At 36.9% G+C, this 144,179-nt stretch overlaps 6 protein-coding genes and 2 long non-coding RNA genes across 10 annotated transcripts in view; 5 read left to right on the forward strand and 3 right to left on the reverse strand.

The window, feature by feature from the left end:
* Positions 1 to 2,764: 2,764 nt before the first annotated feature.
* On the reverse strand, positions 2,765 to 43,231 carry LOC6043556 (SR-related and CTD-associated factor 4). Its single transcript, XM_038266393.1, is given in 12 exon segments — positions 2,765 to 4,687; positions 4,689 to 5,070; positions 10,687 to 10,857; positions 10,921 to 11,964; positions 16,574 to 16,849; positions 17,055 to 17,340; positions 17,342 to 17,395; positions 21,408 to 21,460; positions 21,560 to 21,620; positions 21,766 to 22,530; positions 42,472 to 42,762; positions 43,014 to 43,231. Coding segments are annotated over 12 exon segments (4,227 nt in total). The 5' UTR covers positions 43,044 to 43,231; the 3' UTR covers positions 2,765 to 3,873.
* LOC119770837 lies at positions 28,689 to 29,902 on the forward strand. Its single transcript, XR_005279018.1, has 3 exons — positions 28,689 to 29,173; positions 29,236 to 29,301; positions 29,379 to 29,902. It is a non-coding gene; the product is annotated as an uncharacterized LOC119770837 (long non-coding RNA).
* Positions 38,142 to 39,878, forward strand: LOC119770836. The gene is made up of 2 exons (XR_005279017.1): positions 38,142 to 39,040; positions 39,117 to 39,878. It is a non-coding gene; the product is annotated as an uncharacterized LOC119770836 (long non-coding RNA).
* A 5,922-nt stretch (positions 43,232 to 49,153) lies between the features above and the next one.
* On the forward strand, positions 49,154 to 64,735 carry LOC6043560 (serine/arginine repetitive matrix protein 1). Of its 2 annotated transcripts, XR_005278450.1 has the most exons (6): positions 49,161 to 49,689; positions 63,031 to 63,116; positions 63,175 to 63,337; positions 63,393 to 64,058; positions 64,122 to 64,616; positions 64,677 to 64,735. XR_005278450.1 is itself a non-coding variant. In XM_038262763.1 (5 exons), the coding sequence occupies exons 1-5, from the start codon at positions 49,171 to 49,173 to the stop codon at positions 64,254 to 64,256; spliced, it is 1,569 nt and encodes a 522-aa protein (XP_038118691.1). In that variant the 5' UTR covers positions 49,154 to 49,170; the 3' UTR covers positions 64,257 to 64,479. The 2 variants fall into 2 exon arrangements, 1 of the variants encoding a protein (XP_038118691.1); XM_038262763.1 differs by lacking the exon at positions 64,677 to 64,735 and having other exon boundaries at positions 49,154 to 49,689; positions 64,122 to 64,479.
* A 64-nt stretch (positions 64,736 to 64,799) lies between these two features.
* LOC6043561 (NADH dehydrogenase [ubiquinone] 1 alpha subcomplex subunit 2) lies at positions 64,800 to 65,394 on the reverse strand. The gene is made up of 3 exons (XM_001859894.2): positions 65,186 to 65,394; positions 65,022 to 65,128; positions 64,800 to 64,961 (listed from the first exon to the last, which is right to left on the reverse strand). The coding sequence occupies exons 1-3, from the start codon at positions 65,281 to 65,283 to the stop codon at positions 64,879 to 64,881; spliced, it is 288 nt and encodes a 95-aa protein (XP_001859930.1). The 5' UTR covers positions 65,284 to 65,394; the 3' UTR covers positions 64,800 to 64,878.
* Positions 65,395 to 69,314: 3,920 nt separating this feature from the next.
* LOC6043562 (dual specificity mitogen-activated protein kinase kinase 4) lies at positions 69,315 to 78,597 on the forward strand. The gene is made up of 5 exons (XM_001859899.2): positions 69,315 to 69,801; positions 69,865 to 70,580; positions 70,642 to 70,782; positions 76,353 to 76,438; positions 76,507 to 78,597. The coding sequence occupies exons 1-5, from the start codon at positions 69,771 to 69,773 to the stop codon at positions 76,697 to 76,699; spliced, it is 1,167 nt and encodes a 388-aa protein (XP_001859935.1). The 5' UTR covers positions 69,315 to 69,770; the 3' UTR covers positions 76,700 to 78,597.
* Positions 78,598 to 86,827: 8,230 nt separating this feature from the next.
* On the forward strand, positions 86,828 to 115,731 carry LOC6043563. The gene is made up of 6 exons (XM_001859904.2): positions 86,828 to 87,350; positions 90,912 to 91,084; positions 95,344 to 95,454; positions 96,509 to 96,649; positions 113,874 to 114,960; positions 115,022 to 115,731. The coding sequence occupies exons 1-6, from the start codon at positions 86,920 to 86,922 to the stop codon at positions 115,491 to 115,493; spliced, it is 2,415 nt and encodes an 804-aa protein (XP_001859940.2). The 5' UTR covers positions 86,828 to 86,919; the 3' UTR covers positions 115,494 to 115,731.
* Positions 115,732 to 119,370: 3,639 nt separating this feature from the next.
* The window catches only part of LOC6043566 (E3 ubiquitin-protein ligase RNF13), a 26,434-nt gene continuing 1,625 nt past the window's right edge, over positions 119,371 to 144,179 (reverse strand). The window contains exons 2-8 of one of the 2 annotated variants that reach the window (XM_038262001.1): positions 126,559 to 127,115; positions 126,305 to 126,468; positions 126,159 to 126,250; positions 125,904 to 126,103; positions 125,619 to 125,814; positions 120,918 to 121,434; positions 119,371 to 120,851 (exon numbers count right to left, since the gene is read on the reverse strand). In XM_038262001.1, coding sequence (XP_038117929.1) covers positions 120,434 to 120,851; positions 120,918 to 121,434; positions 125,619 to 125,814; positions 125,904 to 126,103; positions 126,159 to 126,250; positions 126,305 to 126,468; positions 126,559 to 126,675 — 1,704 coding nt within the window. In that variant the 5' untranslated portion in view covers positions 126,676 to 127,115 and the 3' untranslated portion in view covers positions 119,371 to 120,433. The remainder of the gene's footprint in view (positions 120,852 to 120,917; positions 121,435 to 125,618; positions 125,815 to 125,903; positions 126,104 to 126,158; positions 126,251 to 126,304; positions 126,469 to 126,558; positions 127,116 to 144,179) is intronic. The other variant, XM_038262003.1, reaches the window with a different exon arrangement.

Here is a 144,179-nt window from a genome sequence, read left to right on the forward strand (position 1 = left end):
TCCACCTTTAGGTGGTTGGTGCCTTCCTCATATTCATAAAGTCAATACATTCTGTAAAACCAGCAACATGTTTAACAAATCAACTTCATTACTCATTTCTTTTGATAACGTTCACATACCTTGAATATTTCTGGCTCATCGGCAAGGTCTGATAAAAACCTACCCAACGATAGTTCGCATGGATGATTCAGGCAATATTTCTATCACAATCTATTCGGCCTCCAAAAAGTGTATAAATAACACTTAAGTGCTAATAACTTTTGATAGGGTTGTCAGATCTCCAATGTTTTGGACTCATTGGAAAGGTCTTTTCAATACCTTTCTGAAAATGTATAACCTGATAGGTTTTCTTGCAAAAACCACCCTTTACAATCTTCCGGACATTCGCCAAAATCGTTTTTAGCATAATTTTTGAAGTACTTAACTAAACTTGCTGATTTTAAATAGAGACCTATGGGACCCCAAGACGGATCGAATGAGACGAATACGATCAAAATCCGTTGATCCAGTCTGGAGATAATCGAGTGACAATTTTTTTGTCCACCCACCTACACACATCCACACAGACATTTGCTCAGAACATGATTCTGAGTCGATATCTGGAGTTTTTTTTTTTTTTTTTTTTGAAAGGTCCAATAAACCAAATTTCCAGTTTTTGCTTTTTGGGTGTTTTTAAAACCGCCTTGAGTCAGGGGTATTAAAAAACACCCAAAGAGCAAAAACTGAAAATTTGGTTCATTGGACCTTTTCAAAAAAACTCGAGATATGTATACGTGAAGGTGGGTCTACGAGGTCAAACTAATAAGTTCATTTTTCGAGTGATTTTATAGCCTTTCCTCAGTAATGTGAGGAAGGCAAAACACCGAAAATCGCATTTTTTTGGAAATTCTCAAATTTTTTATAATTTTTAATATTGGTATCAAACGAAGCGAAATGTTGTAAGCTTTTTCATTTTTATTAGGATTTCTTTTGTAAAATACTAAAATTTTCGCAAAGTACCGATTTTTTCGAAAATACTCATCTTTGAATATTTGCAATATTGGTATCAAACGAAACGAAATTCTGTATGCTTTTTTACTTTTATTATGTTTTTTTTTTTGTAAAATACTGAAATTTTCACATAATTTCTATTTTTTTTTTTTCTAAAATACTCTAATTTTCAATATTTGCAATATTGGTATCAAACGAAGCAAACTTGATTATGCTTTCAACTTTTATAAGGGTTTTTTAATTAGTATTTTCAACCAAATGCCATATTTTTTCCAAAATTACTCTTTTTTCAAAGTTGGCCATATTGATATTTTGTATGCTTTTTCACTTTCACACACTCGAATTTTCTCGAAATACCGAACTTTTTGAAAATACTTGAAATTTCATAATTTGCAATACAGTCCAGACTTGATTATCCGAAGTTTCGATTATCGGAAGGTTTGTATGGGACTTCGGATAATCACGAACAAAAAAATTGTCTTTTTTAATTTCCACATTCGGGTTCTACGACCCCATTTTAGTCAAATTTGAATGGTTGATTGTCTGGAAAATAAATAAAATGCCCCTCCCTCCTTCGAAGTCTGGCCTAAAAATCAGGGGCAAAAAATATTTTTCAGAGGACTTAAAAATTTCAATGGAAATTAAACTGCAATCAGCTGAAATCAATTTAAAATGCATTCCCCTGCGATTAGAATAATTTTTAAGCATGTTTGGATTGATTTAAATATCTTTTGAATGTTTGAAAATTGTCGATGTTTATTATCGCAAAATGTTTTTTTTTTTTTTGTTAAAATTTTTGTTTTCGTTAAATCTAACATTTTTTGAAGACTAACGAAAAAACGAAACTATTGGCACTACGCCCCCCGGGGCATGGCCTTCCTCTAACGTGGGATTTCTGCTCCAGCGCCTCTGACGAGACAGGAGAAACCGGGACCGACGTTTTACTTCACCATCCGATAGAAGCTCAGTGGATAAGGCGGGAATCGAACCCGCGTCTCATAGCATCATCGGGATCGGCAGCCGAAGCCGCTACCCCTGCGCCACGAGACCCACTAATGAAGACTAATGATTACAAAACAACTGAACTGTATAAAATGCATTTTAAAACACTTTTTTCATGCAAATTTTGAAACTAATGCTTGATTTGTCATTTTTTTTGATGTTTTAATTTATTTCAAAATAGCAGTAAAAATGCATGCACAATTTCGGATCATTTGATACCAATATTGTAAATTATACATTTTTTAGTATATTCGAAAAATACGGTTTTGTAAAAATTGAGTATTTTACAAAAAAAAATCAAATAAAAGTGAAAAAGCATACAAAATTTTGCAACTTTTCTAAAAGACAATTACATCGACTTTTCAGAATAAATACTAATACGGGACAAAAACAGAACGAAAAGCTCCAGAAGGATAAGGCGGGAATCGAACCCGCGCCCCATAGCAATTTAGGGATCGGCAGCCGAAGCTGCTGATCATCGCGCTACGGAGCCCTAGTTTACAAAGTTTATATCGCAAAAAAAGTAGAAAAAACATGGGAACTTTTCAAAACAAAAACTGGAAATTCAGCAAGTGATTCAAATAAAATAATGAAGTGATTAGGAAATTGCAAACTTTACAGATTTTTTAAGCCTAGAACAACACAATGTAAGAGAGTTTGGTAGAGAATTGATTTATAAGTTTTTTTTTGCTGTTGTATCGGATTTTACAAAAAAAAATGTGATATTTTTTGGACAAGTCCAAATGACACAGGAAAACAATAAAACAATCAATTATTGTTTTTCAACCACTCTAGGATGTAACGTAAATGTTTATTATGCTTCATTCAATTATGTTTATACTTGATACCATCGATATATTAATTTCGCGCGCGCAACTTGCCGCGCGCAATGATCAGTTATTTTCAACTGTTAAAGTGTATGTATTTAGTTCAAACATGTAAGTATTTCATTTAATCAAAAGGTAGAGGGAAAAGAAGGGGAAATAGATTATGCAAAAACTACGTTCTAATAGACAACACAAAACTGTCACTGTGATATTTTCGCTGTTGCCCTAGCTTGTTGTGCTCGCTTCAACTTTTGTCCAAGCATTTTTTGTTTTCTTTTAAATTAAAATTAAACGAATTTATATGTAGGTATGATGATTTTTGCACTGTACCTTGCACAAGTCACTCAACTCGAGTGCAAGCGCGCGCGCGTATCTTCTCTTCTTCTCGGAGTCCCACGCCGCGGCTGCCGCTGCTGCTGATGACGACGCTGCGATTCTCCTTACCTTTCTTTTTTGCTAGAGTTTTCCTCGTGTTTTTTTCTCTTATTCGAACAGTACAAAACAAGCAGCGATTTGATTTTGCTAGTTTGACAAATCTCTTGAATGATTTATTTGCGCTTTTTTTGTTGCTAGCTAATCTCTTATTTCCTTTTACAGTGAAGGTCTGTTTGAAAAAAATGCTGGTTGCGTCACCTCACACTAGGGCAGCCAATATCACAGTTTCAATTTGTTTGCTAATAATTCAAGTTGATTTTTTTTCCTTTAATTTTTATATATTATTATTCGTAGGGTGTTTTTGTTTATGTCCGCAGCTGGTAAGTTTATGTTTCTATTGGTTTTGTTTTGCAAACTTGAAACGAGCTGTTGCAAAGAATTTCTGTACGATTTGTTCGCTTTTTGCAACCTAATCCATCTAAGCGATTTTTGTATTTCTGGTAAATGTTTATGAAATTGTTTTTTTTTTTCTACAGGTAAGCAACACCGGGAATTGAGTACATTCAAAAATAAAAGTTGGGATTGCTGTTATTTTGCTATTATCGTTCATTCTTTTTACAGAGTAAAACTTGTTCCTACCTTGCTGCAACGGCACGGGTTGAATACGGATTCTTCATATTCACGCTTTGTCTAGAGTAGAAGATAAACACACTTTCGGCTTAAGCTTCGTCCGTTTGCGACGGCGCGCCGGATTCCTCCGAAGGAGGTCCGGCAGCAGAACCAGCGTCGACGGCCTCTGCCTGAGGAGGAGGTGCCTCATCGGCAAAGTGCTGCGGGTCTGGAGCAGACTCCGCACCGGTTCCGGCTCGAAACGCTGCGGTTCCGGCTCCGGCTGGAACTGTTCTTGCTGCGGTGGCTGCTGCTCCTGCTGGAAACTACGCTCTTCAAAGCGCTCTTCCGGTGCAGCCTGCGGCGGCGGCGAAGGCGAGTACAACTGGGGTCGGTTCGGCACCGGAGATGGTGCTCTCTGAGGCTCCGGTTCCGGGTCACGCTCTACTCTGCTGGGCGGAGGGCTCGAATTGCGGAACATTTCCGGCTCGCGAGCCGCGGCCGGTGCCGGCGCGGACTCGTCAAACAACGGAGTTACGTTGCCACCATCCTGGCGGTCCTGCTTGGAATCGCCGCCACCGGTCGAGTCACCACCGAAAGACGGCGGCTCCTCCTGGCGAGCAGGTTCCGAAAAGATCGGAGCAATGCGCTTCGGTGCGTCGCACTCCCACTCATCGCCGCCACCGAGAATTCCCGTGTCCTGCGAATCGCGCTGGGGTTCCTCACGCGGCTTCTGCTGCTGGACCGGTTCGTCACGCTGGGGAGGACGATTGTCCTCACGCGGAGGAGGACGATTATCCCCGCGCGGCTTCGCCGCCGGCAAATCATCCCAAGTTTCATCGTTCTCATCCCACCTCATTCCTCCCCTTGACCTCCCTTCCTCCTTGATGATGCTGCTGCTGATCATCTCCTCCACCAAATCCACCAAAGTCATTCCGGCGTTGATTTCCGCGCTGCTGTTGATCTCCACGGCGACCAAACCGACCTCTTCCGCCACCACCATCGCTATTGTCCCCGCCGTCGTTATTATCGCGCCAATTGCCACCCCGACCTCGGTTTCCACGATCATTCCAGTTGTTTCCACCGCGGCGATTTCCAAAGTTGTTGTTGTTGTTGTTACCACCGTCGAAGAACTGCTGCTGCATCTGCTCCTGGATCATGTCCGGGTCCATGTTGCCACCGTCCATTCCGCCGCCCGGCATGTCTTCATTGTTGAATATCAGCGACATGATGTTTATCGGTCCGCCCTGCTGCATGTCGCCACCGTCTTTTGATAGGGAGAAAGAGTCGAAATAATTTATTAATAAAATGGAGATTTAGTTGGTCGAGACAAACACAAAAGTTAAAACATTATTGTTTGAGCAATTCTCTCCAAAATCGGTTAAAAGCCTTTATTCACTTGTAAATGCTAGTACGGAACTGGTAAGAAACAAAAAACTCAATATGAAAAAAACAGCCAAGAAAGGGGTGACAAAAAACATAGAAAGCTTAAGCTCTAAAAATATGTAATTATTATTCCAATATAAACTGTATTTTTGTGTTATTATTTAACCTTTTAAATTAAATTGTTAATTATTCTCATAATACAATTTTTTCAATGTACAATTTTTTAATAGCTATTAAATAATAGTATCGATTTTTGAGTTTTATTTTTAATGAACATTTTTTGTATGCAATCGTAAGTTGCTATTAATTTAATAATTTAATAATTCAATAATTTAGTAATACAATAATTTAGTAATTAAATAATTTAGTAATTAAATAATTTAGTAACTAAATAATTTAGTAATTTAATAATTTAGTAATTTAATTATTTAATAAATCAATAACTTAATAATTAAATACTTAAATAATTAAACAATTAAATAATTTAATACTTTAATAATTTAATAATTTAATAATTTAATAATTTAATAATTTAATAATTTAATAATTTAATAATTTAATAATTCAATAATTTAATAATTTAATAATTTAATAATTTAATAATTTAATAATTTAATAATTTAATAATTTAATAATTTAATAATTTAATAATTTAATAATTTAATAATTTAATAATTTAATAATTTAATAATTTAATAATTTAATAATTTAATAATTTAATAATTTAATAATTTAATAACTTAATAATTTAATAATTTAATAATTTAATAATTTAATAATTTAATAATTTAATAATTTAATAATTTAATAATTTAATAATTTAATAATTTAATAATTTAATAATTTAATAATTTAATAATTTAATAATTTAATAATTTAATAATTTAATAATTTAATAATTTAATAATTTAATAATTTAATAATTTAATAATTTAATAATTTAATAATTTAATAATTCAATAATTTAATAATTTAATAATTTAATAATTTAATAATTTAATAATTTAATAATTTCATAATTTAATAATTTAATAATTTAATAATTTAATAATTTAATAATTTAATAATTTAATAATTTAATAATTTAATAATTTAATAATTTAATAATTTAACAGTTCAATAATTTAATAATTTATTAATAAATATCTTAATAATTTAATAATTTAATAACTTAATAATTTAATAATTTAATAATTTAATAATTTAATAATTTAATAATTTAATAATTTAATAATTTAATAATATAATAATTTAATAATTTAATAATTTAATAATGTAATAATTTAATAATTTAATAATTTAATAATTTAATAATTTAATAATTTAATAATTTAATAATTTAATAATTTAATAATTTAATAATTTAATAATTTAATAATTTAATAATTTAATAATTTAATAATTTAATAATTTAATAATTTAATAATTTAATAATTTAATAATTTAATAATTTAATAATTTAATAATTTAATAATTTAATAATTTAATAATTTAATAATTTAATAATTTCATAATTTCATAATTTAATAATTTAATAATTTAATAATTTAATAATTTAATAATTTAATAATTTAATAATTTAATAATTTAATAATTTAATAATTTAATAATTTAATAATTTAATAATTTAATAATTTAATAATTTAATAATTAAAAAATTTTATAATTTAATAATTTAATAATTTAATAATTTAATAATTTAATAATTTAATAATTTAATAATTTCATAATTTCATAATTTCATAATTTCATAATTTCATAATTTAATAATTTAATAATTTAATAATTTAATAATTTAATAATTTAATAATTTAATAATTTAATAATTTAATAATTTAATAATTTAATAATTTAATAATTTAATAATTTAATAATTTAATAATTTAATAATTTAATAATTTAATAATTTAATAATTTAATAATTTAATAATTTAATAATTTAATAATTTAATAATTTAATAATTTAATAATTTAATAATTTCATAATTTAATAATTTAATAATTTAATAATTTAATAATTTAATAATTTAATAATTTAATAATTTAATAATTTAATAATTTAATAATTTAATAATTTAATAATTTAATAATTTAATAATTTAATAATTTAATAATTTAATAATTAAAAAATTTAATAATTTAATAATTTAATAATTTAATAATTTAATAATTTAATAATTTAATAATTTAATAATTTAATAATTTAATAATTTAATAATTTAATAATTTAATAATTTAATAATTTAATAATTTAATAATTTAATAATTAAAAAATTTATAATTTAATAATTTAATAATTTAATAATTTAATAATTTAATAATTTAATAATTTAATAATTTAATAATTTAATAATTTAATAATTTCATAATTTCATAATTTAATAATTTAATAATTTAATAATTTAATAATTTAATAATTTAATAATTTAATAATTTAATAATTTAATAATTTAATAATTTAATAATTTAATAATTTAATAATTTAATAATTTAATAATTTAATAATTTAATAATTAAAAAATTTTATAATTTAATAATTTAATAATTTAATAATTGAATAAATTATTAATTTAATAATTTAATAATTTAATAATTTAATAATTTAATAATTTAATAATTTACTAATTTACTAATTTAATAATTTAATAATTTAACAGTTCAATAATTTAATAATTTAATAATAAATATCTTAATAATTTAATAATTTAATAATAAATATCTTAATAATTTAATAATTTAATAACTTAATAATTTAATAATTTAATAATTTAATAATTTAATAATTTAATAATTTAATAATTTAATAATTTAATAATTTAATAATTTAATAATTTAATAATTTAATAATTTAATAATTTAATAATTTAATAATTTAATAATTTAATAATTTAATAATTTAATAATTAAAAATTTTATAATTTAATAATTTAATAATTTAATAATTTAATAATTTAATAATTTAATAATTTAATAATTTCATAATTTCATAATTTCATAATTTCATAATTTCATAATTTCATAATTTCATAATTTAATAATTTAATAATTTAATAATTTAATAATTTAATAATTTAATAATTTAATAATTTAATAATTTAATAATTTAATAATTTAATAATTTAATAATTTAATAATTTAATAATTTAATAATTTAATAATTTAATAATTTAATAATTTAATAATTTAATAATTTAATAATTTAATAATTTAATAATTTAATAATTTAATAATTTAATAATTTCATAATTTCATAATTTAATAATTTAATAATTTAATAATTTAATAATTTAATAATTTAATAATTTAATAATTTAATAATTTAATAATTTAATAATTTAATAATTTAATAATTTAATAATTTAATAATTTAATAATTAAAAATTTAATAATTTAATAATTTAATAATTTAATAATTTAATAATTTAATAATTTAATAATTTAATAATTTAATAATTTAATAATTTAATAATTTAATAATTTAATAATTTAATAATTTAATAATTTAATAATTTAATAATTAAAATTTTATAATTTAATAATTTAATAATTTAATAATTTAATAATTTAATAATTTAATAATTTAATAATTTCATAATTTCATAATTTCATAATTTCATAATTTAATAATTTAATAATGTAATAATTTAATAATTTAATAATTTAATAATTTAATAATTTAATAATTTAATAATTTAATAATTTAATAATTTAATAATTTAATAATTTAATAATTTAATAATTTAATAATTTAATAATTTAATAATTTAATAATTTAATAATTTAATAATTTAATAATTTCATAATTTCATAATTTAATAATTTAATAATTTAATAATTTAATAATTTAATAATTTAATAATTTAATAATTTAATAATTTAATAATTTAATAATTTAATAATTTAATAATTTAATAATTTAATAATTTAATAATTTAATAATTTAATAATTTAATAATTAAAAAATTTTATAATTTAATAATTTAATAATTTAATAATTGAATAAATTATTAATTTAATAATTTAATAATTTAATAATTTAATAATTTAATAATTTAATAATTTACTAATTTACTAATTTAATAATTTAATAATTTAACAGTTCAATAATTTAATAATTTAATAATAAATATCTTAATAATTTAATAATTTAATAATAAATATCTTAATAATTTAATAATTTAATAACTTAATAATTTAATAATTTAATAATTTAATAATTTAATAATTTAATAATTTAATAATTTAATAATTTAATAATTTAATAATTTAATAATTTAATAATTTAATAATTTAATAATTTAATAATTTAATAATTTAATAATTTAATAATTTAATAATTTAATAATTTAATAATTTAATAATTTCATAATTTCATAATTTCATAATTTCATAATTTCATAATTTCATAATTTCATAATTTCATAATTTCATAATTTCATAATTTCATAATTTCATAATTTCATAATTTCATAATTTCATAATTTCATAATTTCATAATTTCATAATTTCATAATTTCATAATTTCATAATTTCATAATTTCATAATTTCATAATTTCATAATTTCATAATTTCATAATTTCATAATTTCATAATTTCATAATTTCATAATTTCATAATTTCATAATTTCATAATTTCATAATTTCATAATTTCATAATTTCATAATTTCATAATTTCATAATTTCATAATTTCATAATTTCATAATTTCATAATTTCATAATTTCATAATTTCATAATTTCATAATTTCATAATTTCATAATTTAATAATTTAATTATAAAATTATTAAATTCAATTATTGAATAATTTAATAAATTGAGAATTTGTAACAATGTAATAATTTAATAATTTATTAATTTATTGATTTGAAAATTGAATAATTAATAATTGAGTTATTAAAAAAAATAGAATTGAATTATTAATTTCATGATTGAATATTAAAATAGTTTTTAGATAAATTTGTAAATTGTAGATTGATGCAGATAAATTTATATTTTTTTTTTTTTTGATTTAGAAGTTTTAACTCATTTTTTTTTTTGTTTAAAATTGTATGAGTTTGTATTTTTTTATAATTTTATTATTTCATAATTTTATAGTTTAAAATTGTATGAGCTTGTATTTTTTTTTATTGCAGATATTTTTATGATTATTTAAAGATGTTGATAACTTTATAATTTAATGTATAATAGTATGATCTCACATTTTTTTAACTGTAGATATTTTTTTAAATGGTGATTATTTTTATAATTGCAAATTTGTAATCAGGCCGTTGCATTTTTTTAAGTTGTTTATGCATTTTTTAAGATTGTTTTGAGTTGTTTTGACTTCTATTTTCATTATCTGGATTTAACAAAAAAAAAAAAAACAAATGCAAAAATAAAGCAGCAGAGAATTGCTCAACTTTTGATGAATCGACAAATATCACTGTTAGTACGAAACACACAAATGAAAAGCCACCAATAACCAGACAGACAGACAGGACACAGGTGACACTAACCTGGACCACCGCGCTGTTGCTGTTGACGATTGTGCATGAACCCACCTCCTCCGCCAGGACCACCCCGATTATTAAAACGACCTCCGCGCTGATTCTGGAAGCGTCCTCCCTGCTGGAAATTTCCACCCCGGCGTCCTCCGCCAAAGTCATCTCCTCCGCGATTGTTGAAATCTAGCAAACACAATCCAAATTAGCTTCTACAACATCTCCAGAACAATCGCTCTCGTTACTCACCATCGCCATCGTTGTTCATGTTGCGACCACCTCTAAAGTTCCGCCCGCCAAACTGTTGCTGCTGTCCCGGCCCATGCTGATCATTGCCATCGTTGCGCTGGCTAAAGTCTGCCCCGGCCAGCTCGCGCAGCCGCTCCGACAGTGGTCGATCGTCGCGTCCATTGTCGCTGCTACCACCGCCTCCTCCTCCGCGATTCCGGTCGTTGCTTCCCCACCGGCTCTGTCGCGGTTCGTTCCGATCCTGTCCCTCCTGGCTGCCATCGCGGAAGTTTCTCCGTCCGCGTCCTCCCGGCCCATCCCGGCTGTTGTTGTCCCGGTCAAAGTCTCGACGGCCCCGATCGCCACCGCGTCCGCCCCGGCGGTCAAAGTCGTTGCCGCGATTTCCACGGCCACCGCGCTCGTTGTTGTCCCCGCCAGCATCCATGCCCTGCTGGTTAAGTCCGGCCATCGGGTTGTTTCGGTTAAAGTCCGGCGGCATCAACGGGGGTGGAGGTTGGTTGAAGAACGCAGACGGGTCCGTCGGGGGTTGCAGCGGGTGGTTCGAGTTGGAGTTTTCGTCCTCCATCTCGATGTCCATTTCGTCTCCGCTGACCAGGTTGACCACGTTCGAGGACGGGGGCGGCGGCGGAAGGGCTCCAAATCCAGCGCCCATCGGAAGTGGTGGCGGATTGGCGGCAGCGGCCATCATCAGATTCGGTGGTGGAACGTTCATACCCAGTCCGGCCATCAACGGCAGGCCCATCATTGGGAGGCGCGCACCCAGCGGGAATCCGGCCAGGCCTGCCATTCCGGCAGCTGCCAGCATCGTGGGCGGTGGCGGCGGTTGGCTCGTGTCCAACGGGTACATCGGATTGATCAGGCTGGCTGCAGCCGCCGCGGCAGCAACTGCTGCAGTGGCAGTCGCCGGATCGCTTGGGGCGCCCTTGTTGGCGATTTTGTCCTTCAGCCACTGGGGCATCGTTTCGTCGTCGAACATGCCACCCTCCTCCAGCGCTTCCAGGTCGGTCGCGTGGCTAACCTTGCTCCACGGAATGTAACTGCAACCTGTGTGGGGCATAGTTTGAATAGGTTAAAGATAAGTAAAGGACTGAGACCATAATCAGTTATTAGAGCAAAGTCAAGTTACAGTTTGGATGAATCCTTAAAAGAAAATTGCCGGCCTGAATCAGAATCTGTATGAATAAAAATATTCTATCTGTAAAAATTGCGTTTTATTTTTTTATGTTTTTCATTTACCAGACCTAGCCATCTGTGACTTACATATGGTCCCAAAAGATCAAGGGTTTTTAAGGCCACCTGAAGTTCGCATAACAAATTAAAGTCTTGTGTTTTGACAACCACACAGCAAAAATCCAATTTTAAAATCGCATGTAAAAGCTTGCACATCACCTGTACTGTTTTTCAACACACATAAAAAAGTTGAAACCTTCGGGATTCAAACCAAGCACCAGCAGATAGGAATGGCTCATTAGCCAGCTCGGCCGTCAAAAATGACGAACGCCTTAATGAACCTGACATTCCGGTCAAGTAGGTTTCCCATACTGACGGGCTACATATTTTTGAAATACGTACAAAAAATTAAATAACTTTTTTTCAAACGCAATGTTTACCGATAGAATATTTCAATTTGTACATATTCCGATTTTGGCCTCGATTTATAAAATATTGCTCCAGCCATGGGCGCGTGCATAAACCACGTGGTCTTCAAATTTGAAATTTTCATATCGAGCTAGACCTAGAGATGTTCTAACGGTGCAAAATTAAACTTATTCAGAAAGAATGTATTTTTTTCCGAAAATGTGTTTCAAAAATTATTTTCGATGTTTAAGAAGTATTTTAAAACCAAAACCTTAACCATATTTTCTTCTTAATATTTTTTATTCAGGCTGTTGCAAATATTTTCCAACATTTCAAATTCTTTGTTTTTTTTTTCAATTTATAAAAATGCAGAACATTTTTAGTTTTTTTTCCTCTGTAATATTTTTTACAAATATTTTTTTAAATTTTTTTGGGTTTGAAATTATGGTTATTTTATTGATTTGTTTTAAAGTTTCATAAACTTACAATTAAAAGGCCTTAAATTTTAAAATTCTAGATTTTTTTTCAGAATTTTGGCAAGTATTTTTAATTCCATAGCAAAAGTGTCCAGGGCATTTGTGGAAATACAATGTCCCATCCCAGAGGGTCCCGGAGCACCAAAACTTCTTAGCATGGTGCTCCCAACGATTAATTGCTATAACTAACAGGAACGTGAGCGGGGATCCCCACGTTTCTTCCTCCTGTAGATTCAAAATTGCGTTGTTGTTTGGACATTCGTGCTCAAACTCAACCCACTTCAACGAATCATCTTCGCAGTAAACTTTACGCAGTTGGCCTGGCCGCTTTAACGTTTGTGATGTTTCAAAGCATTTTATTGTATTGGGGCACTGCAATTGTTAATAATGACAAGAGGATGCTAGGCGTTAATCAACCTAAGGCATTTTCCAGGATGCCCTCGAAAGACTGGCTGCGCTAGGGTTAGATTAGATTAGATTAGATTAGAATTTTGGCAAGTATTTTTTTAATTCTTTGAATTTTTATGTTTTGTGACGCTCGTTAAATTTATTTAATTTTTGAAAATATTTAATAATTACATTTTAAGTTTCGGAAATTATGATTTTTTTAATTTTCATTTGCAAATATTTTCCAAAATTTTAGAATTTTCACGATCAATTCCAACGACCGTGAAAAAATATCACAAAATCCCGTTTTCAACTCAATATACAACACTTTTTTTAAATAAAGTATTTAAAAATAAAAAAATATAACTATTCAAAAATTCAAAGGTTTAAAAAACAAAAAAAGACGAAAATTCTAAAATCAGAAATGTTTTATCAAATTAAAAATTTAAAATTCTTTGACTTTTTTCAATTTATAAAAATGCAGAACATTTTTTCATTTTTTTATCTTTGTGAAATTTTTACAAATATTTTTTTAATTCTTTGAGTTTGAAAATTACCAAAATTTTAAAACAAATCAGTATTTGTTTTAAAAATTTTGGTATTTTTTAAACCTTTGATTTTTTTATGTTTTTTAAAACTCGTTAAATTTATTAAATTTTTGAAAATAATTATTATGTGCTTTTTAAATTTTAGTGGTTTGATTTTTTTTCAACTCTCAAGTTTTTAGTTTAGGTTTTATTTGATTTAAGATTTCTTTATTACTTTTTTTTCCAAAATGGTAAAAAAAATTGAGTTTAAACCTTGCTATTTTTTTTTAATTTCAAAAATTCTTCGATAAATTTTAAATTTTGCTGTTTTTTTTTATTGTTGCATTTTATAAAAACATTTTGATACTTTTTAATTTTTTCCGATGTTTGATTTTTTTCAGCTTTTATAATATTTAAAATCTATCTTTTAATTTTTTTCATTAATTGTTTTTAAACAGGGTGACCACTAAAATTCCATTTTCAAATTCCCGATTTTTCCCGACTTTTTCCAGACTTTTCAAACGAAAAGCTTTCTATAAGAAAAGTCAATATTAACCACCAAAAAAATCTCTATGAATTTAAAAAAAATGCAAATGTAGGCATTTTTTATAAATACAGAAACTAAACAACAAATAAAGAAAGCTTCAAAAATGTAATTTCATTATTATGATTCAGAGTAGAAACACAAACAATTAGTCTATGAAAAAATAATCGAAAGTTCACAAATACTTATAACTTCCATGGTATTTTCTAAATTAACAAACGTATAGTTTTTGATATTTTTGTTTAAGACTGATTAAAACATAATTGCTGTTATTATTCATTCAAAGGGTTTCGGAATTCATAAAAGAAAATGTTTTTGCCAAGTTCCCTTTTTAATTTTGTAATTTTTGATATTGAATTTTTTAATCAATGTTAATTTATCTAGTGGTCAGTATTTAACTGTTCTTTTTTTCAATGATAATTCAGCTTTATATGATTTTATGTTTCCCCACTTATTTTAAGCAAAATGTTTGAAAATACAATTTTTTAAAAGGATTTTGCAATAACTCAAAATTTCTTGGATTTTTTTTTTTTGCAATTTCAATATTTTCTTTATGTTTTCAAAACGTAAAAAAGTTTTTCAATTTTGGATTTTATTCGATATTTAAGTTTTCCGCAAACTGAAAATCAAGCTTTATCTATGGTAGGTAATTTACCCATACTCACAAAAAAAAGTTCAAGGGCAACATTTGGAAAAAAATTACATATTTTAAAATACTTAATGAATTTAGTTAAACAATTACAAATATTTACCCAAAAAAAACCATTGCCAAACTCAATTCCGAATCCTGTTTCAAATATTCAATTGTGTGACAAAATGAAATAGAATCGTAATTTTATTTTTATATTAGTTTTTCATTAAATTTACCTCTGGTTTTATGAACAAAAAATAATAGCGATCATTTGATTCATAAAAAAATATTATGAAAATCAGTGTCAAAGACTCCAATATTCACAAAGATTTTGAAGGTCTTAAGCAGCTTTTCCATACTCAAATATATTGAAATAGTGAAAAGATCCTTAAATTTAAAGTAAGTTACTAAAACAGAAATGAGTGAATTCAATTTGAAAATTGTACAAAATACTACAAAATTATTCATGAGTTAAAAAATAATTTTCAAACAAGTATGCTCAGAATTCCCGACTTTTCCCGACTTTTTGACAAAAAATCATAAATTCCCGACTTTTTCCCGATTTTTGGCGGATTTTGGTAAATTCCCGACTTTTTCCCGACATTCCCGATTTCCCAACTTGAGTGGCCACCCTGATTAATAATGTTTTTTGAAATCTTTGAATTTTATGGATAACTTTTTAAATATTTACCGATGATTCATATATAGTTAAATTTAATTTGAATTACAGATTGATCGGTATTTTAAGACAGAAACGCACGCAATAACTCGGCTGTTTTGAAATTTGATTTCAATTCAATTTACCGACCAGATAACCGATCGTTCAGCAGTTGAAAAATTGGTAACATTTTACTGAACGTGATAATAAAAATCAAGTCAGCTCGAATAGAAGTTTTCATTGTTATGTCCAAAGTTTTCAAGATTTTTAGTTTTGATTTACAAAACATCAGGAGAAGAGGTGTTTAGGTATTTTTTTAGTTGCTCATACAACCAACAAAATTTTAGTTTAGAAATTATCATTGTAAATATTAAGCTTTACGACAGCTAGTCAATCTTGATTCACATACTTTTAGTTTATTTCTTTTTATTCAAAATTTTGGGAAAATATTAAATCTCACATTATTTTTACAGTTTTTACAGAAAATTAGGAAAGCTTAAGCATTTGCTTTAAATTTAATGCAGTTAATTTGTAAACGTGGAGAAAGGTCCAGAGGTATAGGTATTTATGAAGTTAATTTTTCGAGTGATTTAATAGCCTCAGTGAGAAAGTCAAAGCGAAAAGGCCTCTCACTAAATTGTTTAAATTGTAACGAGGTTACACATTGCTCAAATGAAATCGAGCAAGCAACATATTTTTGAGGGTTTTTTTTATATAAGGTAACGATGCCTAATTAAATTTCAATTACATATATTAAAAAAAAACATTTAGCGCTGAATTTTCTCTTCATCCAAGCTGACTGCCTTGCCCGTTTCCCTTGCGGTCCAAAAAACAACAATCGAATCAACCCACCCAGCTCAATGTCCCAGTAGTCCTTCCACTCCTTGCTCTTGACGCCCTTGCCGGTGGCCCACGAGATGGTGATGGTGCGGCCGTGCATCTTGTGGTTCTTCAGGCTCTGCATGCTCTTGTGCGCGTCCTGGCGCCGGTTCATCACGATAAAGGCGCACCCACGCGGCGGAATCAGGTCGATGCTAACAATGTCGCCGTACTTGCCAAACGTATCGGACAACTCCTCCTGCTGGACCAGCTTCGACAGGTGGCCCACCCACAGCGTCGTGCTGCACACTGCAAAAACGACGATAAATAGTGATCGTGTGTTACTTCCGGGTGTTCAATCCACAGAGAAGAAACACGTTGCAAATTTCACGCTCACGCCTTTTCTCTCTTTCTTTCAAACGAAGCTCGCCTCTCGCCAGGGGGTGATCCCTTCCGGATGTGCCACTCTCATCGGCCGGAAGCCTTCCGGAAGAGACCACCCCGTTCTCCTTACCACTGAGGTGCTCCTTCCGAATCTCGGGCAGTCCGCGCTTCTTGCGCTCCCGCTCGCGCTCCTTGTCCCGTTCCTTGTCCTTCTGGCTGGCCCGTTCCCGTTCACGGTCCCGCGATGACCCGCGTCCACCTCGGCCGCTGGTTCCTCCTCCGCGGCGCGGCGAATGCGACCGGCTGCGTGACCTCGACCGCGATCGACGGCTGCGACCTCCGCGGTCCCGATCACGTCCACGATCCCGCGACCGCGAGCGGCTCTTCCTACGACGCGACGAGGTCGACGACTTGTACGCGTTGTCCGGGGGGCAGACTCCGCGGCGACGAGCTGTGCGTATCGCTGATGACCTGCGTTTTTTTTTTTTGTTGGAAGGGAAGAAAGAAGGCGTGAAAAATTAACACAATCCGGACCGCCGGCGGGGGGCCAGTCCGGAAGAGAACTCTTGAGCTTTGTTCTTGCTGGCTGGCGGAGAGCTGACGACGTGGGCGTGGTACAATTTGCAACGTGTTTCTTGGGCTGATTTTTTTTTCTTAGATCTTGGTTCTGGGGGGGCGGCCAATGAATTGCGTGTTCAGCTAATGATGAAGATGATTGGGAAGAGGACTTACCGGTGTTGAAGAATGCCACTTACAACTCGCAAGGGATTCTTGAAGAGTGCGCGCGCGCTCACACGCAGGTCAAATCTCTCTCGATGTGCCTTTGCAAAGATTGTACTTACTTAGAGATGCACGCGTCACGATGAAGGCAATTTTTAAGGCAAATGTATTGTTTGGCTTTTGGCATGAGTTATCAAACGGTGGATAATAATTTGAATATTGCTGCAGGTTGAACCTGCTACTATTCATTAGATATGTGTAGCGATCGAACAATTTAAGTAGCATTTCAGTATTTTGAAATTTGTCTTCATCTGCGATTTATTTGTGTCAATTATTTTGAGCTTTAATCAATTTGTAAATATCCTTCAATATTGTTAGTTTTTAAATTCTTATGGAAATTACAATTTTTCTGCACACTTTTACCGAATTCGGTCAAATCTACCGAATTCACAACTGCTGAACAGTTCGGTAAACTGAAAATTACCGAATGCGGTACAAACTTACCGAAATCCGTACAACTGATTTCGATAAAAAAAATTTAATTTAGGAAACGCTTTTACCGATCAAAACTTTACAAATTTCTTAACCACTGATTTCGGTAAATAAAATGTGAGTGTGTAAAGTTCAGGTACTCGAATTAGCTATATTTCATCAGAAGTATCGTTTCATTCAACTACTAAACATAAAGGCATGAAAATTATTTATTTATGTATTTATGTTGTTCTTCCTGTAAGAAAAATGCTTCACCTGTACACAATTTGAATTTTTACCGCATTCGGTATCAGTAAACTGAAAATTGAATCGAAATTCGGTAATATAACTTAATAAGGTTCATCTTACAACCGAGTTTCGGTAAAAAAAAGTTCATTTTGACTAACTATGGTTTAACAATCTTAAATTTACCGATCTTTCAACTACCGAATTCGGTAAGAAAAAACTTGGTTTTCGTTGAAGAATGGTTTGCAAATCGACTCTTCTTTGTTTTTTTTTTTCAATATTTGGGCGAAACTTCGTCCATGCATTCTCAATGTCAATAGATGTCATTTTGAATCATTAGTTTTTTCATACAAGTCTCTATACATTTTTTGGGGCTGGTATAGGAAATGGGTTTGTAAATATTTTGGAAATTTTGCATTTTTAGATCGATTTGGTATGTTTCAGTGCACTAAACATCATCTTTTGAGCAATAATGCAAATTTTGGTTTAGAAGACATGAATTAAAAAAAAAAATCCAGTTGTTTGGAAAATAACGAATCATTAAAAAAAATATTTTTTCTAGACAAATATATTTTAAAATCTAAAAGTACTTTACCATTCCTTTTTGTAAGGTGTACCGATTTTAAGTTATAGCTATATTTAGATTTCAAATCGCACCCTTTAAAAATATGTTTGAAATGCTGAGCTGTCACCAAATAAGCATGTAACTGACGATACCTCGGATCTATTGGTCCGATTTTCAATGTTTAAAATAAAAATTTCTGATCTCTGCATTATTTTTTAGCTTATTTTTCGGCATAACTTTTGAAAAATTCTTTAAAAAAAGACAAATTTCACCAAATTATAAAGTTTTAAAATATTTTTAATGAAGAGATAAAAAACTTTCGCAAAAGTATCAGTTTTTTTTAAATAAAATACTAAAACTTTGTATGTTTTCAATTTTTAATAGTTTTTTTTTTACAATTTTTTACAATTACATTTTTTTGAAACTACCCTTATTTTGATAATTTGCAATACGGTTTATCAATCGAAGCGAAATTTTGTATAATTTTTCTCTTTTAATAGTTCTATTTTTAAATATTAAAATTTGCACAAAATAGCGTATTTTTCTAAAATACATAAATTTTCATAATTTGCAATATGGCTATCAAACAAAGCAAAATTTGGAATGCATTTTTATTGTTTTAGAGTTTTTTGAATGAAATACAAAAATTATTACAAAATACCGTTTCTTAAAAAAATCAATTATCCTAATTTGCATCAAACCAATTGTATGAAACAAGGCAAAATTTTGCATGCATTTGCACTTTTAATCGTTTTTTTTTAACTCAAATTTTCACAAAATACGGTTTTTTTTTTCAAAAATACTCAACTTTTCATAATTTGCAATATGGGTATCAAACGAAGCGAAATGTTGTATGCATTATTCAAATTTTAGTGTTTTTAAAAGAATATGGTATTTTGTGAAAATTTGGGTGTTAAATCCAAAAACTCTAAAACACTAAAAATGCATGCAAAATTTGGAACCGTTTGACACAGATATCCCAAATTATGGAAATTTTAGTATACAAATTTTAGTATTTTCAAAAAATATGTGATTTTGTGAAAATTTAGTGTTTTATTCAAAAAACTCTAAAACAGTGAAAATGCATGTTTCGAATCTTATATGCAAATTTATAAAAAATTTAGAATTTTACAAAAAAAAAACTCCAAATCAAATTTCGATACCCATTTTGCGCATTGTGATAATTTGAGCGTTTCGAAAAAAAACGGTATTGTAAAAGTTTGAGTATTTTACAAAAAAAAAAAACTCAATTTAAAGTGAAAATGCAAACAAAATTTTTATAAATATTTCAATCAAAAAACATTGATGCTTTTGTGAAATTTTCGGATCTCTACATTAAAATATTTTAAAGAATTTATAATTTGGTCTAAAATCTGAAATTTATCTATTTGAAAAAAAAATTACAGGTACAGCTTGATTTTAAAATTTTAAAAATTATTGTTATTGCAAAGATTAGAAAATTGAAATAAAAAAAAACCTTATTTTGTAGAAATTTTACAATTTCAATTGAAAAAAAAAAACACCAAAACAGTGCAAATGCAAAACTCTAAAGTAGTGAAAAAGCACACACAATTTTTGCTTTGTTTTATACTCATATTGCAAATTATGAAAATTTGAGTATTTTCGAAAAACGGTATTTTGTGATTTTTTAGTATTTATGCTTTTAAACTTACTTTAATACCAACAAATAAATTTTTAGATAAAGTATTGCAAATTTAACATGATATTGATAGATAGTCAACATTAGAAAGATTTTAAAAATGAGTTATCGTCGATAGACTTATCGAAATAACGATAACATTAGATTTATCGTTATCGTTATCGAAACTACGTAATTTTAGCGTTAACAACGTTGGTTAAAAGTTAATTAAAAATCGTTTATTTTCCCATTTAACTATGTTTTCCTTGCCGAAGACACAAATCGATCAGAAACTCCCTTCTGATGCATGGACAAAGTTTCATTCAAATCAAAAAATGAAAATAAAAAAATCGAAAATCGATGTTTCATTACATTACTGCCTTAAAATTAAATTAAATTTAAATAAACAATCCCGCTTTAGACGGGCTTCGATCTAATCTTTATTAGGCAAGAAATAATTTTAAACCAATTTTAAATCTTCAAAAAAGAATTGGAAAAGATTACTTTTTTATATAAAATCTTGAATTTATGATTTAACGTGTTTCATGTGATTTTGTCAATGATATGACAAATTAATAAAAAAAAAATCTGTGGTCAACTCTGGCTGTGTTTTCACGAACATACCCTACTAAACGACAATAAAAATAGATAATAACACTCCGATCATAACCAGATTGTTCCCTTACACAAATCATCCCACCCCAAACACGCAATACGTCGCAATGCTAGATTTCGTTTCGACTTTTCCTCCCACAGAGTCACAAGTCTTTCCAAATCCATCAGTCAAGAACAAAGAACCAAGACCACGTCTGTCGCTTCGTGTACAGGCCGAATATAGTTACCTCCGTGACCATGCCAAAGTCATCGCCGTCGCCATCCTTGGACGAGGACAAACCTGTAATGAATGAAACAAGAACAGAATTCCATTATGGCATCAGTAAATTAAATCTTTCAAGTGTTTTTTTGGGATTTGCAACGAGGACTTTAAACTCACCCGCGTTCAGATCGATCGCCGGCTGCCGGCTCAGGTCACACTCGTTGGCGAAGGGCAGTTTCTGTCGGTAGAGGTAGAGTAGAGGTTGTTGTGAGCGGGTGTGTCGCATTGACGTTGGCGATTGGGTTCAGGTTTGGGGAGTAGGAATAAAAAAAAAACGAAAACAACATGTTAGTACACACGGCAGTCACACACACGGTGCTTACATTCTTCATCAGCTGCTGGTGGGCAGTGGTGAGATTGCTAATAGAAGAAGAGCTAGTAATGGCAGCGAAAGTGCTGTTGTTCGTCGGTACCTTGAGGACGCTGGCCAGATGCTTTTCGAACTTTTCCTCCTGGAGGCGCATCTCCGTCAGTTTGCTCTGCTTCTCCTCCATCTCGTGCTGCTTCAGTTTTTGCAGGTTCTGCAGCTGCTGCAACTGCTTCAGCACGTTCGGATCGGACAGGATGGCCGCGATGTTGCCTCCGTCGGGCAGCAACGTCGTCGACGGCACCGACGGCGAGTTCTTGTCCTCGTCGTCCTCACTCCCGTAGTCAAAGTCCGCCGCCAGCAGCTTCTTGTCGAACTTGACCTGGTTCTTGGCCGCTTCCGACGCGCTCCCACTCGTCTGGCGCATCAGAATCTGCTGGAACTGCTGCAGCTGGCGAATCGTGTTCTGGTCCAACACTTTGCTCGGATCCGACGACTGGGAACCGCCCACGCCGCCACCACCTCCCCCTCCGCTACTGTGGTGGTCGTCGTGCGACATCGGACCGGGCGAATCGTGCGACATGGCCGACGTGTTGAGGCCACCGGCACCGTTCGAGCCCGTACCGGACTGGTCCGCTCCGCCACCACCGGCGGCCAGCGACGCGTTGTACTGCAGATGAATCGGATGCTCCGGATTGGCCAGGTCGAACAGCGGCTGGATCGTCTCCGGCGCGAACACCATGTTCTTCTGCCACAGGTTCAGCACGCGGATGATTTTACTCTGGAGAAGGGACAGGTTGTTAGTGACACAGGGTAAACCCAAATTATTCGAGATTTTTCAGCGTTCCCTTTTCAACTGTAGCATTTGACCCTAATTCCGATTTTTTTTTCGAAAGCAAAAATGTTTGTTTTGCGAGCTATAAAAGCGTCACGTTCAAAAACTGATTTTTGATGGTTTGTTTTTAGGCTATTGAGCAATTCTCTATGAAATCGGTCTTTTTTCTTCAAATTTATTTTTTGGTATTTTGACAAAGAACTTTGTCCTAAGGTTTCTATACGTGGTATCAATCCAAAATTTTCGCGAAGCGAAAACGTTACGTGACGAATTCCCCTCTCGGAAAATTTCCCCTCTAAAGTACACGCTGGTTGGTCGAACAAACGTTTCCCAATCAGTCAATCGAGAGACGTGAGATTGATGTATCTAAAATTACCCCCACTCCACCTCATAATTTTCGGATCGTCGACGGGGCAACAAAACTAAACCTAAACCAACAAAACTCGGCTCGGTTGGACCCGAAAATTCATTCTGTTGCTGGACGTCGACGAGTCAACATCAGGAGCAGATGGACTGGTGGCCCGGGAGCAGATGGCATGGATCAGCCAAGACATGCCAGCCGGCATTAGAAGGAGTCGATAATTGGAATTGGCCACCACCTGGAGTGTTCGGAGGCCCCGTGGATGTTCCGATGGGGGACATTTGCCGAACCATAAGAGTAGGGGCAATATGGGTATCAAACTTTATGGTTATTAAGAATCTAGTGAATCTTGGGAAAGTTTGGACCAGACAATGTAATCGAAAATTTCAACAACCATCTTGCAAAGTTCTTTGTCATACTGGTCATGTGTAACATAACCACCTGCACCTTTTTAATCCGGCTGAAACTGTTTTGGTGCCTTCGGTATGCCCAAAGAAGCCATTTTGAATCATTAGTTTGTCCATAAAACTTTCCATACCAATTTAGCAGCTGTTCATACAAAAATGATAAGTGAAAATTAAAAAATCTGTATCTTCTGAAGGAATTTTTTCATCGATTTGGTGTCTTCGGCAAAGATGTAGGCATGGATATGGACTACACTGAAAAAAAATTATACAAGGAAAAAAAATTTTTGGGGCTTTTTAATTTCACTTTTTGTCACTAAAACTTGATTTGCAAAAAACACTATTTTTATTTTTTTTTAATTTTTGATATGTTTTAGAGGACATCAAATGCCAACTTTTCAGAAATTTCCAGAATGGGCAAAAAATCTTTGACCGAGTTATGATTTTTTGAATCAATAAAACTTTTTTCAAAAACTAACTTAATCCACCTATGTGGTTGATGCCTTCCTCACTTTTTACCAAAAATGGGTATATGAGTGGTTTCATCATTTTTTTAGATCCAGAAAAAAAGAACACAATGTATAACTTATGTGGTGATAACTCGATACAGGGTTGTCAGTTCTTCAATGCTTTGGACTCATTGGAAAGTCCTTTCAATTACCTAACCAACGATGGGTTGGATGCTGGATCGGACATAGTTTACATACATTTAAGTGAGATCCGGCTTCAAAAATGTACATGAATACCACTTAAGTGGTCATAACACGAGACAGGGTTGCCAGATCTTCAGTGTCTTGGACTCATTGGAAAGGTCTTTCAATTACCTAATCAACGATGGGTCGGATGATGGATCCGGACATCGTTTACATGCATATAATTGAGATCCGGGTATTTGTGAAAACACATTTTTATACATAACTTTTGAACTACTTATCGAAACTTCAAATAATTCAATAGCGATGTATGGGACCCTAAACCAAGTCGAATGCAACTGGTTCGATCAAAATCGGTTCAGCCAGTGCTGAGAAAACTCAGTGAGAATTTTGGTCAAATACATACATACACACACACATACACACACACAGACATTTGTTCAGTTTTCGATTCTGAGTCGATATGTATTCATGAAGGTGGTCTATGAGCTTTTAATAGAAAGTTCATTTTAGAGCAGGATTATAGCCTTACCTCAGTGAGGAAGGCAAAAATCGAAATATTGGTCGCAAAATTTTCCATTTCATTTTTGATGTAGAATTGAAATTGCAATCAAAAGTACTTTAGTGAAATTTAAATAAAGTGCATCGTTTTCAAGTTAAATCCATTTTTAGGTAACTTTTTGAAAACAATCACAGTTTTCATTTTTTAAATTAGTGCACATGTTTTCCCACCTTTAAAAAATTTTTTTTTGAAAAGCCGATATTATGAAAATTCTCTATATTTTGATTTTTTGAACTTTGTTGATACGACCCTTAGTTGCTGAGATATTGCCATGCAAACGTTCAAAACCAAGAAAATTGATGTTTTCTAAGTCTCACCCACCAAACACCAATTTCTTATGTCGATATCTCAGCAACTTATTGTCCGATTTTCAATGTTAAAACATGAAACATTCGTAAAATTTTCCGATCTTTTCGAAAAAAAATTTTCAAAATTTTTAAACCAAGACTAGCATTTCAAAGGGGCCAAACATTCAATATTACACCCTTTTAAAATGTTGAAAATAATTTTTTTCGAAAAGATCAAAAAATTTCACGGATGTTTCATATTTTAACATTGTAAATCGGATCATTAGTGGCTGAGACATCGACATTAGAAAATGGTGGGTTGTTAGGTTGAGACTTAGAAAACATCAATTTTCCTGTTTTTTAACACTTGCATGGCAATATCTCAGCAACTAAGAATCGTATCAACAAAGTTCAAAAAAGCAAAATATAGAGAATTTTTTCAGCTTTACAAAAATATTTTTTCAGAGGTGGGCAAACATGTGCACTAATTTAAAAAAAATGAAAAAGTGCGACTATTTTCAAAAAAGTTACCTAAAAATGGATTTAACTTGAAAACGGTGCACTTTATCAAAATTTTACTAGAGTACTTTTTGATTGCAAATTTGATTTTACATCGAAAAATGAAGTTGAAAAATTTTGCGACCAAAATTTGGATTTTTCAAAAATAAGTATTGATTAAAAATTCATAACTCGGTCAATAATTTTTGCACAACCTGGAAATTTCTGAAAAGTTGGCATTTTATGTCTTCTATAAGGCTGGTACAAATATTTTTAAAAGTTTTGTCACCCCCTTCAAAATTGGCCCGAAAAATCAGGGGGCAAAAAATATTTTACAATAAACTTCAAAATATCAATAAAAATTCAAGTGCAACCAGCTGAAATCAAATTAAAACACATTCTTCTGCGTTTAAAATCATTTTTAGCATGTTTGGGTTTATTAAAAATTCTTAAATTTTTTGAAAATTTTCGATGCAAAATCTTTTTTCGATACAATTTTATTTTTGTCAGATTTTAGATTTTTGAAAACTAGAGATTGCAAAACAACTGAACTAGTGTAAAATGTATTTTAAAACACTTTTTCATTTAAATGTGAAGACTTTGGCTTGTTATTTAAATTTTTATATTTTTTTATTTTTTGCCCCCTTGACCTCGGCCAGGGCCGAGGGACAAAAACTTTTTTAAATATTTGCATCGGCCTAACATATAAAAAAAAAAATAGTGTTTTTTGCAAATCAAGTTTTAGTGACAAAAGTTAAATTAAAAATCACCAAATTTTTTTTACCGTGTATCATTTTTTCCAGTGCAGTCCGTACCCATACCAACAAATTTGCAAAATGGCTTCTTTGGGCATACCGAAGGCACCAAAAAAGTTTCAGTCGGATTAAAAAATACAAAAAAAAATCGAATGACCGAAATCTGAGAGAACTGCTCTATTGATAAAATAAATCAGACTAGAGGTGGGCAAAAATAGCGATCCGTTTAAAGAACCGGTTCATTTGGAAGAGTGAAGGAAAAATGGCTCAGAAAAAAGAGCCGCGGTTCTTTTGAAACTTCAGTCATTTGAAAGAACCGTTCCAAGATAGAAATATTTTTGAACTTTTGTCTATTATAATTTTATAAATATAATTTATTTAATTTGCAACAGATTGTAGTCTCAAGTTTGTTTTTAAAAATTAAAAACATTTTTTTTTCAAATACAGTCCAGACTCGATTATCCGAAGGTTTGTATGGGACTTCGGATAATCGAACCACGAACAAAAAAAATCGTAATTTTTCATTTTCTTGTTTTGCCTTCCTCACTTTATTGAGGAAAAGCTTTTATATCACTCGAAAAATGAACTTCTCAATTAGACCTGCTAGACCCACCTTCATGTATACCTTTCGACTCAGAATCAAATTCTGAGCAAATGTCTGTGCGTGTGGTGGGATGTTGATTAAAAAATGTCACTCGATTATCTCGACACGGGTCCCATAAGTCGCCATTAAAAATTATGCAGTTTAGTTAAGTACTTCGAAAGTTATGCTAAAAAAACAATTATGACCAAAGTTCGGAAGATTGTAAAAAGGGTGGTTTTGGTAAGAAAACCCGTCATGTTATACATTTTTAGAAAGGTATTTGAAAGACCTTTCCAACTCGACCAAATCATTGAAGATCTGATAACCCTATCAAAAGTTATAAGCATTTAAGTGTTATTTATGCACTTTTTGGAGGCCGGATCTTGGATATTTTGATGAAAACGTTGTCCGGATCTAACATGTGACCTGTCGTTGGATAAGTAATTAAAAAAACCTTTCCAACGAGCATGAATTGGATCGGAGATCTGACTACCCTATCATAAGTTGTAAGCACATAAGTGCCCTGAATTATGAAGATCTGACTACCCAATATGATGGTATGAATAATTAGTCAAATTGATAAAAAAAAAACTGAAAGGTCCGCCCTTTTGTGTCTATTTTTGATAGCATTACCCTTTAAATGCGAGGAAGGCACCAACCACCTAAGGGTGGATTAAGTAATTGCAAATGTGACATCCTGGATCAGAACAGTTAAATTCTAATAAAAACACAATTGAATTGAATTAACAGTTAAAAATACTAAATCATTTTAGCGTAGTTTAGGGATCATACCTAAGCTCGACAATCAAAAATTAGACAACGAAAAAAAATGAACTTTTTGCAAGGCCGATCGAGTCTGGACTGTGCCGTAATGCTCAAAATTTATGTTAAATTTCTCAGAATTGTAACACTTTTTCAAGTACAAATTTAAAACAAGTTTCCCGACATTTTCAGAGCTGAATCGACATATTTCGTTGGAAGTCTATAGGAACTTTCTCATAAATCTCTCTAAATAACTTTTATGCCAAATGTTTTGAACATGAATTAGAAATTTTTAAACCATATTTTTTGCCGAGCTCTCGTGGTGTAGTGGTACGGGTTTCGCTTTGTAAGCGGAAGGTCGATGGCTTGAACCCCATCTGGCGAGGCAAAAGGGGCAGGTGGCGGTCGAGGGGGAATTTCGGCAGCTGCGGGAATTGACTTTGCCAAGTCCCCAAGCCTCCCCAAACCCCATCCCATCCAATCTCTCGGACGATCGGTTGGCGACTGAGTCTGTGCGTTGGCGACATACACTTTGAAAAATAATGTCGACGCAGATAATTTCATTGGAGCAATTCCAGCTCAAATCAGGATTTTTTCTGGTACTTTCGTACCCGACCCTCTCCGATTTCAATGAAACTTTGTAGACATGTTATCCTAGGCCTATATAAGCCGTTTTTGTGTATATGGAGCCTATAGTACTCGAAAATAACATTTGAGAAGGACATAAGGTATTTAAATATTTTTGTATTTTGTAATTTAAAAATTACTGTATCTTAAAGCCGTTGCGTCGTATCAAAAATGGTGAAAGACAAACATATAGGAAATTGGACGGGCTTTCTGAAAAAATACACTGAAACAAAATACACACCACATCTATGAGATTTTTGATTTTAAGTCTAAAACTTAAATTTAAAGGTGATGTCACGATTTTTTCGTTCAAAATTTTTGAGGAAATAGCCAAGAATGTTACCAAAAGACTGACGAAAAATGCAGGATGGTATGTCGCTCCTAAAAAATACAAAAATCATTTAATAAAACTGTTTTTTTTTTAAAGTGGTCTAAACGTCAAAATTTTTGAAAACCGGTGGTGGGAATCGATTCTCCAGACAATTTTACATAAAAGTCTCTATATTGACCATTGTCCTATGTCCAATCTTTGGGAAGATACAGCGGTTTTAAAAATGAAAATGTTGAAAAAACGGTTTTTTTGGTGATTTTTAACTATTTCTATATTGTAGCAGTACCATCAGTACAACCCTCTGCCGCAAGATCGGCAGACAGAAAAGATGAATTCGCCAATATTTTAGCGTGCCATAATTATGGTTGGCTTATCTTCTCGCGCTACGCCTCGACCTAATTATGTCATGGGTTGAGCGCCACCCCTTATGGGAGACTTTCAAAATACTTTGCCTTGACCTGTTATGAGATCCGCACAAGAAGGAAGAATCTTCAGATGCTAAAGTTTGCGACAAGAGCACTTTTTTGACTCGAACGGGAGGTCGATGCACTCTAGTTCGGCAGTCAGAGATTGCAAATTCTTAAGAGATGCTTCGGCTAAACTCGCACAATTATTGCAATTGTAATGTTGCTCGAGTTCTAGAGAACCGAAGTTGTTCTAATTGCACCTCTACTGAGGGTTCTAGAACTTCGACTCGGTCACTTTTACCCTGATCGTGGAGGAAGCAGGAGTGGTCGAAGGACCGTTTGGAATCGTTTTTTTGGAAGTTAGTTTAAAGTCGTGGAAGTGTTTCAGTGGCAGAGGTTAATTCTGCGATTTTATTTCTAGAGCTCGCGGCTAGGTAGAGTTAGGAGTAGGGTAGTGGCGGAACCGTTTGAAACCCTGATACTCCAGGTAACGTTGTTAAATTGTGGTTACCTAGTGCGTTGGCTCATTTTTGGGGAATTGGTTGGGCGATCTTCTCGGCACAGGTGGCAACCGGCATCATCCGTAGCAGAGCGACCACTCCAACCGACAACCCAGCGCTTCTGGACTCCACCAAGGGGTCGAAGTTCCGGGTGAACCCCAAGCAGCTCGTCCGTCAACACACGAGCTGGGCGGCGTCCGTCAACACACGCCGCGGTCGAACCCTCGATCCAACCGACCGAACCGGAACGGCCTCGTGGAGGCCTAGGTACACCGCCAAGTTCCCGCGCGCATCCGCGCCGTCGTCGCAACCGACGCTATCATCGCAGCATCCTAGCTGCACACCTGTGCGCCCCCGCACACCGGAAGTGATGCTGAGCACCCGCCGATAGTGCCAACCCGTCTGCTGTTAGCCGCCGGCGGAACCATCTCGCCGTAGCCGAAGCTGTAAGCGCGCCACCACCTGATCGCCGGATCGCCAACCAACACACGTAAATCCATGGTCGTGTAAGTACAAACCCTTTTTCGACATGCGCATGATCGATCGTTGGCCAGTTCTTTTTCCGCCAACCCCGTGGGCAACATAAGCCACCCCATGTTATGTTGCGTGATCGCAAGCCCCAGTGAATGAATTATAGCGACCCCGAATGAATTTCGCCCCCAAGCCAACGCACACCTAGCCAAGCAGTGCACTGCAAATGAACAGGTAGAGAGACAGGAAAACTCGAGTGGTACCGAGGTACCGTGTAGGACTAACATGCTGAAGATCTGCGGATCGAATCTCGTAGGGCCAAGTATTTTTTGTAATTAAATAAAATTGTAGCTACGAAAATGCGAACCTGAATATACGATTTTTGAGTTCCTAGAGTAATGTTGTGGTTTTTCTAATGTTTTCTGAGGCATCTTTTCACGACTTTCGCGGTAGTTTTCTGTTTGGTTCCGCCATTCTGGCTTCTGAAGCGTTCTGGGGAAATTTGATTGGGGAGATTTTCTACCTGTGATGATAAGAACGGGGCAAGTACAATCTTTTGTTTTCTAGATCTGAGGTATTTTTTTGAGTTTGCGATCTTTTTCTTCCGTTTGTAGCGCCTCGGCTAACCGCCGAGTTCTCGGATGAGTCGGATCGTTCTCAATCGCAAATTTTGGCATCAAGGATACACCCGCCCTGTGGCAGGGTCTCATAGCTGGGCAAAGCAGCACATGATGAATGGTCTCCTTTTGGGAGTGGCGCTTAAGCCATTCGTTTAATTACGCCAATGCGATCCGACCGACCGCCTCCGGTTACATTTGGCGCCCAACGAGATTTGGCACGTAAATTTTCTAAAGCGAATTGATTTTTTTCTGGCTATTTTTTCTTTTGTTTTATTTTTTTTTGGTTCTCGCAGTTTGATGAACTTTTGCGTAAACTTTTTCTTGTAAATAATTTGTAGCTTTTAATTTTTTTGGAGTTTTGAGGCAATTTATTTGGTTTCATCGATTCTTCCCGTTTTTCTTATTCATAATTTGTAGTTTTAATAATTTTGTAGTTTTAGAAATTTGTAGATCTTAAGAATATTTTTTTTTTGCTGCACCATTCCATTTAAATAATAATATTTTCAAAATGGCTCGGCTTCCTTGTGCAGAATATTTGAATGCAGAGCAAGTTGATTATGAGCTAGTGATCCGCAACCAACTGACACCGGAGACTGACGGTCTTGATTTGGTAGGCAAACAAACACTTTTGAGAACACTGTTCAAAAAGACGTTAAAAACTGGCAAAATTATCATTCCCACTACATGATTGGTCAAGAAATTGACGGAATTAAGAAACATGTCGCGTTGATGTACAGTGCGTTGCTCAAAACTGGTCGAACCCCAAAAATTGAGGCTCGGTTGTTGCATTATTGGTTCCGAACGAAACGGTGTATAGCTATGTCTGAAGAGGAGAAGGCTCAAAGGAGAGAGATGGTAAGGGAACTAGAGGGGATTATGAGAAAATTTGAAATTGAACCACCTTCACCGGCTCAGGGACAGCTCAAGCATTGGTTGAATCCTGGGACAATTCCAGATCCAGGAAATGAGGTTGGCGCAGACGGTAACCCCGCCGGCGGTTCAGGAACGTCCGGAAACGGTACTCCAGCACCAGGAAGCGGATACGGTACACCACGTACGCCGGGAAACCACAACACCGGTGGAAATGGAGGTAACGGTGGAGGAACTGGAAATGAGAATGGGGTCATGGATAGACGCCTTGCTCATCTGGAACGGATGTTGTCCGGATTGACCGTTACGGTCACGGGTATGGCCGAGCAGCAAAAATCTCAGCTAAACCAATCTCAAGGCGGCAACGGAATGCCCTCGGGAATCCAACCGGATCGATTCAGAAGGAGAAACCGAGATTGCGAGTCCGCCGCAGTGGTTTGTTTTCCCCGGTCGCAATCACAGACTCGAGTGATGACGACGGGGACTTTGAATCGAGGAAACGTCACAAGGACACGGCAAAAGATTCTTATCAACGTGGGCAAGCAGGCAAGAACCGAAGTGACGATGACGATCTGTCCTCGCTTCTCAGTTACGGTTCGCGTGGGCGAAGACGACACGCTGAGCGGTTGGATGACCGGGATCTGCTGTACCGGATTGAGAAGTGGAGGTTGCGGTTCTCAGGGGACAATAGGTCCATGAGCATCGAAGATTTTTTGTATAAATTGGACACAATTTCCAGGCGCGAGGGAGTTTCTCAAGAACAAATCTTCCGACACGCTCACATGTTTCTTGATGGGACAGCCTCTGATTGGTTCTTTACGTTTGTCGACGAGATGGACAATTGGGAAACATTCGAGAAGCTGGTCAGGATTCGATTTGGGAATCCAAACCAGGAACAAGGTATTCGGAGCAGAATCCAAGGGCGGAAACAGCACCGGAACGAGAAGTTCATCGAGTTTGCTTCGGACATCGAAAGGCTTAACAAGCAGTTGTCAAAGCCGCTTTCAACTCACAGCAAGTTCCAGACGCTCTGGCAAAACATGCACTCGCACTACCGGACAAAAATCGCACCTGGAACGCAAATCAAGTCCCTGAAAGACTTGACAGAAGCCTGTCAACGGATCGACGCTGTGGACATGAGCTTGAATCCGTCCGGGGAAATATCTCACCAGAGGATGGTGAACAACGTGGACGTTGAAGAGAGCGAGAACGATTCCGAGGCGTCGGCGGATGTAAACGTGGTACGAACCCGTCAGGCGAGGGGCAACCGGTACACGGCTAGACGGCGAGAACAACCCGAGCAAGAAGGAGAGCGAGAAAAGGTATTCCGGCAGCAACCTCCGCAGCATCAGAGGACGGAACGGAATCAGGTGAACCCAAACCACCAAGGACAGCTACGACACAACCTAAGTCACGGCGGAAACGGTGAACCAGCCGGCGTTGTGAAGTGCTGGAACTGTCTGGAGGAGGGCCACATCTGGAGAGAGTGTTCGCGTCCCAAGGTGATCTTCTGCTACGGTTGCGGAAACCTAGGCCGAACTATCACGTGTTGCGAAAGATGCGCGACAAGAAACTTCCAGTTCAGCAGCCGGAACAATCAGGAAACTAAGTTCGGGGTGCAAGAAAGGGAATCCTAGCAACCCCCAACCTGAATTGATTCCCAACGCAAGAACAAATCCTACTGAATTTGACCCACTTTTAAGAGTACACCACATCCGCGTGAGTGTGACCAAATGTCCACACATCCGCGTGAAGATATTCGACCTCGAGATGGAAGCGCTGCTGGATTCGGGCGCTGGAATCAGCGTGATCAACTCGCCGAGCTTAGCTGAGCAATACGGCCTGAAGATCCAGCCCGCAGCGGTAAAAGTCAGCACGGCAGATGGCACGGAGTACAAATGTTTAGGCTTTTTGAACATTCCGTTTACCTACAAGAACATCACGAGAATTATCCCTACGATTATTGTCCCTCAGATTTCCAGGTCGCTGATTCTAGGTGCCGACTTTTGGGAAAGCTTTAAGATCCAGCCGATGATCGACGTTGGCAACGGACCAGAGTCCATCGAAACGCTGGACATCGCGACCGAAACGCAACTCTGTTTTAACATCGAACCGTCTGGTGAGCTTCCGAAGGTCGACGAGAAAGAGCCAGACGATACCCTGGACATTCCAGCGTTCGACACGCCTGGCGAACCAGCTCCCGAGAGCATCGAGACGGAACACGAGCTGACGCCGGAAGAGCGGGCGGAACTGATCGAAGTCGTCAAGGATTTCGAGTTCACCGCGCCCGGGAAGCTAGGACGCACACATTTAATCCAGCACGAGATCATCCTGAAGGAGGAAGCAAAGCCGAGGAACCAGCCCGTCTACAAGTGCTCGCCGTTCATCCAGAAGGAGATCGACGCGGAGATCGAGCGGTTCAAGGAGCTCGACGCCATCGAGGAGTGTTACTCCGAGTGGACGAACCCGTTGGTGCCGGTCCGGAAATCGAACGGCAAGATCAGGGTTTGTCTCGATTCACGGCGGATCAACGCGATGACGGTCAAGGACGCGTATCCGATGCAAAATATGCAGGATATTTTTCACCGGCTGGGCCGCGCGAAGTACTTTTCAATTATCGATTTGAAGGACGCTTACTTCCAGATTCCGTTGAAGGAGGAGAGTAGGAATTTCACGGCTTTTCGGACATCCAGGGGTTGTTCCGGTTTAAGGTCTGCCCGTTTGGTCTGACCAACGCACCGTTCACTATGTGCCGGCTTATGAACAAGGTCATAGGTTTCGACCTTCAGCCGCAGGTCTTCGTCTATCTCGACGACATAGTGATCGCGACCGAGGATCTGGAACAGCATCTGCGGTTGCTGCGAATCGTGGCCGAACGGTTACGCAACGGCGGTCTCACGATCTCTCTTGAGAAGTCCCGTTTCTGCAGGAAGCAGGTTATGTACCTGGGCTATCTGCTGACGGAACGAGGCGTGTGCATTGACCAGTCGCGGATCCAACCGATCCTGGATTACGCTCGGCCGAAGAGCGTGAAGGACATCCGGCGACTCATGGGCCTCGCGGGCTTCTACCAGAGGTTTATCGAGGGGTACAGCCGCATTACGGCGCCGATCACGGATCTTTGAAGAAGGAAAGAAGAAGTTTACGTGGTCTGAAGAAGCGGAAAAAGTTTCAACGAACTGAAGTCGGTTCTGACGTCCGCGCCGATTCTGGCCAATCCGGACTTCACCAAACCGTTCACGATCGAATCTGACGCTTCGGACAACGCCGTAGGAGCCGCGTTGGTCCAGGAACAAGAGGGAGAAACCCGAATTATCGCGTACTTCAGCAAAAAGCTCAGCAGTACGCAAAAACGATATTCGGCTGTTGAGAAGGAATGTTTGGGGGTACTCTTAGCGATCGACAACTTCCGGCATTACGTCGAGGGGACACGCTTCAAGGTGGTCACCGACGCGCGCAGCTTGTTGTGGTTGTTCAAGATTGGGGCGGAGTCCGGCAACTCGAAACTTCTTCGTTGGGCTCTCCGCATTCAGTCGTACGACATCCAACTCGAATACCGGAAGGGCAAGAGCAACATCACCGCGGACTGCCTGTCGCGTTCCATCGAGTCTCTGGCCGTTTTCAGATCGATCCGGACTACGAGGAACTCGCTGCTAAGATCGCGTCCAGCCCGACGGAGTACGCAGATTACCGGGTGATCGACGGAAGGATCATGAAGTACGTCAAGAGCTCGTCGCGGCAACAGGACCCACGGTTCGCTTGGAAGCAGTTTCCGATGCCCGAGGAGAGGAGAGATCATCCAGCAGGAGCACGACAAGGCGCACTTCGGATTTGAGAAGACGGTGGCGGCCATCAAGCAGCGATTTTTCTGGCCGAAGATGAACGAGCAGATCCGCAAGTTCTGTCGCGAGTGCCTACCGTGCCAGACCAGCAAGGCCGGAAACGTGAATGTCACGCCGCCCATGGGATCGCAGAAACCTGTCGAGTACCCGTGGCAATTCGTGACGCTCGATTACATCGGGCCGTTGCCCGCGTCCGGAAAGAACCGCTGCAGCTATCTTCTCGTTGCGACCGACGTGTTTAGTAAATTCGTCCTCGTTCAACCGTTCCGAGAGGCCAAAGCCGGTCCTCTAGCGGATTTTGTCGAAAACATGATCTTCCGACTGTTCGGCGTACCTGAGATCATTCTCACGGACAACGGGTCCCAATTCGTCTCTAAGATTTTCAGGGGTTTGTTGGAATCGTACCACGTGACGCACTGGTTGACACCTGCCTACCACCCGCAAGTCAACAACACGGAGCGCGTGAACAGGGTCATCACGACGGCAATACGAGCCACGCTGAAGAAGGAGCACAAGCATTGGGCGGATGACATCCAAGCGATTGCGGCCGCGATCCGGACCGCTGTCCACAACTCGACCAAGTACAGTCCGTATTTCATCGTGTTCGGAAGAGACCAAGTTTCAGACGGGAGGGAGTACTCGCGGATCAGAGACACGCACGCCCCGGAGGCGACCAAGGAGACGGAAGTCTCAGCGCAGAGGAAGAAGCTGTTCGAAGACGTGAAGAGGAACCTGGCGGCCGCGTATCAGCGCCACGCAAAGCAGTACAACCTGCGATCTAGCTCGAATTGCCCGAAGTACGCCGTGGGGGGAAAAGGTCCTCAAGAAGACGTTCGACTTGTCCGACAAAGGAGCAGGGTTTTGTAAGAAGCTGGCCCCTAAGTACGAGCCGTGCGTGGTGAAGAAGGTTCTGGGAAGCAACACCTACGAATTGGAAACTGACGAGGGAAAAAAGAATTGGAGTTTACTTCGCAGACCAGCTGAAAAAGCTGAAATCTGCTGACTGATTTTGACGAAATTTGTAAATATTATGACCCAACAAGCTATGTAACTTTTATCACCATTCAAAAGTGACCACAAGTTCGAAAATGAACGAATTTTCAAAAATACCGTTAATGGGAAATTTATAACCACGAAAATCCACCGATTTTGACTCCTGTCGAGGCAGATGATTTGATAATGGGAGGTTAATTCGATCAATGAAACCCTTGAACGCGGGAAAGCTTTTCATTCCACAAATAAGATTGAGTTAAGTCGATGACCGGCCCAGAGTAGTGAACTCGATTCATGACTGTTTAACGGGAGACTAAACGATGATATCGAATGAGTCGTGGCCTGAATCAGGCGAAAGAAGTAAAGCGAGTACCAAACGATCGTATTGACCGAACAGCATCGAAAATTCACGCCAAAACGACGGAATTTGTACAAATTTGTAAATATTTAGACATAATTTAGTTAGTAAAAGTTTAGTTAGTAGTGTACCTACGTTAATTCTAGTTTTAGTACTTATTCTATTGAATTTTGTTAGGAAACTTGAAAACTATTCACGGTTTTGCACAGGGACAGTGTGCAGCTGTTTGCTGAAGTTTTCGAAGCTTTTCCAGTTGATTATTAGTTTTTTTGTAAACATTCTCCATAATTTTCCATTGTGTACATATTTTCCATCTTGATGATATTTTGTTGCATTTCCAGTTGATAATTTTCCATTTTGCATATTTTTTCGATGAATTTCCTCCAGTAGTGGTCAAGGTTGATGTTCACCTAAAACTGACACATTCTGGCATTAGTTTTTGTAAATATTTAGTGAATTGTGCTAATTAGCACTCAAATTACCTTTTTCATTGAATTTTCCCTCGCAGTAAGTTTTTCCATCGGAGGTAAATAGTTGCTTCCATAATATCAGCATAATTTCTAATTGGTGTTGATTATGGTCGATGAAGTAGTTTTGTTTACGTTGAGAGGTTTGCTTTACCGATCTTCTTCTCCTTTGCAGTTCTTCTTGATCGATCCTCCTTTGTATTTAGTCGTAGGTAAACATTGCATTTTTTCCATTCGCGCCGCATGATCACGTTGCAGAGTGAGCGAAAGCTCTACTTTGCCGACAAGAATCTGCGCTATTTTTAGTTTCTTCAGTTCTTTTGATCCAGTTCATCCAGGTTCTATGGCCGCCTTCTGCAGCCTGCACCTGAAAATAAAATAGAAAAACACCTTTTACAACCAAACACAATTAGCGACACATTCAATTTCACTTTCCTTTTCCGTTTTCCATCACTAGAGCAGTTTTCCTAGCACCATAACATTTTTCCGCGACAAAAACACAGATTTCCCGACACACATTTTTTCGTTCCACGCACTTTGTTTACATCCCGTTGACTGGTAGACTGGTAACAGGGTGAACGTGAAAATGAACACTTGTTCATTCAGGATGGACGAGGGGTACGTCAATGCAGTTTTTTTATGTTTTGTTGTTTCATGAACAGTTTCGTAATTAATGCAAATTAATGTTAGAGATTGTTGTGAATTTGAGTTTTAAACTTCATGGAAACGTTTTTTGGGGATATCGAGGTAGTTTCCTGTTGTTTAGAACAGACCAATTTTTAAGACAAATTTGATGATGTTCTGTTTTCTTGGGAAATTTTCTTCTGAGGTTTGAACACTAGTTAAATTTGTCGGTTATTTTTTCACTTAAGGTGATAGATTGAATAGAGCGACTCTTTGGTTTTTGGTGTTTATCACTGAGGTAGAAGGTCGTTGCTGATTTTTTGGGAATGTTTTTAGGATGAGATTTTTTTATGATTGTTAGAATGTTTGCGATGCCAGCTACCAGGAAACTTTTCAAAGTCAGTTCTCAATATTTTTGCAGTAATTCAGTTCAAAATCAGCAGATGATTTATGCTGTTGTTTGATATTTTTTGAAGTTGCGGTTTTTTGTATATCCTTTCCTCATGTAATATATTTAGTTAGCTCTTCTTTATTCTTGTACATATTTATTTGCCGAACTTTTGTAGATATTATTATAGTTTTAGTTCGATGAATTTTATATGAAGTTTTGGATTTTCTTAGTAGCTTCTGCTGGAGACCGGAGTCTAAACACGTTGATGGTCTAGTAGCAGCCGTAGTTTTGAAATTACGTGCTGGAAACAGAGAGTGAGCCACTGGCGATGACCCTATATGACCCCGGAAGCGAAATGTTATTCAGAAATTCAGATAAATTTCAGCTTCGAAAATTTGATTGGTTTTGGGTAAGAAATTTTCAATTTCAGTTCCAAACCAATCAAATTTTCGAAAATTTAGTAGGGAATGATGTAGCAGTACCATCAGTACAACCCTCTGCCGCAAGATCGGCAGACAGAAAAGATGAATTCGCCAATATTTTAGCGTGCCATAATTATGGTTGGCTTATCTTCTCGCGCTACGCCTCGACCTAATTATGTCATGGGTTGAGCGCCACCCCTTATGGGAGACTTTCAAAATACTTTGCCTTGACCTGTTATGAGATCCGCACAAGAAGGAAGAATCTTCAGATGCTAAAGTTTGCGACAAGAGCACTTTTTTGACTCGAACGGGAGGTCGATGCACTCTAGTTCGGCAGTCAGAGATTGCAAATTCTTAAGAGATGCTTCGGCTAAACTCGCACAATTATTGCAATTGTAATGTTGCTCGAGTTCTAGAGAACCGAAGTTGTTCTAATTGCACCTCTACTGAGGGTTCTAGAACTTCGACTCGGTCACTTTTACCCTGATCGTGGAGGAAGCAGGAGTGGTCGAAGGACCGTTTGGAATCGTTTTTTTGGAAGTTAGTTTAAAGTCGTGGAAGTGTTTCAGTGGCAGAGGTTAATTCTGCGATTTTATTTCTAGAGCTCGCGGCTAGGTAGAGTTAGGAGTAGGGTAGTGGCGGAACCGTTTGAAACCCTGATACTCCAGGTAACGTTGTTAAATTGTGGTTACCTAGTGCGTTGGCTCATTTTTGGGAATTGGTTGGGCGATCTTCTCGGCACAGGTGGCAACCGGCATCATCCGTAGCAGAGCGACCACTCCAACCGACAACCCAGCGCTTCTGGACTCCACCAAGGGGTCGAAGTTCCGGGGTGAACCCCCAAGCAGCTCGTCCGTCAACACACGAGCTGGGCGGCGTCCGTCAACACACGCCGCGGTCGAACCCTCGATCCAACCGACCGAACCGGAACGGCCTCGTGGAGGCCTAGGTACACCGCCAAGTTCCCGCGCGCATCCGCGCCGTCGTCGCAACCGACGCTATCATCGCAGCATCCTAGCTGCACACCTGTGCGCCCCCGCACACCGGAAGTGATGCTGAGCACCCGCCGATAGTGCCAACCCGTCTGCTGTTAGCCGCCGGCGGAACCATCTCGCCGTAGCCGAAGCTGTAAGCGCGCCACCACCTGATCGCCGGATCGCCAACCAACACACGTAAATCCATGGTCGTGTAAGTACAAACCCTTTTTCGACATGCGCATGATCGATCGTTGGCCAGTTCTTTTTCCGCCAACCCCGTGGGCAACATAAGCCACCCCCATGTTATGTTGCGTGATCGCAAGCCCCCAGTGAATGAATTATAGCGACCCCGAATGAATTTCGCCCCCCAAGCCAACGCACACCCTAGCCAAGCAGTGCACTGCAAATGAACAGGTAGAGAGACAGGAAAACTCGAGTGGTACCGAGGTACCGTGTAGGACTAACATGCTGAAGATCTGCGGATCGAATCTCGTAGGGCCCGAAGTATTTTTTTGTAATTAAATAAAATTGTAGCTACGAAAATGCGAACCTGAATATACGATTTTTGAGTTCCTAGAGTAATGTTGTGGTTTTTTCTAATGTTTTCTGAGGCATCTTTTCACGACTTTCGCGGTAGTTTTCTGTTTGGTTCCGCCATTCTGGCTTCTGAAGCGTTCTGGGGAAATTTGATTGGGGAGATTTTCTACCTGTGATGATAAGAACGGGGCAAGTACAATCTTTTGTTTTCTAGATCTGAGGTATTTTTTTTGAGTTTGCGATCTTTTTCTTCCGTTTGTAGCGCCTCGGCTAACCGCCGAGTTCTCGGATGAGTCGGATCGTTCTCAATCGCAAATTTTGGCATCAAGGATACACCCGCCCTGTGGCAGGGTCTCATAGCTGGGCAAAGCAGCACATGATGAATGGTCTCCTTTTGGGAGTGGCGCTTAAGCCATTCGTTTAATTACGCCAATGCGATCCGACCGACCGCCTCCGGTTACAATATGACAGAAAAAAAAAAATCGTGACCTCACCTTTAAATTTAAGTTTTAGAGTTAAAAATCAAAAAATCTCATAGATGTGGCGTGTATTTTTGATTCAGTGTATCTTTTTTTTTTTTTTTTTTTTTTCAGAAAGCCCGTCCAATTTCCTATAAGTTTGTCTTTGACCATTTTTTTGATACGACGCAACGGCTTCGAGATACAGTAATTTTTAAATTACAAAATACAAAAATATGTCTACAAAGTTTCATTGAAATCGGAGAGGGTTGGGTACAAAAGTAACAGAAAAAATCTTGATTTCCATTTTTAAATTTTCATTACTTAAAGTTAAATTCACAAAAAATGTATTTTTTTTAATTTCAGAACGTTTTTGATATGTTTTAGGGGACTAATACAGGACTGGTTCAGAAGATAGGATTTTTTGAAAAAATAGTAATTTCTTGAAAATGTCAAAATAACGGACAAAAATAAATTTCAAAAAAAAACATTCTTAATAACAGATAGAATTTGCAATCGAAAAAACTTTTGATTATGCTAAACATATCTATTTTTTACAAGCTGAAGCAACTTTTGGTTACATATTTTTGAGGTTTTAGAAATTGGACTATTAGTTTCTGAGATACAGTTCCACAAAGAATTCGAATGAATGAAAATAAGTTTTTCTATGAAATTTTCAAGTGACGTTATCTCGAAAACTTTCCATTTTTAATGTTGAAAAAATGTTTTTTTTTGTGAAATGTTCTGGTCTTTTCTGAATTGCTGAAAATTTCCAAAACGGTGCACTTTATCAAAAATTCCTTAAAATCTGGAACCAGATTTTGCACCATCATGCACTATGGCTCAAAAGATAAAACATATATCGGAAAATTTTGGAAATTTTAAACCACGTGTTTTGTGAATCTCACTTTTAGTAAAACAAATGTTAAATAAAGAAATGGGTATTTTTTTAAGTGTGATTTTTTCTGAATAGTCCTAAAGATTCTTAATTATAATCATCAGAATCAGATCAGAAAAGCTCGTCTCAAGATACAGGTTTGCATATACAGTCCAGACTCGACTATCTGAAGGCCTTGGTAAAGTTTCACTTCGGATAATCGATACACGATTTTTTATTATTATTATTATTATTATTGAGCTTTAGCATGACCCCTAAACTACTCTAAAGTGATTAAGAATTTTTAAATTCAATATGGCGGCCAAAATGGCGGTGATGCAATATTGAAAGCAATCAACCATTCAAATTTGACTAAAATGGGGTCGCAGAACTCGAATTTGATGTTTAAAACAAGAAAAAGAAAAAAAGCGAAAAAATATGTTTTCCTCGCGATTTGATTATTCGAAGTTCCATAGAAACCTTCGGTTAATCTAAACTTCGAATAATCGAGTCTGGACTGTATTTACGTACCCATTTTGTATGACCAGCCCGCAAAATTGTATGGAGACTTATTTAAAAACTAATTATGCAAATTTGCTTTTTTGACGTTAGGAATGCATGGACAAAGTTTTAGCCAAATGAAAAATACAAATTTTAAAATATCGAAATATTTTGCGAAAATCTAAAGACTCTACTTTTTTTTTGTGGAGTTTTAATTTCAATTTAAAGCAATACAGTGTAAAAATGGACCAATGTGGACGTTTAAACAAACTGTCTACCCTGCTTATGTTAAATTTAAACATCCACTGAATAAGTAAGATACTAGTTTGCAAATCCACACTGGTAATGTTATTTTTCTTTTTTAATCGAATTTTGATGCCTTTTTAAAACATTTAGTTGTTTAAACTTTCACATGATTCACACTTAGCTAGGTAGTTTTGATGTTGAGTTCGAGTTTAAATTGGCCAAAATAAATTAACTTTAATTCTGAAACACTTTTATCAAGACATTTACTTGCACTTTTACTTCAGAACGTTTAACTTTCTCATCTTTATCACACGTTTTCTGAAAGATAACACTATTTCTGGAAACCACTACCACCTTCGATACCTTTAAAATCTAATTCGACCACCTCACCAATTCTCTTTTATTTTAACCAAACTAATCTCACTTCTAACCGGCATCTAACGGTAAAACCACGTCCCTCCCTCTCTCACCATCCCTCCCTCTTGCACTCCTACAGCACTCACCTTATCCTCCGGCGGGCAGCGGAACAGGTGCGCAAACGTTGCCTCCATGTTGCGGGCAAACCGCGGCGCAAACACGTCCTTTTCCGTGCCGAACTGGTGCCGCGACTGGCGCACGATCGAATCGATCACGTACAGCCCCGGAATCTTGTACTCCGACTTGCACTTGGAGATGAACTTTTCGACGCTCTGCACGACGTGCTTGTAGAACTTGATGGCCTTCATCGCACTCCGGGTAATCGAGGCCATCTTGGCCTTGGAGATCGGCGGCTTCGCTTCGTACAGCCCCGAGAGCTGAAAGTAGGAGGAGGAGGAGGAACACATCGTTTAGCACACAAACCACTTGATTCTTCTTCGGCGGGCACTTCCGGAACCACTTTCCGGGGGATCTCCCCCCCCTATGTTTACGTAACATCCCCACACTGATAACCGGATTCCCTTTCCCCCATCAGGGCAAAAGAAGTTCTGCGGAGCACCCACTGCTTCTTCTTCGGTGTTCTTCTTCTGCCGAGAATTGGATTTTTGCAAAATCCACTTTTTCTCACCTCCTGGTTGAAAATTCGCACCGTATCCATCGTAAAGCGTTGCGATTATCGTTTGCGCGTAAAATTCACCAACTTTTGGCCATTCACTGGCATATTTTGCACGGTAAAATCCGCGAAAAACGTTCCGATTTCACACCGTACGGCTTTGTTCACACACGCACTTTGGGTTTTGCTCAAAATGGCCGCGAACCGTTTTTTTCTGCTGCTGCTGCGGGCGACGATGACGTACCGCTAGGATGACAGTTACTCGCTCGCTCGGGAGAAGGTGGTGGGTTCGGTCGCCGGAGGTCGAAAGGCGTTAGGTCAACTTTTTAGGTTGAAATTTTTAACACAGTCCAAAATCGATTTTTTTTTTTAAATCAAGTTTGAGCTTGGTTTGAGCTCTGCGACCCCAAATTAGTCAAGTTTAATCCTAAAATGAAGCTTAAAATTGTGATATTATTATTCACAACAAACAGCTTTGAAACTGAGAACAACCTCAAAAGATAAAAATGGATTTGTAAATCAAATTGAAAAAAAAAACTTCGTGGCCCATTTTGACAGCTTGTTGCAAGATCCATCGAAAAATGTTGACTTCCTTTTTAAACTTGTTTTTACCTTTTACAAAACAATTAAAGACTGGTATGCAGATCGGAAGGAACGCAAAACTCCATGGATATAACGCCCAAGAAACGGTCAAGGAAAGGGTCACGAAAAGATTTTTCTTAAGCGGTACGTAGCTGAAAAGTAACAGAATCGGAAAGATTCCGTTTGACGTTTCTTCGCGCGGTTCTTGTTTGTTATATGTTTTGATGAAAAATCAAAGAATTGTAATTTTCCTTTTGAATGCGACTGATAATTACAAATGTTTTAATAATTTTGTATTGGATATAATAATATTTAAAATTCCTGCCGAATCTCAAAATGCAGAATAGTGAAATTAAAAGGACAGATTTAGTTTTTTGGTCGAAATGGAGAAAAAAGAAAGAAGTTGTCTTTGTAGATGTCAGCCATCGTGTCACCAACTATTTATTGCTAGTACCAACCAGCTACCTCTGGATTACGAGTCCCCTGCGCTGTCCGATTGATCCACACTCGCGGGACCAAAATGAAGTAAATCAGAGTGAAATTAAATTTGACAATGATCATAAAAAAATATATATGTTCTAACTAAAATACAATAATAATCTGATTTTTTTAAATCCAACAAAACAACAAATAGAAAAATATGAAAAAAAAACAAACATTTCAGAAATTTCAAATTACTTTTTTTTAATAATAAAGAAAATATGCACTATGCAGAATTGAATAATAATTTTAATATAATTTTTTTTATAAATTCAATAGCTCAAAATATTCAAATTCTAAACGAATGCACAAGTCGAAATTTCAAAAGCTTGAAAAATCGGAAATAGAGAAATTCGTAAATACAAATTTAAGAAAACCTCGAAATTATAAGAATCAAAAACTATATTTTTTCCAAAATTATAAATAAATCTAGAACGAAAAATTTAGAATTTAGAAATTTAAGAATTTAAGAATTTAAGAATTTAAGAATTTAAGAATTTAAGAATTTAAGAATTTAAGAATTTAAGAATTTAAGAATTTAAGAATTTAAGAATTTAAGAATTTAAGAATTTAAGAATTTAAGAATTTAAGAATTTAAGAATTTAAGAATTTAAGAATTTAAGAATTTAAGAATTTAAGAATTTAAGAATTTAAGAATTTAAGAATTTAAGAATTTAAGAATTTAAGAATTTAAGAATTTAAGAATTTAAGAATTTAAGAATTTAAGAATTTAAGAATTTAAGAATTTAAGAATTTAAGAATTTAAGAATTTAAGAATTTAAGAATTTAAGAATTTAAGAATTTAAGAATTTAAGAATTTAAGAATTTAAGAATTTAAGAATTTAAGAATTTAAGAATTTAAGAATTTAAGAATTTAAGAATTTAAGAATTTAAGAATTTAAGAATTTAAGAATTTAAGAATTTAAGAATTTAAGAATTTAAGAATTTAAGAATTTAAGAATTTAAGAATTTAAGAATTTAAGAATTTAAGAATTTAAGAATATAAGAATTTAAGAATTTAAGAATTTAAGAATTTAAGAATTTAAGAATTTAAGAATTTAAGAATTTAAGAATTTAAGAATTTAAGAATTTAAGAATTTAAGAATTTAAGAATTTAAGAATTTAAGAATTTAAGAATTTAATTCAATTCAATTCGGTTTTATTCGTGAATAATCAATTTACAATGAGTTCATTTAGGTACAAAACAGAGTTTTGGTGTTCCTTTCAGCTGTGATTTACATCGTAATTCAATCGAAAAATTATTACTTATAACTATGGAATAGACAAGAGTAAGAAAAAGTTTTCAAAAAACTTACAGAAAGTGCAATGGGAAAAGGATAGATAGAGAGAATGCTTAAAACTAGATCACAGACAAAAATAATATCAATTATAGATGTGCTTGATCATCAGCTCCCCGAGGGCCAGAAATTGCTCCGCCTTGTTACGGCAGCTCCGAAACCGCGTCATCATCTCTCCCGCGAGAGCAAAGAACTCCGGCAGGGTAAAGAGATCTTCCCCGGTGACTCCTTGCTGGGCCGCATCGCCGCTACCGGCAGCGACCACGCTGGCAAACGAACGCCCCCATCCAGGAGGGATCGCTGGGTTTTCCGCTGGAACCGTACGCTGCCCAGCTGCAGGAACGGCTGCGCTCGTACTTCGCTGAGGAGAGTGGGACGCTGCTGCTTTCTTCTTCCTCTTTTCCTGCTCCTCGAGGTAAGCCTTGCGCGCGACGCATCCGCGGTAGTTACCAGTATGGTTGCCGTCACAGTTCGCGCACTTTACGCGCGGCTTAGTTTGTTCTGCATTTTCCCCCAAGTCCGCCTTTCGTGGCAGTGCGCACGCCTCCGAGAGGTGTGATTCACCGCACTTCACGCAGCGGGGCCGGAGGTTGCAGTTCCGCGAACCGTGGCCGAATTTCTGGCAACGGTGGCATTGCGCTACGTCTGTCGGGTTCTTGGTGTAAAACCGCCAGTTTACCCAAAAACCGTCCAGTGTCTTAGTCCGCCGCAGATCTTGGATCTTGACGGTGCCGCGGTCGAAGTACAACAGGTACAGGGTGTGTGTACCTGTGACTGTTGTCTTTCGCGAGAGCACTTTTATCTCCCGTGGCTTTATTCCGGCGTTCGAGAGGTGTCGCTTCAGGTCGGCGATCGGACGGTCTTGGTAACCCTGCAAGACTACCTTAACAGGGGGCTTCTCTGGGTCGTATGTGTAGAAGTTGAAGTTGCTACGCTTCAGTTCTTCAAGCACCAGGTCAAAATCTTTTCTGTTCAGTGTGATCACTTGCACTGCCGACTTACCGATTTTCAGACAATATCCGAGGCCTTCCAGCAACTCGTCAACATCGTCCGCCAACGTGTCCAAAACAAAAATTGGAGGTGGTCTTCGTTCCGTTGGAGAATTGTTCTTTTTTGACGTCGGCACTTTTTCCGTGCACGACCATCATCGTCGTCGTCGTCGTCGGTAGTGCTGCTACCGTCGGTGTTGTTGTTTTCTTCGTCGTCGCTCAGCATCTGGAACTCGTTCCTGATGGGGATGTTGGCGGATGTTGATGTGCCACTGGTCGTGGCACCGGAAGTACCGGAACGGGTTCGCACTGGTGATCTCGGAACATACCCGGGATGTAGTAACTTTTTATCGATTCCATCTGCGCTCACGCTCCCCTGCGCGATGGCGGCCGACACGGCGTTGGTTTGTTTACCTTTTGCACACGGCCGGTAGACGAACTTCGCGGGTTTTTCGAGGCCGCACTCGAACTGCCACGGCCACGGCCGGCCTTTGGCATGCTGCAGGAGCAAACTCGCGGCTAATCACGGTAAACTACGGCGAAAAAATCGAAAAACGATGGAGCACTGAGCACTTGACTGCTGCTTGCTCTCGTGCGTACACGGAGGTGATTTTTTTAAGAATTTAAGAATTTAAGAATTTAAGAATTTAAGAATTTAAGAATTTAAGAATTTAGGAATTTAAGAATTTAAGAATTTAAGAATTTAAGAATTTAAGAATTTAAGAATTTAAGAATTTAAGAATTTAAGAATTTAAGAATTTAAGAATTTAAGAATTTAAGAATTTAAGAATTTAAGAATTTAAGAATTTAAGAATTTAAGAATTTAGGAACTTTGGGAGCGTTCTTTTATTACGTAACGCAGATGGTGTGAATTTGTTGAGGTGACAGTTGTCAATGTCAAAAGTTGCAGTGCTGCCAAATTTGGTGCTTTTTTAGGAAACCTCAGTTTGACGTTTTGAGTTCCAAAGTACACGGAGGGGTACGTCGATTTGGGCCCACTTTTTGGACCCGAGTGGCTTGTCGTGTCGTCGGTTTAACTCTATGTTGCACACACTCTCATTTTAATTTCTCGATGAATTTAAAATCAAAATCCAATCAAATTATTCGCTCTACAGCATTGCCTTGGCGTTCTCGATTGCGAGATTCCTACTCGAAACTAGGTGTCCGAAGGCTTGATTGTTGAGGCAATTGCAAACCTCTTTTTACACCTTAGCTTCCATCCACCCCGAGATTCAAACTGACGACCTTTGGATTGTGAGTCCAACTGTCTACCAGTGACTCCTACGAGGCAGGACCCAGGAGACGACTCCTACACTTGGACTGAGCTAACGACCTAATATCTAGGTTAGTCCGGGGCCAACATTTACTTCCCTGTCCGACGGAAGGCGTGATCAGACAAATCTCATCTCAAAATTGGCCACCGGGACCTTCTGGGATCGAACCCAGGCCGACTGGGTGAGAGGCAATCACGCTTACCCCTACACCACGGTCCCAGTAATTTTAATTTTAAAAATAGAACAAAAATAAATTCACTGGAATACACAGAATGTTTACAACTAACGTTGACCTAACAGAATTCGACCAGTTAGTCCGATTCCCTGCGTGTGTCAATCAACTCCGACAATCTCCCTCAAACTACCACCAAACTTGTCGGAGTTAGTCCCTCAAAGATGGCGACGGTCTGAAAGCAGAGAAGAACGTCGTCAAAAGTTCCGTTCGTTTTCAACCAGAAAATTCGCCGCTGCGTCGCTGGTTTCGATTCCAAACCCGGGTTGTTTGCCGTGTTCGAAGTGTTCCGCTCAGTTTGCGCTGTTCAAAGGTACGATTATCGTCGCGTCGTGGACGTTTGGACCGTACGCGCGGCCGGTCGCCTCCCGATCGAAAGGATTACTTACGTGAGACGCAAAATTCGGTTTCGGCAATGGCTGCTGGCAGTTTCAAGATGGCAAGGTGGAACAGGAGACCGAGGGGTTGTGTGGCCACCAGGCAGCGAATCGATCCAGATAGCGCGGTGGAGGAGAAAGGAATAACGATTTTGACGATGTGGCAGAAAAAAAAGTTGATTCCTTTCACTGTGTGAATGTTGGTGCACGGGTTCCACGATCGGAACTTCCGGCGTCGGTTTGACAGTCGCGCGATCGATCGATAATGCGGAGAGCTTCCCGCGCGTGTCACGATGTGCGGTTCCGTTCGTTTTCGATTATTCTTTTCCGGGAGCCTTGAAATGCGAGGACCAGCGTTTCAAGCTTCCGGAATCGCGTTCCGGTAGATTCCCGAGTGGAGTACGGTTTCGTCGTGTTGTTCGTATCAGTTGCCACCGGATTGGTGCTGCATCGCGAGCGTCGTTTAGCGGTTTAATCGCGCGTCGTGACGTCTTTTCGGGTTTCGGTTCCGAAGGAAGCTTCCGCTTCGCGTTCCGTCGCGTCTCGACGTTGGACATGATTATGGACTTACACGTTCCCCAACACAAACCACAAATCTCAACACTGATTCTGATGCAATTGTCTTCCGCTTTTTTCACCCAAACGCCTTTTCCAGAACGAGATTAAGAACTTCCGGAAGCGCTAAATCCGTAAATTCTAGATTTTCAGTGCGTTTCGCGTTCGTTGTGCCGCGCGAATGGACCGTAACATGTCCATGGCGGGTCGCCTAACGCGGCGAAGTCCGTCACCGTCGCGTGGTGGCGGCGGAGGCGGCGGTAGCAAGCTGCGCATGGACCGGAAGCCAAGTCACGTCCGGATTACCGGTAAGATTGCTTGTCCAAAGCTAGGTCCATTATTGCTAACATTTGTTTCCTCTCGTCTAGATCCGATCGATAACGTGATGCGCAAGGCACGGGCCTTCCCGAACGAAACCTGGGACAAGAAGTTGCTCGAAGCGGAAGAAAAAGACCCGAACCGTTGGCGCCACACGGGCTTCAAGAAGATGTACATCGAAGAGGACGCCAGCAGTTCCGATTCCGATGCCGGCCCCCAACGGCCACCTCCCGGCCGGTATGGCAATGGCGGCGGTGGAGGTCCCCCAGGACGTCGCAGCCGCAGCCGATCCCGTTCCCCAATGATGCGCCATCGGCGCAGCCCCTCACCGCTGCGTAAGCGACGCGTCCCGGTTTCGCCCTCTCCGCCACCGATGCGCCGTCGACCATCGCCATCGCCACCTCCGGAGCGGAGACCGCCTCCCCCGAGGCCAATGCGTCGGCCGTCGCCGCCGGAATTTCGTCGCAAGTCCCCCGGGGGACACCCGATGGGATCGCCACCACCACCTGGGCGCGGTCGCGGTCGAATGTCTCCGTTGCCACCACCGAGGGGACGCCCGAAGCGGCCACCATCGCCGCCGCCGAAGGTAAGTGCTAATTGATTGACTGTTTTGAATGGTAAAGGAATTCTCGGATTAAGGTGAAACTGGACGACGGCCATTACAAAACTTCTTTGCGACTTAAATCAATTTTTAAACTTGTTTTCTAAGATACGGTTACCCTCAACTCAATTAGATTTCTGAACTCGACAGTTGGCTTGCTATTGTCCTTTTTCTCGTCTGCAACAAACAGAATACGTTTCTCTTCTTTCCATTTTTATCTACCATGTACCATTCTTAATTGTAAAAAAAATACTTGGTGGGACAATTATGCGTAGAAGTGTAAAGCTAAGAACATGATTGCCGTTCTCTCCTTAAACTCCATACTTGGAGATCATGTAACTGACGAGGGTTACTTGGTCCAAGCGGGTCTTGCAGGTCTTGAACCTGGCGATGTACTCGGAGAAAATGCCCACAGCTCAGCCGAACTGTAGAGCACATCCCCAGCTTCCTTCTCCGTAGCTCCACCGTCTCGGGAGCCACTGCTTCCTTTGCTGCTTCCTGCGGGTCGAGGGCGATCCTTCGATTTTCCGTTCGGAACTGCTCCCGGCAGCGGAGGGAACTCCGCCGGCGTGAACGCCGGAACTGCTGGACTCTAGTTTCGGCATCGACGCCTGCTGTCGACGCCTCCGGATGAAGTCGGCACGCTTGGGGCAGCTGCGGTCCGTGGCTTCGTGGGCTCCAGAGCAGTTAGCACACCGCTTCGGCTCTGCTTCTTGGACTTTGCACTTGTCCGTCTTGTGGGGACCCCCACAGTTGTTGCACCTCCCCTTGAGGTGACAGTTCCTGGTCCCATGACCCAGCTGCAAGCAGCTTGATTTCAGTCAGCTCTCCTTTTCTCTTGATGGCATGCACCTCCACAGCATCCAAGTTGTGCGATTCCTTGAGTTTCTTCTTGACGAATTCAGGTGAAGCCGGTGGAAGTCCTCTGACGACAACACGGAGTTGCCGCTTGCTTCGTTTCTCGTGGGTATAGAAGTGGGCCCGCGCGGTTTCGAAACGCTCCTCGGAGATACACAGCAATTTGACCCCAACCGGAGTCAGCTTGTAACTTGGCTTGGTTGTGCACGACAACATCACACTCCTCAGCTTGCCGAAGCTCATATTCTTTACCACCAGAGGAGGTGGTTTCTTGGCCACTGGAACCGGTGGGACGCTTCCTTTCCCGGCAGGGTTACCATTGTTATTGTGGCTGTTGTTGTTCTCCACCAGCGGGCTGAACTTGTTGTTGTTGAGGAGCTGTTCCTCGTTGCCATTTCCGACGTCGGCTCCGTCGTCACTTGTCTTCTTCCGCTTTCGCGTTCCGACAACGGGAAGAAAACTGTAAAAGGTGGAGCGGCAGTAGAAATAAAAACCGCGTGTAAATTTGTCAAAGTTTAATTCGAGAATGTTTACAGCAGAGTGAAAATATCTGACAGGAGTTGAGCTACACGCTAAAGGGCGTTTACTCATTTCTTCTTGTTTACTTATCTACCACAGACAAGTGGACAGCTTAAATCTCCAACAAAAATCGTCATCGGAGGAATCTTCCACAAGCACTTTGCGCGCAGCAACAACAGAGGAAAAATGCGTCCTCCACGTCGAACTGTCAAACGGGTTGTGAATCTACAGGGGTTGCTAGGTTAGATCTGGCATGCCTGTTGACGACTTAGACTTGGTTTTGTTTTCATTAGTTTCCGAACAAAGACTTGGTTATTAAAGAGTGTGAAAGAAACACGTCTGTTGGGTTTGGAGTTTATTCGGGTAAGGGCATCTCCAGCGCTGGGGTGCAAATCAAATTTGCACCCGGCTCATGAATACCGAGATCAAATTTGCCACATTGAAAAAACTTCGTCATCCCCACCGCTAGGGTAGCAAATTTGCCACCGAAATAAGCCCACCGCGGGGGCAAATATGGTTTTTTTAATTTTTGCTCTCGTTTACCTTCAAAATCAATAATCATGTGTTGATTAATGCCTAGAAATGCTAAAAGTTTATTAAACTATTTAATCCTATTGAAAATTTCAAAGAATTTCATTTTTCGAAAATGTCGAAAGTTAAACCATTTGCTACCCGATTTGACTCCCACCAAATTTGCTCTCGAGTTTGCCCCCGAGTCTCCCACCACGCGTAGCAAAGCAGGTATCAAATTTGATCTCAAGTTCATCTGTAGAAGAAAAATATGTGTCGGTACCTGTCGGGTATTCAGTTTCTGATGTATTCTGATTGCCCCCGGCTTAGTTTTGAATGCGTGTTTTGGATATTTTTGTATGTCTGCTCTTGTGTACCTATGATTCAAAAAATTCAAAGTTAAAAAATTTAAAAATTCAATAAATTTAAAATTCAAAAATTATCAAATTCAACAATTGAAAAATTAAAAAAATCCAAAATTTTAAAATTCAATAATTCAAAAAGTTGAAAATTTCAAAATTCAAAAATGCGTTTAAATTGCTTTATGTTTGGTGTTTTTTTTTAATTTATTGTGCTATTTTTGTTTTTTTATTTTTCAATCTTTTTAATTTTAATTTTTAAATTTTTTTATTTTTAAGAGGCAGTATTTGTAAATTCTGCTCGGTTTGTTCTAGAGGTCGTATCGAGGTGCTCGGATTTGGATGAAACTTTCAGCGTTTGTTTATCTATACATGAGATGAACTCATGCCAAATATGAGCCCTCTACGACAAAGGGAAGTGGGGTAAAACGGGCTTCGAAGTTTGAGGTCCAAAAAACCTAAAAAATCTTAAAATTGCTCGCATTTCCGTAAAACTTCATCAAACCCAACTCTCGTAGATGCATTTGAAAGATCTTTTGAAGCACTTCAAAATGGGCCATAGACATCCAGGACCGGCTTGACTTTTTCTCATAGCTTTTGCAAAAAACTGTTAAAAATTGATTTTTTTTTAAACCCTAATATCTTTTTCCAGCAGCCTCCAACACCCATACTCCCATAGGTCAAAAGATAGGTAATTTCATGGACTATAATCCTTTGGAAATAACTTTTTGGCCAATCGCAGTTTTTCTCATAGTTTTTCGATTTTTCTATAACAAACATTTTACAACGTTAGTTTTTGCCCTGTAGGCCTCCGGCACTTTTTAGTCTCAATTTTGTCATATTCGAAATCCTCGGAAAATTTCACGTTTGTTAGAAGTATTGAACTTGTAAATTTGATTTAAAAAATAAATAAATAAAACATTTTAGAAAAAAGAAATGGATCTTATTTACCTTGTGATCAAAACGTCAAATGCCGTATTAAGTAGGCGAATATCTGTTCTACCCCTAATCCGAAAAAAGTTAAAAATATTTTAATTCATTTTAAATGGCATTTTTCCAATCAAATTTACAACTCCAATACTTCTAACTTACGTGAAATTGTCCGAGGATTCCGAATATGACAAAATTGAGATCAATATGTGCCGCTATGACGGCCTACAGGGCAAAAACTAACGTTGTAAAATGTTTGTTATAGAAAAATCGAAAAACTATGAGAAAAACTGCGATTGGCCAAAAGTTATTTCCGAAGGCTTATAGTCCACGAAATTACCTATCTTTGACCTATGGGAGTATGGGTGTTTGAGGCTGTTGGAAAAATATAGGGTTTTAAAAAATCAATTTTTAACAGTAATTTGCAAAAGCTATGAGAAAAATCAAACCAATCCTGGATGTCTATGGCACATTTTGAAGTGCTTCAAAAGACCTTTCGAATGCATCTACGAGAGTTGGGTTTGATGTAGTTTTACGGAAATGCGAGCAATTTTAAGATTTTTAATGTTTTTCGACCTCAAACTTCAAAGCCCGTTTTACTTCACTTCCTTTGTCGTAGAGGGCTCATATTTGGCATGAGTTCATCTCATGTATAGACAAACAAACGCTGAAAGTTTCATCCAAATCGGAGCACCTCGATACGACCTGTTACACATTGGTGAAAAACTGGCTCTTAAAATTTATTCATTTTTTTCAAATTTTTTAACTTTATTTTTAATTTTTTATGTTTTTGAATTTTTTATATATTTTAATTTTTTTTATATTTTTTTAATTTTTTAATTTTTTTAATTCTTTTAAATTTTTTAAATTTTTTAACTTTTTTAATTGTTTTCCATTTTTTATTTTTTTCCATTTTTTATTTTTTTAATTTTTTTATTTTTTAATTTTTTTAAATTAAACAAATTAAATCTTTTTAATTTTTTTAAATCAATAAGTTTTTTGGATTTTTGTGAGTTTTTCTTAATTTTTTGATTTTTTGTTATTTAGTTTTTAATTTTCTTTAAATTTTTATTTTTTTTTTAAATTTTTTTATTTTGTCATTTTTTATTTATTTATTTATTTTTAATTATTTTTCTTTATTTTTTAATTTTTTAATATTTTTGTTTTTTTTTAATTTAAAAAATTGAAAAATCTTAAAAAATTAAAATTTAAAAAATTTAAAAAAATTTAAAAAATATTACAAAATAAAAAACGTTACTTAATCCACCCTTAGGTAGTTGGCGCCTTCCTCACATTTAAAGGGTGCTACCCAAAATGCAGAAAGTGCATAACTTACTCTGAAGTGCTTATAACATTTGATAGGGTTGTCAGATCTTCAATGTTTTAGACGCGTTGGAAAGGTCTTTTGAATACTCATCCTACGATAGGTCGCATGAGAGATCCGGACAGCATTTTCATCAAAATATCTGAGATCCGGCCTCGAAAAAGTGCGTAAATAACACTTAAGTGCTTATTGTGATTTCGGAGATAAATCGAATTACGAGCGGCACTCTCGGGGTACTTGCGAAAAAATCTAACCAATCCTCTTTTTGAGTGTACTGACTTGGTGCGTCAAACGTCACTGCAAAATATAAACAAACAAAAAGTCACAAATAAACTTGCAGCAATGTCGCTTTCGGAAATTGAGTAAGTTTGTTTTATTTTCTAATTTATACACTTATATTTAATTTACGTACCGTTAAATAAGATAATATAATAGAATTTTTCAATTTTTCAGTGGAAACTACAATCCGATTCAGCCGGATTCGGAAGGAAGCTACGAAGAAGTTGAGCATTTGCTCGAAGAGGAGAAGGAGGAGGAAGACGATACGGGGGCAATTGACTACAATCCCTTCTCGGATGACGATGAGCAAGAGGATCTGGCCGAAGAAGATCCGCAGCCTGTGGCAGAGTGCTCGAAGTCGAAGAGGCCCAGATGCGAAAAACTCTTCTCCTTCAATGCTGTGTTCTGTCAAAAGTTGTTCCGGAACCAGCTCAGACCCAAAGAAAATTCGTCGACCAGAGTCGTTGGAGATTCGATTGAGGACGTTATTGCGTGTCTTTGGGATACAGGAAAGGATCTGATCAAACGGCAAGTTGTCTTCCAAGACAACGTCCCCAAATGGGCCGTCGATGAGAAACCTAAATTCGATGACGTGGGAAAGTTCTTCCTTTTGCAAGACATGAATGCTCGGAAGACTTACGGCATTGAAAATCTCACTGCAAGATTGCTGCAAAGGTGGCGCGACCAATTGATAAAGATTTTTGTTTTCGCGTACTCGCTGGACGTAGAAAACAAGAACCAATTCAACGAAGTGTTGAAGCATTTAATCACTCCAAGCAAACCTGACCGTGCAGGGGCAAACTCAATGCGAGACGAATCTTCTCTGGCGAACGAGCTGCACGCAGGACACCCTCACCTAGAGGGCCACTTTAGTTCGTGGTTGCTGTGGGCCAGTGTCATTCATGCTGCCCCCGCCCACGAGCAAGAAGGCATGAAGAAGGCACCGAACCCTCCAGCAACAATCTCCAAGTATTTTCGATGGGTGGGGGTCTCAGAGGCAGCACGCTTAGATGGTGTGCATCGAGGGATGGTTGTGGCCAACACGATCAACTCCCGGAACTTGCGACAGATACGAGAGCTCAAAATGGAATTCTCAACAGCTATGGTTGTTCTCCAGGGGGCTTTCAAGAGGCTCGAAGTAATGGAAGCGGAGGCGGAAGCAAGCGGTGGAATCGTTTCCGCAATGGAGACTGTGATGCAACCGGAGGAGAGTGAATTAAGCCAGCAATTGGGCGCCAAAGTCACCAACTGCTTCGATGATCAACATGCTTAAGGATTGCTTCGTGATAATATTACATTCGTGGAATAAATAAACTGGAGGGATTTGGTATTTTTTCTTTATTTTTATATAACTTATTCTTCATGGTAGAATATTGAGTCCAAATTGCTTCGGATCTTGTCCAATCCCTTTTTCCGGCAAAAAAGTTCCTCCGGCATAATAGCCACAGTGCTCGAAAAGTCGCAAACACGGGTAAATTTTGAAACGGTTCACCGCATCGAGTACTTCGTGCATCACGGGAACATTCTGCCGGTGCTGCCGCTGCAAATCCTTCTTAATCAAACCGAAAACTACTTCCAGGGGATTAAAAAAATGGACAATAAGCCGGAAGAAATATAGGCAAAATGCCAATTGTCCTCAGATATTTGACGATGTGACGATCGCAGTGGATCTTGGCCCCGTCCAAGATCCATACGGAGTGGAATCCCGGATAGCGCTGGACTTTTTTGTTCTTGAGGGCAAATGTACGGCAGCACTCAAAGAATTTAATCCTTGTAAAAGTGCCTTCAGTCCAGAAACTATCCAGCATTCCACCGGAACCCAGAAAACAAAGCATAGATGCACGAGGCTTGCGGCAGAACTCTCCACGATAAATCACCTTCTGACCAACGATTCCGTACCCCTTGGTCCGCAGCATGTCACGGTTGTCAAAGCTCACCTCATCCAGAAAGACAAGATTGAACAGGTCCCACGGGAACGAGAGCAGCTCTTTGACGTAACGGACAATTTCGTCCTGACGAATTTGAATCGCACGCCGTTCTATTCGCTTCCACGACATTCCAGCCTCGTGTAATATGGCCCACACGGATGATACGCTTATCGAAACTTTGAACTTCCGCTGGAACATTGCTTGTGCTTCGTCGAGGAACAGAATCGGGTGCTGATTGTACAGTTCGACTAGCCATGTCCGCATTTCGGCACCGAACTTTTGTAGACTTGTACCCGTTTCTTTCTGTTTACTGCACCGGTCTGTTCGTACTTCGCGAACCACTCGGTAATCGTTGATGGAGCTTTTCCGTAGATTTCCGCCAGTTTCTTTTTCGATATTCCCAGGAAAAAATAGCCGTACAAGGCATGATAAATCGTATTTGTGCTGGCATGTTGACGCCGGACATAGGGGGATGGCGTCGCTATTTTTAGACCACGTTTTCCACTTTTTCTCATCGAAACCGACTACTTTATCGACTTCATTTTGCTGGGCGAGATAGGATGCCGTCTATTTTTAGACGATGACTTAGCATTTTTCCACTCTAGCGCTTAAAAAAACCAGATGGCAGCACGATGTAACGCCACGTCCCTATTCTGGATGATGAGGTTGGCCATTTCTGTTGGTAAAGTGAACGTTTATTTTATAAAAATAACACAAAAATAAAAATTATAATAGAAAATACCTGTTACAATTGAAAATCACCTCGACCAAAATCAAGAAGGAAAACCAAAACAAACCGGCCTACACACTGATTGGGAATCGTGCATTTCAGTTTGACAGAAAAAAGGAAAGTGTGATTCGTCGCGAGAGTTGGTCTCGTTCAATTCGGTTTAGTGCCGCGGCGATAATATAACTTTTGATAGGGTTGTCAGACCTTCAATGTTTTGGACGCATTGGAAAGCTCTTTTGCATAGGGGAGAGTGGGGAGACTTGATCCCCGGGGACACTTGATCCCAAGCCTGTATCTCGTCAGCATGTGGGTAAAACAATTAGCTTTGTTCTAGAAAGTTGTGCGAAATTAACTAAAACTCATTGTAGAAAACAAAGAAAAAAATTAAAAAATGTTTTGATTCAGTTACACACATTTTTCTAAAACGAACTGCAAAAAACTTCCAAGAGATCTTTTTTTCTTTGTATTAATATGTATAGAAAACACTCAAAAATTATTCAAAAAATTATTTTTTATACATGAATTGTTTGATAAACTTATCAACTCCAAAACCCTTACGCATTTGATGTTAAATTTATCGTCATACTATTTTTACAATCAATTGTTTAAAAAAGTGCGTTTAGGGAGACTTGATCCCTGCCTTTTTACAGTCACTGGAATCAGCCTCAACATTAATTAATTGAGCTGGGTTTTCATACATAGTTTCCTTTAGTATAGTTGTACATAACTTACTGCAGTTTGAACCATTTTTCAAAACTTTTGTAAAAAAAATGACCAGCTTTTGTAAACATGCTCAATTTTGGTCTAAAAAAGAAAATTTTAAGTTTTTAAATATTTAACATAATAAACTTGTTATATTTTGAACACAAACGTACAGGTTTTATGTGAAATTGCTGTAACTTATAGAAAATTAAAAGTTTGGATGAATAAGAAACATTTTGCTTAAGATTTCTTCAAAATGTTGAAAGGGGGATCAAGTTACCCTAACATTTTTAAAATGCCGGTTAAAAATATTTTTTTAAAACGCTTGGCATGATTCGAAGAGTTCATCTGATGAAATATCCTTATTAGCCAAACATAGATGAATGTTTAAGCTTTCAATTCGTGCAAAAAGTTTATAGTTTTGTGAGAAATTGACAGAGTTATGTGCGATACAAAAAAAGGGGATCAAGTCTCCCCACTCTCCCCTACCTATCCAACGATAGGTCGCATGAGTGATCCGGACAACGTTTTTGTCAACATATCTGAGATCCGGCCTCCAAAAAGCGTATAAATAACACTTAAGTGCTTATAACTTTTGATAGATTTGTCAGATCTTCAAGTCGCATTGGAAAGGTTTTTTAAATACCTTTCTGAAAATGTATAGCATGACGGGGTTTCTTACAAAAACCACCCTTTTTACAATCTTCCGGACTTTTGTTAAAATCGTTTTTTAGCATAACTTTTGAAGTACTTAACTAAACTGCATAATTTTTAATAGCGACTTATGGGACCCCAAGACGGATCGAATGACGCCAAAACGGACAAAATCGGTTCAGCCAATGTCGAGATAATCGAGTGACATTTTTTTATCAACATCCCACCACACACACAGACATTTGCTCAGAATTTGATTCTGAGTCGATAGGTATACATGAAGGTGGGTCTAGAGGTCTAATTGAAAAGTTCATTTTTTGGGTGATTCAGTAACGTGAGGAAGGCAAAAAAATAAATAAAATAGAAAAAAATATTTTTTTATTTTTAATTTAAAAAAAAAAATAAATTCTTTACATTTTTTTAAATGTTTTTTTTTATTTTTTTATTTTTTTTAGTTTTTTTTTATTTTCTTGATTTTTTTTTTAATTTTTTTTTAATTTTCTAAAATATTTTTAATTTTTTAATTTTTTTTTAAATGTTTTAAAAGAATTTTTATTTATTTTAAATCTTCTGATTTTTTTAATCCCTGGGCTTTGTCATAATGAGTATCATAGGTTTGATGCTTGTTTGGCAAAGAGTATGATTTGATCCAATGTGGAATTAAAATCGAAGTTTTCAGTATATTGCTGAAGCTTCCATTTTTACACATGGACACCACTTCATGCTACGAGAACCCACTTTGACGTAGTCTCAGGGCTTAATCAATGGCCGGTAAGCTGTCATCGAGACCAGGAGGTTCTCCTATAGTGGAAATATCACATTTGTACAATGAAACGCTACATATGTGATTTTTTCCCTATCTTAAAGTGGGTGTCAGGTTAGGATGCGGGTTTTTAAAAAAATAGTTTTTGTAGAATTTAGGATTTTAACTATAAATATCAACTTTTTATATTTTGCCTTTAGTTATTTAGTGACAAAATTAGTAATAGTGAATTTAGTAATTCTATCAGAATCGGTGATTTTCATTCAAGTAGCATAAAAACCATTCTGATTTGTCAAAATTTCCATAGAGTCTCGATCAATCAATAGTGAAATGATATCGGACCAAATTCGTTGATCTGTTGAACAAACGGTTGTCGGATTATGATTGTATCGATCATTGTTGCGAATCGAGGATCTACTGGAATTCTGACGATCAAATGGTCGTCTCTTTTTCAATTCACGACTTGTAAAATATGAACTGTTAATCTATTTTTTTTTGTTTTTGTTTTTTTAAATGAAGCCAGACAGGTTTTAAAAGAAACGTTCTAGATTTTTTGGCTATTAATTAAAATGTCGGGGATTTGAGATAAGAGTAGCTTTCGGATAGGTTACTTTAAATCTTGTATTCAATTCAAGTTAGGTAGTTATCCGCAAATGAATATTTGGACTTACATGAATAATTGAACTTTTTGGACTTATGAATAACACACAACTGTGCATTTATTCTAGAGTCAGATCCATACAGCGTCAGTGTTTATTTGGTCGTAGTGTACTAATTCATTGGCAGATCTGGTTCTAGTTGTAATGTACGACAAGACTACTGACGGACGTGACAGGACGAGGGCCCAGTTTAGAGGTTTCAACATCAACGATGTGCGGCTGGATCACCCTCCCAAAAAAAAAAAATCTTCTGATTTTTTTTAATGTTTGTTTTTTTTTTCTTTTTTTTTGTTAATTTTTAATTTTTTTTAAATTTTTATTATTTTTTTTAATGTGAAATCCTTTTTTATTTTTTTTAATTTTGTATTTTCTTTTAAACATAAAAAACAACTTAATTTTTTTCCGTGCATCATTCCATTTGCCGCAGTAGCAAACCAGCAAAATAACGGGTAGCAAAGTGAAATCCCGAAGAACTGAGAGCAAATATGCTACCGCGACAGGTACCGCGGTGGGGAGACGTCGGGTGCAAATTTGTTTTGCTTCGATGTTTGCTACCCGCGCTGGAGATGCACTAATGACATAAATTATTGTTGGACCGGCACCGGCCACTCAGTTATATACAACAAAAGTATTATATTTTAAGTGTTTTTCTAAAAGTATACATCAAAATAAACTCAAAAGTTTAAAAAAGTCGAAATCGTAAAAAAATGACGTGGGACAATTATGCGTAGAACGGCAGTGAAAGCATTGAAAATTAAGCAGCCATGTTTGTTTCAGAAAAACATTCAAATTTTGAGTTTCTTTGTGTTGTTTGTAGAAGCATTTTTCATATCGTGATTATTTTTGCCTTCTTCACCTTACTGAGGAAAGGCTATAAAATCACTCGAAAAATGAACTTATTAATTTGACCTCGTAGACCCACCTTCACGTATACATACACTCAGAAAAAAGTACTGGCGAAATCCATAAGAACGTCTTATGATCATTCGACATCAGGATTTTATTCGAATGTCATAAGATTTTCTTATGTCTGGGAGGGGAAATTTGACAAAGCCGTTACTTAAGATTTTCATCGAGCTATCTTATGATATTGGTACGAAGATTTTTATGATATCAACAATTGTTTTATTATGGAAATCAGTGTTTTTCATAGAGCAATCTTATGATATTTGTAAGAAGGTTTTCATGACTTTAATAATTATGTTATTATGGATATCAGTGTTTATTATTATTGTTTTATACTGGCATACATATCAAATTGAGATCTAGATTCGATTGGAAAACTGTGAAGGCCAAAGTTCTCCAGAACGATGCTCTCTAATCTGTTTTCATCACCGGTCCCCGAAGAGTCGCGCCAAAGCAGGTTCACTAGGATGTCCTCTTTACTTTCCCGGATTTCTCCGATTCCGCACCAGATCTGTCCGGCGGCCACGAAATCTGTGCCCTTGGCGGTCAAAGAACGGCGATCCGGGACGTGCAAGAGCCTCGCGTCTCGATCGGCAGAATTGATTTCCGGGAAGAGCTCGTCGCGTCACTCTCGCTGAAGCTCGGGATTTATTCCACCGGATCGGTCTGTGGAGTGAAATTTAGGTTAATTACTGGTTCAAATTCAAACATGTGTACTTACGTTAGATTTTGCGAGTCCGTTTTGGCCGGGGGCACAAGATGCCGTCCTTGCCGGAGCCTCCAACTGGCGTCTCGATCGGTGAATTGGCGCTCAGGGATGGGCTCGTCGCTTCGTTTTCACTATTTATCTGGACCGAGCCTACGGAATCGACTTCGATTGTGGTCCTGTAAATGTAATGAAGTAATAGTTTATATGCCATAAAAAATTAAAAAGCAATAACTTACTTTACGGGTCCTCCACTCGGAAACAACTTCCCACAAGTTTGCTCTTCCGACGCCATGTTAAAGTTTGGGTGATATAACATTGTTTTAAGTTATTTTCACACTGCTGACATTTGTAAATAGCGAATGTCCAAGCTGTAAAATCCATAGGAAAATCTTATGAACTTTGTTGCCAGTTCTTATAAAAAAACAACAACATGGCATTGTTCGAACAGCATTGGAAAATCTTATGTAAAGCATGCGCTGATTCGATCTGATCTCATAAGCTTTGCTAATGCTTTCATAAGCTTAATTATGAATTTCGTGAGGGCTTCAATGGACACAGCTGGGACCTCGTTCATAAGACTTAACTTATGGTATTAATAGGAGCTTTTCTCTCAGTGTATCGACTCAGAATCATGTTCTGAGCAATTCGTACATTGTATATGTGAAGGTGGGTCTTGGCGGTCAAATTAAGAGGTTAATTTTTCGAGTGAATTTAAAGCTTTTCCTCAGCAAGGTGAGGAAGGTAAAAAGGCAGGTTTCCGCCTGGGTTGATAGGTTTTAAAAGCTTAAATCATCAATCGGTCAAAATTTTAGTATAGCAAACTGATATGCACCGACTTACAACAAATAAAATAGTTGAAAATTATTTGTATGCATTTACTGTAGCTGATACTGCGCCCTCAAGAAAATCAAAGTAAGACCATCCAATTTCCAAAAAATTCAATCCCTTTTCAACGTTCTCTCTCTTCTTGCAGAGTGATGGCACCGACCTTAGAAACGTAATAAAAACAGAGCCCGCAAAAGAAATGGACGGATTTCAAACCCTCGGCGACTACATCGCGGCCGAGCTGCGCAAAGTGCCCGACCCGAGTACGGCCGCCGAGATCGAACACAAGCTGCTGCACACGTTGCAGGTCGCGTTGGACGAAATCGATTGGCCGGTTTCGGCGTCGACGGAGAAGCAGGTCGAACTCGATTTGCTGAATTTGAATACGGTTTTATTTCCTTCTCTTTTTTTTTTTGCAGGCCAGCAGCAGCGACGACGATTGTATCATCTGCCACGTTGACATCGAAGCGGCGGTCAACGTCGATGTGGACAGCGATTGATTAAGTGTAAATTTGATCAATTATTGTGTAATTTTACTACATTTTAATAGAGGTGTAATTCTAATGATTTAAGTACAGTCTTTTCTTCCTAATCCGAAATGCACTTAATCCGAGAATAATCTTTGAGCAATGTTTGACGAATAACTAACGGTCCAAATTCCCTCCCGCCAGATGAACCGCTCCCCGTCCGTGAGTAGCTGCTCCGAGGAGTCCTGTTCCGGTTGCTCGCTGGACGAACGCCACCGTCGTCATTCCCGGTAAGTAGAGCCGCAACCTTGGAATCCGCAACATTCTAACTGACCTCATATCCTAAAGTTCCCGTTCGTTGTCCGGTCCGCCGCCGCCGTCGCGAGCACGCGTCCGTGGGGCATCGCCGCCGCCCCCTGCCCACCTCGGGAAAATCCGCCGCCCGATGAGTCCGCCGCCGACGGATCCGCGCCGCAAGGAACCGCTGCCGAAGGTTCACCGCGTCGATAAGGTTTGTGGAATTGTGTCGATTGAGACGCTTTGTTTAACTTTGTTTTGTTTTGCAGGATCCCCGCGATCGGCCATCGCGTCCAATTCCGCCGCCACCACAGCCGGAGCGCATCCGGCGGCCGCAGACTCCCGAAATGGACAAGGCCCCGCCGGTGAAGGTTCGCGTCCCGAAGCACAAAGTCGTACCGGAAGATCCCCGGCCGGCGAAGGTTCGCGCGCCCAAGCCGGCCCCACCGGAAGCGGCAGCATCCGCGCCGGTGGCCGCCACCAGCAAGAAGCACAAGGAAAAGGTCGTCGAGAAGCAGCTGCGAGCGCGCGTCAAGATCGAGGGAGAGCCCAAGCCCGTGCGCCGGCCCCGATCGCCGTCGTCCGGTTCGGAAGACTCGTCCAGCAGCGAAAGCTCCCTGCCCCGGTTCACCGCGACCACTCGGCTGACCCTGTCGGAACGGTTCGGCAAGATGGCCCAGTGGAGCGTCGATCGGAGCAACATGGAGAACATGCGCATCACCAAGAACAGCTCCGGCGGTGACTTGAAGGTGATGATCGAGGAAGAAATGGAGGCGCCGCCGCCGGTTCGGTTCACCTACTCTCCGGCGCCCGCCGGGCACTTCCCCGAGGAACTGATGACCACCGGACCGACCGGGCTGTCCTCGTGGGATGACGTCCGCGTGCGGTACGAGTATTACAAGGGCCGAGGCTACCTGCGGGATCTGGATCTGGAGGTGAGGAAGATCTCCACTTGCTTTTGAACACTTTTCTCAACAATTTTTTTTCTGTTTTTCCAGGACTACGTCAAGTGGGAGGAGTGGTGGTACAAGTACCAGGAGTGGCTCAAGCAGGAACGCTACTACGAGATGTGGGAACGGTCCCGGATGAACCGTCACCGCAAGAAAGTGCCCATCGCACAGCGGTTGAACTAAATCTTGAATGTTTCTCACCCATCTCTTCCCGTTTAGAAGCAGACAGAAAAAAAACATTGCCTATTCCTATAGCGTTAACACAAACTAAGCCCCTGAAATGTGTAAGTTGCGTCGCAAACCCCTCAAACGAACGGAACAGTTCGTTCTCGGTTCTCCAGCCGAGTCGGGAAAAGGGCGCAATTTTAGAAATGTTTTAAGTCGAGATTAAACAAAAAAAAGTAAAGAAAAAAACACTAATATAGTAACTTATATTCTGTAAATGTTTTCCATGTGCATTATACAAACCTTGTCGGGCGGAATGCGGCGGAGATCGGTTCTCGTGGGAGACCAATTCTTCAGCGCGTCATCCAACAGTCGACGGTAAGTTATTTCCGGAAGGATATGTATTGCATGATTTACCAACTTTTAATTTAATTTCAGAAATACATACTTATGAAACCTTGATTAGTAAAATAAAGTAAATGTTTCATCAATTGAAATCAAAATTATTTGTTCAAAATTAATATCACCTCCTTAAACGAAAAATACAACAACAAAACCAAGTAAGATTTTCACAATTTTATTCCACCTTCAACTTTACAATTCAAACAAATCTAATCGCAACCCTGTCCTGGCCAATCCTTCACTGTCCCAGCTGGGCAATGTGCTTGGCCACATCGGCGGCGGCCGCGTTGGTCAGCGAGACGGACTTTTCCTTGCCCATTTCTGCAACGAAACGAAACGTAAACAAATCTCCAAGGCATCACCTCAGGATCTTTCCCGTACCGTATCGGGCCCACAGCCGGGGCTGGACGCCGCTGCACTCCCGGATCAGGATCGGCAGCTTCGGGTTGTCGCGCTTCAGGGCCGCGTACTGGCTGCTGACGAACTCCCTGCCAAAATTAAGGAAAATGTGATTGTGTAATCAAAACAAACGCAACCTTGCTTACCGAACGCCCTTGGACTCCTCGCCGGTCTGGCACAGGTGCACGCGCAGCTCCTTGAGGGCAGGGCTAAGGCGGGCCGCGCGCAGCAGGGACAGTCTCATCTTTTTTTTGTGGGGTTGACTGGGAGATTTTACGGAAAATCTGAAATCCGGGGCACCAGAACTCGGTCGCTGCGGTGAGAAAAATTGGGGAACTGTCAACGTGTTGACGTTTGGCACCTGAATTGGTACAGTAGAGGTTGCGTGTCGGAGTTGGGAGATTTCAAGCGAATGGAGTTGGGCGAAGCGGTCGAATTGCTTTAGGTCAATGGCAATTGGGTACTTTAGCCCTATGTAAATTTTTATGTACAACGGTAAAAAACACGATTAAAAACCATTTCTCATCACTTTTTTTTCATTTAAATGCAAAAATAATTTTTTGGCAATTTTTCAAAATTGATTTAAAAATCCATTTCAAACTCTTTGTGGTCGTACGAAGGGTAATTGTTCTCAGAACAATAAGCTTTATCGCTGTAAACAATAATATCAGCAATCTAAGCTTCATTTAAAATAAATTTCAGAATTGGGTCCTAAAATTCTAAAATTTATTTTAAAATATTCGTGGTTTAATATTTTTTTATTTTAAATTTATAATTTTCATGCCTTATAACTTTGTTTTAATTTTTATATTACTTTTGTTTAACTTTCGTGGCTTTAATTTTTTTTTGAATTTCTGAATTTTTAGTTTTGGATTTCGATATTGTGAAGGCAGACAAAAATCAAAATACGAGCGCAACCTGTCAAAGCCTGTTGCGCCACGGGCTGATGTACACGCTTACGACAAACCACTCAATTTTTGTATGACGCAACAGTTTTTTTGCGCAACAGAAGAGATGCGCACTTCGGTTTGGTGGTGCGCGGATAATATTTTTGAGCCATCACGCAGAAAAATATTTTGTAGAATCAGCCTGTACGAGGTTTGATTCAACAATTTTTTTGTTGAATATAATCAACGCCGATTTTGCGTTGAAACAAACCTTGATTTTGTCAATTCCACAAACATCTTTTGTTGTTTTGGAAAAGTTGCTTTGACGTTGATTCAACAAAAATCTTGATTTTCAAATCAACAAAACGTTTTGTTGATTGAAATATGCCTTATTTTTCTGCGTGATGAAATTGTTATATTTTAGCGTCTAAAATTTTAGAATATATCAACCCACAATTTTTTTTTGCGTGAAAAATAGTTATTTTTAAATTTTAGGCTAGAATTTCAAGATTTCAATCAAAAAATTTGTGGAAAATGCATTACACATCTGTATCGAGAAATTTGAAAGAGAGATGTAAGCCGGTAACAAGGAGTGAAACTTTCCCAGCTGTCATGGAATACTCACAGCAGCTTGACAGAAAGTTTAACTCCATGTTGCACTTTCAATTTCTCGATAGTAGACATAGGTTCTGACTCGTCATTATATGGAAGTCTAATACTTCGGGAAAGTTTTAAATAATTTTCTAAATTTTAAAGCTTTTTTGTTCGTTTGAAAATATAGAGGAAAATAAAAATGATAATAATCAAAATTTAAAAACAGAATGTTTTTCCATACTAATTTCCATACAAAATTGAAACGCAATGCGCAAAGTGTGGACGCAACCAATCGCTGGGGAGTTCTTTAGGAGCTTGAAAGCAACCGAAAAACTCATGTTCTGAAAAATCGACCATCTCGAACCATGCTGTAAAGTTGATTTGCAATCATTAGTTTTTCAAAAAGTTGAAAATTTGATGAAAAAAAGTGAGCAGAAAAATGAATAACTAAAATAAAAAAGATTTTTGAATGAACCAAACCATTGCAAAATTTTGGAGTTTTTTTTTGAAAAGGTTCAATACACCAAATTTTCTTTTTTTTTGCTTTTTGGGTGTTTTGAAATTTTAATAAAGATTTGCAGTGTAAAAAAACATTTATTTTTTGCATTTCGAGATTTTTTTTTGAAAAGGTCCAAATTTTTAATTTTTGCTATTTGAGTGTTTTTAGAACCGCCTTGAGTCTGGGGTATTCAAAAACACCCAAAAAGCAAAAATCGAAAGTTTGGTTTATTGGACCTTTTTTAAAAAAAACTCTGGATTTAATTTTTTTTAATTTCTTATTTTAGATATTTTTGATTTTAAAATTTATGAATAGTTTTTTAATTTCTCAGTTTAAAATTTTTGCAATTTTTGATTTTTTTTACCGGATATAATTTATTTACCGGATATAATTTTTTTTACCGGATATAATTTTTGTCAGCAGAAAAATAAATCAATAAAATTTAAAAGATTTTTCAATGAACCAAACCATGCCAAAAATGATTGTGAACGCAGAGGAATGCATTTAAAATTGATTTCAGCTGATAGAACCGAATCGTTTGATAAAGCTTTGCAGTGTAAAAAAAACATTTAATTGCTGCAATTATTTTTTTTCAACTTCTTAATTTTACATATTTATGATTTTTAAATTTATGAATATTTTAGTTTTTGAATTTCTCAGTTTATTTTTTCGCAATTTTTAGATTTTTTTTTTGCCGGAAAACTATATGATTTTTGTTCTTAGTTTTTCCTTCTTTCTACTGTTCAAATATTTTGTGTGCAAATATTAAGTCCGTTCCTGAATTTATGCAGCCAGCAGAAGAAACTTTCTCGAAGCGCGTTCTTTACAAAGAGAAAAGCTGCTGCATGCAGTAAAGTAACAAAAACAAATATCTTGATTAACAAAACAACAACACGTTTTGATGTCCCAAACATGCCTTACTTTTCTGTGTGTAGTCTCTTCTATTTCTGCTGATACTTTAGCAAGTACTCGTTTTTTTGCTCTCTTGCAGAAGTTTATCAAAAAAAGAAAGTTGCAGTAAAGTACGGGAACGCGTTGCGAAAAAATCACTTTTGCTGGCTGCAGAATTCTGCAGCAGCTGCAAAAAATCTGTATTTTTTTGTTACCGGAATAAACCTAGTTACAGTCGACTCTCTGGTTGTCAATATCCAAGGGACCGTCGAGGAAGAGAAGCATCAGTTTACAGAACGATGCAAAATGAAGACTCGATTGAAATTTGTTTTTTCTTGCTGACCAGCTATCGAGAAATTAAAAGTGAGAGTGTGTGCGTGCAACATGGAGTTAAACTTTTCGAAGTGCCATGGGAACCTTCACAGAAACTGCACAGAAAGTTTAACTCCATGTTGCACACACTCTCACTTTTAATTTCTCGATAGGAGAGAATCATGGCAACGTCCAGAAAACAAAAACAAATAAATGTCAAACACTCTTCAAAGATTCGTTTCTCAAAGAAAAATGTCTATGCAAGCCATGAGAAAGTAAAATTATTGACAACCGGACACGCAACCGGAAGAGATTTTTAAAGCAAACAGAATCCAAGGGACCGTCGAGGAAGAGATCCTTCAAACAAGAGAAAATATCGAGGAATAAAGACAATCGAAGTATGCTGTTTGAAGGGACTGAAGAATTAATCGGTACATGGAGCATTATTGATATCGAGAAGATCGACAGCCAGAGAGTCGACTGTATTTATACGTTTTTTTTCTAAAAAAAATATTTTCCCTCAGCTAGCAAAATCTTAACTTAGAAATATGTACCCTCCCTGCAAAGGCTTTATTAGAACAAGGCTAGGGACAAGGATAACAACTCGACTTCCAACGGCACGCTTCGAGAACAAACTTAAATGGCGACCAAATAGACTGGAAGAGAAAATGTCAGAAACATAAATAGACTGGCAGAAATGTTACTGATTTTCAGTAAACTTGATACGGTTTACTGATTTTCAGTAATTTCAATAGACGAATGCTGAATTTCAGTAAAAATAGGATTACTGAAAATTTTCAGTAAACTTATTTACTGAAAACGAACATCAGAATTTGGTGTGTATGAATTGATCTCAGTTGAAATGTTTCCTAAATTTCTGAATAGCAAATGCAACATTCTGGAGCAGAACTGTTTATTTTTAATAAAACACTAATTAAATTGAATATGTATTGAAAAAATACATATTATCACTGCAAACACAAAAAGATTCAAGCACACCGCGTAGCATCAGCGTCTTCACCATTCGACATCGCCTTCACAGCAAGCTTCACATCAACCCCTCTCTCTGCTGTCAATCGCGCACAATCTGTCAACAGCCGATCTGTCATACGTCGCGAGAGGTGAAAAGTGCAAACGCGAATAAAAAGTGAGGAAGGAAAAAAAAAGTGTTTCGTGACGATCGTGAAAAAAGCGAGAATTTATTGTGTGTTCTACTGAGCTGCAGTCCGATCGCGATCAAACCGTCCAGGAGGTGTCCGCGTCTCGGTTGTTGGCTCGCTGGTTTCGATCGGTTCCGGGATTGGTGTATAAACAAATCGGATTTTTAGTTGATCGAATTTGCGTCAGCTGAGAGTGAGAGCAGAAAAGGGGAAAAAGAGTTGAAGGGATCTTTGACCGCTGAGCTGCCGTCCTAGCAGGTTCCCAGGGTTGAGTGCGTGGGTGGATTGTTCCGTGTCGGGTGTAATCGATTGGGAAAAGAGCTTTGCGGGACGTTGATTTTCGTGGTTGAGTTTGGCAGTGAAAATAGCAAATTTGTCACACGCAAACATGGCGGAAACGAACCAGAACACTAATCAGGGTGAGTTGGAGGAGGATTTTTTTGGGTTGTTTGTTTTATTTTATTCGCTGAAATGGTTTTCAGAGCACGGAATGTTCCTGCCGTTGGATGCCAACTACAACAACCGGAAGCGACCGCAGAAGAAGCTGAGCTTCCAGCCGAGTCCCGTTCCGACCATCACGAGTCGAACGCCCCCGCTGTCGGACAAAACTCGGGACCGGATCAAGATGCAGGCCACCGGAAAGCTGCAGATTGCACCGAACCAGATCTACGACTTTACCGCGGACGACCTGATAGATGAGGGCGAAATCGGGCGTGGAGCGTTCGGCGCAGTCAACCGGATGAAGTTCATCCGGACGGACACGGTGATGGCGGTGAAGCGGATCCGGTCCACGGTCGACGAGAAGGAGCAGAAGCAGCTGCTGATGGATCTGGAGGTGGTGATGAAGTCCAACGATTGCAACACCATCGTCACGTTCTACGGTGCACTGTTCAAAGAGGGCGACTGCTGGATCTGCATGGAGCTGATGGACACGTCGCTGGACAAGTTTTACAAGTTCATCTGCGAGTGCCAGCACGACCGCATCCCGGAGTCGATTCTGTGCCAGATTACGCTGGCCACGGTGCGAGCGCTAAACTATCTGAAGGAAGAGCTTAAAATCATCCATCGGGACGTGAAACCGAGCAACATTCTGCTGAAGCGAAACGGCGACATCAAGCTGTGCGACTTTGGCATCTCCGGCCAGCTGGTGGACTCGATCGCGCGGACCAAGGACGCCGGGTGTCGGCCGTACATGGCGGTAATTTGGAAAATTCTAGAAAATGAAATCAAATTTTAACTTGACTTGTTTGATTTTAAAGCCGGAACGGATCGACCCGCAGCGGGCAAAGGGTTACGACGTGCGCAGTGACGTCTGGTCGCTCGGCATCACGCTGATGGAGGTGGCCACTGGCAAATTTCCCTATCCCAAGTGGGGCTCTGTGTTCGAGCAGTTGTCACAGGTGAGTTGCTTGTTTTCATGATCTAACTTAGAACTTGGAACAAGCATAAGCATCATGCCAAAATGATGATTTAAAAAAAAATTAGGCCGTTGCAATTTTTTCCATATATTTCCTTCAAAATACAATCTTCAAAATCGGCTTAATAAATCAAAGGGCAAAACTTTTTTTTTTCTATAAACTATTTATTTTTTTTTGGAGAATTTGAGTTGTTTTTTGGGTAGCCACTGAAGTCGGGAAATCGGAAAATCAGTTTAGTTTGAAAAGAATTGGCGTTTTCTTTTTGATTGTTGATTAATATTTATGGCTATTATTTGAGTTTCTGCAAAAGTCGGAAATTTTAAAATGGGATTTGAGTGGTCACCCTGAATTTGTTGGCGCCACAATTCACACAATATGCCTTTCGACAATGTAGATTTTAGACCTAAATAAAACTTTCAAAACCAAAAAGTTCAAAAAAAAAAAAAAAAGAAACACTAACACTACATGAAAAGATGTTTAAAAAAGTGTGGGTTTATTAAAAATTTGTATTATTTTAAGTCTTTTACGGTGCTCTGAAGGAATGCAAAACTTCATATTAAAAAAAACGGTCAAGAAAAGGGTCAAAATTAAAAGGACGTTTTATTGTTTTTTTTTTGTTTTTTGCTTAAAATAAAGTAAAACAGTAAATTAAATTAAAATTAAAAACTCAAAAATTGAGAAACATAAGAATTGAAAAATTGAAACGACAATTTTTCAAAAAAATAATGATTCAACATTCGAAAGACAAGAAATCAAAATGACCTACCAAACCAAAAATACAAATACTTTTTAAAAAGGCAAAATAAAAAAAAAAACAGAAAAAAACAGCAATTATAAAAAAGAACACCAAAATTTCAAAAGATTGAGTTCGAAAACTTTTAAGTAAAAAATTCAAAAGTTCATATAAATTTTAATTCAAAAATTTAAAAGTTCCAAAATTCCCTGGAGATGGAGCCACACGTTGCCGTCGTTTCAGGGCTATTTGCAAAGATGGTTTCCGATGTTGATATATATCACACATTTATTTTATATTTATATACTTGTGTTGATAGAAATCACAACTATTGTACTATGTAAAATTGCAAGATATTGATTTTTTTATTTGCATCTCAATATTCTTGTTTGTAAAATCTGCTTTGAACAGGTTTTAATCTTTTTGATACGTCGTTAGCTTAGGTAGAAATTCATAAAGCACAGCAACGCTTACACAAAACAGTAAGAGAGGCCTCTTCTAGGCATTGTGATTTTTTTCGTTTTTTTCAAAGTGGGTGTTAGGTTAGGATTTGGTATTTTGATAAATTAGTTTTGTTGCAAGGCACTCAGAATAGTTAGTATTTTTTGTAATTTTTGGTTGGTTAATAGTTCCAGACTCCATCTGTGTGTAAGTGAGTTAAATAATGCTTTCAGAATCTCTGATTTCAATGTATGTGGTATGCTAACCATTCGGAATAGTCAAAAAAATCCATAGAGTCTCGATCAATCAGTAATGAAATGATATCGGACAAAATTCGTTAATCTGTTGAACTAACGGTTTTCGGATTATGGTTGTATCGACCATTGTTGCGAATCGAGGATCTACTGGAGTTTTGACGATCAAATGGAGCCTAACATTTCAAAGGGACACATGGTTTTTGTGAACAGGGATGCATCTCTCTCACTCAAATGACAGTTTACATAATGTATGATAGGGATACACTCTTGTTTGCAGAGCTTCTGTGCCCTAATGAAATGGAAGGCACGAAATCCGTAATAACAGTTCAATGGAGCGCGTCTGCATTTGTGGACAGACAGTCTATCCCTTTCGCTCAAGTGACAGTTCACGTCAAGTAAGAGGGGGATAGACTGCTTGTTTACAAATGCAGATTCGCCCTATTGAACTGTTACTACGGAAATAGTCGTCTTAACAACGAGTGTTCAACTTGTAAAGTATGAACTGTTCAGTTATGTTTATTGGGTTAAAAACAAGGTAAAGGAATGTTTGGCATTTGGGAGTTTGAGATTCAAGTTTCTTTCAGAAAGTTTAGTTTAGGTTGTTGATAAATGTTTGTTTCCCGTAAATAATAGATTGGACTTTAATCAATGGTTAAACTGGTCGAAGTGTACTATTTCATTTGCACATCTGCTTCTAGTTGTAATGTACGATAAGACTACTGACAGACGCGACAGGACGGGGCCCAGAAAAAATGCATCAAGATTTATATTCCATAGACAAGTTAGTTTTCATCTTTCGGTTTCCAGTTTTTTTAAATTTCCTTTAAATTTGAAATACATCATAGGTGTCCTTTGTATAAATCTCCGATTATTTACATTTTCTTATTTAATTAACTAATAATTCAATTTCTTCCGGGCCTTTTTACTTTGAATCATAATTTCAGATTTCCTTTATTCAGTGTTAAACTTAGATTAACGTAACTGCTTAAGTCATCCAAGTTCTTACTACTCACACCTACACTAATTTTCTTTCACCTTCCCCTCCTGATCCTCTATATCTTCCGGTGGTGTTCATTTGGTATGCAATACTAGTTCGGCCACTACCCTATTTTCCACAAGAAACCGGACTTGGACTGACTTGAGGCCGCGTCCCCCACCTTGCTCCGTAAAACGAAAACGAAAACGAAAAATTTAAAAGTTCCAAAATTAAAAAATATGTTGTTATCAAAATCCTGCCCAGAATTTAGGAATTTTAGATTTTCAGATTATTAGAATTTCAGTATTTAAGAATTTAAGAATTCCAGAATTTCAGAATTTTAAAATTTCAGAATGTCAGAATTTCAAAATTGAAAAATTTCAAAATTTAAGAATTTTGGAATTTCAGAATTAAAGAAAGAATTTTAAAACTTTAGAACATCAGAATTTCAGAATTAAAAAAAAACAAAATTTAAAAAATTTCAAAATTTCAAAAATTTTGGAATTTCAAATTTTCTGAATTTCTGAATTTCGGAATTTCGGAATTTCAGGATTTAAGGATTTCAGAATTTCAAAATTTTAAAATTTCAGAATTTCAGATTTTCAGAAATTTAGAATTTTGGTATTTCAGAATATCGGAATTTCAGAATATCAAAGTATCAGAATTTCAGTATTTCAGAATTTCAGAATTTCAGAATTTTCGAATTTCAGAATTTCAGAATTTCAAAATTTCAGAATTTCAGAATATCATAATTTCGGAATTTCAGATTTTCAGAAATTTGGAATTTCAGATTTTCAGAAATTTGGAATTTCAGAATTTTAGATTTTCTGAATTTCAGAATTTCAAATTTCAGAATTTCAAATTTCAGAATTTCAGAATTTCAATTTCAGAATTTCAATTTCAGAATTTCAGAATGTCATAATTTTGGAATTTCAGATTTTCAGAAATTCGGAATTTCAGAATTTCATAATATTGTTATTTAAAAAAAAATGATTTTCTGAATTTCAAAAGTCCAGAATTTCAAATTTTCAGAATTTTAGAATTTCGGAATTCAGAATTTCAGAATTTCAAAATTTCAGAATTTCTGAATTTCAGAATTTTAGAATTTCAGATTTTCAGAAATTCAGAATTTCAGAATTTCGGTATTTCAGAATTTCGGAATTTCAGATTTTCAAAAATTCGGAATTTTAGGATTTCATAATTTTGTTATTTCAAAATTTTAGATTTTCTGAATTTCAAAATTCCAGAATGTTAAATTTTCAGAATTTTTGGAATTTCAGAATTTCGGAATTTCAGAATTTCAGAGTTTCAGAGTTTCAGATAATCAGATTTTCAGAATTTCAGAAATTCAGAAATTCAGAAATTCAGAATTTCAGAATTTCAGAATTTCAGATTTTTAGAATTTCGATATTTCAGAATTTTGGAATTTCAGAATGTCAGAATTTTGGAATTTCAGAATTTTAGAATTTTAGAACACCAAAATTTCAAAAAATTCAAAATTTCAAAAAATTTAAGATTTTTTTGAATTTTGGAATTTCAGAATTTCAGAATTTCAGAATTACAGAATTTCAGAATGTCATAATTTCAGAATTTCAAAATTTCAGAATTTCAGAATGTCATAATTTTGAAATTTCAGATTTTCAGAATTTTAGAATTTCAGATTTTCAGATTTTCAGATTTTCAGAAATTCAGAATTTCAGAATTTCAGAATTTCAGATTTTCAGAATTTCGGTATTTCAGAATTTCGGAATTTCAAATTTTCAAAAATTCGGAATTTCAGGATTTCATAATTTTGTTATTTTAAAATTTTAGATTTTCTGAATTTCAAAAGTCCAGAATTTCAAATTTTCAGAATTTTAGAATTTCAGAATGTCAGAATTTCGGAATTCAGAATTTCAAAATTTAAGAATTTCAGAATTTCAGAATTTTAGAATTTCAGATTTTCAGATTTTCAGATTTTCAGATTTTCAGATTTTCAGAATTTCAGAATTTCAGATTTTCAGAATTTCGGTATTTCAGAATTTCGGTATTTCAGAATTTCAAAAATTCGGAATTTCAGGATTTCATAAATTTGTTATTTCAAAATTTTAGATTTTCTGAATTTCAAAATTCCAGAATGTTAAATTTTCAGAATTTCAGAATTTCGGAATTTCAGGATTTCAGAATTTTAGATTTTTAGAATTTCATAATTTTGTTATTTCAAAATTTTAGGTTTTTAGAATTTTTTTCTCAAAATTTCGGAATTTTAGTTTTTTAAAATTTCAATTTCAGAATTTCGAAATTTCAGAATTTTGGAATTTCAGGTTTTCAAAATTTCGGAATTTCGGAATTTCAGATTTTCAGAATTTCACATTTTCGAAATTTCAGAATTTCGGAATTTCGGAATGTCAGATTTTCACAATTTCGGAATTTTAGAATCTCGGAATTTCAGAATTTTATAATTTCAGATTTTCAGAATTTCAGAATTGTAAAATTTAAAAATTTTAGATTTTCATAATTTCCGAATTTTAGAATTTTAGAATTTAGAATTTTAGAATTTTAGAATTTTAGAATTTTAGAATTTTAGAATTTTAGAATTTTAGAATTTTAGAATTTTAGAATTTTAGAATTTTAGAATTTTAGAATTTTAAATTTTAGAATTTTAAATTTTAAATTTTAGAATTTTAGAATTTTAGAATTTTAGAATTTTAAATTTTAGAATTTTAAATTTTAGAATTTTAGAATTTTAGAATTTTAAATTTTAGAATTTTAGAATTTTAGAATTTTAGAATTTTAGAATTTTAGAATTTTAGAATTTTAGAATTTTAGAATTTTAGAATTTTAGAATTTTAGAATTTTAAATTTTAGAATTTTAGAATTTTAGAATTTTAGAATTTTAGAAGTTTCGAATTTAAGAAATTTTAGAATTTTAGGATTTCGGAATTTCAGGTTTTCAGAAATTAGGAATTTCAGAATTTCAGATTTTCAGAATTTCATAATTTTGTAATTTTATAATTTCAGAATGTAATAATTTCAGAATTTCAAAATTACATTTTTTTTGTAATTACGAAAAGAATGCGTAACCTTCTTGACCGCGTGTTCCTTATGAGCTCCGTACTTAGCTCTTAATGGTATTTTTTTTCATTTTTCTTCTTCTCATTTTCAGGTCGTCGAAGGTGACCCCCCGCGGCTGTCGCCGTCCTACAACGGTATGGAGTTCTCCACCGATTTCGTCAACTTTGTCAACACTTGGTAATTTTTCATCCTTTCGATCGCCCAATAAACTTGCATTAACACTGCCCGCCTCCCTTTTTTTTCAGCCTGATCAAGGACGAAAAGGACCGGCCCAAGTACGGCAAGCTGCTGCAGCACCCGTTCGTGCAGCGGGCCGAAAAGAGCCACACGGACGTGTCGGCGTACGTCGGCGAGGTGCTGGAATCGATGGCCAACAACGGCATCACGCCGTTCACCACGAACCTGCCGGCCGAGCGCTGGAACGAGAGCTTCAACTAATTTCCGGGTGGTTTTTTTTTGTGGCTGGTTTGTGGGAGCGGGGGTTTTCGGATTGGGTTTTTTTTGGTGGTCCGTTGCGGCAACGGAATTGCGTGAGTGGGTGCGAGATTGCGAGAATGAATGTCCCCCTTTTTCGCCTCCCCCCGCGTTTTGTTTGTGATGTTACTGCAAGATAATTGTTGAAAAATGGTCGTCGAAAGAGAAAGAGAGAGAGAGAGAGATTGTGGAAGCATGTTTGTAAGATCGTGACGCAGACAATAAATTGTCTCCCAAGATTAGAACTTTTCGTTGCAAATGTGTATGCGTGTGTGTTTGTGTACATTTTCCATAAAACGTTCCAAACAGGTGTGAACGAGTGCTTGTGCGTGTGCGTGTGTGAGATTGTGCGCAAATGATTGTGATTGACCTGTAGAGATTCGATAACTTTTAAATAAAATATTATATAAACTAATTACTATTGATAAACAAGGAAAGGGATGTGAGAAGTAGAACACAGAAACTCACACACACACAGAAAGAGAAAACAGAGTTAGAAGATAAAAATAGTCGAGCTAGAGTGGCACAGAAAGAAAGATAGAAAGTGGAGAGAAAACTAATTGTTGTTAGTTGTTGAATAAATCAATTGATTTTGAACGCTAAGAAATAGACGCTTTTTAGAGATGAACCGTTCAGATTAATACGCTATAAAAAAAATGCGGTAACAGTTACATTAAAGTACAGCAAAAAACGTTCGAGAAGAGCTCGCCCCTTCTCGCAGTAATCAAACCAATAATTCTAGATTTTTAACTACGCCTTCGGGCACACAATTCCTAATCTCTCAGTCCATTTTCGCATCTCCAGTAAAAGAAAGAAAAAACAGCAAAAAGTAATAGAATACGCAGTGCAAAATTTAAATCTTTTCAGTTGCTTCAGTTTGGTAAAACGAACTTCTTCCCCGAGTGGCTTTCAAACGTACGCTAATCCAAGCCGCTTAAAACACACACTTTCCTCTTGCCTTAACTCGCCGTATCGCTGAATATAACTTTTTATACTTACGCAAATAGGGGGGAAAAGGAAGTGAGTAGAACACACAATTCACACCTAAACACATCATTTTCACAATTACACCAACACAAATCGATAGAGAGAGAGAGAAAGGAAATATTTTGCAAACAAAACAAACAATTAAAACGCGCGCTTTTTTCAGTTCAAATTAGTGTTAATGTATCTGCTTTGAAAAGGATTAAAAACGAAAAATCTACCCTCAATGAGCTTATCTTCTAGTACCAACTCTCAGACAAAAATAAAACACCTTCACTAAGTTGCACACACAAATACACCACTTAAAAACACAAACACACTAACTACTTCTAGAGATCCGGAACCGATTGAGCGGAACTTAAAAAAAAGTAATCATTATACAAAAGTTTTAAACTAAACTAAAGAAAGAGAGAGAAAGAGAAAAAGCAGCCGAGAAGAAAGCCGCAGAACGCCATAAATAATAGAAGAAAGCATTTTTTAAACCTTGTTTTTCCCTAGGAAACAAAAAACTTTCATGGAAACACACGGACAGCAATTCTACTGTTACACTATAGGAAAACAAATAAATACACACACACACACACACACACACACACACACACACACACACACACACACTGAATAGTTTGCACGACACACAGAGAAATGACACACACTTAAAATAATGTGAGGAAAAGTAATCAACAAAAACACTTGAAACCATCCTGTTAGTTTAGGACATGAAAAATAAACACAAGTACACAAACACACAGGAGAAGTAAAACGCGGAGAAACTGTGTGGAGTCCGCGAGTGGTAGGTGGAAGCGTGCGTGCGCGCGCGCGCGCTTGCAAGATGAGTAAGATTAAACCATAATGCAATATTAGAGAATTTGAGAGAAGTTGTTTTTTTTGTGCATGTAAAAATCTGAAATATCACAGCCTTATTGAAATATTTTTTGAAATAAATAAAAATCATAAAATTATTTAGCCATAGTCTAATACCTCCTTTAGTAAATGAATTGTTCTAGATTTGATTCCGGTCATTTCCACTCGTCTGAGTGTGGTTCCTCAGATAAAAAAAAAAAATATATTCGCTCTCGATTGCGAGATTCCTACTCGAAACTAGGTGTCCGAAGGCTTGAGATTGTTGAGGCAATTGCAAACCTTTTTTTACACCTTAGCTTCCATCCACCCCGGGATTCAAACTGACGACATTTGGATTGTGAGTCCAACTGCCTACCCCAAGGGAGACGACTCCTACGACTGGACTGAGCTAGCGACCTAACCTCTAGGTTAGACCGGGGCCAACAATTACTTCCCCGTCCGACGGAAGGCGTGATCAGGCAAATCTCGTCTCGTAAAATGTCACCGGTACCTTCTGGAATCGAACCCAGGCCGACTGAGTGAGAAACAATCACGCTTACCCCTACACCGCGGGTCCCGGCTCAGAAAAAAAGTCATAATTGTCCAAAAATGGCGCGGGACAATCATGAGTAGAACGGTAGTTGGGCTTCGATAACACCGACCAACAAAATTTCTGCGCAGGCTCAACTCGACGGGATGCATTACTAAAGTACACCTAATTTGGGCGATTTTGGGCGAGACCTACGCTACCTGGGAGAAAAGAACTGTGAAGATGTTTTTCTGCACACATTTTAGCGTTTTTTTTCTCAACGCTCTATAGCAACCCTCTACACTGAAACCCCGATGGTTTAACACCAACTGTTGTCAAACGAACGGAATCACTTTTTAGTTTGACACCCTCTTTACTCAGAGCTCACACTTACTACCACACGTTTTGTTTGATAGTATGTATGAGTCCCGTATAAAAAGTGACAGTTCAGTTAGGTGGTAGAATAGGCCAAATACTACCAAAATCAAACATAAACTTAACAAGATAAATGCAAATTAATACACTAAAAATAAAACAAATAAAGCATCAAACGAGAGAAGTAAAGTTTTTCGTTGAACAAAAGTTGCTCAAAATTATCACGGGAAAAATAAAAAATTTCGAAACAAAATTTTGGGCAGTAGAGTGTGATCCGATATGGCTCAAAATTAGTGTAGATCAGCGGTCCTCAACCATTTCTTAGCCAGGTATCCTTTTCGTGTTACTCAAGCTGCAGGTACCCCTTAGTATTCATACATTATGTTTTCGTCTAGTAAGTTTTTTTAACATTCTTAATTTCAGGGTTCGATCCCGGTGGCATTTTTCGAGACGAAATTTTTCTGATCACGCCTTCCGTCGGACGGGAAATAAATGTTGGCCCCGGACTAACATAAAAAAGGTTAGGTCGTTAGCTCAGTCCAGGTGTAGGAGTCGTCTCCCTGGGTCCTGCCTCGGTGGAGTCGCTGGTAGGCGGTGGGCCTTACAATCCAAAGGTCGTCAGTTCGAATCCCGGGGTGGATGGAAGCTAAGGTATAAAAAGAGGTTTGCAATAGGGACGTGGCGTTACATCGTGCTGCCACCTGGTTTTTTTAAGCGCAAGAGTGTAAAAGTGCTGAGTCATCGTCTAAAAATAGACTGCGTCCTATCTCGCCCAGCAAAATGAAGTCGATAAAGTAGTCGGTTTCGATGAGAAAAAGTGGAAAACGTGGTCTAAAAATAGCGACGCCATCCCCCTATTGCCTCAACAATCAAGCCTTCGAACACCTAGTTTCGAGTAGGAATCTCGCAATCGAGAACGCCAAGGCAATGCTGTAGAGCGAATAATTTGATTTTTTTTTTAATTTCAGAATCGCTTTTTGACGTTTCAAGAAAAACGCGTTTTGATGTTTGACCTTGAATAAACAAAAACGAGACCTCGAAATGTAAACAATAACAAACACGTTTTGTTTGGTTGACCATTCTGTGCATTGTCCCGAAGTTTGGTTACTGGGGTCCCAAGTTATGACTGAAAATGTTTACGGTAGTCGAGCTCGTTCCTGTGTCAAACGCGCTCTGACCTGAAATCCCTTTGGCCAGTTGTCGCACTTACTTACATCAATTTTCAGGCTGTGTCAAGATAGCACGACAATAATGAAACTTCTTTCATATGAAAAGTGACAAAAATGCGCGGAGTTTTTCGGATTTCGTTGAATATCTCAGGATTCAAATCTATTTTTTGGGATCTAAGAAGGTCATTGTGAGCTGCACAAAATGGCGTTCTTAACTCAATTTGGCCCAAAATGCACGTACGACAGCGACGAAATGTGTTACTTTGAACCGGGGTGACGCTGATAAAATTTAAACTTTTTTTTTCAAATATTGTTGAACCGGTAAGGCATCACACTAAGAAAAAAAGTGTAATTTTCGGTTTAATTTGATGCACATAACTGGAGCGTCAAAACAAATCTAATATTGCGTCAAATTAGACGTAAAATTACACGAACCAAACACCAGCGGAGATCGTGTAATATTACATCAATCGACATTTTGAGAATAAATCTTATTAGAATTTGTTAATTCCTATTGGAAGAAATACACGTGTTTGTATTTTATGAAATCAGCGCTATGTTTATTTCACCAATGATATAACAATTTTCACTCATAGATATCACTTTTCCGAAACAATTTTCAACTTTGATATTTTGGACCCCTAAAAATACTTGTTGCTATCCGGTTTTTATGTCACTTGATTTTTTATCGACCACTTTTCTCGAGGATGCATAAAGCTGAGCGAACTGGAGGGAACCCGCCTCTTGCACTCTTTAGTCCTTTCCGTGAACATTCACTTTTTTAGCATAGCATAGCCAGGTCAATCAAACAACAGCTTTCCGGATCAACCTTACCTCGGTCATCGTATCTTGGCTGGACTGGATGGCTAAACAAAAACAAAACAGAAAAACGAAAATGAATGAACTGTGACCTGTTTTGGCACCTCAGAAATGCTCAAACTTACCTCTATCAGATATTTTGTCATCTTCTTTATACAACGGCATCAGATTTTGTCAAGAAAAATAATTATTCGAGGAGTTCTGAGGAAAAGTTGTTGCTGCAACAATTTTACTCGCGACGTTGAAGATGGCTGACGTTTTGACAATTCATCGCTCGGGCAAACGTGTTCCCGATCAAAAAGCGTTATATTGGGTTTGATTTGATGTAACATTACATCTAATTTGATGCTCCAGTTATGTGCATCAAATAAAACGTAAAGTTATGTTTTTTAAGATGTAATTTTAGGATTCGCATGATTATTTGCTGTATCAATGTGATTTTTATCAACTTACGTCAAAAGAAGCCTAATTTTACATCGAAAATATGATTACGTGATTAAATAATACGTTAAATAAGTGTTTACGTCAAATGTAATATTAACAATTTTTTAGTGTGGCATGTTTCTAGACTTGTTCAAAAACATACACTGGATGTCACTGTGTTTCGTACATAATTTTAGACTAAAACAGTGCAAAATTAATTTGATAGCGTCAAGTGGAACATTAGTAAAAATGTGTTTAATATTTCATTTGAAAATCTGCAATCCTTGTTTTTACCATGTTTACACGACGAAAGTTTTATAAAAATTCATAACATAAAGATTTTTCATAAAAATATCAGTTTGAATTGTTATTGGAATCCACTTTGAAGAAAGATTTTAATTCGCAATTTTCAGTGTAAGAACGGGCCTTGACCGATCTTATGCACTAGGTTACCGACGAACACGCACTGCCCTTACACCTACATCTCACCCTTGCTCTGAGTCAGTACGAGCAACACGCTAGAACACGCTTTGAGTGTTCGTGCCAGGCATGAACACCTTCTTTTCCGGTTACGCATTTTAACTCGGCCGGGGGTGGTACATTAAGTAGGGTTTGATGTAAGTATAAGCGCCTTACCATTTAAAGTGTGCCTATCAACTTTCATTAATGCAAAAACTGTTTATTTATAGTTTGAATTCAAAAACTAATTGTTATTTACTGTGTATTGTTTTCTCCTAAAGTATTTCCTAGTGTTGAGTCGTGTTTATATGTTGCTATTTCTTTTGTCGCGGTGTTTTGTTACAATATTTTGGTCCTAAGCATTTTTTTTTTCAAAAGTACAATAGTAATATTTGTGTTAATCCTTTAATCATTCCATAAATTGAGTAAGGGCTCAAACCTCATTTGTTTGAAGGGTGAAGATTGAATACAATGGACAGTGAAACAAATATACTATTTGAAGAATCAATAGTAAAAGAAAGATAGTAATTTATGAAGTAGATAAAGAAATTATTAATAATTAATAAATAGAGGTAACAAACAAGCTTAGATTGTATTGAGGGCTATTTACAGGGAAGATGAGAAATTATTCAAATAGATAAATAAAGAAGAGGCATATGATAAACAAAATTGTCATCGCTGCCAAATTAAGGAAAAGCAGAAAGTTTGTTACAGCAGCATCAATTGGTAAAATAGAGTGGAAAAGCGTTGAGAAATAAGAGAATCAAATGAGTAAAATCGAAATCAAATTGAGGATAGTAAACAGAAGCCCCGTTAGAAAATCAGTGAAACAAAATAAACAGAAGATAGGTGCCCGGGCAGACGGTAATAACAAAATTAATAATATTTCAATAACAAATCCTGTTAAAATAACAAAAAATGTTATTATTTTATCCTGAAGTTCAGCTTCAAGAAGAAAAAATAATAACAGTTTCTGATAAAATAACAAAATTTGGTATTGAGGTGATATTATATTGAAAATGTTTAATAACACGCTGATAAGAGGAAATGTTATACATTTCAAAAACCCTCCTAATAACAAAATTAGTTATTTGTTCTGTATACGAAAAAACGAAACTATTGGCACTACGCCCCCCGGGGCATGGCCTTCCTCTAACGTGGGATTTCTGCTCCAGCGCCTCTGACGAGACAGGAGAAACCGGGACCGACGTTTTACTTCACCATCCGATAGAAGCTCAGTGGATAAGGCGCGTCTCATAGCATCATCGGGATCGGCAGCCGAAGCCGCTACCCCTGCGCCACGAGACCCTTCTGTATACGAGTTCTGTATACTGACTTAGAAATAAAATTACCATAAATCGCACCAATGGAAAAGTTTCTAAGTGTCCATAACACAATCTGTTATTATTTTTTCTTTTGTTAAATATGTTTAGATCTTTGGGATAATTTTGTCTAATTTCGTCGGGGTCATTATTTTGGCCATGAAATGGGGTCCTTAAGCTAAAATTATTCTAAAAAGTTGAAATTTTGGAAGTTGATTTTTTTAATTATTTGATATACCCCCTAAGGGACTTTGCTAAAATTGGCTAGAACTATGGGATAATTTTGACAAATTTCGTCAGGGTCATTATTTTGCCCATGAAATGGGGTCCTTAAGCTGAAATTATTCTATAAATTTGAAATTTTGAAAGTTGATTTTTTAAATAATTTGATATACTTCCTAAGGGACTTTGCTAAAATTGGCTAGAACTATGGGATAATTTTGACCAATTTCGTCGGGGTCATTATTTTGGCCATGAAATGGGGTCCTTAAGCTAAAATTATTCTAAAAAGTTGAAATTTTGAAAATTGATTTTTTTAATTATTTGATATACCCCCTAAGGGATTTCATCGGGGTCATTTATTTCACCATGAAATGGGGTTTCAAGCTAAAATTAATCCAATAAAATTAACTTTTGAGAGTTCATTTTTTTTATTTTGTTATATTCTCTAACGGAATTGATTTATTAATTCAGAATTTTTGAAGTGTGAATAACAAAAACTGTTATTATTTTCACAGAGCCAGGAATTTTGAGCTGACGTTGAAGTTCGAGCTGGAGTGAGACCTCGGAGACTGCATCGGATTCAGCAAATTTTCAACAACTTTTACTTGGAGTCGGAATCTGTGAAGTCGGGTATTTTTGGAGAGCTGAAGTCGTCGTTGACGTCATATCCTGCATCCAGAGTCGGAGTTGTCTTCAAAGTATGGATTCAAAGTCGCTTGGAGGTACCCGACTCTGCAGCCCTGACTAGTACAGAGGAGCTTTGGCAACTGCAGGTTTATTTGAAAATGGCAAATAAACCAAAACAATAACTTTTTTTGTTATGGAGACATACCAGTTCAATAACATTTTTTGTTATTATGCTGCTCCACCTCTCCGCACAAAATAACAAATCTTGTTATTCCTTCATGATTTCTTCTGTGTTATTGGTTTGTTATTGCAATAACAACATAATAACAGTTTAAGTTATTCTTCGAACAAATCTTTGTTATTGATTTTTGTTATTTTAACAACTAATCCGATCATCCCAATAACATATTTCGATCTTCTCACAATATCAAAAACTGACCTTCCCAAGTTATTTCCGTCTGCTCGGGTGGTAGCTGAAATGGAAAGTAGAGAAACCCCGTTGTGCGATGTTTCAGGTACATCCACAGCAGTTGACTCAACATACTGTGAATCAAAACAATACCGTCTACAATCACAAATTACTTCCCTTTCCCACATTGTCGCGCCCCTTTCTTTTAGCTGTCTCGACTTTGACCAAAGGTTTACGCTCCGTTTCCACAGGCCACCAGCGAGGTCATCACGAAAACCAAGCCAACGTGGAGGTAAGAAAATAGGACACTTGCAAGGAACCAGAGCTATACTGTCTTGATCAAGCATGATCTAACAGGACTACGGACGTAGTCAGTGACGCTCCTTCCAGGATGTTCCTCGCCTGAGCGTCAACTGAAGAGGTATCATCAGCATCATTCGCACTTGGCCTGCCACTTTGAAGGAAGATTTTAAATAAAAATACCTAATTTAATAAGAAATTTGATCTGCTGGAATCACCAATCACCTTTGAGCAGTTCTCTCAGATTTCGGTCAATCGATTTTTTTGTTTGTATTTTTTAATCCGAATGAAACTTTTTTGGCGCCTTCGGTATGCCCAAAGAAGCCATTTTGCATCATAAGTTTGTCCATATAATTTTCCATACAAATTTGGCAGCTGTCCATACAAAAATGATGGATGAACATTCAAAAATCTGTATCTTTTGAAGGAATTTTTTGATTGATTTGGTGTCTTGGGCAAAGTTGTAGGTATGGGTATGGACTACAATGGAAAAAAATTTTTTTGGTGATTTTTTATTTAGCTTTTTGTCACTAAAATTTTATTTGCAAAAAAAACACTATTTTTTTTTTTATATGTTTTAGAGGACAACAAATGCCAACTTTTCAGAAATGTCCAGGTTGTGCAAAAAATCTTTGAGCGAGTTATAAATTTTTGAATCAATACTGATTTTTTCAAAAAATCGAAAAAATTGGTCGCAAAAATTTTTCAACTTCATTTTCCGATGTAAAATCAAATTTGCAATCAAAAAGTACTTCAGTGCAATTTTGATAAAGTGCACCGTTTTCAAGTTAAATCCATTTTTAGGTGACTTTTTGAAAATAGTCGAAGTTTTTATTTTTTTAAATTAGTGCACATGTTTGTCCACTATTGAAAAAAATATTTTTGAAAAGCTGAGAAAATTCACTATATTTTGCACTTTTGAACTTTGTTGATACGACCCTTAGTTGCTGAGATATTGCCATGCAAAGGTTTAAAAACAGGAAAATTGATGTTTTCTTAGTCCCACCCAAACAACACACCATTTTCTAATGTCGATATCTCAGCAACTAATGGTCCGATTTTCAATGTTAAAATATGAAACATTCGTGAAATTTTTCGATCTTTCCGAAAACAATATTTAAAAAAAATCAAGAGGCCAAACATTCAATATTACGTGTCGTGCAAAAACCACGTGGCCTTTTATTTTGGATTTAAAATAACCAACACCCAAACAAAAAAAATCTTTCACCAAACTGAACACGCTCACCGGAAACGGATTCACACCTTCATCACACCACTTGACTGCAACTCAACAAACCCTGATTACGCGGTCTTATATCTTCCTATACTTTCTGCGTTAGTCAGGATTCATCCAAGGGACATTCATATTTTACAAAGCTAGTTTTATCCATCACAAAATAAATGTAACAAAGACCAAACAAATTAAAAAGAAATATAACTTACTTTAACACAAAATTTGTTTTGTACATTTAAACTTTGCTCACTATAAAACCATAATTATGTTATTCCCCAAACCCTTTCCCACCACATGTGCAACGTCGCGACGCTCACCAGAACATCGTCGACGCACTCCAGCATCGAGAGTGTGTCGGTCGTCAGTCGTAAATCAACTGCCGGTGCGCGCGGACGCCATTTCCCGCGGGTCCTAGTTCGGAAACCGAATATTGCATCCGTTTAGCGATGGCACGTTGCTATCGTTGAGAATGGCCACCAGTGGACACTTCCGGATGGCTTCGATGCTTTCACTGGAGGGTGGTGGAGGTCGAGGCGCGTCGGACGGTGTGGCCACACGCCGTCAGTCCTGCGTGCCGAACCTTCCGTCGCCGTCGGTCCACGTGCCCTCGATATCGGCCCGCGTTGGCAACGGTTTTCCACGGGGAGGAGGCCATGGGTACGAAAACGGTTCTGCCGTGGCCAACGGTGGTCTGGCCTTGGCTCCGGCTCCGGACGATTTGGAGGGTGGTGTTGTTGGTCAACCTAGGCCCGTCAGCTGCAGTGGTAGTGCCCTTCGGGTGGTGAAAAGAATCTGCTCCGATGGGGTTCTGTCGGCCGGATCGACCGGGTCGGGTAGTTCCGGTGGTAGTGCCGGGTGGGGCCAGTACTGGATGCTGATCGTGACGCCAATTGTGACAAGGTGATATTTATTGTGCGAGTGTTTTTGAAGTTGTGAATGAATAATTTACTTTCGTTTAATTTTTTGAATTGTAGAAAGCTTATGTTTGATGAAATGCCCAGAACAAAATCGTGATTTTTTACTCTTTTCATCTAAAAATTGTATATTTTTGGGAATATCAACGACTATCACTTGAATACTTGAATAAAAAACCATGTAAAGCAGTATCCAAAAATGAAGTAGCATTTTTTGAAGATGTTTAATAAGACCTCCAAGTGAAAATGTGTGCAATTGTGTAACGTTTGATACCAATATAGTAAATTATTAAAAAATACTATTTTCATAAAATACAAAATTGCGTGATTTTTTTAAATTTAGCATTGAAAACTCAAAAGAAATAAGTATCTACACAAAATTTAACAAATGGTTAAAATTGGAGTAAAAGTTAAAAGGAGAAAAAGGAATCAAAAAACTTTAAACATTATGCCTAACAGTTGCAATCTCCACCAAATCAGCCGATTTCATGACATATAATTGTTTGTATTTTTAACTAAAATTTAGGGGAAACTTTCTTATATTGGAGCAAAGAAATCATTTTTGTATCCATATAAAAATATTTTTTAAATGCAGCAATTTTCTACGAAATCGGCAGATTTCGACTATTTTTTTTTTATTTGGCTCAAATCAAACTTTGTGAGGGCCTTCCCTGTGACCGAAGAAGCTATTTTGTGTCGCTTCTTGCATTATTTTTGAAAAATCACGAAGTTTTACATGCATCTTTCCTTTTAACTGTACCAAAGTGGCCAATTCTTCCCCCCGGGGCACCTGGACCTTTGTTGAAATTATGACAAATTACTGGACCTTCCTGGTCAATCTTCAACCGGGGTCCCGGAACATGGTTCCTGTGTCCAATTCTGTACTGTCTTATCTTGGGGGGGGGGGGGGTGGGGGTCCCTATACGTCATATCGTCGCCGTCGTGCTAACTTGTCGTACGTGCATTTTGGGCCAAATTAAGTCAAGAACGCCATTTTGTGCAGCTCACAATGCCTCACCTTTTGACCTTCACAGATCCACAAAATTCGATTTCAATCCTTAGACATTCAACGAAATCCCAAAAAAAAACTCCGAGCATTTTTAACACTTTTCATATAAAAGAAGTTTTAAGCTTGTCGTGCTACCTTGTCACTCATGAAAATTGATGTAAGTGCGACAATTGGCCAAAGGGATTACAGGTAAGAACGCGTTTGATGCACGTACAAGTTAGACTACCGTAAACATTTGTAATTACAACTAGGGATTCCAGCAACTAACTTCAACCAAACTTCGGGAGCCAAACAAAGCGTGTTTATTATTGTTTGCATTGCGGGCTCTCTTTGTTGTTTATTCAAGATTTTTTAATTAACTTTTTTTTTCACAAAAACTCATTTTCCTAAAATCCGGATTTTTCTATTTCGAGATTATTTGTTTATTTTGAGGGGACAAAAAACCGAAACTTATGAACCACATAGAGGTATGGTAAAAAATCCTGCCGCCGAGTTGTGATTTTTTGAAAAAATCGAAATTTTATGCATAACATTTTGTTACCAATTTTTTATGTAAAATTGAATTTGCAATCGAAAAGCACTTAACAGTTTTTTTTATGAAGGGCCCCGCTTTCATGATCCAATCAAAAATCAAACCATCCACATTAACGACCCCCGGGTCTTTTGTGGTCTCTATTGCAAGTTTCTGCTCGAACCTAGGAGTCCGAAGGCTTGAATGGGGAGATCACCCAAACTTCTTTTTACTCCAAGGAACCTTCCACCCCAGTGTTTGAACTGACGACCTTTGGATTGCGAGTCCAACCGCCGCCAGCGATTCCACCGGAGTAGGCTTGGTTTGGTGTGTTGTTTGTACTTATGGCATGGAGACGACTCCTACACCTGGAATGACTTAACGGCCTAACCACCAACGCTGGGACCGACATTTTACTTCCTCATCCGATGGAAGATTGGAGCAGATGGGAATCGAACCCAGAATCATCCGCTTACAAAGCGGACAGCGTAACCATTCGGCCACGCATTGCCGCTTTCATGATATAACCACGGAAAGTTTGATTTCAGCAAAATATTTGCTGTTTTTCGATTTTTGACAATAGTGACTATTTCTTAAATATTTGTTTTTGAACAGTTAAAACAAAAATTGCTGCAAAATTGTCTAAGAGGCATTGAAGATTGGACCTCTGGTGGTTGGGATACAGCCGCTTAAAGAAAAAGAAACAGGAAAATTGAAGTTTTCTAAAGGAGCTATTACACTACCGCAAACAAATCCAGGCAAACAAAGCAGGCAAACTGTCATAAAGTGTCATATTATTTCTGGAGGTTTTTTTTTAAAAAGTCCTATAAACCAATTTTCAATTTTTGCTTTTTGGGTGTTTTTAGAACCGCCTTGAGTCAGGGGCGTTCAAAAACACCCCAAAAGCAAAAAAAATAAAAAATTTGGTTTATAGGACCTTTTCAAAAAAACTCTGGATTTGTTTGTTTGTCGTAGTGTAATAGCTCCTTAAGTTTCACCCAAACAACCCTAAATTTTCTAATGTCGATATCTCTCAGCAACTCAGGGTCCGTTTTTCAATTTTAAAAATAAATATATTATTTTTTTAATCAAGACTAACATTTCCAAACTGCGTAATATTGCATGTTTGACTCTTTTGAAATGTTATTTTTGATTAAAAAAAATGAAAATATTGTTTTCGAAAAGATCGAAAAATTTCACGGGGGGTTGCTTTATCCAAAAATGTCCACGTGGTTTATGGATCGGTCCGGTAATTTTGAAAATAAAAACCATCCCTTTTAAAATAAAAATTTAAATTATCTCAATCCCCTTTACTTGTGTTTATGAAAGCAAACATGCATTGACAAATGCATATAAAAGAAACAAATCGAATGAACAAAACCACAGAACAAGAGAAGTGAAAGGAATTGGGCGTATGGTTATCAGTTATCATGAAAAAATAGACATAAATGGGGTCCTTATATTAAGCTTGAATTGCTGATATTATTGTTCACAGCGATAAAGTTAATTTTTCTGAGTGCAATGACCCTTTGTAAATAAAAAATGAAAAAAATATCAGAAATTGTTTTTAATCGTGTTTTTACCGTTTTACCTGAAAATTTACATAGGACCCTATTGTCAATCTTTTCCATAAAAAAATACGGTAATGTGTTTTCAGATAGTTTCAAACCATATAAAACGTATGCAACTGGACTGTGGTGAATTCGATATTGCCGTGGTGGGTTTCTAAATAGTCAAATTGACGGTTAGTTGTAAATTCATGGATTTTAAAACAGATTAACGTTTGTTTGTCTGTGGTGTTGAATGAAAATGCTGAAAAACTGTTATTGTCGAGAAATAAAATGTAGTTGAAGTTTTATGTAATCAAAAATATTCAAAAATAATATTTCTTTTATTAAAACTCTATTCAAATAAAAAGTACTATTTTTTTGTGTTTTTTAAATGTATATATAGTTATTGAAAGAAACGGTTGTTGTTGATTATTTTGTATTATTTGATAACAAACAACACTGCCAAACAATCCGCAGCTTTTCGGTGGCCCTGGTAATCGCCGCCGTGGCCGGTCCCCAGTGGCTGCTGACCGAGGAGAAGATCCCCAACGGTAACTACAACGGCACCATGAACTACAACCGGAAGGACGATGGCGTCTACCTGACCAAGTACACCAAATCGTCGCTCTGGATGCTGTGCAGCAAGATTGGTGAGTGTTGTTCTCTTCTTCAATTCCACCCAGGAAAATGGCAATAATCTGCGAGGTGATTTTTGCGATACAAAAGAGTGCCATCCTTAAAGAAGTACAAGATTCAACGAGATCGAACGTCGTGTCCTCGCGTTCCTCCCGCAGGGCACACGCCTTCCCCTCCCTGGTTCCACGCGGCAATCGTAACGGAACGGAAAATTTAATAAAGAATCCCGATAATCGGAGAGGAAATTACTGCAAACGGAAGCTCTCGTCGACGCGGCGACTGAACTGGTTGAAGAGAGGTTGAACAGCAGTTTTGCCGCCTTTTGCTTCCGACCTCCTTCAATTTTTTTTTGTTCAGACTTCAGCCTGAGTATGATTGATTTGTGGGTTTGCTTGTTAGTGTTCTGGTGACGGCCGGATTCAACTCAAGGGCTTTGGTAGAATTTAATAAGGTGCAACCACCTTACAACTGCAAAGTAGGAGAAATTAAATTTAGCTGGAAATTAGAAAATAACTCTAGTCTAAGACTACTTTTGCTGAAAGGATCAAAACAACAATAACAAGCCCGGACGCTACCAGGCTTGGCTAAAAAAAATCAATATTAAATTTTTCAAATAATTTTTGATCTGAAACAGTATGGGAAAGAAGAGCTACATTTTTTTTTAGAAAATTTAAGGGTTGGCAGTTTGACTTGTTTAATGTGCCATTTCTTTTTTTTATATACAAAAATATTTTTTCAATGATAAACTTTGTCTGTGATTGTAGCTAACATTTCCTATATTTTATGCATTAATTTGAGTTATCTTCCAGACCATGCTTCTTCGAAAATGTGAAAAAACAAGCAAAATATGGGAAAACGATATCTCAACACTGTCTTGACCAAATCGGCTCAAAATTTTGGTGAAGACTCGTTAAACCGATTCCGTGTGTATGACGAAGCCTGATTTTCAAAAAGTTTCTTTAAAAGAAGATACAAATATTGTTGTGTGTTTTCATATAAAATATCGTAAATTGTTTGATTGTTATTTTTTTTAAAGCAGATTTTGACAATTGGGCTTCGTCTTGCACACGGGATACATCTTGGAAGGCTTCACCTCAAATTTCAGCCAATTTGATCCATCCCATCTCGTGATATCGTGGCACCCGTAAATTATGGCAAAATTTTGTGCTTGATTCGTCTGATACTCAGTTTGATCATGAAATTTCTTTATAAACTTTCAGGAGTGATTAAAAATCATTTTTTAAGTAGATTTAACAAATAATCCGTAATATATTTTTTTGTGATTTTCTACATGTATGCAACCCCTTAATCCACCATAGATGGTGTCATTCACTCTTGGGGCAATGACTGTCAGTTATGGTTCTGAATTCAAGGTCCAGAAATAGTAAATTGTAATAAAGGAGCAGTGCTCTGAAATTTCGGTCATTCTTTTTTTTTTGTATTCTTTAATCCGGTTTAATTTTTTTTGGTGCATTCAGTATGCCCAAAGAAGCCATTTTGCATCATTAGTTCGTTCATATAATTTTCCATACAAATTTGGGAGCTGTCCATACAGAAATGATATGTGAAAATTCAAAAATCTGTATCTTTTGAAGGAATTTTTGATCGGTTTGGTGTCATTGGCAAAGTTGTAGGTATGGATATGGACTACACTGAAAAAAAAAATGAGACAAGGTAAAAAAAGGTGATTTTTTATTTAACTTTTTGTCACTAAAACTTAATTTGCAAAAAAAAACACTATATTTATTTATTTTATTTTTTGATGTGTTTTAGAGGACATCAAATGCCAACTTTTCAGAAATTTCCAGAATGGGCAAAAAATCTTTGACCGAGTTATGATTTTTTGAATCAATACAGATTTAAAAAAATCGAAATACTGGTCGCAAAAATTTTTTAACTTAATTTTTTGATGTAAAATCGAATTTTCAATCAAACAGTACTTTAGTGAATTTTTGATTAAGTGCACCATTTTCAAATTATAGCCATTTTTAGTTAACTTTTTTGAAAACAGTCGCAGTTTTTCACTTTTTAAAATTAGTGCCAATGTTTGCCCAGCTCTGAAAAAATATTTTTGAAAAGCTGAGAAAATTCTCTATATTTGGCTTTTTTGAACTTTGTTGATACGACCTTTAGTTGCTGAGATATTACCATGCAAATGTTAAAAAACAGGAAAATTTATGTTTTCTAAGTCTCACCCAAACAACCCACCATTTTCTAATGTCGCTATCTCAGCAACTAATGGTCCGATTTTCAATGTCAAAATATGAAACATTCGTGAAATTTTCCGATCTTTTCGAAAAAAATATTTTCAATTTTTTTAAACCAAGACTAACATTTCAAAAGGGCCAAACATTCAATATTACGCTCTTTTAAAATGTAAGTCTTGATTTAAAAATTTTGAAAATATTTTTTTCGAAGATATCGGAAAATTTCACGAATGTTTCATAGTTTAACATTAAAATCGGATCATTAGTTGCTGAGATAACGACATTAGAAAATGGTTGATTTTACATCGAAAAATGAAGTTGAAAAATTTTTGCGACCGATTTTTCGATTTTTTGAAAAAAAAAACAGTATTGATTCAAAAATTCATAACTCGCTCAAAGATTTTTTGCACAACCTGAAAATTTCTGAAAAGTTGGCATTTGATGCCTCTAAAACATATCAAAAAATAAAAAAAAATGAAAAATAGTGTTTTTTGCAAATCAATTTTTTGTGACAAAAAGTTAAAGAAAAATCACCAATTTTTTTTACCGTGCATCATACAACTTTGCCGAAGACACCAAACCGATCAAAAAATTCCTTCAAAAGATACAGATTTTTGAATTTTCACATATCATTTTTGTATGGATAGCTGCCAAATTTGTATGGAAAAATAAAATGAAAGAACTAATCATGCAAAATGGCTTCTTTGGGCATACCGAAGGCACCAAAAAAGTTTCAGCCGGATTAAAAAATACAAAAAAATCGAATGACTGAAATCTCAGAGAATTGCTTAGGTGTGAATAAGGACTACACAAAAAAAAAAAGATACGCGGTAAATTTTTTTTGGTGATTTTTAATTTCACTTTTTATTACTAAAACTTGATTTGCAAAAAACACTAATTTTACTTATTTTATTTTCAGATTTGTTTTAAGGGACATCAAATGTCAAATTTTCAGAAATTTCCAAAATGGGCAACAAATCTTCGAACAAGTTATGAATCAATACTGATATGTTAAAAGAACGAAATATTGGTCGCAAAAAAATTCCAACTGAGTTTTTTTTATGATAAAATCGAATTTGCAATCAAAAAGTACTTAAGTGAAATTTTGATAATTTGCACTATTTTCAAGTTGGAGCCATTTTTATGTAACTTTTTTGAAAATAGTCGCTGCTGTTATTCTTTTTTAAATTTGTGCCCATGTTTGCCCACTCTAAAATTATTTTTTTGAGAATCTAATTGAATGCATTGTTTTCGAAAAAATCGAAAAATTTCACGAATAACTTGAAAACACTTTATCAAAATTTCACTAAAGAATTTTTTGATTGAAAATTAGATTTTACATCGAAAAATGAAGTTAAAATTTTTTTGCGACCAGTATTTCGATTTTTTTAAATCTGTATTGGTTCAAAAAACCTCTGGGAAAAAGTTGGCATTTTTTATAAAAAAATAAAAAGTGTGTGTTTTTTTTCAGATCAATTTTAATGACAAAAAGTGAAATTAAAAATCACCATTTTATTTACCATGTATCATTTTTTTCAGTGTAGTCTTTATCCATACCTACAACTTTGCCGAAGACACCAAATCGATCAAAACATTCTTTCAAAAGATACAGATTTTTGAAAGTTCATACATCGTTTTTGTATGGACAGCTGCCAAATTTGTATGGAAAATTATATGGGCAAACTAATGATGCAAAATGGCTTCTTTTAGCATACCGAAGGCACCAAAAAAGTTTCAGCCGGATTGAAAATAACAAAAATTAAAATTAAAAAATGATCGATTTCGTAGAGAATTGCTCAGTTTCATAATATTTTTTTAAAAAATGTTGGGCTGGATTTTCCGGTCCCTAAACTATTTTTCCTTGAAGGCTAAACTTATCAATCCTTTCATTTGCGTCCAAGAGAGCTTAAATCGGATGAAATGGCGCAGGGTTTTGACTTTTTAAGAAATGTGATTGTTGCAAAAATCATGCGGATTTCGTGAGGAATTGCCGTATTAATTTTTTTTAAATAAATAAGGAAGTTTTAAAAACACCATTTTAAATTTTCATTTCTGTTGAATCCCAGGAGGAGCCACCGCCAAACCGCTGCCGTCCGAGTTCCAGTGCTCCACCATCGATTACTTCCCGCTGGAGGACTACAACCCGGACCCGAACGATTCGACCAATGTCATCCCGTGTAAGTTCCCCTCCTTTAGCAGCCAATCAAATCAAATGTTCAATTCACTTTGTTGCAATCATAACGGTAATGGGATGGGGTTCTGTCTGGGTAATCGAAACGTTTGATATGAGCTTCTTTTTAGACTGGGACTTGGAAACTGCGAGAGGGGTTAGATTCGAACCACGTCTATCTTTAAGTTTCAGGTGAACGCGTTTTTTAAATTTATATTCTCTACTAAGAAATTTTCCCACGGGTTGACTTTGCCGCAAAACTTTGTTATCACGTGTAATGGAATTATCGGTCGAGAGTCGATTCTTGTTTGCTAGAGTGTTATTATCCTTTGCTGTGACTACAGAGTTTAGTGTCCCTTTTTCCAGCCGGGCCCCCTCCCTCAAACGATGGCGGGTCTTTGATGTCAGAGGGTAGGACTTTCAGGTGATTGTCCAGTGACCGACTCTTGTAGCTTTTCGCTCGAAAATTGTCTCATTGCACTCTCATTGGAAGGGAAGCATTATGTAGGTTAAAAAAACTCCCTTCCCGCCCGATTCGTCCGGAAGGATTAAAGGAACGTCGCATTTTTCATTTGCTGCTCATGATAAAAGCCGATGAGAGAGAGAGAAAAAAACGATAGATAGAACGTACTGATAACGAGGTGAGTGAAAATTGATCCTGTTATAAGTGAAGCATACATTTTGGGTCATTGCGATACACTCAGGTGATGATGTCGTTCGTGTCGTTGGTCATTCATTGTGTATCGGTACCGTACAGTTGAGTATTTTTGAAATTATAAATTAATATGTCATGAAAATTAATTGAATCAAAAATATCAACTACTACTTCAAACATAATTTCAAAGCTGCACCAAGTTACGTTAAAATCGTACACACAATTTGCTTAGGTTCGTCTATCGCAGGGGATGAGAAAATGGCATTAATGCGGAAATGAGTAACCTTTTTTTAAGTTTTCCAAGCCACTGAAACTATGACACAATATTATCCCAACACACACCAAACTAAATAGTTAGTTATAGCGAAACGGGGTTTACTCTGATTTTTTTTTTCGATACTTTCAGATACGGTGACCCACTCGTCGCCGTTTTTTCTCACCTCAAATCTGGTCCTCGTGGTGGCCTACGTGCTGTTCCTGCTGGCCATGTGCTCGTCCAGGCATAAAATCTGTTACTTTGTGGCCGGCGTGCTATTTATAATTGCAGGTAGGTAAAGAACAGTGGAGACTGCTTAAAAAAATCAGTGTTAAAAAATGTCGAAGCCAGAAGCCTTAATTTGTTGCCAAATATTCATGGAAAAAAATGACTAAATAGATAATCTTATACCGACAATTATAATTTTTCATGGAAAAACTTATGAGTTATTCTCTAAAATACACAGAAAAAAAAATCATGGTAATATTACATCTGGGAAGGGGTACAACTTTTATGTCAGAAAAAATGTGTAATTTTACCTCTAGAAATGTGTAATTTCACCACTTTTCTGGTGTAATGCCACTTTTTCAGTCTAAAATGAGGTAAAATTACATCATAAAAGAGGTAATATTCAACCTTCCAAAATTACAGTTTCCAAATTTACATTATTTATTACTGTGTAAAGTATAAGTTTTAAAGCCATTTTCTATCATGCCATACATACCATACAAGTCTTCACAGAAAAAATGATGGTAATATTCATCAGGAAATGGTGACAGATTTTGTGTCGAAAAAATGTGTAATATTACATCAGAAAATGATGAATTTTCATATGTTCACACATTTTTACGTAATATTACTCAAAAAACCCGATTTAATCCCACCTGGGGTGAGATAGAGCCTTTCTTACAAAAGGAAGTTAACGGCAGTTGATTTTTTTTTTCAAAGAAATAGCAAAATAAAGAATGAATGGTCCATTCATAATACAATTCTAAACTCAACCTTATTTTTTCACATAACTTATAAAGCGCTGGTTTTTGCCCCATTTGCCATGGCCGGTTGTAAGCTGTGCTCGCACACAAGCATTTTCGATTTTTAAAATCAGAACAAATTTTTTTGAGGCAGAGAATTAGCTCACAATTTGCGATGTTCGTAATGTTTTCTGCATATCGCTTAATTGTTCGTATTCTCTGAGTGTTTTTTTGCACTTTTCAAAATATTTAAAATTAACGAGAAAACAAAATAATTCCGTCTTGCTCCAATGCGTTAAATTGGTTACAAAATGACTGGCAGAAAGTGTTTCAACACCCGAGAATTTGCCGTGTTGTAAACAACGATGTAACGGTAAAGCCGCATAAATGTTCTTGAAAGCTTTGAAACGCCTACTGTAATTCACTAAACTGTCATTTAGGCGTTAGGCAAAATTGTGAGCTTTCAATAAGCAAGCATTTAGGCGTTTTTGGGATTGGGAAGCATACAACGACTGAGCGCTCGGTGGGACTTCACTACTGCAGCGACCTCAAATTTAAATCATTAAATTTGTCCATTTTTCGAACCTCACCACAGTTCTGACCATGCGCGCTTACGCAAGCATAAATAATTTTACCCGTCGACTCGCGTTGCGCGACAAATAATTAAGCTTATGTACAGGTGTGAATCATGAGTCATCCTCACCTGAAAAGCCCTTTATTAAATTTCGCCAATTGTTAGGCAATCAATAAAATGGTTAAGCTTTCAATTATGAATGTGCGATGTTATTTCACAGGGGAAATTGAAGGTGTGGCTTAACCAAATTCATTGGCATGTTGATTGTTATCCGAGCATTCGTTGGTGAAGGTTGTCTGAATCAACATGACTCGTCGCGTCCCGGCGCAAAACGCCGGCAATATTGCCCTACCTGCGGCTCAAGCAGGCAAAAAAGTGGGAATTTCCAAAAGGAAGGTTGAGGCCTCAACTGATGGCCAAAAACCGGGAATTTCCAAAGGAAGGTGCTTTTGGAAGTGACATCGAACAGCAAAAAGACGAAAAAGAGCGACGGTACTGTACCGATGGATGAGGAGGAGGAGAACTCTTCATCGCACGAGGAGCAGCTTTTGAAGAACAACAAGTTCGCTGGACTGCCTGACGAGGACCAGGTAGCGGAAGCAAAGGAGAATGAAGTGAAACAGCGAAAGGAGAAACTGCCTCCTTTTTATGTGAGGCAATCAGCAGCAACGATCGACTTTCGAGCGGGGCTGGTTGAACTCATCAAGTCTGGGAAAGTCCAAGGCAACATTCGTCTGTGTCAGGACGGATTTAAGGTGCTGGTGCAATCCAGGCAGCACTATCAACTGGTCAAGGATTACTTGACCGAAAACGAGGCGGAGTACTTTACCCATGATGTCGTCATGGATAAGCCGTTCAAAATCGTCGTCAGAGGTCTGTACGACATGCCAGTGGAGGAATTAGCTGCCGAGCTAAAAGTTTTGAAACTGGATGTGTTGGCCGTGCACAAAATGAGCCGACGCAACAAAGACATCAAGTACCGTGACCAGCTCTACCTGCTGCATTTGGCTAAGGGATCGACGACGCTTCCTGAGCTGAAGGCAATTCGAGCGGTTTTCAACATTATCGTGTCGTGGGAGCGATACCGACCAGTGCATCGTGACGTCACACAATGCTTCAACTGCCTGGGCTTTGGGCACGGAGGTAAGAACTGCCACCTGAAGCGTCGTTGCGCCAAATGTGGTACCGATGCGCACATCACATCCCAGTGCATCCAAGATTCGCTGGTGAAGTGCCTCAACTGCAACGGTGAGCACTCGTCAACCGACCGAAAGTGCCCCAAGAGAGCTGAGTTCGTGAAAATTCGGCAGCAAGCATCGACGAAGAATCAGCCTCAGCGTCGTAGAACTCCTCCAGCCCTGGTGGAGCAAAATTTTCCACCTCTTCAACCGCGACGCCAGGTCCCGAACTTGGCACCGTTGCCGTTGGATCCCAGGAAGAGAGCTGAGATGAATCATCCACGGCCGGGTTCCAGCCAGGAGCCGAGACCGCCACCACCGGGCTTCAGCCAGGAGCCAAGACCAACCCAAGAACCAGCAGTTGAGGAAAATGGTAATGATCTTTACACCTCAACCGAACTCCTCAATATTTTCAAACAGATGTCCGCTGCACTGCGTGGATGCAAAACCAAGACCCAGCAGATTGAAGTGCTGACCTCGTTCGTCATCCAGTATGGATCGTAGGTCCCTCAAGCTGCTGAATTGGAACGCTTGCTCCATTAGGAGGAAGAATTTAGAGCTGGTGGATTTTCTTCGCGAGAAGGAGATCGACGTAGCTGCCATCACGGAAACTCATCTGAAGCCCGGTGAAAAAGTTTATCTGCAAAACTACAAGATCGCGACGCAGCTCGATAGGACCACCTCTGGAGGAGGAGGTGTGCTTGTCGCTGTTCATCGTGATCTCAAGCCACGCCGGCTGCCACACTTTAAGCTGGACATCATCGAGGCCGTTGGGTGGAAATTCCCACTTCGGTTGGCCCAGTACTCTTCATTGCTGCATACTGCCCACGTCAGGTGAATTCCAGAGATGGTTCAGCAGCAAAACTGAAGAGCGATATCCAGAAGCTGACACGGCGGAGCGCAAAGTACATCATCGCTGGTGACCTCAACGCGAAGCATGAAGTTTGGGGCAACAGCAGGAGGAATCGGAACGGAGTGATTCTGCACAACGATCTGCAAAACGGATACTACAACGTTGTGAGTCCGGATCGTCCAACGAGGGTGGCTCGGTCTGGGAATCACTCAATCATCGACTTCTTCATTACCAATATGGCTGAGAACGTGGCTCATCCTGAGGTGTTTGAAGAGTTGAGTTCTGATCACTATCCGGTGGTTGTGGAGGTTGGAGCTTCCGTTACTCCGCAGCGGCAACCAACCCGGAAAGATTACCACAACGTTGACTGGCAGCAGTTTCAGCAAGTGGTCGACAGCAACATCGACTATGATCAACACCCGGAAACTTCTGCTGATATTGATCGTTCGCTGGAGGTGATCCAGCAGGCTATCAACCAAGCAGAGGCTGCCAACGTTCGGGAGGTTCCTGTTAATTTTAAGGTAACTGATATTGACGTAGATACTAAACACTTGATTAGACTTAGGAATGTTTATAGGAGACAATATCAACGGACTGGGGACTATGACAAAAGATTTCAGTTAACAATTTGAACAAAATCATACAAGACCGACTTGACAATATCAGAAATCAAGAATTTTCAAAACATGTAAGCCAGCTTGGGAATTATTCAAAACCATTTTGGAAACTTTCAAAAGTTCTTAAAAACAAACCAAAGCCTATTCCTCCTCTTATTGTTGAGGATTCTCCTTTGATTACATCCGAGGAAAAGGCAAATGCACTTGGGCTTCATTTTGTTAGTTCTCATAATCTTGGCGCTTCCATGACCAGCCGTAAAGAAACATCAGTTGCCAATAGTATTTCAACAATCAATGACTCTACCTTTGAATTTCCTGCAGATTCCCATGTTTCTGGTGAGGAAGTCAAAGTTGCAGTTAAACAAATGAAAAATATGAAAGCTCCTGGCTTTGATAACATTTTAATCTGGTGTTGAAAAAACAGAGTGATCAGTTCTTTCAACATCTAGCCAATATTTTCAATAAATGTTTGCAACTTGGTTACTTCCCCACCAATTGGAAGCTGGGCAAAGTCATACCAATTTTGAAGCCTCAAAAGATCCAACATCGCCAACAAGTTATCGTCCCATTAGTCTTTTGAGTAGTCTGTCCAAACTCTTTGAGAAGGTCATCTATTCAAGGCTTTTGGATTTTACCAACGATAATAATATAATTTTGAACGAGCAGTTTGGCTTCCGAAAGGGACATAATACTGCTCATCAGCTTACGAGTAACTAAAATCATCAAGCAGAACAAGCTTGAGTCTAAATCAACTGCTATGGCTTTGTTGGATGTTGAGAAGGCTTTTGACAATGTTTGGCATGATGGTTTGATACATAAACTGTATTTATACGGTTTTCCAATGTATCTTATCAAAATTATCCAGCACTATCTTTCGGAGAGATCGTTCAGGTTTTTGAATGGGATTGCTTCTGGATTATTCAACATTGATGCTGGGGTTCCCCAGGAAGTATTCTTGGCCCACTTCTGTACAATATTTTTACATCTGATTTGCCTACTCTTCCTGGTAATGGTGTGTTGTCACTTTTTGCTGATGACACTGCCGTTATTTATAAGGGTAAAATAACCAGATATTTAGTTGGCCGTCTTCAGAAGGGTCTTGACGTTCTTTCCGAATACTTTGGCGACTGGAAAATTCGCATAAATGCAGCCAAAACTCAAACCATCATTTTTCCACTTTCCAAATCGGCCAGATTTGTCCCAAAGGATGATGTTTTGATAAAATGAATGATGTTTCGATACCCTGGTCAAAGGAAGTTGTCTATTTAGGTCTCATACTTGACTCGAAACTATTGTTTCGGCAGCATGTAGATAAAATATTGAACAAGTGCAGCATTCTCATCAGGTGTTTGTATCCTTTAATTAACAGAAAATCAAAGCTTTCTTTGAAAAATAAGTTAGCAGTTTACAAACAAATAATTTACCCCGTTATTGAGTATGCAGTACCTGTTTGGGAGTGTTGCGCTAGAACTCATAAATTGAAGCTCCAGCGTGTCCAAAACAAGGTACTCAAAATGGTTTTGAATGTTCCTGGCTGGACAAGATCAAGTGAGGTTCATGAATTAGCAGAAGTAAAAATGTTGGATCAGAAGATTCAAGAAAAATGTTTGAAATTCAGGGAAAAATGTGCTATATCTGAATACCCCTTGATTCAAGGATTGGTTTAGTTTATGGTAAGATTAAGTTAGTTTTAGGTTAGGTTATGTTTTCTTAATTTTTTTTCCTCATTGTACCTAGTGTTACAAAAATGATAAATCATATACTTTCAAAGTTAAGAAAATGAACAGTGTTTAAATCACGAAAAGCAAACTAAAGCTGAAGAGCCACAGCTGACCACTTATTATGTAAACCAAATGTAATTATTATAAGAAAGATTCAATAAAGTATATTTAATTTAAAAAAAAAAAAAAAAAATTCATTGGCATGTTTGTTCAATGGAGAATTCGACCTTCTCATTATTAACTTACATTTTTGAGAATATTTGAGGAACATAATTTTGATATTCCAATAACATAATTTAAAGTTTCACGACAATGGTTCGAACCCATGACTTCCGATTTTGAGGTGTACTCACTACACCATACGGAAAGTCATGAAGAATTGCAGAGGTCTGCATAATTTAATTCATGAGGTTCATCGATGCTTCTCATCAAAACGGACCACTTTTAGTAGAACAAAATTTAGTAGAGTTTTCGGGGACTGACTATAAAAACCCCAAAATTCTTGAGGAGGGCAGTTAGTTCCAGGATTAGTTCCAGGCAGTTCCAGCCAGCTCAACTCCAGTCCAGTTCCAGTTCCAGAAGACGCCCCTGACCAGCCAGACCCGCCAGCAGCCACCAGTAGCAGAGGCCCCAGTCCAGCCGGACTTAGCGGTGGAGGCCGCAGTCCGCCGGGACTTAGCCGCTGTGAAGAGTCCGCCGGGACTTAGCCACCATGAAGAGTCCGCCGCGACTTAGCTGCCGTGAAGAGTCCACCCGGGACTTAGGAGTTCGGGGTCTGGCATGGCTCGGCGCAGAGGTCTGGAGGACAAGTCTGGCTTCAACATAGAGAACTGGCTCGACGAAGATTTTAATGCAAAGTGATGTGATCGTGCGCGTAAAAGTTGAAAGTGTTACCGCAAAAAATGTAATCTTTAAAAAGTGTAATATACAGATAAGTGAAGTTTACTGATCTGTTTTGACTCTGCAAGTAAATATCACAAAAATCCTGAAAGCCTAAACCGCTCGGGCCGTTCACTACGACAAACGCAAACGTACCGAATAAACCACCTTGGTGCGCTGGTACGATGCTGGGATGGGATAAACAGAGAGAAAAAAACCTATTGTCAAACTAAACCACTTTCAACATGGCCGCTTCTGTCAACCTAAACCAGTCCTTTCTTATTAGGAGAAAATGAGAAGTATTGTAATTTGAGTTGAAAAAAATTTAAAAAAAAAATTAAATCAATTTCACAAATAATTGTAAATTGCATTAATAGATTGTTTAAAATATTTTCAATTGAAAGGCATTTATTTCTATCATACACCAAATGTTGACTTATCAGCATTTTCATTTTAAAAAACAATACATTTCATGAACTGACTATTCTTTTGCCCATTTAAAACTATTGTTATTTTTTTCGCGTTACATAGAAATGCCATCTAGATTGAACAATATTAAACCTGTGATTCCCATGAAATTAAAATGTGGCGTGAAGAAACAACATCGTACTGGATTTAAAAAGCAAACAAAAATAATGGCCACAGTTTAGCCTATTTGATTTTTTTTTTCGCACTTTTTTTATTTCAACTCATTGCCACAAATTGAAAAACAAACTTTTTTGCTCTTTGAAGTGAATGAATTGGTACAAATTTGAATTCTTGCCAGCCATTTCTTTCGATTCTGACACCTTAGGGCGTGCGACCTATGGAATGTTAACTTTCTCCAAAGTTGAGTAAAAATTGCCGTTGAATTCGACGTGCTCCTATTTGAGGAACTGGGAAAGATTTATTTACTTTCTTTGCGTAACGGGACAACGACAGGAGCAGATCTAGGAAAAAATCTCCCCTCCCATTTAATGACTTGCAGGCTTTTTAGGATTTTTTTAGATTGAAGTAAGAAAACGCATTTAAATCGTATTGCATTTTTCACATCCGAATGAAAATTAAAAAAACTTACTTATAAAAAACACATAAAAAATGAAGAAGTGAACATTTTTTGACTCATCTTTGATTTGCCAACCATTTCAAGTGATTTGTATCCGGCAGCTCCTTATGAACGGATCCACCGTAAAACGATGGAACATAAACTCAGGATTCTCCACCCACGTCCAACCGCAAATTTTAACAGCCAAATTCAAAAAAAATCTGCGAGGAAAAACTAAACAACATTTCAACCAAAGAAAAAGTCATCCGCATGCTTGAGCACTGAGTTGAAAAACATCATCAAGAAAATTTGAATTGTCAAGCTATCTGAATCACAGATTGCTTGATATTTGTTTTCGAACACAAATTTTCTTGCAAAAAACAGAAGAAGAATACAAACGTAAACACTCAAAAAGAAGACTCTATCCAGCCGTCCCGTCCCAGGTACGATGAACAAAAATACTAATACACAAAAAGGCTAGTACCGAAGCTAGAAAACCAAACCCGCGATGTGCGTTGTCACTGGCACATGGGAAGCTTAGACGTTTCCCAGAAATTCGTTCGCTCAGAGTTCGATCAGAGAATGAGCAAAACAAAAAAGAAAGGCAAAAGAATGAGCATGAGGCTTCAGAACAGATAGCTGCTTGCGTCAAGTTTGCGTTCACTGAAGCTTAGCATAGAAAATAATGATAGGCGATGTGTGATGAACGAGCAATCGATAAAGCAACTTGCACTAAAAGGGGGTAATCTAGTATCAAAACTCTATACGCGCCAGCATTGCTCGCGTCTGCATGTGAAGCTCAACTTGACAACTTGTCGACGGGGCGTCGAAAATCGATCGTCCATGGTTTTTTGCAGATTTTTCGAATGAATATTTCTCGAGAAATGATTTGGGAACGAAGCTTGAATTGGCGTCGGAGCCAAAAGCAAACCCTATACCTTTCTTTAGTAAGAAAGGCAAAAATGGAAATTTTCTAAAATCTGAACGGTAAATCCGAATGAGGTCAAATTTGTTTCAGAACATCGAGTATGGTCTAGATTATGATGTGGAGAAAAAAAATTAGATAAAATGCCAGAGGAATAGTTTTGGCATTTGGTGAAAAATGGTTTTTACCTTTTTTAGGGGTTTTTCCCCCTCACAGTGAATTAGTCCACAAGCTGTAAATCAAGAACCACATTACCGACATGGATGAAAATTTGGGAGGATGTAGGGCTGGGAAAATGCAATTTTTTGGACAAATAAACGATTTCAATACTTCAATTTTCGACCGAATTTTCATTTGAAAACCGCCTGATTTGGTGAAAACACACTCCGAGTCCCCATAAAAATGGATAAATTCAAATTTGGTATGGAACTGGTTCAGGTTCAGCACATCCCCTTTCAAATGCGCCCAAGAGAGCTCAAATCCATAATGTGGGCTCTGAGAAACCCCCTACCACAAAATTGAGCACTTTTTTACCACACACGGACGTCACGCGTGCTCTACAGTAAATCAAGCGCCAAAATTCGGATATTGGAGGTAGACCAATTCTGTCATTGTCAATCGACCGGGCGTCGAAAATCGATCGTCCATGATTTTTTGCAGATTTTTCGAATGAATATTTCTCGAGAAATGATTTGGGAACGAAGCTTGAATTGGCGTCGGAGCCAAAAGCAAACCCTATACCTTTCTTTAGTAAGAAAGGCAAAAATGGAAATTTTCTAAAATCTGAACGGTAAATCCGAATGAGGTCAAATTTGTTTCAGAACATCGAGTATGGTCTAGATTATGATGTGGAGAAAAAAAATTAGATAAAATGCCAGAGGAATAGTTTTGGCATTTGGTGAAAAATGGTTTTTACCTTTTTTAGGGGTTTTTCCCCCTCACAGTGAATTAGTCCACAAGCTGTAAATCAAGAACCACATTACCGACATGGATGAAAATTTGGGAGGATGTAGGGCTGGGAAAATGCAATTTTGGACAAATAAACGATTTCAATACTTCAATTTTCGACCGAATTTTCATTTGAAAACCGCCTGATTTGGTGAAAACACACTCCGAGTCCCCATAAAAATGGATAAATTCAAATTTGGTATGGAACTGGTTCAGGTTCAGCACATCCCCTTTCAAATGCGCCCAAGAGAGCTCAAATCCATAATGTGGGCTCTGAGAAACCCCCTACCACAAAATTGAGCACTTTTTTACCACACACGGACGTCACGCGTGCTCTACAGTAAATCAAGCGCCAAAATTCGGATATTGGAGGTAGACCAATTCTGTCATTGTCAATCGACCGGGCGTCGAAAATCGATCGTCCATGATTTTTTGCAGATTTTTCGAATGAATATTTCTCGAGAAATGATTTGGGAACGAAGCTTGAATTGGCGTCGGAGCCAAAAGCAAACCCTATACCTTTCTTTAGTAAGAAAGGCAAAAATGGAAATTTTCTAAAATCTGAACGGTAAATCCGAATGAGGTCAAATTTGTTTCAGAACATCGAGTATGGTCTAGATTATGATGTGGAGAAAAAAAATTAGATAAAATGCCAGAGGAATAGTTTTGGCATTTGGTGAAAAATGGTTTTTACCTTTTTTAGGGGTTTTTCCCCCTCACAGTGAATTAGTCCACAAGCTGTAAATCAAGAACCACATTACCGACATGGATGAAAAATGGATGTGTTCAAATTTGGTATGGATAAATTCAAATTTGGTATGGAACTGGTTCAGGTTCAGCACATCCCCTTTCAAATGCGCTCAAGAGAGCTCAAATCCATAATGTGGGCTCTGAGAAACCCCCTACCACAAAATTGAGCACTTTTTTACCACACACGGACGTCACGCGTGCTCTACAGTAAATCAAGCGCCAAAATTCGGATATTGGAGGTAGACCAATTCTGTCATTGTCAATCGACCGGGCGTCGAAAATCGATCGTCCATGATTTTTTGCAGATTTTTCGAATGAATATTTCTCGAGAAATGATTTGGGAACGAAGCTTGAATTGGCGTCGGAGCCAAAAGCAAACCCTATACCTTTTTTAGTAAGAAAGGCAAAATGGAAATTTTCTAAAATCTGAACGGTAAATCCGAATGAGGTCAAATTTGTTTCAGAACATCGAGTATGGTCTAGATTATGATGTGGAGAAAAAAAATTAGATAAAATGCCAGAGGAATAGTTTTGGCATTTGGTGAAAAATGGTTTTTACCTTTTTTAGGGGTTTTTCCCCCTCACAGTGAATTAGTCCACAAGCTGTAAATCAAGAACCACATTACCGACATGGATGAAAATTTGGGAGGATGTAGGGCTGGGAAAATGCAATTTTTTGGACAAATAAACGATTTCAATACTTCAATTTTCGACCGAATTTTCATTTGAAAACCGCCTGATTTGGTGAAAACACACTCCGAGTCCCCATAAAAAATGGATAAATTCAAATTTGGTATGGAACTGGTTCAGGTTCAGCACATCCCCTTTCAAATGCGCCCAAGAGAGCTCAAATCCATAATGTGGGCTCTGAGAAACCCCCTACCACAAAATTGAGCACTTTTTTTACCACACACGGACGTCACGCGTGCTCTACAGTAAATCAAGCGCCAAAATTCGGATATTGGAGGTAGACCAATTCTGTCATTGTCAATCGACCGGGCGTCGAAAATCGATCGTCCATGATTTTTTGCAGATTTTTCGAATGAATATTTCTCGAGAAATGATTTGGGAGCGAAGCTTGAATTGGCGTCGGAGCCAAAAGCAAACCCTATACCTTTCTTTAGTAAGAAAGGCAAAAGGTAATATTTAACCTACCAAATTTTCAACATTCTAAAATTCAACTTTTTTTTGCTGTGTTCATACAATTTGGCGGATTCCACAGCAAATAAAAGTTGAAATTTGGAATGTTGAACATTTGGAAGGTTGAATATTACCTCTTTTTTTGAGTAATATTACGTAAAAAATGTGAAAAAATGTGAACCTGATGAATATTCATCTGAAACTGATGAAAATTTATCATTTTCTGATGTAATATTACACTTTTTTTTCGACACAAAATCTGTCTATGTATACATTTCCTGATGTATATTACCCTTATTTTTTTCTGTTTGGTCATAAAAAAAAGCATGTGAATTTTCGAAAATCTGTAGGTTATGAATGAGCAATTCCAGCTCAAATCAGGAATTTTTCTGGTACTTCTGTACCCGACCCTCTCCGATTCCAATGAAACTTTGTAGACATGTTATCCTGGGCCTATATAAGCCATTTTTGTGTATATGTAGCCAATAGTACTCGAAAATATCATTTGAGAAGGGCGTAAGTTATTTAAATATTTTTGTATTTTGCAATTTAAAAATTACTGAATCTCGAAGCCGTTGCGTCGTATAAAAAAGTGGTCAAAGACAATCTTGTAGGAAATTGGACGGGCTTTCTGAAAAAAATACACTGAAACAAAAATACACGCCACTTCTATGGGATTTTTTGATTTTTAAGTCTAAAACTTAAATTTAAAAGTGATGTCACGATTTTTTTTCGTTCAAAATTTTTGAGGAAATAGCCTAAGATGTTACCAAAAGACTGACGAAAAATGCAGAATGGTATGTCTCTCCTGAAAAAAATACAAAAATCATTTACTAAAACTGGTTTTTTGAAAAGTGGTCTTAACGTCAAAATTTATAAAAACCGGTAGTAGGAATCGATTCCGCAGACAATTTTACATAAAAGTCTCAATATTGACCGTTGTCCTATGTTCAATCCTTGGGATGATACAGCGGTTTTTAGAAAAAAAAGGTGAAAAAACGTTTTTTTTTTTGTGGTTTTTAGCTATTTCTATATGACAGACTTGATTTTTCAGTCTCGTAAATATTTTTACCGGAAAGCTCGTTCAATTTCCCATAAGTTTGTCTTTGACAGCATTTGAATTTGATGTAAGGGCTTACAGATATAAGCTTAATTACATTGCTAATAACTGAAAATAGAATATTTTTTTCAGTGTGGTAGAAACCTGGATAGTAAATTTGCTTACGTAAATATCAAAACGAGTCAAATCAAAAAGCTGTCCCAGGCAAACTTATGGGAAATTGGACGAGCTTTCCGGTAAAAATATTTACGAGACTGAAAAACCAAGTCTGTTTTTTTCAACATTTTTATTCTAAAAACCACTGTATCTTCCCAAGGATTGAACATAGGACAATGGCCATATTGAGACATTTATGTAAAATTGTCTGCGGAATCGATTCCCACTACCGGTTTTTAAAAATTTTGACGTTTAGACCACTTTTCAAAAAAAAGTTTTAATAAATGATTTTTGTATTTTTTTTAGGAGAGACATACCTTCCTGTATTTTTCATCAGTCTTTTAGTAACATTTTAGGCAATTTCCTCAAAAATTTTGAACGAAAAAAAATCGTGACATCACCTCTAAATTTAAGTTTTAGACTTAAAAATCAAAAAATCTCATCCCCCATTTTTGTTTCAGTGTATTTTTTTCAGAAAGCCCGCCCAATTTCCTACAAGTTTGTTTTTGACCACTTTTTGGTACGATGCAACGGCTTCGAGATACAGTAATTTTTAAATTGCAAAATACAAAAATATTTAAATACCTAACGCCCTTCTCAAATGTTGTTTTCGAGTACTATTGGCTCCATATACACAAAAATGGCTTATATAGGCCTAGGCTAACATGTCTACAAAGTTTCATTGGAATCGGAGAGGGTCGGGTACAAAAGTACCAGAAAAATTCCTGATTTGAGCTGGAATTGCTCGAATAGGACTTTCCATAGAAAAAAAGTTGTTTTTTGTTTTCATTTTTTTTAAAATATATTTAAGGACATCCCTTACACTTGATATTCGAATGGTGCCAAATTTGGTACCGGAGTTATGATTTTTGAAATATGAATATTGGAAATTATCGAACATATGTTCAAACATTATTTTATAATAATTTTTAAATGAAAACATAATCTTGATTTGATTGAAATATTTAAAATTTGTTATCAAAAATGACCTAATTTCTGTTTTTATTCTTTTATTGATAAGTTGCATCGTGATCCGCTTGAATTAAAAAAAAAAACATGTCTGCACCAACTTCGAAATTTTCACTAGAGCTTTTTGGACCCCAAATGATGCCTAATTCGATTGAAAATTATATACTAAAAAAAGTTCAGTTTTTGCAATTTGCAATACAGCAATTCCATTTGAAAAGAGCCTAAACCGAAAAAAAGTTCTCCAATCGGACTCAAATATTTCTGGGGGTTCCTTGGTCAAAATAATTAGACCCGTACTTTTTTTTTTCGAAAAATCATATCTCCGCGGCATTTCATCCGATTTTAAGTTGTCTTGAGCGCAAACGAAAGGATTTTAGATAGGCTTCATGTAAAAATAATAAGAAGTTTCAAACATTTAGCTTAATATTTTAAAAAGTCGTATGAAAACATAACATGTCGCTTAGACCGTGTCTAGGCCAAAGAGCCTTTGTCTGAAAATATTTTTATCGGATTCCTCGGAAAATTTCACATATTATATCAAAAAAATTGGCGATGTCTAACCGTACGTTTCCATGGTATGATTTTTTGAAAATAAAAACTGAGTTTTTCGACGCACCACGCGCAAAAACAAGAAAATGACGAAAACGAGAAAAAAAAAACAACTTTTTTTTTACAAAAACACCCACCTCTCGCGAGTTAACCACCACGAAATTGTGTTCATTTGTGCATTTAAACAGTTCATCCCTTTGAGTGGCTTATATTGGCAAATGACCATCTCAAAGTCATCGAACTTTGGTGGCCTATACGGCAAAGGCGCGATTCGATATGTCAAAGGGTTTGGGTTCGAGTCTCGATAACGGCACTTTTTTTTGCTGATGAACTGTTTTGAAAATGAACCCATGAGAAAAACGCTCTGGCCAATCACGGGATTAATCCTCTGGGTTCGTTCACAGTACCTTTATTCTACCAGATCGTGTTCTTTATTCTCTAGGATGGCGATGCCCAACTGTGGCTGCATACATGTTTGGCTATAAAAATTTTTGTAATTGAAATACACAACATTTGATACCGATACTCGTTTTCGTCATTTTCGTCAGTTTTTATTTTCAAAAAAGATCATATCTCGGAAACGTACGGTTCAACACCGCCAATTTTTTTTATATGATATGTAAAATTTTCCGAGGAATCCGATAAAAATATTTCCAGACATAGGCTCTTTGGTCCAGACATGGTCAAAACGCCATTTTAAGTTTTCATACGGCTTATTCAAATGTAAAGCTAGATTTTTGAAACTTCTTACTATTTTCCCAAATACCCTAACTCAGGTGTGCCCAACCTTTTGGCCATGCGGGCCAGGTCTGATTTTTTTGAAGCAGTCGCGGGCCGTAACTGATATTTGATAAAAGTTGAAAAATCAATCACATTTTTTTTTTATGAAAAAACATATTTTTTGCTTCCTAATTTCTTGACTCATTTTGAGACATTTTTTAAAATTTTTAAAAATATTTGCAGCGATCTATTTTTAGTATAAATTATTTTCTTTTTTAAGATTTAAAAAAAAACTTGATCACTAAAAAGATGTTCTGGAAAAATTCATTAGTTTTTGATTACTTATTTATTTCAAAAAATAGAAAATAGGAAAAACTTCAGTTTTTAGTAAACAAAGTAAAAACTGAATGAAATTTAAATATAGTGACTTTTTGTACATTTTTAGACAACAATCCAGGTTTTTTTTTTCAAAAATTTCACTACTTTACGAAATTGATAACATTGTTTTCTTGCATTTTTAGTTTAAAAATATCGATTTAGAATTTAAAAGAATTAAATTCAAACACGAAGCATGTTGTTATAATATGATAAAATATGATCTCAAGCTTATTTTTTAAATGAAGACAATCAATTTATTTATTCCATATTTCATGAACAGCCCTAATGGTCGGTCATAGAACTATTTTGAAAAACCGTCGCGGGCCGGATGAAATGGCTTCACGGGCCGGATCCGGCCCGCGGGCCGTACGTTGGGCAGGCCTGCTAACTAATCATCTCTTTTTTGCGTCTAAGACAGCTAAAAGCGGATGAAATGTCGCGGATATATGATTTGTTGAAAACAGTGGTTTTTGCGAAAAATGACGAAAATTGCCATTTTTCGAACCATCTTAGCACGATGTAGGTCACCCTAATGGCTTAACAAAAACAATACGGGGCTAATTATTTTGGCCAAGGAACCCCCAGAAAATTTTTGAGTTCGATCGAAGAACTTTTTTTTTGGTTTAGGCTCTTTTCATTTTCAAATGGAATTGCTGAATAAAAATATTTTATAAATGAAAAGTGCGCCGCGAAAAATATTTACGAAACGCTGAGATAATTTGCAACATATCCTTTCTGACATAGTTGATCGAGCAGTTGGTTGCAAACTTTTCAACAAGTTTTGTAATGCTTGTGTGTGGAGAGCTTTTTACAACTTGCACGATTGTTGCAACATCTCTGAAATGTTTTTTTTAATCAAGCCTAACATTATAAGAGGACTAAACACTAAACAATCTAAATGGACAAAAGTGTATCGAAAACCATTGCAAATTTTTGCATCCAAATTTTTTTTTAAATATACCTAATTGAAAACAAGTTTGATCACTTCCACACCAATCGTTTCTGAAAACCCTCTCTCTTTTGCTCTCCCTCTCTCTCTCACTCCAATCGGATAGTACAGCGAATGGCTTGGAGAGACCGATTGGGCTATGTCGCTCAATGCTGACTCAATTTAGTTTGTGATTGGCTTTGTTTTGATTCTTGAATAAACTGCTAAAAATGATTGTTTTGTAACCAATGGTTAGGTTAGCGTCAAGAGTGGTGAGACTGTTGTTCCGCGACGCGTAAATTAGCATGCCGAAAGGGAACCCTGTGAAAGCTGGAGAGCGGAACATTGCGATTAAAAGCTCAAAAATTCCGACAGATGGCGCAAAGCATCGAAGAATGACGATTCAAATTTTCGCTGTTCGGTTACATAGGAATGCAAACTTAAAATTGAATTTACAGCTCTTAGAACAACTTTTGAGAAAAAATTCAATTAGTACGAGTGTAAACTTTTTGCCCTTTTTAAATTAACGCAATAAAAAAATTTGAAAATAAAATAATTTTGAAAAAATAATATTGTTTAAAATGATAGAGCATCAAAAGTTAACAAAGTATCAGCTCGAATTTTTCTCAAAAGTTGTTTTGAACGCTGGAATTTAACAAAACAGAATTCGCATCAAAGGGCGGAAATTTCAATCGACATTCTTCGCTCTATTCTGCTACTCAACACTAGGTGTCGCATGTCGTTTGGCTCTTGAACGGCAATCCCCACTCGAGTAGCTGTCCAACGCCAATTGTCTGTGGTTATTGTGTGTACACCATCAAGGACACTTTAGACAGCAATTTACACCATGCCAAATTCATATTGACTGCAAAATATTGGACAAAATCTCATCCGAATAAAAAAATACAAAGAAAAGAACAGCTAAAATTTTTAGTAAACATCAATACCGGCTGATTTTTTGTCATAGTTTTCTAGAATTGGGCGTCCTGAAGCCGTTGCAATTGATAGAATTATATTTTATTTTTAATTTAAATGCTACGATATATCATTCTAAGAAACCAAGCGCCTCCATACATTTATTGTAAGAAAGGAAGATGGAGGATCTTGGTTATTTAGAGCTTTTCAAAATAGATCGAGATTTTTTTTATATGTTACAAGTATCCTTCCATTTGCAGGACTCCTCATGCTCATCGGACTCATAATGTTCATATCGATTCTAAAAGCCGAAATCGGCTCCAAGCTGCGTCCCCGATCCTCCCTGCAGGCCCCCATGTTCAGCTTCCGCTACGGCCAGAGCTTCCTGCTGTACGTGTTCGGGTTCATCATCACCGAGCTGTCTGGCGTGCTGAACGTGCTAATCTACTCGAACCTGCACCAGCTGGAACTGAACCGCTCGCAGACTTATCCCACGTACCAGAGTTTGAGCGGGAACTACTACAACGTTCCATCGGCGGTGGTTCCGGAACCGGCGGCCAAATCCCAGCGTGGAACGTACGTCCCGGGAAGGTTCTACTTCAGTGGGGACGATTGTGCGGTTCATCGGTTTCGTCAGCGCCAGAGCCTGGTCAAGAGCTTGAACGAGCTGTACACGGAACCGGCACCGGAAATGAAGAGCACGGCGACGAGCTCGTCGCCACCGGAGGAGGAGGACATTTCGGCACCGTCCAGGGGGGAGGTTGTGTCGGGTCGGTTGACTCGGAGTGTCTCGACCTGCACGGATATCGAGGGTAGAAGTGAGGAAAATTTGAAGAATATTTGCGGGATTTCGAAGCAGTATTTGACGCGGGAGTTGTCCAAGGAGAAGCTGTTCAATGAGTTTTGCAAGAAGGTGGGGCCGAGACCGAAGCCGAAGAATATCTACTACATTGAGGACGATGGTAAGGGGGCGGATGGATTTCAGAACGTGTTTGTAATTGAGGGCAACAATAGTGACGACGACAAGTTTAAGCGTAAAAGGAGGAACTCAATGATGGACGGGGCTGGTGATCGTGGTGGGACACTTGAAAGGAGACAACGGATAAGATCGGATAACTCGTTGGATCAGGTTCATGCCAAGCCAACAGGCGAAGGAATAGGACAGAGATTTACGTACGATATGAGACAAACGCTGCCGAGGAATTTTCTGAAGAAGAACCACCGAATGCTGGACGAGCATCAAACCGTGGAGGACGATCGTGGTGGATTCAGCAGTATGGACGACTTGGTAGACTCTGGTGGTTGGAACCGTCGGATTTCTGCCAGTGGATTACTGGAACCGGTTAGGTTTGTACCAGTGCGAACCGCAACAGAAAGCAACCACTTCTACAAGAATTTACCTTTCTAGATTGAACTCTTCGCAAAACGACCTGGACACAACGGTATCCCCTCACAATCCTTACCATCGCCACTCCCAACCGCCCTGGCCCAAGATCATACCAAAGTCTACCACCGACTTTATCTCCATGCAGCAAAAGTACCTCCACGTTCCGTCCTCCCCGTCCTACGTGGAGTACGCCGTCCGAACGCCCCCCGCTCAAACCCATCGCAGTTACGGCGATCTAACCTCGTACCAACCCCCGCCACCACCCCTGCAGTACGCCCGCATCCAACATCCGCACCATCATCCGGTGGCATTCTTTGCAGCTCCTCCCGCACCTTTCACGGGGAAATTCTCTCCCGTGTTCGACCTGGACCGGATCGAGTGCGAACGGCGCAAGTCACACTCGCAGCTGTTCCTGAACAGCACCTGCCAGCAACAGCAGAAGCAGCAACAGCAGCAGCCGAACTACGACTATGTGAATGGAACTGCGGTTTAAACTAAACAGATTTTAAAATGTAACCTCATCATCACGACTGGAATTACAGAAGCCAGGGCGACATGAACCGAAAGTTAACATTAAATCGTGTTATTGGTGTAACGTTGGTGTAACTGTTGCGGGCATAATTATCTGTTTTAGAATGACGATATCTTAGACCGGAGAAAAACTAAAAAACGGAAATCGAAATATATGTTATCGTTTGAATGTATTAGTAGATGTTGACGATGGTAATAAACGTTGAATTTGTTGTTTTATATGTTTTAAAAATAAAATATTGTGCTTTTTTATAGTTTTAAATCACAGTCCGTTTAACAGTATTCAGAAGTCAGAGTCACCTACTTTCTTTAAACACTTTAAATAAAATATCAGAATATTTTCTGAAAAAACACTTCAAAAACTACTCATGAAAATAAACTAATTAAAAAAAGATGAGGGTTTGTACAAATATTACGGCCAGAGATTTTCGGGATTTCAGACCCCCTCCCCCTGTCACGCACTTTTCCTACACCTTTAACATGGGCTGTCACAAATCCTAGAAACCCCCCCCCCCCACCCCTCCCCTTATCTTTGGACGTAATTTTTGAACGAACCCTGGCAAAATTAAAAAAATGTGATTAAATTAAAATAAATTTCTTGGTCAAGGCGCTCACGTCACATAGTCCAAATCAATGAAAACTATAGATTTTGCTTGTAAATTGCTGTTATAAAGTGTTATAAAAAGGTTTACCTGTCAACATATAAAATGCTGGCAGTAGCTAAAACAGTGGTGTAAGTGATAAATTCGTTTGAATTTCACTGCCGTTCTACGCATAATTGTCCCATGTTCAAAAAAGTGCAACTGAGAAAAATGCGATTGAAATTTTTCGATCGATTTCTGTGTTTCTACGCATTATTGTCCCGTGGGTTCTTATTCGCCCTATGTGTCCCCAATCGCCCCAGTTAGTAGTTTATCACTCTTATTTATGACCCTCTTGCTATACAGTACGTAAACAAGACACAATGCTGCGTATAACAAATGATTTCGTGAAAGAAAATACTTGGTGGGACAATTATGCGTAGAAGTGTAACGATGGGACAAACAGACTTGGTGTTGTTTTTGATTAGTTTCCGAACAAAGTACTAGATTTTATGGGTTTCTCGAAAAGAATACGACAAACTAAACTTAAAAATGTCAAAAGGTCAAAATCGTCAAAAAATTACATGGGACAATTATGCTTAGAACGGCAGTTCAGGCATTAACATGCTGCCAATGAAAAAATACGACTTCCTGGATCAATATGAATACAGAACGTTATTTGTAGGACTCATAACTATGATTTAAATTGAAATACGAGGCGATTTGAACACATTTTTCCAAGTTTTAAAACAAAATATGATGTTTTTTATGTCTGTCAGTTATGGCCAAGATGTATACAAAATCCTGGAATGTTGATTTCGGACTGCTTTAAATTAATTTAAAAACAATAAATACAAAGCTTGACAAACATAAAACAAAAAAGAGTGACTTATTTGTTTAAAAAAAAGCATACAAACTCTTAAAAACAAAAAAAAGCATTTTTGAAAAAAAAATTGTGGTTTGAAAAATTGACATACCATAAGTTATTATTTTTTTCTGAATAATCTTCATCAATACCTACAACTTATTCCAAGCCACCAAATTGATCAGAGAGTAAGGGCATCTCCAGCGCTGGGGTACAAATCAAATTTGCACCCGGCTCATGAATACCGAGATCAAGTTTGCCGCCTTGAAAAAACTCCGTCATCCCCACCGCTAGGGTAGCAAATTTGCCACCGAAACAAGCCCACCGCGGGTTTTTATCATTTTTTGCTCTCGTTTACCTTCAAAATCAATAATTATGTGTTGATTCATGCCTAGAAATGCTAGAAGTTTATTAAACTATTTAATTCTATTGAAAATTTCAAAGAATTTCATTTTTCGAAAATGTCGAAAGTTAAAGCAGGTATCAAATTTGATCTCAAGTTCATCTGTAGAAGAAAAATATGTGTCAGTGCCTGTCGGGTACTCATTTTCTGATACCCGACAAGTACTGGCAAGCCGGGGTAAAGTTTTGAATGCGTGTTTTGGAGATTTTTGTAAGTCTGCTCTTGTGTACCTATGATTCAAAAATTCAAAAATTCAAAAATTAAAAAAAATAAAATTTGAAAATATGAAAATTTGAAAATTTAAAAATTTAAAAATTATAAAAATTCAAAAATTTTAATATTTGACAATTCAAAAAGTCAAAAAATCGAAAATTTTAAAACTCAAAAATTCAAAAACGCGTTCAAATTGCTTAATGTTTATTTTTTTTTTTTTTTTTAAATTTATTTAGCTATTTTTTTTGATTTTTATTTTTTTTTAAATTTTTATTTTTTTTACCATTTTTTTTAATCTTTTTAATTTTTTTAATCTTTTTATTTTTTTGATCTTTTTAATTTTTTTAATTTTTCCAATTTTTTTAAAAATATTTTTAATTTTTTTCGATTTTTATTTTAAATTTTTAATTTTTTTTGAATTTCTTTAAATTTATATAATTTTTTTCAAATTTTTAAATTTTATTTTTATTTATTTTTTATTTTTTTCTGTTTTTATTTTTTTATATTTTTTTTTAATTTTATTTTTTTTCTGTTTTTATTTTTTATATTTTTTTTTTAATTTTATTTTTTTAAATTTCTTTAATTTTTTTTTAATTTTTTATTTTTTTTTGTATTTATTAAGGACCTTTTAACTATGAGTCTTTCGGGTCTCAACCAAGTAACATCCCACCTACTACACTGAATTCATAAATTCGTACAGTCATCCCTCATATTCGGAACAGTTTCCAGATCTGCCAACGTTCAACAAATCATAGAAAATCGATAATTGAACATAATGATTTGCTTTTTCCTTCATGTGAAAGCTTTTCTTGCGATCTTTCGATTGATGTATAGACTTGCTGTACATTTTTACGTTTTATATCAAGTTTTTAAAGAAAACATTGACCCTTGAAATCCACAAATTCGGAACACTTTTTTCTTACGATGTAAACTAACTTTTTTTCTCTCCAGGAACATATTTTTTACAAAAAAATGACTTCACACTCTAAAACCAATAAACTGAAGTTTTAAACATGGTCTGAATTTTTTTTGTGTTAAAATATCAATTAAATTCAGGTGTTCCACAATTGTGGGAGGCACAATAACATCCCACAATTATGGAACAGGCAATTTGGAGGCAGTGTTATGCTGCCCTGGATAAAATAGTCTTGAAATGAGGTTTTTTGTTCAAAAAGTACTATTTTTACTAGTGAAATAGCAAGAGAATGTCCAAAAAAAGGTCCTAAAAATAGCAGGGACGACATAAAAGTTGCATTTTGCATCCTATTGACAAATTACCACAAAATTGTTCCGAATTTGTGGGTGTTCCGAATATGTGGGATGACTGTATGTTTTTCTATGGTTTTTGGTGCATTTTTCTTAGGCGGTCTATTCTGCCCCCCTGTCCATATCCCAATATCCCGGTTTAGGAGAGCTCCTCTAAGTGGATTGCAGCCTGGATTTCGCCACGTAGACGAGATGCTTTCTCAAACTCAGGTTGCACCATGTCAACCATCCATTTCCGGCCGCTTCCATCACCTCCGAGGGTTAGGTAGGATGCTTAATTTGTTTAAGGGGACAGGGGAAATTCTCCACGGTATCCCCACAAATATTTTTTCCCTATTTAGAATCAAGGTATTTTAGAGAAGAATGATAAATAGACGAAATTTTAACGGTGCGCTTAAACCAGAGTTTTTTGCATCAGAATTTATGCTTAAAGATTTTTTTAAGTTGCTTTTTTGAACCTTTTATGTGCTGTGATACATTACTACCACTTGAGAAAAAATAACCACACGTGTGTACTATTCAGTCAATTTTCAACTTTATTCACTTCACTGTTGTGTGTTGCTTTTTTTCCACTACTTTGCTCGCCGTGGTGCGCAAACGTTGTAATGCTTTGTCAAATACCAAAACTATAAACGAAGAAAACATGCCACTCCTACAACAAGCACTTGCAGTAACACGCTTGCAGCTGGCAGTAGTTCGTGTGTGTGTTTTTGCTACTTTTTCTTCTGTTTCGTTTAAAGGTTAATTGTTAGCTTTTTGGATAGCTTCAGGTTGCGACTTTTTATATGTTGTTTTTTTTTCACAATCACATGGCTAATTATGGTACAGCTTTTACGCGTTATTGTATGTTTTTTTTTTGTTTACTTCTAGAGGCTACACAATGCTTTGAATTCGAACAGAACTATTAAGGGAATTGCATTTGAATAAACAAAAAAATAGTACATTTAAAACGGTTAACTAGAAGGGTGGTTGTGTGATTAATAGCAAATATTTGGGTAAGATGTTTTTTTTTCTTGCAAACTAACGTGACCGTTCGCGGACGAGCCTTTATTCCTCTAACGCGGGTGTGACTTAAATACCTATTTAGATGTGTATCTCACCTTACGACAACTAAGGTTTAACCTGTGGATCACTAATTACTGTTTATGATAAAACAAAATTCTGTTCCGTAATCGTAATAGTAGTATATGTATAAAAATAAATGACTTTCTATATAAAAAAAATCCAATCACATTCAGGGTTTTCGCTTATGCCAGTGTGTTTGTTCTGGTATTGGCCTGCTTTTTGTTTGTTTGAAATTTTACGGGTAAAATAAGAAAGTTTAAATTAAAGGTGCTCCCACTATCTTTGTGGGTTCCAAATTTTGGGTTGAAATGGAAGGTTTATTCCATGATCTATTTCTTTTAAATTTACTCGGTTATCACTGCATGTCGCGGCTTATTATCAATAGTTTATCCTTTGATTTCCACTAAATAAAAACCGATGACGAATATGTATGTATATAATTATGCTGCTGCATTCGATGGACTTACCCCTTGTTCGAACTCTCGCTCTCTCTCTCTCTCTCTCTCTATTTACACCGGATAGTTGCCACCGCCCGAGCGGTTTGACCTTCTCCCGCTGCTGCCTCCCGGACTGGGCGCCTGCCCCGGATTAAAGTTGACGTTCGGGAGTGCGGCCACGCCAACGCGACTGCCGCCGGAACCGCCCGCCGCCAGTCCGCTCGTCGAGGGGAGATTCGGTGCCGAACGGATCTGGCGCCTTTTAGCCGCGTCCCGGATACTGGCGCCGACCATCTCGTCGTCGGTCGTGTCCTCGCCGTGGAACGAACCGGCCAGCTGGCTGTTCAAGATGTTGTTACTGGCCGTTCCACTGTTGATGGCAATCCGTCCGGACACCGGATCGCGAGCGGCTTCGCCGATCGCCGGCTCGACGTCATCGTCCGATGGAAGCTCCTGATCCTCGTGGGCGGTGCGGAAGAAGCGCATTTTCCTTATAAAACAAAAAAAAAATCATTCATTAAACAACCCCAACAACCTCGCCCCCCAAACCGCTCACCTCAGGAAGCGATTCCAGGTGCTGCCGGTCGCGCCGTGCTCTTCCCCGATCGGACTGTACGGGGAATCGGCGTTGCCACCCTCCTCGACGTCCCGGCGCCCCGACTGCCCCGACTGTACCAACCGGTCAAACGGATTGAAGCTCCACTGGCGACCTCCACCAGCAGCCTCGCGCGACGTCCCAGACACCGCCTCCTGCCCCGTACTGGAATCGTCCAGCAGTTCGTCGTCGTCCGAGGTCATACTGACTGCGACGTGCGCATCCGAGGCGGCATTCTCCCCGCCGGCTGCAGCTGGAGCAGCTGCCGGATTGCTTCCATCAGTGGCGGCAACTGCGCCGTTGGCGCCATTGTTCAGTAGCGGCGTGTTTTCATCCGCGTCCGACGAGGACATGCTGTCCGTGGAGGAGCGGCGGCGTGGCGGTCTACGCTCTCCACGGGCAAAAACCTTGCGCTTGCAGATGGGACAGACGCGCCGGTTCTTGGTGAGCCACGGGTCGATGCACTTGACGTGGTAAGCTGGAAGGAAAGGGGGTTGGTTTGTTATCGCTCATAAATCGAGAGTCATTTGTTTTTTTTTTGTGTTTATAACAATTGCATAACTCGGCTTTGTTTCGTATTGTGCAATACATAAACTTTGAAAAATTCTTGTAAATACCATACAGCCCTATTTTTTTTATTTGGATGAAACTTTTGAGACATGACCAAAGAAGACATTTTGCATCATTAGTTCGTCCATACAAGTCTCCATACAATGTTGCCAGCTTTCCATACACAAAGGCTTTTGAAATATTCCCAAATCAGTATCTGATCAATTTGGTGTCTTCGGCAAAGTTGTGGATATTGTGCGCGTAGTTAATTTTTTAAAATTGAATTAAAAATTCATTTTTAATCATTTGAGGTTGTACAAAGGGTCCTTGTGCTCAGAAAAAAATAGTTTTATTGAAAAATGGGCAATTTGGTCAAAATTCATTTGACAGTGTTGCCAATTTTTCGAAAAAAAAAACATATTTTCTGGAAAATGTGGAAAAAGCCAAAAAACATTTTTGACTTCACTTTTTTTTTAATTAGCATAAAATTTGATATTGTACACAGTTTTTGTAAAAATGTGACTTTTTTACCTGTTGAAGTCATGTCGTTCGGAACTGCCAAGGACCAGGAACACGAAAAGTAAGTGGAATTACTTAACCAAGCTGGAGGAGGCCGGTACCAGAGCGGAACTAATGTATGCCATCGCCGATAAATGAAGATCAAATCTATTTACGGAGGATATGGCGGATGCTGTTTCAAGAAACTGTGCTAGAGTCGTTCTCCTGCAGGATGTGCAATTTGAACAAGCGAATCATTCGGAAATATTTGTTGGGAGTGGAGATATTTGGTGCTAAACGAACACTTCCACTTCATCCGAGCGGCCTGTGTCCTGTCAAGATCCTGGGGTCGGGACACCACCACCACCTGGCTGTGTTTTTGAAGATTTGCTGCTTCTTGATGAGAGCTTTCCATCATTATTCGATATTTGATTATATTCCCCTATATTATAATATTATAAATTGAATAAACCCTCTTACTCCTTTTCCAATTTCCCACTTTCTCATTCCTCAATCCCGATTTCCCCAACCCCAATTTTCCCATTTCCACTTCCCCCTAAAAATATAATAATTTGCCAATTTACGCTAACACACCACACCTAACTGATTCGGAGCGTTTGGTACGGTATGTCCACGCATCCTTCCTCCCCTGATGATTCTGTGAAATGTGATCCGTTCACAGAATCTGTCTCTGCGGTTAATGCAACGCAATAGGCCTGGCCTTTTTAATATTTGCTATACACTACCGGGGCAACTTGGGTGTACTGCAATTATTAATATTGACAAGAAAGGACTTGGTGCGTAATCTAACCGCAAGTTCTTCCAGGATCCTTTCTTCGGACTGGCTGCGTTTGTGTTTGATTAGATTAGATAAGCGTGGTGATTATTGCATTCGATCGTAATTTCTCGACTCACGAACGAGATTTCTCGGTCGTAATATTACGATCGTAATTTGTCGATGGTAAGTCGTAATTTGTCGATAGTAGATTGAGATCATTCGATCGTAATTTCTCGATCTACCTTTGACAAATTACGACTGACGATCGAGAAAATCGCGATGTGTTTTAGAAAATTCAAATATTCAAAAATTTCAAAAATTTCAAGAATTTCAAAAATTTCAAAAATTTCAAAAATTTCAAAAATTTTAAAAATTTTAAAAATTTCCAAAATTTAAAATTTAAAAAAAATAAAAAAATTTAAAAAATTTCAAAATTTTAAAAAATTTAAAAATTTCAGACAATTTAAAAATTTTAACAATTTCAAAAATTTCAAAAAATTTAAAAATTTCAAAAATTTAAAAAAAAATAAAAAATGCAAAAAATTCTAAAATTTTAAAAATTCTAAAATAATTCAAAAATTCAAAAAATATAAAAATTACTTTTTTTAAAAATCTTTGAAATTAAAATTCCGTTTAAATAAAAAAAATATTCAAAAATGGTATTACAAATTACGATCGTAATTTCTCGATCCACGATCGAGATTTCTCAACAGTAAAATTACGATCGTAATTTCTCAATGGTAAGTCGTAATTTGTCGATGGTAGGTCGTAATTTGTCGATGGTAAGTCGTAATCTTACTATCGAGAAATCACGATCGTGAGTCAAGAAATTACGATCGTAATATTACGATCGAATGCAATGATCACCACGAAGATGTTGAAGTCATGGCCAAGCTTGATCAACCCCAATTTTTTTTTTTTCGAAAAAATCAGAAAATTTCAAAACAACTATAACATTTGAAAAGGCCGAACACTTAGTTTTCACTTTATCAAATGTCAGGGTTGGTTGAAAAAATAATAATAAAATGATTATTTTATATATATATATTTTCAGAGATGCTCGTACTTAGACTTCTACAGCTGCAAAAAAAAAGTCACGTTTAAAAAAAATGGCCAAAACTTGAAAACGGTACACAATATCAAACTTTTGCATCTGAAAATAAAGTCTTGAAAGTTTTTTGGCTACTAGGTTTGAAAAATAGATTTTTCGAAAATTGGCAACACTGCCAAATATTTTTTGACCAGCTTTCCAGTTAGAATTTTGGCTCGTTTTCAAGCCTTAATCGAATTGAGGCTCGAGAAACAATTCTTAATGGGTTGTGCCATAGCTCAAAAGATGCCGTTTTGTTGATCTCAGGCCGTTGCAAATATTTTTCAAAGTTTATGTCACCCCAAGCCGCCCCCCCCTTCAAAGTTGGCCTGAATAATCAGGGGGGGGGGGAATATTTTTTCAAGAAACTTCAAAATTTTAACGAAAATTAAAGTTAAATCAACTGAAAACCAGTTACTATGCATTTTCCCGCGTTTATAATCATATTTAGCATGTTTGAACTCCTTTGAAAACATTTTAAATTTTCATAAAATACCAATGTCCAACGAAAAGTTTTTTTTTTTTGAAAAAAAATCCGTCAATACCTCAATATTTTTAAAACTAATGATTGCCTGTAAAATGCATTTTAAAACACTTTTTTCATCCTAATGTTGAAAACCATTTGGTAATTTAAATTTTTATATTTTTTTCTACACCACTCGCTTGTAACTGGATCGAACAAATAGGGACGTGGCGTTACATCGTGCTGCCATCTGGTTTTTTAAGTGCAAAAGTGGAAATGCTGAGTCATAAAAATAGACGGCGTCCTATCCACCAATTGGATGACATTTTAATGGTTTTATAAGTTTACATTCTATATAAACTAATGGAGGTTGAACCATATAATTTTGAACACAAAAATTAGTGGTGCTCCGAGTAACCATGGGCGTTAGAGGGTTAAACATCTGTGCCAGTTTAAGCCACATCGTTTAACGTTAGGGTCGCTACAGAGAGGTGTCGTTTTTTCGATTTTTTCCTGGGAGATGGTGTTAATTGTGCGGAAATTTTGTCAAAAGTTAGATTCTAATGTGAAATTTAACGCACTACAATTTTGCCGAAGAGTGCAAAGCTATCCGACTAGAAAAGTTATTAGCGATTTTAAAAGATGTTTTTGTATGAAAATATTTTTTTCACCGACTTTGACATTCTACAGCAGCTCCAAAACCTTAACCGATTTGGCTAAAAATTGGCACAAATGCTTAATTTGCCAAAAGAATCGAGTCAGGGGGAGTCCCTAAAATATTGTTTTTTGTTATCACTCTAAAGGACAGCTGCCAAACTTGCATGAAAACTTGTTTGGACGAGCTAGTGATGCAAAAGTGTGTGAATTGTGAATTGCCCCCATATTTTGTTATTTGCATTCGTATGGAGATGGAGATCTTAGCGGGTTGCAGACTGGATTTCGTCATTTAGTCTAATAGTTGAAATAGAAAATAACAAGTTTTTTATGACCTCTTTTATCGATTCCGAATTGCGGAAATTTTACGATAGGTAGCGATGCATGCATTTGTTTCTGATCATTTAAATTTGCAATTAAAATTTTGAATTATGGATTTGAAAATGGAATTACGTCTGTTCTTCTGTGATACTTAGTTACCAGATTCGTAAGGCGAAATTCAGTTTGTGTGCCCTTTTATGCCAAATTCTAAAACGAATTTCTATGTTCAAAAACAAGGAAATGATTGAAAATTTATGTTGCTTTTTTTATTTCGGCGAATAGCCTTCCGAAAATATTCTATCGACTCACCATGATGACACGGCAGCACCCGCAGCCGCTCATTGTCCACGTAATCGTCCAAACAAATGGCGCACGTATCGTACTGCATGCCCTTGGCAAACTTGACGATCGGGATCTTGCGCAGGACGCTGTTGGGCAGCCGGTGGCGCAGCTGACGGCGCCGCTCCCGTATACACCGGATGATCATGAAGCAAATCTGTACCGCCAAAAGGGTGGGGAAACGAGGGAACCGAATAGAGTTATGTGCTGAGGTGTTTTGAGGTTGTTCTGCTGCAGAAACTGCTAGATGCTTACCATTATGATAAAGCAAAGCCCCACGACGATCGCGAACGGGATGATCAGATTGTTGTTGATGTTGAACGGAATATCGTCCGTGATGATGAGCGCGTACGGCAGCGGGTACAGGAAGCTTTCGATGATGTAGATGCCGTTGCTCTCGCCGATGAAGACGGACGGGATGAGGATGTCCTCGGCGTGGTTCGCCGACATGCGTTCTAAAATCGAATATCAGATTAGTACTGGTATAGAGGAAGATTTGCTTGGACCTACCTAAATCATTGCTGCCCACGTTGTGCACGATGACCGCGGCGTAGCCGGCCTTCTGCGCGTTGCGGATCTTATCCTCGAACGAACAGTTGTATCTACAAGAGAATCGTATTAACATAGAACTAAACAAAACAGTTATTGAACAGTACCTCGCGATGATCACGGCAAACCGCGACAGCGTGACGTTCTCCGGTGGGGGATCCAGCTCCGTGCAACCGTCGGTAGGGTTGGACCGGACGGCGCGCACCTTCAGACCGCTCTCCGGGATTTCGCTTCCGAACGTAGCCGGGAAGTCACGAAACTCTTCCAGAAGCTGTAGGCACGGGCATTAAACGATCATAAATCAGAGAGTGTATTTATTTAAAGAGTTGATAACCGGCCCTGGCGGTTCAAGGTGTATTACCTGGTCCTGCTGGTACACGAGAATGTCGGCGACCGCACACTTGAGCAGGCAGATCGTAAGCAGCAGGGTGGCGAAACGGAGGTTGGCCACTCGGTCAACCGCCACGGACGAGTCCATCCTGGGCTCTTTTATGACACAATTCACACAAAAAAAAAAAACTCGAAATTTTGCTTCCCACAATCAAAAGCAAAAAAGGTTACACTGAAATCAAGAACAAGATTTCTTAGCGCGCAGGTCGATCAGTTCCAAGTTCTTCAGTTCACTTCATGTCGCCGCACTCGTTAGATTTCGATTCGTTTTCCTCACTTTGCGAATAATCCACTCACTCTCGCGCTCATCGCTTATCATACTCAGCTGATAGGACGACGGCGAGGTGCAGCAGCGAAGAACTCGACTCTATTCGCCGGCTGTGCTGGTGGCGGTGATGTTGGGTGAGATGGCGAGGACGACGACTGCGACAGCAACGGTTGCCGATGGCCATGGACGGTAGTTTATGACCTGCTAGCATGGTACACCGTGACACCGGGGGTTTTATTTTTGGTCTTGTTTTTGGAAACCTGGAAGGAAGAGAAAGAAGTGCATTAGTTGATTAGGAATTATTAATAAGTTATGAATATATGTAAGGTAGATGTCTCTATTTTGGGCCTACTGAGAAAAAAAATCTGTTCAGTTATTGCGAGAAAGGCTTAGAAAGGGAACGGTGACTGACTGTGTTTCCACGAAAATTGAAACTGCTTTCATTCAGCATTCTTCATCGACAACGGTATTTGAAGGCTCACAAACAGAACTGTCAGGATCATCATTACGGAGCTACCTTCAGTGACCGCACACGAAGTTGGAACAAAAAAACCAAGCTTAACACAAAAGCAGCCACCTGACCCGACGACGCTTCTCTCTCTTTTTTCTCTTTCTTGCTCATGCCGTGTTGCGTAGTGACAGCAATCATTTGAGTGCAGTCTTGAGAAAGGTAATCGGAAATTTTATAAAATCAAGAAAAACTATGATCGTGCTCTCAATTGACTGTGCGAGTAAAAATGCTATTAGACTATGGCAAACAAACAAACAAACTACCATTTTTTTGTATTTGACAGTTTGCCAAACTCGCAAACTAGCAAACAAAGCCAAATGTATGCAGGCTGACGTTTCAGCAAACAAATGCAAAAACAGAGCCGGCAAACTGCCAAACTGTCAAAAAGTTTGTTTGTTTATTTGTCGGATTGTAATAGCTCCTTAACTTTGCATAGTGCTGATTACTTCGTGTGAGAACGAACAAGAGAGAAATGATTTAATCATTTTCATCCAATCAGCGTCTGGTTCCACAATCATCCTGAAAAAAAATCTGCTGGTTTCTCCAGCGGTTTTTTTCGCTGCACCAGCGGTTTCGGATCAGTTTTTTTTAACTCGTAACGTAAACAATGAAAATAAATCTTGCTGGAAGCTAGAGACGAAACCATGACCAATAACCGTAAATTCAGATGATATTACAAGTTATAGTGCAGTAGTTTTCTACATTTTTGCAAATCGACTTATCTGTGTATTTTTTCATTTGGATGAACCTTAGCCCATGCATTCTATATGTCAAAAGAAGCCATTTTGCAACAATAGTTTTTCCAATCCATTTCGGCGTCTTCGGAAAAGTGATAAGTTATGATAAGAACATTTTTTGAAAATGATAAAGGAGCAATTCTCTTTTGATTTGGATCAAACTTTGTGGGGGCCTTCCCTATGACCAAACAATCTATTATGTGTCATTGGCTCACCCATATAAGCCTGCATACAATTTTGGCAGTTGTCCATACAAAAATGGTACGTAAATATTCAAACAGCTGTTACTTTTGAGTGAATTTTCTGATCAATTTGGTGTCTTCGGCAAAGTTGTAGGTATTTTTGAGGACTATAGAAGAAAAACTAGGTACACGGAATTTCTTTTGCCGAACTCAATTTTTATTTTTTTTTATTTCGAGATTTTTTATATGTTTTAGGGGACAAACCCCGCTACTTTTGAGGCATAGAGAAGTATGGTCAAAAAATCTGTGATTTTTGGAAAAAAAATGAAATTCAACACAAAAAAAAAAAAATGAAATCAATCTTTTATGTAAAATTGAATTTGCAATAGAAAAGTACTTTAAAGATTTTTTGATAAAGGGCTTTGTTTTCAAGATATAGCCACCGAAAGTTTGATTTTAACAAAATATTTGCAGTTTTTCGATTTTTTTTTAAAGTGAACGTGACTGACCACCCTAAAAAAATTTTTTTTTGAAGATTTCACAAAATTTGCTATGAAATTGTCTAAGAAACATTAAAGATTGGACCTCTGGTTGCTGAGATACAGCTGCTTAAAAGAAACATGAAAATTTTTTAAGTCTCACCCAAACAACCTACCATTTTCTAATGTCGATATCTCAGTAACTAATGGTCCGATTTCCAATGTTAAAACATGAAACATTCGTGAAATTTTCCGATCTTTTTGAAAACAACATTTTGGAATTATTTGAATCAAAACCAACTTTTCAAAACGGCCAAACATTCAAGATATGATTGTTTTAGTGTAAAATTTCGATTTTTTTCAATTATCACCATTTTTCAAAAAATCATAACTTGGCAGCAGATTTTTTGAAAATACTTCTCTATAGCTCAAAAGCTGCGAGTTTTTGTTTCCTAAAACATATCAAAAAATCTCGAAAATAAAAAAAATGCATATTTGAAGAAATTGAATTTTGTGAAAAAAATGTTAATTAAAACATCGGCAATTTTTTTCCGTGTACCTTTTTTTTCTCAATAGTCCTCAAAAATACCTACAACTTTACCCAAGACAGCAGGGCTGTGGAGTCGGAGTCGGAGCAGGAGTCGGTGGAGTCGGGTCTTTTTGGGGACCTGGAGTCGGAGTCGTCAAAACTCGAATAGCTGGAGTCGGAGTCGGAGCTGACTAAATTTGATGAGCTGGAGTCGGAGTCGGAGCCGGAGCCGTAAATTTCTGATAGACCCGGAGTCGGAGCTGGAGTCGGAGTTATCAATATATTTTATATAATTTATGAACTTATTTATTGTTCAATATTTGTTATAATTCAGGTTTATTACCAATTTTTTTAAATTTATTTATTGAATCGCGTGCACTGCGTTGACATTTTTTTTAATCATTTTATTTTTTTGGATCAAGATAACTATCAGATGTCATGTTGTTTTCGAAGCATTTTAATTGTGATTGGAAAGCTCTTATTGTGTTATTTCACTAAGATCACAGCATGATAATCTGTTAATCCTCTCTTGTCAATGTTTGTATACACTAAACTATAGTTTCATAACTCATACACTGCCGTTCTACGCATAAATGTCCCATGTCAGTTTTGGTCGATTTTGACTTAATAACATTTTTAAGTTTAGTTTGATGTGTACTTTAAGAAAAACACATAAAATCTGGTACTTTGTTCGGAAACTCATTAAAAACAACACCAAGTCTGTTTGTCCCATCGTTAAACTTCTACGCATAATTTTCCCACCAAGTATTTTCTTACACGGAATCATTAGTTTTACTAAACATTATGTCTTGTTTACCTTTTGTAAAGCAAGAGAATCACAAATAGGTGATAAACTGCTAACTGGGGTGAATAGGAACCCACGGGACAATTATGCGTAGAAACACAGAAATCGGTCGAAAAATTTCAATCGCGTTTTTCTCAGTTGCACTTTTTTGAACATGGGACAATTATGCGTAGAACGGCAGTACAATAGTAAACAATTGTGGCTGTGTAGTCAAAAAAATAAAACATCTTTAAGTAATTTTTTACTGTCTCTTTTTGCTTGTATTTACAGTATTTAAAAAAAGTATTTACATCCCTTGGGCACTATGCACATTTTGTGATGAAACATGTACACAATTTGAAATTTTACAGAAACCTTATACTACGTTTTGTTCAGAAACTCATGCCAGCAAAAAAGTTTGTACACCTTTCAAAAACTTAACAGAAATAAAGTTATTTGTTGACAAATCACCATAAATCCAGTCTCCCAACTCCAAATAGGCATCCATGACTGATTAAAAAAATAATTGGGATTGAATATAAAATTTACTGACTACATAGTATAAAAGTTTATATAAAATCTGGAAATTCTATATAAAAATTATCTAAACTTAATTTTGCAAACTTTTAATTCAACTAAATGTAAAAATATTACCATAGAAGTGCTAAGATTTTTAGTAGATCCTTTTTTTAAAGGAACATTTTTTGCTTCGACATTTTACAGAATATTGTCATAACTCTGAAAAGAAAACAGTTAGAGTCCCACTTTTTGCATTAGGTCTTGTAGAAATGTTATGCAAAGTTAACAAGATTTTCAACAATTTTTTGTTTGCTTTTTGAAGAAACTATTGAAACAATCAGATCAGTTTAGGTCTTGTTAACTTTGCATAATTTTTCTACAGGACTTAATACAAAAAGTGGAACTCTAACTGTTTTGTATTCAGAATTATGACAATTTCAGTAAAAAATCGATGCAGACTGACATTTTAAAATGGCCAAACATTGAATATTACGCCCATTTAAAATGCTAGTCCTGATTTAAAAATTTTCAAAAAAAAAATCGAAAAGATCGGAAAATTTCACGAATGTTTCATACATTAACATTGAAAATCGGACCATTAATTGCTGAGATATCGTCATTAGAAACATGTGGGTTGTTTTGGTGAGATTTAGAAAACTTCAATTTTCGTGTTTCTTTTTTCTTAAAGCGGCTCTATCTCAGCAACCCGAGGTTCAATCTTCAATGTCTCTTAGATAATTTTATAGCATTTTCTAAACTTTTCAAAAAAAATATTTTTCGAAATGGTCACTCATGGTCACTATTTTTAAAAATCGAAAAACTGCAAATATTTCGCTAAGATCAAACTTTCGGTGGCAATATCTTGAAAACGGAGCCCTTTATCAAAAAATCTGTAAAGTACTTTTCGATTGCAAATTCAATTTTGCATTAAAAAATAATGTCAAATTTGTTTTTGCATGAAACTTTGATTTTTTCCAAAAATCACTTTGCAAGTTTGCAATCAAAAAGTACTTAAGTGAAATATTGATAAAGTTCACCGTTTTCAGGTTAAAGCCATTTTTAGGTAACTTTTTTGAAAATGGTCGAAGTGTTTCATTTTTTAAATAAGTACACATGTTTGCCCAATTTGAAAAAAACATGTTTTTGAAAAGTTGAGAAAATTCTCTGTATTTGGCGACCCTTAGTTGCTGAGATATTGCCATGCAAGTGATTCAAAACAGGAAAATTGATGTTTTCTAAGTCTCACCCAAACAACCCATTATTTTCTAATGTCGATATCTCAGTAACTAATAATCCGATTTTCAATATTAAAATATGCAACAATCGTGAAATTTTCCGATCTTTTCGCTTCGAAAACAATATTTTCATTTTTTTAATCAAGACTAACATTTCAAAAGGGCCAAACATTGAATACTACGCCCTTTTGATATGTTAGTATTGATTTAAAAATTCAGTCAACGATATTTTGCTTAACCTAAAAATTTGAGAAGAGTTGGCTTTTGATGTCCCCTAAAACATATCAAAAAAATTAAAAAAATAAAAATAGTGTTTTTTTGCAAATCAAGTTTTAGTAACAAAAAGTTGAACAAAAAATCACCAAAAAATTTTTACCGTGTATCATTTTTTTCAGTGTCCTTATTTATACCTACAACTTTGCCGAAAACACCAAATTGATCGAAAAAATCCTTCATAAGATACAGATTTTTTAATTTTCATACATCGTTTTTGTATGGACAGCTGCCAAATTTGTATGGAAAATTATATGGACAAACTAATGATGAAAAATGGCTTCTTTGGGCATACCGAAGGCACCAAAAAAGTTTCAGCCGGATTAAAAAGTACAAAAAAAAAATCGAATGACCGAAATCTGAGAGAACTGCTTAGTTGTATTTGAGGCATGAATATACAGGCGGGATAATTGTAGTTGCTGACAGCTGATATTTTGATATTTTAACAACCCTGACCATTTGCTCATGGACAGCTGCCAAATTTGTATGGAGCTTTGTTTGGGTGAACCAATGACACAAAAAATATAAATAAAATCCATTTCCGCTTATTGGACCTTTTCAAAGACAACTCTAGAAACAAACAACGAAGTTTTTTTTTAAATTTGCGAAATCCAAGTTTTTTTTTGCAGAAATTCAGACTGAGTGATATTTTACATTTTTAGTAAGGAAATTTTTATACCAATGTAGGTTTCCGTTATAAATGATTTTTTTCCTACTCATTAGCAAACAGGGAGAGTCACCCATCATGACAATCGCCTGAGCACCTAAAAATGTATACTAATTGATAAGCTCTGTGTGTGTGTGTTTTACTTCACGGCTTAACTTTGGCGTTGATGTTTGTGTTTTTCATTCAACCGAGCGATCCGTTTGTACGCCGCTAATATTTACAATCGGATTTCGGGCTGTGTTGTGAGTTGTTCGTGCATATGAACTCATGCGATGGGCAACCTTTCACGGTCCTGATTCAATCATTAAATTACACGGCTCGTTTGCACGATATTCTAATTAGTTGTGAATGTCGTAAAATTGGAGTACAGTTTGAAAGATATTTTATTGAAGTAACTAGCGGAATAAATTAACCTTCATGTCACATTAGAAAAGAAAGGGCTGCGGGAGAAAGTCATTGAACTTATACTAACCTCCCACGACCGAACTTCCATTCTTACTGCATGTTTATATTACCACCCGCAGCGGGGGATATGTATGGATGGGGACACACCGGGCAACACATACTACAATAGAAACATTAATAGTATTTCCAAGGGACCAACAACCCAGTTCAAGGATTTTTGGGTTTTGTGAATTTTGTTTGATGTAGAGTTTTCATATTTATGGTAAACATAGAAAGTTTGAGAAATGACTTCAAAAGATTGTTTTGCATGATTTAAACGTTTTGATTGTGATCACTTTTGCAAAACTAGAAATTACTATAAACGAGTAAACTGCCCTACAATTGATTACACACAGGCGATTTCGCACAGCATCTTTATTCAGGAAGTGACATCACGAAACGTACACCAACCAACATAGACATACGTACGAATACAGAATGAAATGCGTATACGAACAAGTCTCAATCAATATTTACGATACTTCCAGTAATGGCTTACTATAACGAACAATCAGTTGGAGCCTGCCCCGAGCATGGAGGTTTACTATATACAGCAAAGAGCGGTACACTGCTCCAAGGTTACTACACGATAGAGCGGATTGTACGAACTATAATACTGTTTGAAGGAAGGTATACTAACCGATAGCTGAATGAAACAAATCTTGGTTCCGTTATTTGTTGAATTGTAGATTGTTAACTCACACTTTTGCAGTCATTTCTAAAATTGTTTCCTGAATCACGATAATATTTAAAAAAAAAACCCATAAACTTTAAACTTTCTCTTACTCCGGGGAAGTTATAAGTTCCCGAAACACTTTTGAGATGCAATTTTCTAGTTAAGTGACTCACGTTGCATCATCAAACACAACAAATAGGCACGCGCACACACACAGGCAAGCTGTCGTTATCTGCACGACAAAGGCAACACAACAGCGAATTGCGAAACCTTCGTTGATGAACGCATAATTCGCGGCACGTCTAGACCGTTTGAAGCACTTTAGGGAAAGGGCCAATCGGGATACGACAACGTTACACTTATACATATCAGCTGGAACCGTTTGTATGAGTGTGGAATGACACGGATTAGTGTCCACTGTCCAGCCGGACTAATTGACTGCGTGTGATTCTTCAATTAGATGGAACCCAACACTTTGAAACATCTATTCTCCAGAAAGCACTACATTGAGCATTTGTGTTCATATCACAATAAAAAAGTAATCTATCATTGATTTAACACTCAATCAAGAAATGCACATCACTTCAAGTGACGTTTTGACCTAGTTGCCTAGATGCATTATCCTTATCGGGAAGCCACAACGGGAAGTAAAAACATTGTGGTATTCAACATCGTTTAAGTTAGTTCTTCACCGATTTCTATAGTTGAACCCAAAACTCTATATTATCAATACAACATTGGAAAATTGACAAAATATGTATCATAAATGGGCAGTTCTCTACACAGCAAATAATGTAGTAATCCAGCTGCGTGTAAAAGGCCTGGGTGTAAAATAAGTTTTGCATTATTTAATGAAATTCTGTGTAATATTACACCCTGAAATATGTAGCCCATCAGTATGGGAAACCTACTTGACCGAAATGTTAAGCTCACATATACGTTTATCCGTTCCATATTTCATCGGTCTGATGGCCGAGCAGGCTAAGGCGCCAGTCCTTACTGTAGATGCTGGGTTTGAGTCCCGTCGGTTGCGACTTTTTTTTGTTTTTACAAAAAATGTACATGCAGCGTGTAATATTAAGTGTCTTTTTTGACGAAGGTGATGTGCATGCTTTTGCATGCGATTTTACCATCGGATTTTTTACTGTGTAGATCTAGATTACATAAATAAAAATTAGTTCTTTTTTATAAAAAAAAACTAATTTTTATTTATGTAATTTTTTATTTGTGTGATTGATTTCTTACGTCGAAATAAGCCATTTTGCATCATAAGGTTCTTCATGCAAGTCAAAAGAAAAATGCTAAGAAAAGAAAACATTCGAAAATCTGTTCTACGAGAAAGGATTTTCTGATCGTATAGCCCAAGTAACATTTTAGGCTTCATAAAACCGCTATAAAACCTATCAGCCAAAAGCAACATTAAAACCACATAATCGTAAAAAAAAATCCCCATAACCTCGTTAAACCCCACTTCAAACCCAAAAGGACCTACGCAAAAGGTTGTTACGGCCTTATAAAAAAAACCACATAGGACTTCAAGACTTTACAACTGAATCCTAACAATCTCCTTGAAACCTTGATAAAACCTTTGTTAAAACCTTGTTAGAAGTTAGGGAAAAATGACATTTCATACGTTTTCATGCGTTTTATGACAGATTTAGGTGAGATTTAGAAAACTTCAATTTTCGTGTTTCTTTTTCTTAAAGCGGTTCTATCTCAGCAACCCGAGGTCCAATCTTCAATGTTTCTTTGACAATTCTATGGCAAATGTTCTGAACCGTTCAAAAATATTTTTAAAAATCGAAAAACTGCAAAAAATTCGCTAAAATCAAACTTTCGGTGGCTATATCTTGAAAACGGAGCCCTTTATCAAAAAATGTGTAAAGTACTTTGCGATTGCAAATTCAATTTTGCATTATAAAATAATGTCAAACTTGTTTTTGCATGATACTTCGATTTTTTCCAAAAATCACAATTTTTTCAAAAATTTATAACTCGGCGGCAGATTTTTTGACCATGTTTCTCTTCAACTCAAAAGTTACGGATTTTTGTCCCCTAAAACAGATCAAAAAATCTCGAAAATCAAAAAATACGTATTTTGAGAAATTGAGTTTTAGTGAAAAAAAGTTGATTAAAAATCTGCAATTTTTTTTTCGTGTACCTATTTTTTTCTCAAAAGTCCTCAACAATACCTACAACTTTGCCGAAGACACCAAATTGATCAGAAAATTCACTCAAAAGTTACAGTTGTTTGAATATTTACATACCATTTTTGTATGGACAGCAGCCAAAATTGTATGGAGACATGTATGGGTGAACCAATGACACAAAATAGCTTATTTGGTCATAGGGAAGGCCCCCACAAAGTTTGAGCCAAATCAAAAAATACATAAAATAAAAATGGTCGAAATCGGCCGATTTCGTAGAGAGTTGCTCATATTATCAATACAACATTGGAAAATTGACAAAATATAAATCATATATGGGCAGTTCTCTAGAGTTTAATAAAAAAAAACCTTATTTTTATTTTTGTAATTTTTGATTTGTTGATTTCTTCATGCAAGTCTCCACTTAAATTTGTGGGCTGTCAATAGAAAAGTGCTAAGAAAAGAAAACATTCGAAAATCTGTTCTTCGAGAAAGGATTTTCTGATCGTATAGCCCAAGTAACATTTTAGGCTTCATAAAACCGCTATAAAACCTATCAGCCAAAAGCAACATTAAAACCACATAATCGTAAAAAAAAAAATCCCCATAACCTCGTTAAACCCCACTTCAAACCCAAAAGGACCTACGCAAAAGGTTGTTACGGCCTTATAAAAAAAACCACATAGGACTTCAAGACTTTACAACTGAATCCTAACAATCTCCTTGAAACCTTGATAAAACCTTTGTTAAAACCTTGTTAGAAGTTAGGGAAAAATGACATTTCATACGTTTTCATGCGTTTTATGACAGATTTAGGTGAGATTTAGAAAACTTCAATTTTCGTGTTTCTTTTTCTTAAAGCGGTTCTATCTCAGCAACCCGAGGTCCAATCTTCAATGTTTCTTTGACAATTCTATGGCAAATGTTCTGAACCGTTCAAAAAAATATTTTTAAAAATCGAAAAACTGCAAAAAATTCGCTAAAATCAAACTTTCGGTGGCTATATCTTGAAAACGGAGCCCTTTATCAAAAAATGTGTAAAGTACTTTGCGATTGCAAATTCAATTTTGCATTATAAAATAATGTCAAACTTGTTTTTGCATGATACTTCGATTTTTTCCAAAATCACAATTTTTCAAAAATTTATAACTCGGCGGCAGATTTTTGACCATGTTTCTCTTCAACTCAAAAGTTACGGATTTTTGTCCCCTAAAACAGATCAAAAAATCTCGAAAATCAAAAAATACGTATTTTGAGAAATTGAGTTTTAGTGAAAAAAAGTTGATTAAAAATCTGCAATTTTTTTTTCGTGTACCTATTTTTTTCTCAAAAGTCCTCAACAATACCTACAACTTTGCCGAAGACACCAAATTGATCAGAAAATTCACTCAAAAGTTACAGTTGTTTGAATATTTACATACCATTTTTGTATGGACAGCAGCCAAAATTGTATGGAGACATGTATGGGTGAACCAATGACACAAAATAGCTTATTTGGTCATAGGGAAGGCCCCCACAAAGTTTGAGCCAAATCAAAAAATACATAAAATAAAAATGGTCGAAATCGGCCGATTTCGTAGAGAGTTGCTCATATTATCAATACAACATTGGAAAATTGACAAAATATAAATCATATATGGGCAGTAGGGTGTAATATCAAAATCGATTTTCCAGCACAGCACTTTTTCAGTTCCTTTTGGGGTCCTAAACAACTCCCCAAAGTTTGGGACCGATTGGTTTAGTCCTCACTTTGCGCAAAGCGATTCAATTTTCCATATACATTTGTATGGGGAAAATCATTTTTTTGGATTTTGATATTTATCAAATCCACGTTTCATGCTATATCAAAACCGGACTCATATTCGGATGCTCTGGAATGTCCTCTACAACTTTGCCGAAGAGAGTATGGTGCTAACTTGCTCCTGATAGAAGATATAGCGTCCTCAAAACTCGTCTAAAACGTGATTTTCGAGCAAAAAACACGTTTTAGACGAGTTTTGAAAACGTTGTATCTTTTTTATGGGCAAGCTAGCACCATACTCTCTTCGGCAAAGTTGTAGAGGACATTCCAGAGCATCCGAATATGAGTCCGGTTTTGATATAACATGAATCGTGGATTTGATAAATATCAAAATCCAAAAAAATGGTTTTCCCCATACAAATTTATATGGAAAATTGAATCGCTTTGCGCAAAGTGAGGACTAAACCAATCGGTCCCAAACTTTGGGGAGTTGTTTAGGACTCCAGAAGGAACTAAAAAAGTGCTGTGCTCACTAAATTTGGACAACTTTATTTTTTTCCATACAACCATATTACACCCTAATGGGCAGTTCTCTAGAGTTTAATAAAAAACCTTATTTTTATTTTTGTAATTTTTGATTTGTGTGATTGATTTCTTCATGCAAGTCTCCACTTAAATTTGTGGGCTGTCAATAGAAAAGTGCTAAGAAAAGAAAACATTCGAAAATCTGTTCTTCGAGAAAGGATTTTCTGATCGTATAGCCCAAGTAACATTTTAGGCTTCATAAAACCGCTATAAAACCTATCAGCCAAAAGCAACATTAAAACCACATAATCGTAAAAAAATCCCCAGAACCTCGTTAAACCCCACTTCAAACCCAAAAGGACCTACGCAAAAGGTTGTTACGGCCTATTTATAAAACTCACATAGGAGTTCAAGGCATTACAACTGAATCCTAACAACCTCCTTAAAACCTTGATAAAACCGTTGTTAAAACCTTGATAGGAGTTAGGGAAAAATGTCATTTCATACGTCTTCACGCGTCTTATGACAAACAAATTTTATTCTGGCAAAAAAAGTCTTCGTCTTGCCAAAGAAATAATGGAGATGGTTGTTAAAAATTGCGATAATGATATGATAGATATTGGAGGCAGAGGCGACGCGTGGCCAAAATGTTTGCCTGTTCAAACAATCTTTTCAGTAATTTTCAAGTTTTTTAGCTCAATCATATTTAAAAAAATAACCTTTATACATAATAAAGAGAAATTAGATGATGTTAGCAATATTGTTGTGAGAATTGTTGATTACAACAAAAAACTCGTGCAATGGATTGAACGTTTAACGTTTATTGTTGCATTGATTTTCAAAATGGGCTTTTTAAGCACATAACAAATTTTGAATTGATAGCCTTAAATAAAAAATAATTCAAGCAAAACAATGCCAAAGGGCCGTTGTGGGATTGTAAACAAAGAGTGTGTCCTGCTCACGCTAGAGGATGTTTACATCTGGCATGAAAGGGATACACTCTTTGTTTACAAACCCACAACGGCCCTTTGGCATTGTTTTGCTAGAATTGCCATAGTTAAGTATAAAAAATCTGTGATTTTTTGTTATTTTACTGCATCTCATATCACAATATAAATCTACAAAAAAAAATGAAAAACTTCACTTAATAAAATTTTCCCAAAAAAATTTAAACGATCAAAACTCAAGAATTCAAACCAAGTAGACATTATTACGACAGCTTATTGAAGCTTTATTTTGATTTTTGTTTTTGGACAAACAACATGTAAAGGAAATTAGTGCATGCTTGGTAGGTTAAAGATTTTGTTCTATTTTTTTCCAAATTATTTTGCAAATCTGTCGATGAACGTGCTTGCTCACTTTTAACTGAGCTATTTATTACTTTATTTCAGTTAAAAACGCAACATGCCGTTCTACTATTTATAACAATTAAAAAAGTTTTACAAAAATATTTGAGCGAACACGCCAAATCGTCTTGGAATCATCGAACAGCCAAGCGCATCCGTATCCATAGAGTTCTCAATGAAAATCTAACGCGCACTGAAAATTCTCTCAAACAGCCGCCAACCTGTTCGGATTTCTCCATGCACGAGTTCCCATACAACGCATCCAAAAAATACACAGAAAGACCTCCCTATTTGTACACGCTGGACGGTATGAATGTGGTAGTTCAGGGTGTGCATGAAAGCTTTTGGACAGTCGACATAAAAGCGCGCGAGCCAAGGCGCGAGCAAGGAGAGAGCAAAATATGGAGTTTTCTCTCTCTCTTTGAACTTTGCTCTCTCCCTGCTCTCGCCTCGGCTCGGTATTCAAGCCTTTATTAAAACTTTCATAAAACCTTATTGAAAACCATGCGGCTTTTATTTACCCCAGGTTTTATGTCCGATGCATAAAATCTTGTAAGAACCTATCAATTAGCTCTTGGCAACCAATAATGTAATGAATGCCCAAATAAAACTATTAAGCAATCAAGATGATACCATAAAACCTGAATAAAACTTGGTGGTGGCTAGATGGTTTAAAAATGTTACTTGGGAGGCGTCCTCTGCAAAGTTGTAGGTTATGATTGGGGTCATTCATAAAAAAAAGAATTTAAAATTTTTAAAAATTTCCCAATTTTTAAATAATTTTTCTCGCTTTTTTTTGACAATTTCAACCCCACCTTGGTTTTCTTTTCATTTTTTTATTTGTTTTAGTAGATCAAAAGTGCCAACTTTTAAGATAGCATTTAAGTATAACTATGGCTACCAACTCTTGCTCCGTGCACTTAAAATATTTGGAAAATAAAAATGAGTTTGTGACATAAAAATATTAAACTGAGTGGTAACCACACACAGAAAAAAAATCCAATCCCTAAATCGTGAATTTTGTTCATGAATTTAAGAACCACGAAGGAATTCATGAGTATTGTGCATTTGCACTATAAACGTGAATATATTACTCCGTGGTTCTAGAATTCATGAACACAATTCACAATTTCGGAAATTGATTTTTTTCCGTGCCAGTTTAAAACATTCAATTTGAAGCTTATGACTTGCATATTTCAAAAACATTTTTAAAATAAACCGTTGCTTGGAGCACTAAATCTTTATTTTTTCCAATTTAATGTATGTTTTAAAATTCACGAATTGTCAAGTTTGTTATTACGAGTAACATCGCTCTGAGTGTTAATACGAGAAAATTTGTTAATTCAGATTTTTACAAGCTTCTAAATGCTCTTGGATATTTTATTAACTAAATTTGTTTTGCAAGGATTTTAAAAAAATAATTGGTATTAATGTATGAATCACCCAAACTATTTTTTTAAAATCAAACTCACAGGTGAGTTAAAATGTCTAATTAGAAAGCAATTTAAAAAAGTTGTTATCATCATCATTGAATTCCTTAACAATCCGCACAAAAATCTGACCTGTTAAAAACTCCGCAAAGAGGGTCGAAAATCCGTACGGTTCGGAAAATTTCCGTACAGTAGCCTTAGGTATAACGGATGTTTTGATTTTGGGCACAATTGAAGTAGGTAAATAATTAAGGAGCGGCCGTGGCTGACTGGTTACGGTGTTCGCTTTGTAAGCGAATGGTCCTGGGTTCGATTCCCATCTGCTCCCAACGAGAAAGTATAGGAAATATAAATCTTGAAACTCTGAACATGAACGAAAAATCAAAGTCGCACGAGTCAGGGTTCGATCCCCCGTCCTTTGGATTGGTAAGCAAAAATGCTAACCACTAGGCCATCGCGACTTGGTGACTGGAATTAGGAATACTGTTGCTATCAACTATATACGCGCTGGGTCCTTGTCCATTTGACAAGGGTTCGGAAGTTCTAAATAACGTTTGAACCCGATTGGTCCAAACGTTCTTCAGGGCGGGGCTTGTCGATAAAGCTGAAGTACCTCGCGCTCGGCTAGCCAGCGTAGAAATGGGTCACCGAAGCTCGGCAGAGCTAACACCTTCCAAATGCCTATGCGAGTTATTTGCATGTATAGAATGTAGATCTAAAAATACATGGAAACAACTCAATTTGTAAGAAGCGACCGCGTGGTCCCGTTTGGTTGGTTGCACACACACACACACACACACACACACACACACACACAATTGAAGTAGGTAAATAATTCAAACAACATAGTTTGAAGAGCAAAAGTTGGTCTTAAAAAAAAGTTATGATTTTAAAAAAATAGTATTTTCAACTTGATTTCTAAATCTGAAAGTACTTTTGTAAAATGTTGATAAAGTGCACCGTTTTTGAGCTAGCCTGTCTTTTATATTTTTTAACATATATGTAGTGGTTATCCTTGTGCTTCTTCTTTTTTTTTTTTTTTTTTGGGAGGGTGGTCCAGCCGCACATCGTTGATGTTGAAACCTCTAAACTGGGCCCTCGTCCTGTCACGTCCGTCAGTAGTCTTGTCGTACATTACAACTAGAATCAGATCTTCCAATGAATTAGTACACTTCGACCAAATAAACACTGACGCTGTATGGATCTGACTCTAGAATAAATGCACAGTTACGTGTTATTCATAAGTCCAAAATGTTCAATCATTCATATAAGTCCAAATATTCATTTGCTAACTACTTTGGATTGAAAATCTAAATTTTAATCTAAAATCCTCTAAAAGTCTAAACTTACTGTTCAAAACTTAACATTACTTTAACTGTTGTAGTACTACTTTTATCAAAAACAATAAAAATTTATGAACTGATATACAAATAGGACAGAATCGCGATTTGAAAAAGAAATGACCATTTACGTCAAAAGATCCGTAGTTCCTCGATTCGCAACAATGGTCGATACAACCATAATCCGAAAACCGTTAGTTCAACAGATCAACGAATTTTGTCCGATATCATTACATTATTGATTGATCGAGACTCTATGGACAATTTGACATAAAAGAATGCCTATAGACTATAGTATTCTACATCAATCAAAGTTTATTGACAGCATTACTCTAACTTAATAATTGCAACTAAATTTAACATCAAAAAGATTTGGAAAGGATACAGATTTATTTTAAATGCTAATGCTAAGCAACAAATCAATTGTACTATCCTGAAGTCCCGACCTAAATCCCACATTGTGATAGTGAAAAAGTCACAGAAGCAGCGGTGTCTTGTGCAATTGTGATATTTTCACTATCGGAGAACTACTTAGTTCACGAAGACAGCTTATCGGTCAACGCTTAAGCCCTGGGGCTGCGGCAAAGCGAGTTCTCGTAGCATGAAGTGGTGTCCATAGTGCTTATAAAAAAAGAATGTATACCCAAATTTTAACTAATGCACTAGGATCAAATCATGCCCCTTGACTTGACAAGGCCCAGGGAGTGGTTATCCTTGTGCTTCTTCGAAAAAAAAAATATTTGTAAATAGAAAAATAGAAAATTTTCTACAATTAGCTTTTTGGAACATTGACAAAAACATTAAAAAATACCAAATATGAGTTTTTTAAGTGCTACAAAATCGACCCTCAATTTTAAATTGATTATGTCCTGGAAACCATAGATCAGATTTAAAAAAGTGGAACTTGTGTGAAATTTTCTCGAATCCTTGAAAAAATATTTGTATAGGTTTAAAAAATCACGACTTTAATTTCAAAAGGGCTTAAATAAAATTAATTAGAGGTTGACAAATACGCTCTTTTTTATGAGCCACTCATTTCCGCTCGCTCATGAAAAAGAGCGGCTCTTTTGAACTGCTCTTTCGCTAAAAAAAAGGTTTTTTAATACAGTTTTCTTACATCACATTCAAAAATTAAAAATTTGTTAAACTTTGAAAAACAAATCGGAACTTTAAGTAAAATTCATACTAATACATCTACATTTTTGTAATTGTCGGCATATTCTACAATTTAGTAAAACATTTTACTCCAAAATATAAAAAAATTACATTTTAATAAGACAATTATTTCTGCTTGAACGGTGCACATCAACCAGAGCTTTTTGCACCTAAATTTTGAGCAGTGCTGCTATTCGAGCGAGAAGAATGAAAACTTTGCTCGCGAGCTTTCCCTCTCCTCGCTTGCACTCGCCTTTTCGCTGTTTTACTTCTCGCTCGCAGGCAATTCTGCCTCACGCTGTTCGCGAGCGGAGGAGAGCACGGGCAATTGCTCTCGGCAGCTCGGGACCCGCGGCGAGAACTCGAAAGAGAGAGAGAGGAACAAATCTCGCGAGAGGGCGCGAATTCCAACACTGCACTTGATTATTTTGAAAACTACGGGAACTGCGTTATAATTTAGAAAACAACACAAAAAAATGAAAAAAAAAGATGAATAAATGTCCTATAAAATTACATGTTCTAGGTTTGTTACAGTTACATAAGTCACGAAAAACGGCAGTTTCGTTCTATTAAATTATTTTAGTAAAAAAAATTTTTTTTTAAA

This window comes from Culex quinquefasciatus, chromosome 3, assembly GCF_015732765.1.
Source record: "Culex quinquefasciatus strain JHB chromosome 3, VPISU_Cqui_1.0_pri_paternal, whole genome shotgun sequence".
NCBI lineage: Eukaryota > Metazoa > Arthropoda > Insecta > Diptera > Culicidae > Culex > Culex quinquefasciatus.

Coding starts and splice junctions, on each gene's coding strand:
- LOC6043561 (XM_001859894.2), bottom strand. CDS start 65,283: ATGAGACTGTCCCTGCTGCGCGCGGCCCGCCTTAGCCCTGCCCTCAAG. Junction 65,129..65,185: donor GAGGAGTCCAAGGGCGTTCG/GTAAGCAAGGTT, acceptor TAATTTTGGCAG/GGAGTTCGTCAGCAGCCAGT. Junction 64,962..65,021: donor CCGGCTGTGGGCCCGATACG/GTACGGGAAAGA, acceptor GTTTCGTTGCAG/AAATGGGCAAGGAAAAGTCC.
- LOC6043560 (XM_038262763.1), top strand. CDS start 49,171: ATGCGCAAGGCACGGGCCTTCCCGAACGAAACCTGGGACAAGAAGTTG. Junction 63,117..63,174: donor CGCCACCGTCGTCATTCCCG/GTAAGTAGAGCC, acceptor CATATCCTAAAG/TTCCCGTTCGTTGTCCGGTC. Junction 64,059..64,121: donor TGCGGGATCTGGATCTGGAG/GTGAGGAAGATC, acceptor CTGTTTTTCCAG/GACTACGTCAAGTGGGAGGA.
- LOC6043563 (XM_001859904.2), top strand. CDS start 86,920: ATGGCCACCAGTGGACACTTCCGGATGGCTTCGATGCTTTCACTGGAG. Junction 91,085..95,343: donor GATGCTGTGCAGCAAGATTG/GTGAGTGTTGTT, acceptor GTTGAATCCCAG/GAGGAGCCACCGCCAAACCG. Junction 95,455..96,508: donor TTCGACCAATGTCATCCCGT/GTAAGTTCCCCT, acceptor CGATACTTTCAG/ATACGGTGACCCACTCGTCG.
- LOC6043562 (XM_001859899.2), top strand. CDS start 69,771: ATGGCGGAAACGAACCAGAACACTAATCAGG. Junction 69,802..69,864: donor GAACCAGAACACTAATCAGG/GTGAGTTGGAGG, acceptor AATGGTTTTCAG/AGCACGGAATGTTCCTGCCG. Junction 76,439..76,506: donor GTCAACTTTGTCAACACTTG/GTAATTTTTCAT, acceptor CTTTTTTTTCAG/CCTGATCAAGGACGAAAAGG.